Source organism: Parasteatoda tepidariorum, chromosome 12 (assembly GCF_982258835.1).
Source record: "Parasteatoda tepidariorum strain Cologne lab strain chromosome 12, Ptep-v5.0, whole genome shotgun sequence".
In the NCBI taxonomy this organism is placed as follows: Eukaryota; Metazoa; Arthropoda; class Arachnida; order Araneae; family Theridiidae; genus Parasteatoda; species Parasteatoda tepidariorum.
In genome coordinates, this window is record NC_141766.1 from 55,637,052 (window position 1) to 55,781,230 (window position 144,179).

Genomic DNA, 144,179 nt, shown 5'->3' on the forward strand with positions numbered 1-144,179 from the left:
AAATAAAGAATTTTTTTACAATACAAGCATACTAGATTATTTTTAAGACGGGGAAATGAAGAGATAAAATAGTGTAATCCACTGATTAGAAAATATTGTTTTGTGTGGCATATTTCTTTAATTCTTTACAACATAAAAAAAAGAGAAAAACAATATGGGTAACAATCAACATTTTCAAATAAAAAATTAAGATAAGAACAAGTTGATCAGAAATGATATAAGAAAACGGTAAAATGTCCTGAATGCCTTACGCACGGTGACAAATCTTGGAACCCGACTTTTCTGGACTTCGGAAACAGATTTCTTAATATAAAGATAGATTAAAATAAGTTAAAAAGAAAACTGATAATTATAGTTATTTTCTTACAGCAATAAATTACTTCAGAACTAAATCATATATTATCTATAAACTAAAGAATAAATTTATGAAAAAATAAACAAATAAGAAAACGTAATGCACAGAATGTCAGCTTCCCAAACTAACTATCAGTCATTAACACAATAGTACAAATATTAATAAATAATACATATATCATTAATAAAATTTAAATTAGTGCATTTAAAAAAGTAATACATAACTATTACTTTTTTTAATATTTGCTGTGATTAACAGAAATCATAATTATTGGTAGTCAATGAAGAAAAACTTAGTTTTTTCAGATTATTACTAAAATTCACAAAAACCATAATTTTTAATACTTAACTCTTAGACCGTAATCTTGACAAAAAAACGTAATAATTACAGATAAACTATAACAGTTAACCCCTCTATAAATAAAGATATATCTAGATACAAAGATCATAAAACAGGGAAAAAAGCTAAGAAATTAAACAATTATTTTAAAAGTACTTTCGATTTTGCAATAAATGTAATGAGAAATGAAAAACAATGTTTTCACTGAACTTTGATGAACAACACATAAAAAATTACTACTAAAATTTTTTATCAGTTTATCTTTAACATTTTCTAATTAGCAATTAAACATATTAAGAAAAAAATATAAACAGCATAAATATTGCGTTTATTTTCCATAGGATGATCAAAGACTGAAACAAGATTATAAGTTTGAATGAGAAGTAATTAATGAACGGTCTCTAAATTTAAACTATCTTACGTTTGTGATTTTTAGAAATTATTGAGTTATCATTAAATCAAATTAAAAGATACGAGCATTCCAAAACAAGTTTTGAAGTGTATTACCAAAATTATTCAAGCAAAAACTAGTGAATAACCCCTAATTTAATTACTATATTCACAACTTAAAAGAAGAAGAAAAATTGTTAAAAGGATTGACTGCAATAGAGTGCAGTATGAATTTATTACTTCATATTTTTAGATAATGAAAAGTTTTGGTGAAAACTAAGGATTTTTATGCATGAAGAAAAAATTATGCAAAATTGAAGGCATTGAGGAAAAAAAATTTCAACACTTAGACAGGTGAGAGGCACCCTAGCCTCTCTTAAAACAAGAAAATATATCTATATATATGATAGTCTCTATTACAATAATGTAAGAAAACGCCTTAAAAAAATAATAAACAATGTTGAGTTCCTTAAATAAGATCCTATGCTTTTTCACAGGCACAAAATAATACAGTCAATAGACAAACTTGCAGGAACTGAAAAAGCAGTGACAACAGAATACTCACAGCAGTATTTAACTTTTATATTAGATATATTTAAGAGTTCAAGTATATGGTTAGCTTTTTTTATTATGAATGAAAACAAATTGTGATGTAGAAGAAAGGTTTTATGTGCTCTTCTTCAGCCACCCATGCGTGAGACACCCGCTGCACACAGTGCAAAAAAAAAAAAAACGAGACCACAATAAATAACTTTTTATCTGATGATTGGATCTTCATGTTTTAAGGCTCTATCTTAAAGGTTCAAGGGGGTGATCTCAAATATGCTAATTACACTGCAAACGATATTTTAAGTTTAAAAAAATTTGACGCAAAAACGTACTTTCTCTGAATAAACATACCTCTATTTCAACAAATTCAGATTTCCATCGCCCAAAATATATGGTCCCAATAGTTGGTCAGGAGATAGTTTCAAATTTTGGACCTCTTAATGTTAATTATACTTTTTGCATATTTCGCAATATCTCGAGAACTCACACAATTATTTAACTCGTTTATCCAAAGATTATTCCTTGTAAAATATATCTTTTAGTAAATATTTAATATTTTTTATAATTTTATTTAATAACAGTCAAAAAAATTTTGAATAGTAAGGTATACACTTTTTAAAATCATTTTAAAGATTTCAATTTTATATGGCAAAATACAAAATTTCAGCAAAATCGGTTAAATAGTTCCTGAAAAATCGAATTTAGAAAAAGTCTTATTGAACAAGCAAAAAAAAAATCACACCAACATCAGGACAAAACGCTAAAAATCAGGAAAAATAAGGATTTTTTTTATCGGGTACATCAAAACAACTATGAACCCTAGTTTGTAAGGTTTTGTAAAGCCAGTTCAAATTTTATTGCTTTTATTAAATATTTAAAATTGTGATTAGTACAAATTTATGTTATGAAAATTTCATTATCATTTTATTCTAAGTTGGAATTGAATTTAGAAATTTGAATGATACTCTAAGAGTAAAATTTGGGTTAATTTCATTAAAAGATAATCTAAAACATAGATATTTAATATCTTTTATTTTATCAATTTAAACCATAGAATGAGCATCCAAACTGCACTAAAATCACTGTAATCCACTATTAAACAATAAGGAAAGGCTTTGCAAATATTTGCCATTGTTTCCCAAATCATATGAAAAAAACGAAAACATTAATTGTAATTTGTTCATAAAATAAGTCTAGGGATTTCTCTCGTTTACATGCTTACTTAAGGGAAAAACTTAAAGTGATAATCATAGCATTCCTTAAACTATTTTTACAAGAGGATGTGAATTATTAATTACGTGAACAGGTTTTGTTCTGAATAATGAGTTGAGAGAATTTAAACAAATAAATAATATAAGAAGATTTATAAAATAAAGATTTTTTATTACTTATTATACTAATATATATATATATATAGAAACCCCTAATGAGCGTTTTTATATCATGTTCCTTAAGAAATAGATTAATTTGCAACACTTCCCTAAATAATCTCTATTATTAAGAGTGAAGGATATTGCACAGACTTTTCCAACCATTGTGAAATGAATAAATTAGTACAATTTTGAGTTGCCTTGCCTTAAACCTGTGTCCATCCCATTTACCATGTTACTCAATATAGATAAGGCAGGGGTCGGCAACCTGTGGCTCGAGAGCCGCATGCGGCTCTTATAATGTAAAGTTGCGGCTCTCAAATTCCATACAAAAAAACTAATTATTTATTATCAAAAGTCAGAAGTTGGCATATGGAGTGCTGGTCAACATAATATAATAAAAAGTAAAATTAGACGTCAACTTAGAAATAAAAATCTAGAGTCTGGCTTGAAACTTATAGCAAGTTATAAACCAGATTTAATTAAACTTTCAAAAGGCATGCAAAGTCAATGCTCCCATTAATGTAACTATCTATATTTGGGTTTTTACATGAATAAATATTATTCCGTATTAAAAGCCGTTTATTTGAAATCAAATATATATAAGCAAATACTACAATATTAAATCGAAAATTTTTAGTGGCTCTTTAAAAACTGGGAAATTTTGTAAATTGCAACTTTTGGCTCTTCTGTTTCAATAGGTCGCCGACCCCTAAGATAAGGGCTCGAAAAATTTCAAAACTTTTACATGCTCTACCAGGAATGTAAGTCTGCAAAATACTCGCTTGAACATATGTCTGGATATCAATATAACTATTCATTTAAAGAAACTTATAATCAATAGTACCAAAATGATAAAACAATTTAACGAATAATAAACTATATTTATAAAAAAAATCACCTGCTCCGACATACTCAAATTTCCCTTGAACTTTGAAGCTGATGTTAACATTAGAGTTAAGAAAATATTAGTTATCGCTTTCACATTCAATTTCAACTTATTATTTTTTACACACAGATACAGGATTAAATACTTTTTTAATTAAAAATTAAATCAGCTTAATTGGCATAAGGGTATGATTTAATATTTACCTGCAGGGCCAGGCACGTAAGGGTAACCCGATTTGAAGCTATACATGCCAGAATTGAAGTTATACACGCCTCTGGTATGTCTGGCAACATATATATGAACTCTAATATGACAACTGATGAAAAATAGTTACAGTGAAGTTTACTATGAAAAACCCCTAGACTATCAGTAGTCTTTTTAAACAACGAAGGAAACTGGTTTATTATGCAAGCAAAAAAACAAAATCACACTTGCAGAACCAGTAGAAGTTCCAGTTAATATAGCTTTAGAATGTAAATCAAAAATAACTAGATTTCAAAAGTTATAAGGGAGTTATAACAAATAAAACTTAATGTACAAGAGAGAAAAAGTTTAGTTTACAATTCATAATTTATAAATTATTTCACTATATTTAGTTTAGTTTTAAAAAGAATTTTAAAATCTGTATAATTTATTAAATCAGACTTCATTAATTTAAACTCTTAAAAATAATAAGATACATAGTTACAACCAGTTTTAATCAATACCGAAATTGAGAAATCCTATATGTAATAAAGAGTTTCTTTATCTCCAAGTTAATTTATGTAGAAGCTTTGTATAAGGATTCTGTTTTTACAAAATTAAATAATCTGATTTAACAAAGGCCAAAAAATAGAAACAAAGCACCATTCAGCCATGGAAAAATGATGGTTCAGATAGTTAATGATTTTTTCCATAGATTGAAAAAAATTAAGTGTTTATAAAAAAATAAAGTGTAAAAATTAATATTTGGTCAAAGTTAAATACCTTCAAAAGGAGCAGTTTCAGGATAAATTATTTAAAAACTAAGAACAAACATTTGTATTTAAATGAAACTCTGCGGATTATAAATAGTTTAAAGCTTAAGAAAGGAGAGAAGAAAACAATTTATTCCAAAATTATAAAAGCTAACATTTTTGGCTTTTGGAGTTCTTGTTGTGAAAAAAGTATTACAAAGCCTGTAGGAAAAATATTTATTGAGCGAATCCAATGGAATCAAAAATTTAGTTCAATATGTGTAATTGTGTAAGCAAAATAAAATATTACTGTAATTATTTTACAAGAAATTAAAAATGTGTTTTTTTTTTTTTTTTTGAGTTTAAACATTTAATAAAAAGTCATCTCTTTAAGTAAGTTTATTGAAGAAAAACAGCTTAATTTGTAGTTGCTTGCCTTTCACTATATATTGAAAAAAACATTTTATGGTCTATTGTTTCTTCATTACATATTGCTCGATATCACATACCAATATAATTATCGTATTATTTAACATTCTGGATAAATTGTCTTGGGTTTTCCATAAAGCTTTGAAGTAGAATAAATAAATTTATGCAAAAATGTGATGATTTCTAATCCTTTTAAAATTCAAACATATTTAGATTTTTCTTTTGCTGACATTTTGAATCGTGCAAGTTAGTACTGTTTACATAGAATATATTATGGATGTACATTATGCTTTAAGTTAATGATTTCGAACTAAACAAGTCTCACTATAATTATTATCTATAAAAATTTCCAATCAATTAGTCTTTAAGTTTATAAAGAAATATAACACTGACAAAATGAGATATAAAGAAAATATATTTATTAGAAAAGTGACATACTTTGACTGCACAAAATCAATACAATGAAATAAAATCTCTCAAAGGACTAGAACTACTGTATGCATGAATGACTAGAATAAGTCAATCATACAGGAATGCCAACATTTTGCCCATTTAATTTCTTCTGTAGAACATTCACAAGTCTTTCTAATCTGAAAGAATATAATAACAATTTAAGAATCCATAGAATTATAGTCACTTTTTTCAATGAGTATTAAATTACAAAAAATAAAAAATTTATATCTTAACCTGGACACAATTATTGTGAAATTTCAATTAAGATGTAGGGTTTAAGAAATAAACTTGCTTTTGTATATGAAAAACCATGGCTGTTATCAATAATATAATATTCAGTAACAAACTGTTTAGTTCACATTTCTTCCCAATATTTTGTGAATTACGATTAAAAAAGTTTAAGAAACTTGAAAAAAAATATTCAACAAAGCAATTTTATGAATTGGGATAAAAAATTTTGTAACAAATGATATGCATTCCCGCCTCCCATGTTGATGATATGTTGAGATGTTGAATGATATGTTGAGGTATAACCTCTTTTTCTTGCATCTAATTTTAAAATGAATAAAATTAATTAATTAGAAACAAAATATTGGGAAGAAATGTGTACTAAACAGTTTGTTACTGAATGCAACATAACTTAAATGAATTGAAACACAAATATGATTAACAAATCAGGTTTTAAAAAAAAGTCTTAAAATTCCTTTTTTAGAAAAAAACAATAGAATTGGGTTTGTATCAATGTATATGATATTTTGTACTAAGTACTTTAAAGTATTTAGTATTTCACATCAATAAAACATGAAATTAACAAGTAAATTTATTATCAATTAAATTTTAAAATACATTTAGTAAAACTCCAAAAACTTTAAAAAAAAATTTAACATCTAGATCACAGCACCAAAAACTTTATTATTTTTAAATGCAAAAGATTCCAGAAATAAGTTCTCTTCAAAGCAGTTACAAGTATGAAGTTTTGAGAAGCAAGGATGGATCTAGTTGGAAGTAGGAGATACTTTTGGATTCATGAGTGCAGTGGACTCGTGGGTCATTTTAGAACTTATATTGATATAATGGATTAGTCATTTTGGAACTAGTTTTACTTGGTTACTTCTTTTATATTCGAATGATTTTTCTCAGTCCTTTAAATATACATAAATTTGACAATATTTATTTTGATATTAATTATTTTGTTCATTCAGTTTTTTGATAAAATTTTAAGTTATTTTCGGTGTTTCACTATCAATCAAATTTTTAATTTAAAAAAAAATTATATATAAGTACACATAATACAAATGAAATAATTTTGTTTCATATAATATAATCGCTTTCTTATCGCCTAAAATATGTTATATGCATTACAGTTTTTCAACAAAGTGTAGTCTATTACGGATTCCAAGACAATTCATGATAATGAGTTTCAACAGGATTACATTTTTGTGTTGTTTAAGTCAAATTGTATTTTAGCACTATTTTCAACTTGCAAAACTATAAGAGAATTTTTACAAATACTAAAGTAAATATATATATATATACAGTGGAACGTCGCGTATCCGGAATCGGTGGGACTTTCCGAAGTCCGGATAATAGATTTTTCCGTATAATACACCCCTAAGATAAACAAAGCTTAAAATGATCTAATAAACGATCTGAATCTAAGAAGCAAAAAATAAATAAACATTATTTTTTGGGCAATAATGTTTTAGTATTTGAATGTGATATTTAATCAATCGAAAACAAAATATTAGAAAAAAAATAATTAGTGCTTAAAATTTAGAAAACGAAAAAAAATTGACAGTAGTAATGAAAATATTAATTTGCTCTATCCGCCATTTTGAACTAGAACGATTCAAGGAAGAAACGGGATTCCCCGTCATTCATTAAGGTGGGTAGGTGGGGGAGAAAAATCCATTCCCTCCTTATTTGTATAGAGAAAATATGTGTAAAGAGATCATTCAAGTTGAGGGCGGGGAAGTTATCAATCAAGCGTTAGGGCGCGGCATGCTGATGGAGTTATCTTTATTTTTTCTTGTGGGACTGAAAGAATCACGTTAGTGGTTGTCAAAACAACGTTAAGGAAGGGCATATTAATTTCGCCTGGCTTAAGAGGGGGAGGATTGTTATCACTTGACAAGTTGAAAATAAATCTTTTAAAGAAAATACACAGCTATCCTTTACTAAATGAGGTGAATAAAAGAATTGCATTGGAATTCTAAAACGGCCGAAATATGTCTGTTCTTTATTCATTAATAATGTTTAAATATTACTATGCTTTATTTAATCGTTTAAAAAATAATCTGGCGCAATATTACACCTCGAGACATAATTGACCACACTAACTTAGAAAAAATACAGAAAACCATCGTACTTATTGAAAACGACAATCGACGCCACGATTATCGACACGCCAAACTGTTATTTCTTCTTTTTTTTTATTTAAACTTTAATACATAATTTGTCAATTTATCGTGGTCGTCGGGAAAATCAACTAACCATTAGCATTATAGAAAATTGATTATTTATCAAAATTACGCCAAATACGCAGTTATAAAATGCATTAAAGAAGAGGGAATTACTGACTCAACCATCTAAGGAAAAAAAACTTCTGATTTTTAAAATAAGCATAGTATAAGTCCATAACACATCACGTAAATATATCGCAACTAATCATTTAAAAAGCTTTAAAATGACAACAAAAAAAATTAAATTAATGTTACAAGAAAACCAGAAAAAAAATTGCTTTTCTCAACGATTTAAATCAAACAAAATATTAAAAAAATAATGCTTACGTAAAATAAAGATCAATTATTTACCTTACATAGAAATCAAAAACTCCTAATAAAAAATGCGTAGGCACTATAAATATTTTATTTTTTAAACATATCCTTTAAAGAAAGCTGTTTCATTTTCGGTTTCTTATTGAGCAATTTTTCCTTAATCCTATGAAGGGACATGATTTCTTGTTCAGAAATATAGTCTCTTTGTTCCAGTCCTTTAATGGCAATATCTAAATGATTAACTAAATCGTCAGTTGAAATCCTCTCTTCTGCTATTTCTTCTTCACTATCTACACTTTCTGTGTCACTATCCTGCTTGTTTAAAGCTATGTTTTTGATCTCCTCGTCGGTTAATTGGGACACAATTGGGGCATCATCGTCGCAGTTTAGTGTTTCTACATCTTCTTCATCTAATTTTTCCCTCTCACAATGACTTTTGATGTAGTGCAACAACTCTCTCACACTTTCTTTCTCTTTGTTTGGACGAAAACCTTCAAAGAGGGGCTCGTCCTCATCATTACCAAAAAAAAATAGTTGCTGGCCAAACGTTATTCCAAGCATTCTTAAGGGTCTTTTGATCAACTTCATCCCACGCTTTTGCTATATTCCATATGGCAGTCTTTATGGAATAAGACTTAATGAAGTCTTGTAAGTTTTGGCCATCATTTAAAGAGGTCAGCATTGACATCAAGAATTGTGTTTTATATTTGCACTTGAAGGATCTTAAGATACCGTTATCCATCGGCTGCAAAATTGAAGTGCAGTTGGGTGGCAAGAACACAACAGAAACATTTGCCCTTTCCATCAATAACGGTATTTTGTGGGCAGAGCAATTATCCAGTATTAAAAGCGGTTTTTTTTCTTCCAAGCCAATTGACTGAAAATGCTTTCTGACTTGCGGCACAAAATCGTTGTCCAACCATTCTTCCATTAGTTGCTGGGTCATCCAGGCTTTTCGGTTAGATCGATAATTTACGGGTAACACTTTAACACCCTTTAGGGCGCGAGGGCGAGCACTTTTACCAATTGTAAACAATTTGCATTTGTGTGTACCTGAAGCATTTGCACACGCCATAATTGTCATTCTTACTTTACAGTCCTTAACACCGGTTGGATTCTTTTCCTCAGCTGCGGCTAAAGTCTTTCGGGGTACATACCGCCAAAATAGTCCAGTCTCATCGGCATTATATACTTGTTCTGGTGACAAGTCTTCATTTTTAATTAATTCTTCAAAATCTTCTATTAATTTTTCAGCAGCTTCGGTGTCAGCTTCCGCACGATCTCCGCAAATAGATAGCTGGCGCATACCATGTCTTTTTTTAAAGGCTTTCAACCATCCAGTGCTGTAGCTGCACTCCTCTTGAATGGCCATATCCTCATGAAAAATCTTTGCTTGAGCCATTAACATTGGTCCCGTTAACGGTACGCCTTCACTACGGCGTTGTCGTACCCACTCAATCATAACTCTATCGTGATCCTCGTGTTTAGCATTTCGTATATATTTCCGATCCTTCATTGCAAGAGGTGTGTCTGAGTTTGAAAAATAGTAAAAAAGTTTCTCTTTCTGTTTTTTTATATCGTACACAGTAGACTTTCCTACTTTATATTCGTCGCACAACTTAGATACTGAAGTGCCCATGTCCAATTTTCTCAGTAACTCTACTTTTTCTTTAATTGATAAAGAAACATTTTTTCTTTTCTTCGACGGACGTGAAGACATCGTAAGAAAAATAAAAGGTAATAAACAAAAATAACTTTAAAAAAACTTAACACGAATAACAGTAACTCAATTAAAACTTAATAAAAATTACGCAGTTAAAAACTTAAAAAAAAACAATAACTTGTCAAAAAACTTAATAAAAATAATTAAAAGAAGCAAGCTATCAATAATCACAAATTCTTAACTCACAAATGCTAGATCGGTAAAAACGAACAAATGTGACGCGTTAGATTGCTTTAAATACGAGATATTTGGCGAGAGAAATTAGTTTCAGAGTATTTTGCAAGACTTATTTCGCCAAGGTATTCGCCTGTTCCTATAATGTATTTGCAGGTGCACTGCATGAAAAAAAGGAATAAATTTCGGAGAAATCTAATTTAGTTCTTGGTTTGGAATAAAAGGACTTTTGTTAGTCAAATTCATATTTCAGTGGCATGGGAGTCTTGAAATCTTTTTCATGTCAATGCTAAAGAAAGAATGCTACCCCCTTTTTTTCCCCCCCGCCTCCTAAATATTGAATGGACAATGTTTCTCAAGGACATACTCCCCCTCCACGTTTACCCTTTTCTACAGTAAAAAGGTTCCAAGAAATGCCTCATCTACTAGCCAGCTGCATACGAAAGAAGGGGGGGAGGGGACTCAGTTGTGCTCTATTGAAAACAAATTACCCTCTTTCCCTGCATTCCAGAAGAGGAGCGTCACTAATGGTCACTCCACGGACTTGGTGGTTTTTTCTGTTTCCTTTTTTTTTTTTTTTTTTAGAGGGGAAGATCAAGAGATGTTTGTTTATTTTGATTCTTAAAAAGTGTCCGGGAAATCGATCCTCCGGGAAAGGGACGTCCGGATATGGGACGTTACACTGTATATATATATATATATATATATATATATATATATATATATACTCGGACCGGAATCAAAAAACTCATAGGGACCGAAAATATTATTCGTTGAATCGGGGATAATTCGTAATACCAGGGACAAAAATCAAAAAATTGTCTTACCTTAAGGAATACAGGGTGCATTCTGAAAGTAATGTGCATAATTTTATTGTGACGCTACTATGAATCGCAGCGCATTCAGATTGGTCTAAAAATGTGGTGGGGGATTTGTCCTTCCAAACACGCCTGGTCTCAGGTCGCTCCGAGTAGTAGGAGAGGTAGGACGTGCCTTTGCTCAAAGTCTTTTTTTTTATCGAGTCACAGTGTGATGGATGTTCGCTGGAACAGCGGTACGTGATAAAGTTTTGCGTGCGGTTTGGGAAGAATGTGACGGAAACTCATCACATGCTTCAAGGCGCCTTTAAGGTAAAATGCATTTCGACATCTCAGTGTGGAAGGTGGCACAAGGCCCTCAAGGAGGGTCGAGAGAAGGTCACCCACGAGCCTCGTTCTGGACGCCCAACATCAGCCCGAATCGATGACACGTGCAGCGTGTGCGTGAAGTTTTGGAGTCAGATCGTCGGTTAAGCATTCAGCAATCACTAACACCCTGAACTTGTCAAAATGTGTGGCACATGGAATTGTGACGGGAGTAAGCAGTTACAGAGGAGCAAGTTGACAGAGGAGCAAGTTGACAGAGGAGTAAAAACTACCTGACCCAAAGTAAGACCCCCTTGGTGCCCCAGCCTCCCTATAGCCCTGACTTGGCTCCGTGTGGCTTTTTTTTTTTTGTTCCCCCGACTGAAAAGAGAGCTGAAGGGAAAGCACTGGGAGTCAGTGGAGAACATCCAAGCTCATGTAACAAAGTTCCTGAGAAATTGTGCTTTACTTTCAGAACGCACCCTGTATCTGAACATTTCTAATAAGCATATACATAAAATAAATAGAAATCTTACACTTTTCATTCAGGAACTTAAAATACAGCGACTGATTACACGGTGATTGATTTGAAATTTTAAAATTTTTTCGTGAGTAAAATTTGCTTATTTCCTTGATTTCTTACTTTAAAAAGTTCTTTTTCAACTTCATGAAGAGAAGAAAATACTCTGTTATTTACTTCTTGCTGCATTAAGTAAGTTTTCACTGTTTCCAAACCGTACAAAGCATCAGAGAAAATTACAGTTTTCACTGGAGTTTCATTATCATCAACTTCTGTATCAGAGTCGCTATTCATTGTTTCCGATAAATATACTTCATTAACTTCAGTTGCTAAGATAGATAGTTCATCATCACATGTGACATAATCGTTAAAATCTATGCCAGAAGCAATTTCCATGTGACTTTTTCTAAAGAGGATCAAATGAAAAGAGGCCATTTTTCTCATTTTTCACTCTTGTCCTTGGAAATCCTGCTTTGCTGCTTTTCCCATCACAAATTGCTTTATATTATCTGCTCCATCTGCATGAACTGCAAGCAAAAGTGTAATCCTCTTCTTGTTTTTTTTCTGCAAAGCATTTTTCATTTCTGTAACAGAGTGTTTAGTCGGCAGTAAGTCATTAAACAACCGTTTCATCTGAGTTGTAAATGTTGGATGGTGAATATCCTCAATCAGGTCAAGCAACTTTTCTTCACAATCTTTTACTACATTTTCATTTATATGTTTCTTTTCTCCGCAGCTTTCTTTTGGAGTATGTCATATCTTTTATTAAAACAGTTGATCCAACCATTGGATGCAGAAAAGCCTTTCACATTATGCTTTTCAGCTAGTTGAAGAGCTTTTTCTTTGATCAAAGGCCCATTAAAGGCTATATTTCAGACGTGAACGATTCCACTAGATCAGACTCAAGAACGGAAAGGCGTGGCTTTCAATGACTTTTTACTTTCGATGATTTTTCACCACACTCTGCAGAGGCATTTTTAATCTCTGCTTGTTGTTTAACAATCGTAACTAAAGTTGATGCGGAGATTTTGAAACCTTCTGCTAAAGTGTTTTGGGGTCTCACGTTTTTGCCAAACTTGCATAAAATGTTGAGGTTTTCCCTTAACAAAAATTTTTGATTTCCGACAACCTGCCATGTTTCACAAACTCTAAAAAATCAAATGTTCTACAAAAGTAAGCGTTCAACATGTCTTACTTCTATGGAATATAGAAAGGGATAGATAAGAAAGAAAGAAACTTCTTGTCTTTACAGGCATCCAGTACACCTCACTTCTTTGTTATTGTAGAATGGGAGAGATAAGAAATGAATTTCTTGTTCTTACAGGTTACATTCAATCATTAGTCAAAAGCACCTGTGAGGTCTGAACTGAGACCAGCCGTGTCTAAAATTGATGAAAAGGAAAAAAGGGGTTTATGTTCCTGACAGGATAAATACTGCAATCATTTGAAAAGCAATAGATAATCTTTCTAACCCAAATTATTATAAGAAAAAAAATTTCGATCACCGAAATTATTCATTAGTTTTGGGTTTTCCATTTGCTAAATAGCAGTTTTTGCCTTCACTTTAATCAGGGGAAAAGGAAAATTTGTTAAATCGTGAAATTTGACAAATTGGGGTTCATTAAACCTGGATTCGACTGTGTGTATATATATATATATATACAGCGGTGGCCAAAAGTGTGGACACTTTTTGAAAGTTTCATGTTTTTCAACTTTGTGTGCTTGTAGAATATATTAATTTTCCCTTAAATACAAACGTTTATATATCAAATTGAAGGTAATTTAATGTAGAATTTAATAATAAGTACAGTATTAAAATATATGAATTACAAAAAAATTTATGCAATTAATAGTAAGATCTATCTTATATTTGCATTTTTTTAAAGTGATACTTACACAATCAATACTTAGTAGGATAACCCTTAATTTTTAAGACAGCTTCACAGCGTCTTTTCATCGAATGAACGAGTGTTTGGAGTTCATCTTTCGTAATCACATGGTGCCAAGAATCAATTATAGCTTCACTTAGTTGTCTTTTATTGGATGGACGTTTTTTTCGTACAAGAATTTTTAAACGTCGCCACAAATTTTCAATTGGATTGAGATCAGGGCTGTTTCCTGGCCATGGTAATATATCTATGCCTTTATTTTGAAACCATGCTTTGCATACTTTTGCTGTGTGGCATGGAGCTGAATCCTGCTGAAAAATAAATGGTTCGTTGTTGGGGAAGAGATCCCTGATGGAAGGTATCAATTTTGGTTTCAGGACAGTTTCGATGTATTTTTCGGCAATCAGGATGCCAAATCAGGCCGAAAAAAATGCACAAGTGCTACTACCGATAGAAAAATTAAGTGGCTATGCCTTCAAGATAGAAAAATGTCATCAGATGCCATTAGATGTTAAATGAATGCAGCTGGTATTGCAGTAAGTTCAAGAACAATAAGAAGAAGGTTATCAGGATTTGGACTACAAGCTAGAATTCCAAGGAAAAAACCATATTTGAATCAAAAGCAACGCGAAAAACGAGTTAAGTCGGCAAAAGAACACATTAAATGGTCAGAAAATCAATGGAAGCAAGTAATCTGGAGTGATGAGAGTAAAATATCGTTCTTTGGAAGTGATGGTAGAAAATATGTGAGACGTAGAGTAGGTGAGGCGCTTCATCCTGATTGCGTTGAAGCAACTACAAAAAATCCAACAAATGTCATGATTTGGGCATGCATATCTGCAGATAGTGTGGGCCGAATTCAAGTGATTAATGGCATCCTGAACGCCAAAAAATACATCGAAACTGCCCTGAAACCAAAATTGATACCTTCAATCAGGGATCTCTTCTCCAACAACGCACCATTTATTTTTCAGCAGGATCCAGCTCCATGCCACACAGCAAAAGTATGCAAAGCATGGTTTCAAAATAAAGGCATAGATATATTACTATGGCCAGGAAACAGCCCTGATCTCAATCCAATAGAAAATTTTTGGCGACGTTTGAAAATTCTTGTACGAAAAAAAACGTCCATCCAATAAAAGACAACTAAGTGAAGCTATAATTGATTCTTGGCACCATGTGATTACGAAAGATGAACTCCAAACACTCGTTCATTTGATGAAAAGATGCTGTGAAGCTGTCTTAAAAATTAAGGGTTATCCTACAAAGTATTGATTGTGTAAGTATCACTTTAAAAAAATGCAAATCTAAGATAGATCTGATTATTTGTTGCATAACCTTTTTTGTAATACAGATATTGTAATACTGTATTTATTATTAAATTCTACATTTAATTACCTTCAATTTGATATATAAACGTTTGTATTTAAGTGAAAATTAATATATTCTACAAGCACACAAAATTGAAAAACATGAAACTTTCAAAAAGTGTCCACACTATTGGCCACCACTGTATATATATATATTCACACTACCACACACACACGCACATCTCTTTTAAGAAACATTTTCCTTTACAATCATTTTCACATGAACATTTTTCCAAAATTTTGACAAAAATTATGAATCATTTAAATTATAAAAAAATTTTGTTGTTTGAAACGTTAAATTACGAAAAGGAAAAATTCGTTTTTTAAAATTTTATGTAAATGATTCTTACTAAATAAAACAAAAATTAACCAACTATACATAAAAATAAAACAGCATTTAAACTGAAATAGTACTCAATATTTAGAATCATTACCTCACACATTTTTCTTCTGTGCATTTTCTTTTATCTATTTCTGCTTCTAGTGAAGAATTAAGGATCAAGACTTCTTCTTTTAAATATCTTACTTCATCTGATCTAGATTTTGCAGAAAGGGGTGAGTATTTTTTCATTTCATTTGGGGAAAATGAAAATATCTTTTTTTTAACACATGATCCTTCAAGCCTTTGTAAACAGTCATTGATTTCTTCAGAATCTAATGATTTTTCATGAACAGAAGACCTAATATTAAAAAATCATCAATTAAATAAATTTAATCCTTGAAAACATAGCAGCATATTTGACTAATAACTAAAATATTTTATACACCAACTAATGACACGCAAGATAATTGCAAAGCTACGATTTTATTATTATATTTTAAACACAGTCAATATCAAGGGTGACCAGGTTAATTTAAATTTTTATTTTTTACTCTTTTTTCATTATTAAAATAATGAAACTTTCTAGTAGGGTTCAACTTACTATGATGAACCTGATACAGAATGAATAGAGCAGGATGAAATGTCATCAAATGATTAACACTCTATAAACACAAAAATTACTGATATTTGATAAATACCAACTATATCATGATTCAATGAGAAAAACCCACTTTTACCAAGAAAAGAAAACCTTTTAATTCACACACTGTTTTCCAGTTCAAGGATATTAGCTACTGCTATGCTGAGCTTTGCACTAATTCTTTTAGGTGGATGTTCCTAAATATTAAGACTAAAACAAAGAAATTAGTAGTTTCATTAAGAATTTTTGAAAAGGTACTGTCTAAAAAATATCTATCTCATATGATTTTTCTTTAAACCAGACTCCCTTAAAAATTAATAAAAGAAACAGATGAAGAAAGTAACATTAAATCAGTAATGAATATAAATCAGTAAGGCATAACAGTCATTGAATATTTATTTTAGTTAATGTCCAATACTTAGGAGTTAACATTAAAGATTTCTCAATAAGTTAGGAAAAATTGCCTTTTATTTGCCTTATTTATAACCAATAGCCTTCTTAATGATGATGAAGAGATATAGTTAAAATTATAAAATTACTAATTGTTTTTTCACTATTTTAAAAGAAAACTTGCTTCCATACATGCTTAAAATATGCCAAGGGATTTAACATTGTTCATCTTAAATTATGTATACAATTACTAATATATACTTATTTCCTTCATAATTATCTGAGGACAATGTAAATCGATTGATAGCTACAAATAATAGCCAAAAGATTTAAATATTCATTTCAGTTAAATATTATTGAGTTTAATAAAAATTAATATTTACTATATTATAATTTCAGTTTTCAAAGCTGGGACAAGAGATATAAAAAATCTAATGACAACTAGATTGGCACTGTAGGCCTTGCAAATTATCAGTAAGCTTATAATTTATAAGATAAACATTAAAAAATTTATCACGCCAAGGAGTCCTGTAAAAAGTAAAAACTAAACACAGTGGTAGGATAACCCATGAAAGGCAAAGGCCTACAGTGCCAATCCCATATTTCTTGACCTGTAGCTCTGGAGTGCAAAAGCAAATGTTCCGGTTCGGTGCTTAGCCAAGCACAAAATCCCCCGTATATCACTAAGCATGTTTGCTACTCATTTAATCAAGCCACTAAAAGGATGAAAAAAAGTTAATAATTATATATATGAGTTTTTCAAAATTCAATTTCTCAGAAACTATTGGAGCGATTTCATTCAAATTTTGTATTTTGCCATGTAAAATTACATTCTTTAATTAAAAATTTTTTGATTATCATCAAATAAAATAATAAAAAACAATACATATTAACTAAAAAATTTTTGCATGGAATTATCTTTGGATAGAGGAATTTTATAATAGTGTGCAAATTTTTTTTAAAATTCGTTTATGAAGATCTCAAGATATTGCGAAATACACAATTGTGTCTGATTTTGTAACTTAAAATATTGTCTGCACCAATTAATTAGCATATTTGAGTTCATCCTCTCAAACCATAATGAATGAGTTCTAGAATGTGAAGATCTGATAATTAGGTCAAAAGTCATTCAGAGTGATCAGTTTTTTGTTTGTTTTTTTTGGCCCACTATACAACAAATAATACATTTTAATGGGTTAGTTACTTTTAAGTTGGAGCTCAAACTAGTAATTAACTTTTTGTTTTAAATAAACCATAAAAGTCTGGTTTAAACAAAAAAAAAGTTTTTATTTAAACCCTGGTTAAGGTATAGGGGATTTGAAGAAATAATGAAGGTGAGTCAAAAATTATTCACACTTTCCAACAATGCTGACATTAAGCATACTTAATTCTAACTTCACTCAAACATAGCTCTTCAGACATTCAGCACACTTACTTCTATCCTCACTCATTTCATTAATTTGATGTTTTTAATTTCTAAGGGTGAAAAATTAAGATACATCTATATTATTTAAAATAGATAATATACAAAAATATTACATTCAAAAACTTTATTTAATCCAAATTAGTAATACTTGTTGCTCAGCTATGTTATAGATAATATAATATTAACTCAAATTTGATAAAGTAATTGAGTTGTAATTTTGAAGTAAAGTTGTAATTTTGAAGTATTTAATAAAGTTGGTTATTATATAGAATTCATTGTTAATAACAATGCTTATGTGATTTACTATTACACTCACACACTTACAGCTTTATAAATAACTGGAAACGGTACTATTTCATAAAAAGATATCATTATTGCAAGACAATACATTAATAATACAGAAGGATATTTACTTGCTATTGATATAGTCCAAGCTGTGAGCATAACTTTTAGAAACTACATCTCTCTGTTGTATGACTTGGCACAATGTATTCTAATGACATAAAAGAAATTTGTTAGCTTTGTAGACAATGTTTTCTGATAAATATAAGACAAATAAGTGAGAGAAAAATTATTTTTAATTATAGAATTAAATATGGAAACATTTCTTTACTAACTCAATGCAAAAAAAAAAAAAAAAATTTAAATTTTTTAAGGCAAAACTGTTGTCACAATTTGAAAGATCATATTTGGAAGCTTTTAGAAATGTTATTTTTTAACATGCAAAATTTGGATCAACCAAAATGAGGAGAGGAAATAAATACCTTCTTTCTAGTTTTGATGTCAGCAATTTTGAAATCAGTCTTTAAGATTGAGATACTTATATAAGACTATTTTTGCTGCTAAAAGAAATATTGTTTACATAAAGTTGGAATCAAAAGTGTTTCCACATTTTTGTCCACCCCCTGTAGTCTTAACAAGAATTGGACTTTGTAAACTCAAGGTCATACTAGATGGAGGCACACAAAAAAAACTTGCATAGCCTTTTTTTTTCTTATAATGTCTGTCTATAATGTCTTCTGGTAGCGACAGAAAAAAAATTATGTAAAAAGGGGCTGTGAAGATTTAAGAACCCCATTTTACCACTTTTCTCAATCATATATCTATAAATAAACAAAAGGCTCATTTATAATGAGAAGTCATAACAATAACATTTTTCTCTTACAAATATATTGCAGATATAAATTAATGATTTCAAAAAACAATCCAACACCATCTGTTTATGTTAGAAACAATGCTATTCTAAAGTGATAATTAAAATTTATTTTCATAGGCGACTATATAATTAATAGATATTTTCTTTTCATGCAATCTACTGAATGTAGGGTTTCTTAAATAGTATTAAAATTTGGTGCAGTTATTCTAAATCATGATTTTTTAAATCAAAACTTAAATTTTCTCTTGCTTAAAAACAGCACATATGGAACCAGTAAAGAGGAAATAATTTCTAGAATGAATCTTTTTTTCCCTTTGAAACTTGTTATATCCATTAAAAATATTTTTATTGCAAATAATAATGCTTGAAAATAGAAAATAGAATTTATTTTTTCATTTTCTGAGAAAAAACGTTTTGTATGGCCTCAGAATGGCTGCATGTACAAAAAAGAAACAGTTTTATTTTGTGGCAGAAATGAAGGCTGCCATCATTAAACCCTGACATAATAATGGTGCTCGAACTTATTTCTCCCTTTGTTGTACTTGTTTAATTTTTTCCCCTGCCCAGGTGGAGGAAAAAATTACTCTTGGTTAATATGCATTTCTAAATAGGTTTTACTTGAATTCATGTTTGTGGTGTATTTATGTTGTCGATCATATTTATGTTGCTTCCTTGTATTCAAGGTGGCTTTATTTCAGAGGGCCACACTATAACATGCATACATTTTCTTTTAAAGCTTTACTCCTAGGAATAGTCCAAAATCATAATAATAATTTGTACTAGAATTTATTTCATGCAACACCCAAAATCGAAATATTTATTAATTAACTCAAGTAAGCTTAGACTCAAAACAGCAAGATTTTAGGCAACTGTTTACAAAAAAAAATTTTACAAATAAATCCAAACTAAGAACTAATTTGTAGATCATGAGATGTAAAACATGTGCAAAGTAGAATTAAAGTCATGCACAAAAATTTTACAAATATTTAAAAAATTATTAAATTTAAAATTAGATTTGCATCTCTTCACCTCTCTTAACCATAAACATAACACTTACTTATATTGTACTGAATAATTATGAAAGCAAACATTTCTCATCATTATCTAAACTCAGGCATGAAAGTGTACAAAAATAAAAAAAATAAAAAGCTGAACTTTTACAATGCAGACACTGAAAGGGAGTGTTCTATGTAATGCTGTGGAATAAGATGTATAAAAACATAACTTCTTACTCCGCAGTGAGAACTTTTATTTCTAATTAAAAGTGGCAGAAGCATTTAGACTGTGAAATTTAGATTTTTCTTAAACATAATTTTAAACACCTTTGACCACCACTACATTTAAAAAAAATTACACAATATATAAGGCTTAATAATTATAATTTTAAATTAATTGCCAGTCAATCATTTGAGGGCCTGCGCTACGCATTTGCCAAATGCGATAAAATTGTGAACTTGCAAAAGAAATCATGTTTTGGCAAAAGTAATGGCAAATGATTTTTTCTATAGAAAAGAAAAATACATATTCCCCTTGAACTTGAAAATTACATCAATATGAACTTTTCTGAATAAAATCTTGTTTATTTTATTTGATTACTGTAAATTCCCTCTGATATGTCACATAACTAGTAAGAATTATATGAAATCCAAATAATGTAAGCAATAAAAAAAAGTTAAAACACAGATAAACGCGTACGTTGCCAGATCATGAGATATGGTGTGACAAAACTCTTACCGTATACTAAGGCTTTTAGAATTTGGCTAACACTTTTGATATTTGGCTAATTTACTGGCTAGTAATTTGAGGTCCTTAGCACCCTGCATTTTAATTAAAACAGTCGCTAACTTTCACCCTAATATCATCTGATAGATTGTTACAAGCAGTTTTAGTCAATTTGACTGTTATATTTAACCGATCAAAATTTAATTTATTTTCTTCAGCGGCATCAATCATATGCACTTTATATTCGTCTATCAAATTACTTCCATCGTTAAAATGCGTTCATCTTACGATGCACCACATCAAGAGGACACAAGAAAACAAGAAACAAGTCTGCGCACGGACCAACACAGAAACGGACAAAAATAAGGATACTATAATGTATTCTGTAATAATTGGGCCCCCCAAAAATTATGTTTTTGTCAAAAATTTTAAAAATTGGGAGTAAAAAAAAAACTTTTCTGCATTTTTGCAGTAGTCTTTCAGCCCTGTAAAATGAATACTGTTAATGTAATTTGAAAAAAAATGAGTAAATTGAACTGAATATGGTTTTAATGCCGCAAGGTTCAGGTAGATAATTTCAAAAATTTATAATGAAACTAAAATTAAAACATCAGAAAGACACAGAACTTTGACATATTAGACAAAATAACTAGAATAACCAAAAAAAGTGGGTTTTAACCTGAAACATAAAACCTTCCCAAAGCTTTGCTTACTTACATGTAATTGAATCCTCTTAAAACATCAAATTAAGAAAAGGACTACCGTATTTTTCGGCGAAAGTGGCGCACATCGATAAAAATGAAATTTTTTTTTTAAAAAAAGTTATAGTAAGGGCCGCTCCGGCACAAGCGCCGCATTGGCGCTAAACCGCGCATATCAGCATCCTTATAGAAGTGACCTTTAAATTACCATGTAGAATATCTGTATAATAAAAAATTACATTTTTTTTATACATTTCATAAAGTAAAGTTTTAATTTCTAAATTATAATAAAAAATTTCTTTTTCAGCAAAAAGAAAAAAAAGCAACAAAATGATCTAAAATAAAGTTGTTCTTATCTGTGGCACCGCGCCAAAAAATAAAGCTAAGTACAACAAATAATTCTGAAAATAATGTTAAGTACAACAAATTTTTTTTAAATACATCAAATAACATAATTTTTAAAATTATTTGAGGGGGGAGGAAGCCTAAAATGCGTTAACAAAGAGTTCACGTGAAAAAAAATTTCTCTCTCAGCAAAAAAAATAAATAAATAAATAAAACAATATAAAATAAAGTTGTTCTTACCAGTTGGCACCGAGCCAAAAAACAGAAGAACAGCAACAAAAAAAATATTTACATGCTCAGCAGATGAATTAAGCTGGGCTGATTACAGAAATCCGTAAAACAATGTTATAAGAAAAGAAAAATCTATTAAAATAAAAAGATTTAAAAATTTATTTCAGTTAACAATTTGAGGAAAGACTAATAATAACGAAACAACTAATAATAACAAGAATAAGAAATAACTAAGCACGCCCCATCCCACCTCCTCCACATGTCATTTCTACTGGAGCTGTTTAGGAGGAATCAATAATTTTTAAAGGGGTTGGGGAAAAGAAAAGAGGGTATGGGACCCCTAATCCAGCATCCCAAAATTCCTCACTAAATCTGATCTAATTTTTTTTTTTTCAGAAATTTATATTGATAAGACAAAAAAAAAATCAGTTATATTCTTCTTATTTGGAATTTTATTCTGAAGAAGTAAGTAACTTTATTTAATCTTTTTAAAATGAAAATAAAAAGCTTGAAAAAAAAAATCTGTGTCAAAGGAAACATCTGTTTCTAAAACAGTTTAAAATAAAGTGAGAAGTAAAAACACCTGCATCTCCAATGAACAAAATAAAGAAATGCAAGTTGGAAAAAACTGATCAATTAATCTTGACAGTTGTGCTTGTACTTTACTGGTTTGTTCCCTCCTCTGTTCCACCATAAATTAGCCACACCCAGTTGACATTGAAACTACCACATGGATTACAAAATGAATTCTATCCCTTTTGCGGTTTTTTATTCGATTCATAAATTTTTTTATTTTGCTGCTTTTTTATTAGTTATTAACTGTTAATTTGCTGTTTTTTTTTGTTAGTAGTTAGCTTGTTTTTTTGTTATTAGTTGATTGCTAGTTTTTTTTTATCGTTATTAGTTTTTAGCTTGTTTTTTTGTTGTTATTCATTGTAAGTTTCTTAGCATTAATTGTTACTTTTATTTTGTAGTTCCTTGTTAGCTATATATTTTTTTTTTCGAGTTAAGCGTCATTTGTTAAAACAAAATGTTATCTAAAAGAAAAAAAACGACGACTATAATCTCGCTCCGAAGAAGAAACGATTATTTCTTTTTTAGAGTATTCGGATTATTTTTTCTTGATTATATTACATAGATTATTATTTTAATTAAAAAATTTCTTAAGATGGGCCAGTTTTGAATTCACCCCACCATAATCTACGATCGAAACTTCACTAAATTTATTGGTTTTCTGAAATTAACAGTGTAATTGAATTATAGTAATATTTGAGCGCCATATTGGAATTTTCGAAAGAGATTCGAAGTTCAGCATTTCGTCGGTCCCGTGTGTGTCGGATTAGGGGTCCTTTTCTGCTCGTTCCAATTGCAATTGCCAAGGCGCTAAGCAGATCTCTAGCTTGCGATTTTTTATTAAGCTGGGGGTGGATACAAGACGAAAAACTTTTAAATTTTCTCCTAATGTGATGTTTTTGTAAAATTATTATTTCGTTTATTTATTATCTTGCAGGTTGCTGCCGAAAGTTTGCTAAGAATTGGCGATGCAGATCGCGATACGGACGAATATTTCGTCGACTTCGTTATTAATTTTTTTTAATAGTCTTTCTCTTAGAAAATTATTTCATCTTAAATAACTTTCCTTGATAACTTTTTTTAGCTACTAAAAAATATTTCGACGGAAGCGCCGCTGCATCGGAAGCGCCGCATGTAGGAAAAAAATAACTTTTTTTTCGATAGCCCCGCGGCACTTCCGCTGAAAAATACGGTATATAAATACAATAAAATTATTTGAAATATGAAAGAAAATGCAAGATATAGACTTTTGTAGAAATATTCAGGTATAAACTCTTGTTAGCAGTAAAAGAAATATCTGCAGAATTCAATCAATCAGGAATACCGTAACATTTTTAATAATTATTTCCATATTGAGTTAATTAATTTTTAAGGTATCAATAAAAAATTAAAACTCTGGAAATTTTCAATAATTTTAGAAATGCTGACAAATATTGGACACATCAAAAAATAAGTATATTATGTGAGTAGAAACTTACAAGTAAACTGCTTTCCCATAGCTTGTTGTCAGTATCCCATATTTCGTTAGATAATTTTAGATGTTTGAGTTCAGTTTCTAAAAGCTGAACCTGAAAATAAATTAAAAGTATTGAAGTATTTAAAATTAACAAAAAATTAGGGATGTAAATTAAAACTACTGTTCATAGTCATTTGAACAATTTTAAATCCTGCTAGCATTTAGCATTATTAGTCTTTAGGGTTGAACGTGATAGTTACTTATAAATGTTCAATATTTCAAATTAACTTTTTGCATTTATAATAATTTATTTTTAACAAAGACATCTAATTTATGATAACAACAAAAGAGCTGTTTCCCATCTCAGAAAAACTCTGTATTCAGTTCTTTTTTTTTCATTTGAAATAAAATGGTATGTAAATTTTTTATTGGTGTTAAACAGCCGATTCAAATAAGAATGTACTGTTCTCAATTTTTTATATATAACTGTATTTTTTAACATTTAATTATTATATTTAACTGCTTTGTGTTGGAAATCTACTTTACAAAATTCTTATAAAATGTTGAGTTAGTTTCAGAACCACTAATTTAAGCTATTCCAGATCAATATCAAATTATATTTCAAAAAATGAAGCAACAAAGGACAAATTTTTCCAATCAATATGATTCATTGAAAGCGAAGAAAAATATTCATACCATCATAATACAATATTTATATAACCATATTAATTAAATTTTTTTTAAATCAAAAATAGAGTAATACAATAGTAAGATTTTATACAATAAACTAAATTAACTGGGGAAATAAAAGTACCTTAAGTTTCAAGCTGTCTCTTTCAGCAGCAATGAGTTTCATTTCATGTAACATACGATCAAGCTTTAGTTCTTTTGACCTATACAAGTAGGATAATAACAGCCTTTGTTGTTGAAGCAGTTTACCGGGATTACAAGTAACTTCAACTTCTTTTAGTAATTCTTTTATTTTCTAAATAAAAAAAAAATTATTATAACATAAGTATTTTATATTGAAAAGGATACATTTAATAAATCCTGCTACCTAAATCAAGTAATGAAACCAAGAACTAAGCTCCAATGCAAAAAAAAAATTATTAAAATAAATTCAATTACATTTTCTTTTTCACTTTATAATTATTAATTTATGCTGTAAAAATTTATCGTGGCTACAACAAATATGCAATGTTCTTAATTTTGATAATACTAATAACTATGTCAGACAATTTTAATAAAAACCACAAATTAATAGAAAGTTTTGCTTTTCAAATCAAAATAATCTTATAGTTTTCAATATTAAGAATTATAATTTTCTACAATCATTTAAAATAAGTGATTATTTATTTTTATTTTTTTACATTTCATCTATTTAATTTACTATTAGATTTTTTTTTAAAAATAAAAATCGTTGCTTTGACAAAATTATTGTAACAAAATAACTTTTCAGGTGTTTAAACAGATATTTATAAAAAGTCATTTAAGAAGAAAAATTATTTAAAATATGTGCTGTAAACAGGCCCGGACTGGCCAGTAGGCAGACCAGGCAAATGCCCGGTGGGCCGGTCTGGCCTCAGGGCCGGTTGGACCGAGCCAGAAGCGCAAAATTTCTTTTTATACATTGCATGAATTTCAAATAATATTGCGCAAATAATAATAATATTTAATAACATATATATGATATATGTAGTAATAATATTGTTTTAATATACAGAGTGATTCAGATCATGCGTGCCACCCATTTTTTTCGAGAATGAAAATAATCAATTTGAAATAAAAAATCTAATGACTAAATCGACCCCAAGGCATTCAATATCTTATCTATTATCTTGAAAATAGTAGGAGATATTAAAAAATATTTTAAGTAAAAGTTATTTCTTTTCAAAAATTCTCTCCAATGATGCCAAATAAGATATAGGTTTTCATTTAAAAAATATATGAAATATCGTGTATATGAAAGACTTCTTGCTGTTGTAGAGTGAATGTAAATCTTCAACTGGACAGAAGGTGTCTTCTTTAGTGGATTCAGTTTTAAAGTCTTGTAATATAGATATAACAAAGTGCATCGGTAATTCAACTGACGGCAAATATGCAATGTGAATATAAAGGATTTTCTTCATGGCTTTCCAAAGAGTCCCCTGGTCAAATTCATGTTTGGTGTTATGCACATGTCTTACATTTAGTTTTAGGAGATAACACGAAGGCACTAAGTGCATTATTTTTCAGCCTACTAAATAGCTTCGCAGTATTTTTACGTGAATCATACCAACGCATGAACATCTGGGAACAAAGTAACGAACACGGAAATAAAAAAAAAGGCTCGCAACTATTGGAGAAACACGTTGGTGGTTCAAAGATTCTGCATTAAAGAAAATTTTTGGTTAATTTTCAAACTCAGATTCAACTATTAAGCCGTTACATGTCACATTGATTACAAGTTTAGAAACTATACAACAAAATTCAAATTTCAAGCCAGATATCCGTGCAAAGGCAAAAATATTTTTAGAATCATTTTGCAAATATGAAACAGTAATCACCGTCAAAATATTCTCAAGAATATTTGAATTAACTACACCGCTCTCCCAATATTTGCAAACCTCTGGTTTATGCATCCTAAAAGCTTTTGGAATGGTATTACAAACGTGTTGAGAACTAAAAAAAAGTTACAGATTTCATTATTCGCGCAAATAAGGAACTTGAAGAAACTGAACTGAAATTTAAACAAAGTTTCCATAAAAAGGATTGAAGAAAAAAAAAATTGATGCTGGGTGAGACAGCGTCAAATGAAACAGTTTTTGATGATGAAACCACTGCATTTAAGATAAACTCCCATAAAATTATTTTTGCACGGTTGTAGCGTCAATGGAACGCCGATTTCCTGCAAATGGAAAATTGTACGCCGATTTTTCCTATCTAGATCCGAAACGTTTCCCTGAAAAACGTCTTAACAAGCTTCAATCTGGCGAACTAAATGAGTTAAGAAAACTCTTGCTAAAATTTGACGAAACAGCTATTTTTATTTCAAATTTGCGGATTGAACTAAGAAATTTATCTTTACATTGGGAAAAACTGAAAAATTCAGACTTGGAAGATTATAAAATAATCACAGAAGATCATTCAAATGAAGATAATAACGACTTTACTTTGGAAACAGAAGAAGTAAGTCTAAAATTTGAGACACGCAGTGCGCTCAAAATTTGTGTTATTTGTTGCTACAAGATGCTACAGAGATTAAATTTATTGACCAATTCTTACAATTTAATTAGTCTAGCATTAAAATTTTTACTAACATTGTCAAAAAGTCAGGTTGCTTGTGAAAGATCATTCTCCACATTAAAAGTAATTGAAAATCGAATGAGGAGTACTTTATCTTCGTATAATTTGAATGCCTTCATGGTAATGGCAATAGAAAAAGATATATTAATGAAATTAGATAGCGACGACATAATCAATCAAGTGGCAGGAAATAGTCATCCTCTTTAAAAGTTAAATTAAATTTTAATTTCAGGACTTTTGAAGAAGCATTAAATCTATTTTCAAAATTTTTTTATATAAATCATTCATGTATGTGTAGTATAATAAATATTTTTATTTACTCTTCATCTTTCACATTACTTTTGATTTTATCAACCAATGTTTCCTCATAAGAACCATGTATTTTAATTTGAAATATATTCTATAAAGGATTATTAAGCAATTTTTATCTACTTTCTTACTTCGATTAATTAACTTACGTTCATGAGAATTTATAAGTAAAAAATGTCTAAAAATGATACATTAGGAGCCGCGTACTCTTCGCTCACGCGGTGTTTATGTGAAGTAGTGGGCCGATATCTCTAAAATGCCAGGGCCGATTTTCGATCCCAGTCCGGGCCTGGCTGTAAATACAATAAATATCTTTTTGGGAGATTGTGATTTAAGAAGACAAGAGCATCACCCCCTTTCTAATTCATTAAAGAATTTTATTCACTTCAGAAATCAGCTCAAAAAGAAGTACAGAGAATCAAAAAAAGTAAAAAAATTAACGAAATAAAAAGGTAAAATTAATATGGAATTACTTTGAATTCACACACAAAAAAAAGTTATCAAATAATAAAAGACATAAGACAGGTAAGGAAGTTTTATATACAAAAACTATGTTTATGACAAGTAAGTCTCATACAAAAAAAAAATTCTTTTTTAATAATCCAATTAGACAACAAAAAACTTCAGTTCATTAAAAAAATAAAATATTTCACAGGATGACAAAGATAATCACTTGAAATTACAAAAAACAAAGAAAAATTAGCTTAATTTCTTAAAATTAAAATCTTGAAAAACTCATACAAAATATATTTTTAATAAATCCAAAATTTTAAACTCACCTCATCAGATGGTTTATCTTCTGAACATGAATACTTATCATCAAAACTACTGAAAAAAAAAACAATAATTCTAAATTAGACTAGTTTCAATAATCTTGAAAATGAATATTTATAAACAGGATTCCCAGTGAAATGAATCCTGTTTCATATTCCCGACTTTTCCCCTATAACTTTAAAACTTTCGTTTATCACACAAACATTCCTGATGTTATTGAGAATTAAATTTTATTAAATAAAAAAGTAATATTTCATCAATTAAAAAAGTATACAATGAATCAGACTAAAGTCAAATAATATTTAATGAACTTATTAGTATTACAAAATAAGCATTATGTATTTGAAATTAAGTACATACTGTATAAGGACACAGATAAGGAATGACTCTTTTGTAGACTGCAGATTTAAATATCTCAGTTTTTGATAGACATAACCTATAGTGCCGAGTAAAGAGTGTGTTTGATATATGAAATTAACTCATCCTCATTATCTTCTTCCTTTGCAGTTTAACAGAAAAATATTAAAAAATTTTATAGCACATTTTATGCTGACCATTCTATACTTATTTTAGAAATGTAAGTTTTAAAAAAATTATCTTACAGTAAAAAACTGAAACAGGAATGTGAAATATAGCACTCACCCGATTTTTACTGCCTATCAGGAAAGACTTAAAAAGCTGGAAATTCAAGACAATTCCCTCAATAATTATGCCAATTTTTAAAAAATTACTTTATACATCATCTATTTTCCTTTAGCTACTTGAAGTAAAGGACATGCTAAATTTTAAAAAAGGATTAAATGTTAATGAAACTAAAATTAATAATGAGAAAAGCAACCAACTTAGCAACAGCATGAACCATTCTATCTAAATCATTAATAGCCTTGTCTCTCTCCTGTAAAATAATCCTCATTCTGTCTTCCATAGCAGAATCTTTATTTTTAAGGGAATCATATATACTCATCAGCAAATCTGCATAAAAGAAATTGTGGATGAAAACTTTATTTAAAATAAAGTGTGATCGATTAAAAAAAAAAAAAGGATAGAGATTATTGTTTTCAACTTTTATAGAAATTACACAAATAATTTCAAAGATGTGGTTTCTAGAAGTTGTTAGAGAAATTAGAAGTTGCTAACTATGCACTAATAAATAGTACTATCAATCTATAAGAAAAATACTTAAAAGCTAAAATGCAAAGAAAATATTTTAAATTTTATCAAAGTAACACACTTTTTTTAAAAAAAACTGAAGACACTAAATGGTTTCAAGCGGTATATTTAAAACTATTTGCTTTATTTGATTTAAATGTAAAACTATCAAAAATTACCTGAAATAGGTAGAACATTAGAACTTTCAGGTGAACAATTCTTTAAATTTTCAATTGAGGATTGAACACAGCACAAATTTTCCCATAACTGTCAAAAATATAAAAACAGTGATAAAATATAAACATGCAATAAACACAAATTAAAGTAGCTTTATTTAGAATAATCAAACTTCATAGGACATTTCCCAGAAAACGATGTGACAAATGTGAGTCAACATAAAATATTAAATAGTGACTTGAAAATGTATGCAAAGTTATAAAGAAGTAATGGACTTAGAAACTAATAAACTTGCAATAAGTATAAAAAAAATTTATTCAAAAAATTATGTATACAAAAGTTATGTATTTAATTCAAATATATTTTTTAAAAAAAGATGAATAAACATTTATTTACTTATCAGATCTTTTGATTTGAATACACTAAGACTTCACAAACAATAAATTTTTAACATTTATAACAGATTGCATACTTGCCAACTTAAAAAAACTGCCATCAGTAAAACTTTTTTTACGAAAAATTTAAGACCATTCGAATTATTTAATAAGTAACAATACACCACAAATGAATAATAAATATATTAATTATAGAATCTATCACATGATTGAATGTTGATGAAGTGAGAACCAAATTTTCATTAAATTTTTTAATTGCACTTGTTAGAAAATGTACAGAAATATCTAATCAACCAACCATTTATCATCTCAAATTCTATTACAATTATTTCAAATTCTATTACAATGATGCTACTTTTTAAAAAAATGTTATATGCAAAATAAAATAGTTCTTTAAGGGTTTTCCTCTAAATCAACAGCAAAAGAGGATGCTGAATTTAAAGAAGCTGAAGTAGCCTTCTTTGCGTTAATTAAAAAATCTTTTTCAAACACTTATTCGTGACAGGTTTTAGAAAATTTGGTTTTTAATATAAGCAGGCTTTCTAAAGTTTTATTAGACATAATTGTTCGCGATTCAGTACGGTTCTTTCTAACCAAACTAAAAATTCTCTCACATTCTGAATTTGAATGTGGTATGAGAAGAATTGACAATACAATGTTTCCCAATTTTTCATACTTAAACATGCCATCCGCACCTTTCATTTGACTTATCATTGACCACTGCACATCAATTGATCTATCTGAAACAGTTATATCACTCAAATCTTCCAACTGAAGTTGGCAAAACTGTTTCTGCAGTTCATCCATTGCTGTAAGCTTGGTTTCATTACTTTTTGTTTTTAAAAGGAAGGGAAACAAATTTACAAAATATCTCACGCTTTCAAAACTGGAGTTTTCAATTTTATTTAAGTCAGCAACTTCAGCATGTTTGAGTACTTGATCATTTAAAGGGAATTTCTTAATAATATATTCACAGGCAGTTATGAAATATTTGATAACAGCTGAATAAAACAATGATTTTTCTTCTTCCGAAGAATTTGAAATTAAGTCCATTGCTGCATTGCCTATAACTAAATCTTGCTGATCTTTATGGTTGAAAGAAGAATGAAAATTGACGCATGTTAACTCTTTTCCTTTAACCTCAGAAGGTTTAACAAACTTGGAAAAAAGTTCTTTTAACAGATCCAAAAGAAGAGCTCTTAATCGATGAATTTGTGGGGAAGATGACTGCAAAATCACATTTACCTTTTCAAATGTAGGGATAACATTTAAAAGAAATAAACTAAAGCACTTATTTAAATCTGAAGATAAAAACATAAAAATTTTCTCTTCTTTGGATAAAGTTGAAGAATCTTTTTTAGCTTTATGTCTTTTAACCATATTCACACTTTCTTGTTGTGAACTTTTCCTTTTTTTATCATTAGTTGGGTCCTGTTTATGTGTCATAGGCTGTTTTATTATAGCACAAGTCTTAGTTTCCACTTTAGGCTTATCCTTCAATTTATCTACTGTGTTGCTTTCTGTATCAACTACTTTTGGTATTTTGAAAAATGACAAAGTAGATTATACAGACACACTGGAAGTAGAAACTTCAGCTCTAAAATAGCTCATAAGTGGATCCCACTGATTAACCAAGCGTGTAAGACTTCTCCCTAACGATAACCAGCGAGTTGACACATGTTTAAGCACTTTTTGTGCTTCTTTACCATACATTTCCTGAAATTTCTTAAGAGAGTCCTTACGATTAACGCTCCTTTTTAAGTGGTAAAAAATATCTACCAAAACTTCATCTATCCTAACGGGAAAAGTTGCAGCAGCTTTTTCAGAGGCAAGATGTATTAAATGGCAGCAGCATCCAATTGATATTATGTGCTCATTTTCTTTTTCTAAAAATGAAATCACACCATTTTTCTTTCCCTGCATAACAGAAGCATTATCTGCACTGAATGCTATACAATTTCTAAAAGGAATGTCATATTTAGCAAACACATTTAAAAGAAGGGAGCTTATATTTTCACCTGTGGAGTTTCCTTCCAAATTTGGGATTGCCAATAAAGTACTTTCAATGCATTGAAGATCCACGTTAAAATAACTCACCACAACTGGGTACAACTTATAATCAGCTTCGTGACATGCTGCAGTAAATGCTTGTTCTTGCAAATATTTAATAATTTCTGAAGTTCGATCCATAGCCATTTCATGGACAAGGGATGCAGTTTTGGTTTTAGCACATCCGTAACGTTTCGCAATTTCACTTTTCGGAAACATCTTTCGAAAAAGCGGACCCACATGGCTGGCGGCATTTAGCGGAACATTATGCTCAACTAAAACAGAGGTAAACAATAACTCAGCACGCATTACTTCATCTTGGACATTATCAGGTGGCTTAAAAAATTTGCTTAGTCTTTGGTTATTTTCAGCGTTTTTGATGTTCTTGGCATGATTCGGTCCGGTCACGTGGCGATGTATATCATTTCTACCTCCGTGCGATATTAGAAAGTCAGAAAAACAAATCGTACAATAAGCATACTTTTCTCCTTTGTTTGATTTTTTTATGCATGGAAACTCTGCAGTATAAGAATTCTTATACGATTGAAAATAAGTTTTCTTCGGTTTCATTTTTAACACACACCACGTGATTACAAGCTAAGTAGTAGTTGACAATTCAGTACCGTTTTCGTTTGTAACAGAGGGAGGGAGAACGACGTTTGGATCGGCTAGTTCAGTGACGTAGTTGAAATGGGGAGTGGCAATAATGACGGGAACAGCGCATTCACTAGAGGAGACTGGAAGCAGTTAGGAGGGACAAATGGAGAATAACCAATCAACTGGGTTACACGTGCGTTACTATGGTTACGAGGATAAGCCACTTATAAGGGATGTGTGGTTACCGTGTTGCTTTGGAATAGATCGGAAAACTCGTGTCATTTTTTCTGTTTTCCCCCTTCCAAATGGTTTTACTCTAGCTCCGTAGCAGCTGATAAGCGCGGAATTTTGCCGATGCGCTAATCGTGCAACGTTAAAAACGGGGGATCCGTATAAATTTCAGGTTAATCCGTAGGCCCGTAAAATTAGACGTAAATCCGTACATTTTACGGATAATCCGTAAAAGTTGGCAAGTATGAGATTGCTATTTACTTTCTGTAAGTTCGCGTGAATACAGAAAGTTCCTTGCTATTTCAAAGGCTAAAAGCCTTATGAAAATATTAACACTAATTGAGGTTGCATTTTGCTACCTTACAAAATGGAACTTTTTCTATATTACTTTGCACTTCTTTTCCTATGATCATTTCTTGAACAGACAACACAAATTTTAACATTTTCATCAACTAATATATAATTAACATCAAACGTGATGTTTGATACCTTTTTTCAAACCTTAAAAATTCCTCAGTTTCTTCTTCATCATTCACATCAAGAGTTAATGTTTTTTCTTCTCGAAACGAAATTAAAAATGTTGGTAAAATTGATCAATACAACAGTTAATCTACTAGCTTCTTCATTAACATTATAAGAATATCATTAGCAACAAGAAAGAAAATAATACGATACATACATGAAAATGAACTATGCGCAAAGGATGGACAATGTTTGACTAAATTGTAAATAAATTTCTGCACAAGAAGAGAACTCCCAAAACTGTCAGGTTCAGAATGTGGCTAAAATATTGCAAAGATGCCAACTGCTAGCTTTATGGTAAAGATTTTATAAAGTGGTAGAGACTTAAAAATTAAAAGTTGCTGACTTTTAAGTAATTCAGCAGACAGCTTTAAAGGCTCAACTGATAAAACTGGAATAAAGTGGCACTCTTTATATGAAATTTTGAATTATTTATATATAGTGGTAGATAAAATAATTTTAAATCAAATTTACTAACCCAAGAATTAACATTATAAATTTTGCTACTACTAGAAAAATATTAACCACAAAGTGGAACAAGTTGGCACTCCTGAAATTGTAACTCCTGTCAGAAAACATATAAAATTATTTCTACTGCAGTTAGGTTAAGAAATATAAATAAAGATTGGGTATTTTTATAATTTGTTGAATATATGTAAAAATGCCTTGAATTTTGAGCAATGCAGTCGAATGCAGCAGGAACAATCGTAAAGCTGTGTAGCAGTGACTTCAAGGAGGAGAAGAATAATGGGGAACGACGGAGCATTGAGTTCGAGCAGGTGAAGGACAAAGATGAATTGTGAGCACTTTGATAAGACTTTCTTCTAGCAAGGGGCCTTTCGTAAATGATGTCACACTTGGCAAAGGAAGGTGGTTCCTCAAAATGTGACAATTTGTGACAAGGGAGTGGTGGTAAGAAGAGTAACATCCCAAATTTTGATTAAAATAATAAATTCTTTAAATCTGCGTTTTAAATAACTTTATGTTATTTTGTCCCAAAATAGTTTTTGATCTTCTTTGCCAAAATAAGTATTCATTTAAACATTGTTATGCACATAAATGTCCTAAAAATATATTTAAAGCTTAAAAATAAAGCATGAAATATGATTTTTGTTAATATATGGTAATATAATATAGCATGACATGAGAAAAGGGAGGTAGGAAATATGGTGGAATCAAAAATATATAGGGAAAAAAAAGTGTGATATTATAAGTGGATGGCCCCTAACATGATAAATTATTCCCATCAATTTTGACTCACTGAAGTTTCATTGCATAGAATCTTTACCATCTTTGTATAAAGGTGACATCATTCATAAATTAATGACAGTAAGTTTCCTTTTTTGTAGAACATAAAATGATAAATCAAACTTTTTTAACATGTTCCAATACCTTTAAAAAAAAGAAATAAAAAAAGTACGAACCTTACAATTTATCTCTTTCAGTGACTTGATTTCTTGGAGAAGGCACTGGTTTTCCTTTGTTCCACACAAATCATATTGGTAATTATTATCTAATATTGCTGAAGAAAATGGATGGAAATTTTGATAATCAAAGTTTAAAGGCAAAGGGTCACTATTATGTCGCCGATGACTATCCTTATGCAAAAATTTATGAAAATGTTTTTTTAAATCATCAAAAGATAATTGTTCCTTTGAAACAAGATAAAAGTAAGGAGCTTCACATTTTTTTATAACAAATTGCTTGGAATTGCTTTTTAGTTGAGGAATAATATTGTGCATAAAGTTATTTTTACTTCTCTCTAAAATAAGTTCTTTTAAGTCAAATTTATCACAAGAAGTACTATTCGTACTTTCACTTGTACATTCTTTTTCAGCAAACACAGGTAAATTTTCTATTTTATTTTCAAGGCAAAATTCTGGAGTCCAATTAGCAGGCAATGAACCACACGAGGAAATTGAATTTTCTGTGCAATGTTTGTTATCGTTACAATGACTTTCATCAGCTATCTTTCTTCTACTTGAGGGAAATGTTCCTAGAAAATATTACATTAAATTACCTAATTTAGAAAGTTAGATACACAATTCAAGCAAAAAAATGAAGAATTTCTAAACATATATATGTCAGCAAAAAAACATGTCATCAGGGGACACATTGTCTGCCAACACACAAGAACCTTCTTGCCGTCAGTGATAATACCAAAAATTGACTGTGCCCCAAGGTCCCATAATGGATAAACTATATAAGAAGAAGCAATTACAAATTCAAAAATTGAAATGTAAATGCAAAGAAAAATTAATGATACACAAACACAAGTCAAAAGTACACAGTAAGAACTATTAATGAAATGCCCTCATATAAGAAAAATAAATAAAGATAAAGTTACAGTTAGAATAACCAAATCAAAATAAATAAAAATTGCCAAATCTTTAAGAAAATTTTTATAAATATTTCAAGTGCTGATCCCTTTTGAAAATCTTGAAAAATAGTGCAAAAACACTCAATGATAAAAAATTCCAAAAAAGTGCTGCCATCTATATTCTTCAGGAACAAAAAATCCTAAGTTTCAAGGCATAGACCTATTTATCCGGGCTTTAATATCGACCTTCAATATTACCAAAGCAAACGTAATTATTTATTAAAATTAATTATATATAATCTTAAGTAGTAATGACAAAGATAATTGGAGTGGAAATGTGATGCATCTGCATCCGATATCTCACGATTTTTTTTCTTGCCAACCACTTTTAGTGCATTTTATTACAGCCTCTTTCGTCACATGCCCAAAATTGAATCAAATATTGCAACGTTATTACATTTGAAGTTCACTTGTATAAGTCATTTTTTAGCAGAAAACAATCATTTTATAAATGCAGATATATATCAAGTGTTAGCCCTCAAGCAACTATTTTGTTAACCCTTAAAAATGCATCAATGTAGGATATACTGGGCAAATATATTCCAGCCAGTATCTTTTAACACTTAAAAAAATATCAGTACAGGGTATACCCAGCAAATTTATACCTGGCAGTGGCACTAAAACTTAAAAAAATATCAGTTTAGAGTATACTGAGATGTGGTACTAGAAAAGAGAAAAACTAAAAGAACCTGAAAATAGAATTTACGATGTGTATCCTATTCCTATCTTTTCAAAGTACCCGGAAATTATACAGGGTTCCCACTGTTTTAACAAAGCAAAAATTAAGGACTGTTAAAGACACTATTTTGAAAAAATTAAGGATCTTAAAAATAATATGATTGTTTATCATTGAATATACCCCCAGTGAGAGTGCAAATTATTTACCTTTCTTAAAAAATAAAATCAAATCAAATAAAAAAAAATAAAAAAACAATATATAATAGTTATATTTACTTTTATGATGAGCTTTACATAAAGTTATTTCCAGCCAAAACTGTTAATAAGAATTAACTTTGCATAATATTACTAAATAATGTAGCGAAAAACATGAATTAATTTTAAAGCAAGCAAATGTTGAATGAAGAAAAAACAGTATATTAAGTTGCAATGATAAGTGAATAAAATAATTAGTAAGATCTAAGTTTGAATTTTATTATAATAGACATTAATAACAAAAAGTTAGAGATACTTTAATTGAGTAAATTTAAATTTTTATGTAGCAATCTTACGCTAATTTTTATGCCTATCTTTAAGAAATAAAAATAATAGCGTAACAATTTAAAACTTTATAATTAGCAAATATTTAGCATTCTTGTTAGAAGAAAATCATGCATTCTTATTTAATTCGCAGGAATAAAAATATACACAAGTATTTTTGAAATTAATGACTTTTAAAAACCTTGAGCCAAAATTAAGTACTTTAAAGACCCTTATTTTCCAAAATAAAAATTAAGCAGTTTTTAAGGGCTTTTAAGGACCGTGGGAACCCTGTATACCAATCTTTATTCATCGTTTCAGTAAATGCACATCAATAAAAATTGACTTCACAGTCAAATTAAATGTTTTCACATAGAACAAATTGACTTCTTAAAGCACAATGCCCATTTATTGGGTTCTATTAAAAAACAAGTCACCTCTGATTAAAATAGTTCCACAGTCAGATGTATGCCATTCACACAATGGTCATAATTTCAAGCAGATTCTTAACATCACTTCAAAATTAATTTTGCTTGTTGTGAAAAAGCAACAAGATGAACTGGTAGCAAGAAAATGACTTTTATTTAAACGAGATTACGAAGATGACTATTTACATTCTGATCATGAAGAAAAAAAATACTTGCTGTAGAAAAGAATTTCCCAGGAAATTACATCATGATCGAAATGAACAAGCAAGCTTAACTTGGACAAACAATAATGTAAACAAGCAACGTTTGTCAAAACATCTCAGTTATGAGTTACAAAAGAGGTATGCTACTCTTTCAGAAAGAATGACAATCTTGAACAATTTTTACATAGTAGTGAGTTTGAAAAAATTGTAATACAGGGAAGATCTGACATTAGTCAAAACATTTCCAATAGTTCGAATATTCTTAATTTCATCTGGGCACCTTAAAGAAACATACAAATATAACATCCAACATAAATATAACATAACCTTTAAAAAACCAGCTAAATATCTGGCAATCAAACTTGCAATATATCTAGCAGTTAAACTTAAGCACAGATAATGATTTTGCGCATGCACATTGTTTCAAAATTAACGTGAAAATCCACTTCTAAAGAAAATAATTTCTCCCTCTCTCCCAAACATTAGATCATATCCTTCTGCACACACAAGTACAATCAAAACCTCATATTGGCAGTTATTAAAACAGATGTTGGCTAGAAAAAGAGAATCTGGAAAGACAGGTGCAGATGCATAACAATTCATAGCGAAAAAGTGTTTTGCCAAAGTCCCTTACCCACCCTACTTTTAACATATGCAAGAGAAAAATAGACTTCAAGCAATAAAATGTAAAATATGACCCAATCTTGAGGTTCGCATGATTTTGAGGGATATATTCACAGAAATGTAGATAAATATATAGGGCAAAGACATTTCAATTTCAAATTAGAAGATCTACAAAAATTGGAAAACAAATTAGGATGAATAAAAAAATTTTTAATTTAGCTCATTTTAAATCAAGTACAAACATTTCTTTGTAATCAAAGATAATTACAGGCTAAGACGAAATTTGAAAACATGCGAAACTGATTTTGGGAAGAAATAAAAAACGTATATCCTGAAATAGCATTTTGTTATTTCAAGCCATATTTGTAAAACAGAATTTTTGGCTTATGTATAAAAACACAAAAATGAATAGGTTGATTACTGATTGAATATCGAGTTCGGGAATATTGAAAGAATGGCACAAGATTGAAATGAGGATATGATACACCAAACAATTCGTTAATGTAGATCAAAAGGTAAAATGCACACTATAATTTCATTTTTATAAAATACCTGAAGGTAATAAAATGGTTAATAGCAATACAAGTATATTTAAACGTTAATAAAACTCAATAAAAGGGGAATTACATAAAATACCCGATATAGATAAAACGGTGCACATGAGTATTAAATAAGAGTGAATAAAATCAGATAAAACAGTTATATACAATATAAAATACCAACAGCTTGCAGAAATATGAAAACGTAGGATGATGGATTTCACCTAATAAATTCATCATACATAAAATAGGGCTATAAAAAAAGGTAATAAGATGTTGGTAAAAACATGGACAAATGGTTAAAATGTGATGAAATGTAAGTAAAGCACTACAAGTGTCTTATCTTGAAGGAGGTTCTCGTAACAACAGATGGAAATGGGTGAATCAAATAAGGGCAATTCTGAGACGATTAAGCTTTACATCTTCATTACGCAGATCAGGTCTGATGTTAACTGATGTAGTTTAAAGTCTGCAAATAGTACAGATAATATGAAGAAAGTAGTAGCAGATTGAGCTGCAGAGTCAGCCAACTCATTTCCTGATAAACTGACGTGATTCGGTACTCAAGAAAATAAAATGTCAAATTTATTGTTGTAAATAGTGATTAACATATGTTTAATGAAGCATAAAATCCGATGAGTATCTGCAGTTGACGCTCAATGACGTGTATGTCAGATCCTGTACATGACACATTCAGATCGTCAGCATAAAGTGAACCGAATACGGAAGGGGGCAGTATGTTCAAAATGAGCGAAATATGAATTATGAAAAGTATGACACTTTAAACACTGCCCTGAGGAATGTCTTTAGCTTGAAAGAAAAGATCAGAAAATGTAGTGTCCCATTTCACTCGAAAATACTGCTTCAACAGAAAGCTCTGCAGGAAGATGAGTAAATTTCCACAAAGTCTCATGTCATAGAGTGTCCTAAGAATTACATATCACCATGTCCAAGTGATTTAAATAGAGATTTTAATTATGATTTAAATCATACTTACCCTGCATACAAGTGTAAAATGAAATTATGATAAGTGACAAGAGAATGAAAGAAGCAAAATGATACTATTATATAATCTCATAAGAAATTAACTTATATTGTTGCTATTCAGGTTTTCAAAACAAAGAAAAATACCACATAAAAGAAATGAAAACATAAAAAAACAAGACAAAAATTCCCAACTTTTTAGCAAAATATATTATTTTTATAAAAATTAAAAACATTTTTGTTATTTCAAGTACCTGATGATGAAACTGAGAGCTGATCAGAATGTCTACGACGAGGAGGCTTAGGGGGAGGGGATCGAAATTTTGCAGGTAATGTATCCATCTTAGCATTCAAGCAACAAAATTTCTGAAAGAAAAACTATGATACATTAAGTAAAAACATTCTAACCAAAAACAGTCAAACAAATTGTATCAATATGAGATGGAAAAAAAAAGTAGATATACTATTTTTTTTGTTAGAGGACATTTATAACTGTGTTCAAATGTATTTAATCTGCTTTAATATTTTCATGCTATAGAGAAAATTGCAGAAAATAAAATTAGTAAGGCAACCAAACCATATACAACTCTCCTGACGAAACTATTGTGAACATTCCTAACTCCCTCATTGCTGCTACTACATCATGAAGATCAAGAATTTAAATATGTTAATTCATCAATAGTATTGTAGCGATTCTCTTGAAAAACCATCTGGAAAATCTGTTTTTAGCTCAAACCTCCAAATTGTGCCTCTTCAGCCTACCCTGAGAGGCCGTGATAAAGGATTTTTTCCATTCCAGAGAGTATCCCGTCAGCAATCAGTCACCCAAAGTTGTATCATTGTAGAATTTGACTACTTCTTAGATATGAAAGCCTTTCAAAAAAATATTTTGACCACCACTACACATAATCCACCACTACACATATTCACATAAATGTCAGCAAATAAAGAAGAGACTTCCATAACATAATCTGTGGCAGAAGAGCGGTCACGAGAAACTAAAAAAAAAAAAAAAAATCACAGAAAGGGGCCAACTTGAAAGGTATAACTCATAGCCACCAAAGGAGCAGACATTTACATGTTTGTTTGTTTTTTAATTTGCATGTTTAAAATCGGTTTGGCCCCTTGGCGATTGTGGTTGGTGTGATAGATCACGATACGGAAATATTCCCTAAATCAAAATAGCTGTGAGCATAAACTTTGACCAGAGATAATATTCTTGCTCATAATTGTAATTCAGTTATCACTCCACTACCACTTGGAAAATGATGTAAATTTCACTGCATCCGTTAAAAATAAAACTAGTAAATACGCTGTATAACATGGAATGGAATTAAACAATCGCATGTGCTTTAAAGCACAGTAAAACTAAAAAGCTAAGAAAATGAATATTCTAAAACTAACTTTCAAGATGGTATTACGAAAGAATTATAAACTTACTCCGTTGAAAAACTGGAGTCGATTCTCGAAAATTTGAGGGATTCGATAAAAGAGAAATGTCTGCTTCCTCCCATAATCGGAAATTATCAAAGTATTAAGTAACCATTGCAAAAAGTGTTAAGAAAATGGATATTAGTTTTAATACATTTCAAACTATGGCTAAAATATTGCTTCATGCAAGCTGGTACTTGTTAACGTAGCTGTAACAAACAAATATTTTTAAAATAAAATAGCTGCCTTAATTACTAACTAGGAACATTTAATTTCCAAAAAAGAAAACTGAAGAGACATGAAATTTAGTTCATCAAAACATTAATAACCTAGCCCGACTTGTTGATTGATTGTGCGACAGTCTCTTCAGCAAACGCTTGCAGCTCTTTAATCACTGAATGTGCCTTAAGAACCGTTCTTGCTGTCTCTGAAAAATTCTCCACTCAAATTTTCAATTTTCGCAATAGCAATACCCGAATACGCCATCCTGATTGGTGCTATGAAAAAGTTATCATTACACCTCCATTGAAAGAGAAATAAGTCAGAAATAAAAAGTAAGCTAAAAGCAAAAAATATTTATGCATGAATTGTAAAAACTATTGCACAATGACCAATGACCTACTTGGCTTCTTTAAGTTCAAGACCGCCATTGTTTATCTTTCGTTGCCGTATAATTGTAAGCTTAGTGCTGTCGTGAAATATCATATTGAAATGGAAATTGCGGTGAATCCTATACCTTATCCCAATGAGGCTGCTACTTCTACTAGAGTTTTTGTGGAACCTCCTGCCAATAAACTAATGATTCCCCAAATTCCGGAGAGACCAGCTTCACAGGTTGTAATGGTAAGTGGTATACCTGCTATGGTGTCAAATGAAAAGATCAGACAGTTATTTGAACATTGTGGTAACATCATCGATTTATGGAAGAATCATTTGAACAATTGTTTGATTAAATTTGAAAATGAAACTGCATCTTTCAATTCACTTTTAATGACAGGTTTTACGGTTGTGGTTGAAACCGGAATGCGGTACACTTCTCAAATGATTGTTAATTATGCCCTCGAGCATGAAGCGAAAAGACCAGTTATTCCATTTTCTAGAGAGAATTATAATCTGGTATCTCAAAAATTATCTGATGAGAGTACATTAAGTGAAGGAACTAATATTTTGTCTACATGGTTGCAAAACGGAGAATGTAATCGTGATAACGCTGATGACTTTTTTGCTTTACTGCAAATAACTTCTGCATCTGCTGATGTAAAAGGAAAAAGTATGAGAAAAATTGAGGAGACTGAGGCTCAGTTAGATGAAACGGTCTCTGAAATTGGTGATTACTTAAGTGTTCTTGAACAAGTTTTTAACCATGAGAATTTCGATTCCATTCTTGTCAATTTTCCAGAAAAAGAACGTCAGAATCTTATACAATGGAAAAAAGAATTTGAGGAAGCAAAGGTTGAAATAAACAATGAAAAGCAAAAGAAAGCTAGGAATAAGAAGAAGAAACGTTCTGCCCAAAAGAAGGTTGTATTTGAAACTATATCGAGAGAAGAGTTGGTTAAACTAAAACAAGAGAAAGAAGATCTTGAGCTTCAGCTTGATGTTGCAAATCTTGCTTTAGTTAATGAGAGGATCGAACAGCAACATGAAATAAATATTTTGAAACAATCTGTTTCTGCAGCACAAAGGCAATGTGCTGAGTATGAAGCACAATTGGCAGATTGGCGAATCATCCATGCTCAACTGAGAAAACCAAGATCAGAAGAAATTTCAGAAAGTAAGGAAGAAAATAGTTTAAGTAATACAGAGGCTAAGATAGTCACTGAATTGTCTACTTATTTAAAAGAAAGACTTGGAGCCACCCTGAGTGACATACGCAATCATTTGCGACGAAAAGATTTCAATATCACTCCTAAAAATATTGCTCAACTAATGAGAAGATTTCCTGCTCTTTTCAAGCAAGAAAATGTGGGGTCTGATGCAACTAAGAAAATCAAATGGGTTTTTATTGGATGCCCTGTTTAAAAAGAAGTTTAACCTGGTGTTGGAGATTTTAGGACCGTATAAATGTTATCTTTCTATGTTAATCTTTGATTAACATTTAAAATTTCTATTTTTTTTTCTTTTTAAATTTTATACTATCATTTAAATTTTACATTTGAGGGCTTAGTGTAAATAACCAGTTCTCCCTAAGAATAAAGGGCACTCCTTTACTGCTATTAAAATTTATCAAAATGTGTAATATTACGTAATAACTGAAAGTTCAGTTTTTAACTTGTGCTCTTAAACTATTTTGTGAGTATATTTCGCAAAATAATTCTCACTCATTATCAAAGTAATTGAAAAATTAAAAGGTTTTAAAAAATGTAATTAAATGACAATCTCTGTATATAAATTTTCTTCAGAGAAAGTAAACTAAAAAAATTATTAATTGATAAACAAGTTGAAAGCTTTTTTTTTAATATTTCAAACAGAAAATTATGAGAAAATAAACATTTAAAAGTGCAATTTTAAGTAAAAGGTATTTATTTAATTACATAATTTAAAATCATTAACCTATTCCCACCAAATAAAATATATCTCTGGGGCTGAATTTTCTGTGAATTTTAACTATATAACTAGACAACCTAGGAAAAATTAAAGTTACATAATTATCAATAACTAAGTAAATCAGAAGCAGACTTTTCATTAGAAGAGGTGGTTAAGAAAACAACCTTTTCCTGAAAAAAATAAGAAGGTATTTAAGGGATGGTGGTTTATTTTTACAAAAAGAAATCAAGAAGGGCACATTTATCAGATTAAAAGGAGGAGAGTTGCCCTTTTTAAAAACACTAGGGAGGACAGTGAATAACCATTTTTAAGAATTAAATTAACATTTCCTAATAATTCTATAATTTTGATATAAGTTGATTTGTGCAAGATATCTAGAAATATTAATGTTATTGCATTTATAAGTATGATTTAATAGTAAGTAAGGTTTTCACAATTTTAGTTAAAAAAACAAATTTAGAAAAATTTTAATTTATCATTCATAATATGAACATTGGTATATCATTGGCGCAGGGCCAGTACAAATATCACAAATATATTCTCTTTGTTGAATTGTTTTTGTTTGCTTTTTTCAACTGAACATTTTTCTGTTTAATTCGAACTTGAACCCTGAAGGATTGTTTTGTGTCTATTACCTGCACGTTTTTAAATGTGAGTATATTATATAGTAAAACCTGTGGATGTTGACCATTTGTTGTGCATTTCTTCATTCATACAGTGATTAGTCTCTTTTTAAAAAAAAATAATAAATAGTTTCATATATCATGTTCTTATTGTATATAGAAATCATATTGTGCATTTTATTCGCATAATTTTTATATTTTATCAATTTAAATTAAAATAAGATAATTTATTTAATATGACTGTTTTAATTCTATTAAGTATGTATAACTTTTAAGATAAATTGTAGAATAAATTTTGATTTTTAAAATTAATTATTAAGCTAGTCAGTTAAGAATAATAGATATGCATATTTTGTAAGTTATGCTATCCAGCTATTTATTAAAAATATTTTTTTCAAATATCAATGCAATATTTTAAAATTTATTTTGTTAATTTGAAGCCCTTGTTGTTTTAAAACTTATAAGCCGAAGCCTGCAATAGTTTGTCATATAGTAAGTTGGTCAAAGAGTATCGGTTAACTTTCAATAATATTTCACTAATTCAGTGAAAATTTAATTACAAAACTTAATGTTATGAAAAGATTTCTGGAAAGTTTCTTTTTCTGGTCAATGTATGAAATGATTAGAATAGCATTTAATTATACCCCTATTTGATTTATTTGAGTGGTTAACATACATGATAGGCAAGTGGTCAGGTTACAAAGGTTTTTCTCCTTATCATAATAAATTTCATTTTTGTTAATAGCAGTCATATTTGCCAGTTTCACTGTATTAATATTCGGTTTAATGATCAAGTTTATGTAAAAGATCTGATTGGATGTAGAATATTTTAATGCTATTTGTGATTGTGTTATTTCTAAAGCATTTATCATGTTGAGATTTATGAATATGCTTTATTGAATATTGTGCTTTCCATGTTAATCTGAGACCCAATGTTTACAAAGCCTGCAAAGTTTGCTTCTTGTAATATCTTAAATGTTAGCACTGATTAGAAGCAGTTGTGTAATATTTTTCATTAGTATAAATTATTTCATTGTTGAAATATTTTAAACATTGTATAAATATTAGATATATAATCTAAAATACATTTTTTCTTCATATTTTTATTATTTTTACTATTTTATGTGGTTGGTGTGGATAAATTAGAATATTTTACTTTATTCAATTTTTGGTGAAATCACAATAAATTGCTTTCTATTTATGTTTTACTTTAATTGTTCGTATAATTACACACTATATCTTATCTAAAGTTTTCATATTTTTCCCATTCATGTTAATTATTTAGTAAGATAAATAATTTTACAAAGGGGAAATGATCACTGCCACAGATGTTTTAATTCAAAAGCTTGAAAATATTTTCATGCAATGAATTTTTTTTCCTTATTAATCTTAAGTTTTTAAGTAGAAATATAAGAAACAAAAATGATGAAATAAATATGAATCAAGATTAAAAATTAAATTTACGATCAAAATTACGAAGATTTAAAATTTGTTTCTTAGACAGTTTTTATTTTGTTTGACATTGGAATATTAATATGAAGTTTCATTATGTACAATTTAAATCATTCAATCTTGGTTCTACTTTGTTATTTACTGCATTTCAAGATTACCTTTTACTGACATCATTATCTTTTAAAATATCTACTATGTAACAGAATTTTTTTCAGACTATGCACAGTTCATATTTGAATATTACATCTACTTTGTAGGAAACTAATTTTAATATTAAGATTTAAAAATTTCATAGTTTTGTGCAAGATTCTTATAGCATAGTGTTGTCTTTATATATATAAGATACCTTGTTTCTTAGAAAATTGCAAAATGATGGTATACGGAAAAAAACCCACTTTTTTTTAGCTTTGTGCAATTACTTAGCACACTGCACCAATTTATTTTAAAAGTGGTTGATTTTTGATTATGTCTAGAACAACTTACATAAAATGATTTCAGAATTTAATATTTCTGTATAAAATTTTATGAATTTTCCTGAAACTTCACTTCATTCATCAGATATTTTGCAAAGTGTGTAGTTGGTACAAAAAAAAAAATAGGCGACCATCATCAGAAAAAGAAAAGCTTGCTTTTAAGGTCTATTCTACACATTTATAGAAATAACTATACATGGTTAACTCTTTTAAAAATTCTGTTTAATACTCCGAAATAAGCTTACAGCTACTATTGTTTACAACACATTTTAATTACCTTTTGACAAACATATTTATAGTTTTAAAATACTGCATGAAATTGTTTCCCATTTATTTTCAGGCTTTTTCACAAAGGTTCTGTTATTATATGAGCATGATTTTTCTGAAAGTGTGAGATTTAAGAGAAGTATATACATTATTTATAAAGTATTTTTTAAAAAAATTAGCTCCATATTAATTTATCGTCTATGATAAATTAATATGGAGCTATTGTTAGATAAATTCTTCTAAAATAATTTTAGACAATGTAAAAACATTAAGCAGATGACCCTTCAAAATATCAGGACAAAAACATTCTTTTCAATTTACTGTTTAAAACAATATAATAAAACTTCACAAGAAAAGCTGAAAAATGCATATTTTCCTCAATCTTAAATTGTTAATAAAACAAATTATATTAGAAAATTTTTTTTAACTTAATTTATACTCTTATTAAACTATTAAGAGCAGAAATTTTTCTCAAATTTATGTGTTCTATCAATAATATATTTTTAGTTCCTCTTCTGTGACTGTTGGGGGCAGGAGTGACCTAGAAGTAAAAATTAACTCAAATGACAGTTAAAATACACTATCAACAACACATTAGACATTTTTATTTTTGAAAAAAAGTTATAAATATTGTTTAAAAATAATCCATTTAGAAATGCCTGGAAGAGACAGGAATGGTGGTGCAACAATTTTCCATAAAACTTTAGTTTTAGGCACTCCTTGTTTTCCTGGCTCTGGTCTGGAGGCTAATAAAATCCCTTGCTAGACTTACTAATAAAATTTATTTGTCCATTATCAAAAATTAAAGTCAGAGACAACCGAAACTAGAATATGTCTGTTTTTTATGGAGTTATTTGTGCTTTATTTCATTTTCAGTTTTATTCATATATAGAACAAAGTATAGCCTTTCTTCATTCAGAATAATTAATATGAAATAAAAGATGTAGTCAGATTACAAACCACTTGCAATTATATATATATGTTTTTAGTATGTTTGGGCAAGCACAAAAAGAAATTTAGGCGTCAAGGTAAATGAGATAGGCATAAATAATAGTTACATAAAATCAAGGAAATTATTTTATTTACAATTGAAAGATATACATGTTTTAAATTATTGCAGATTTTTAAGGAGAGTGCATCGTGCATGTACATAACAATCAATAAAAAATTTTAATTGCAGTTTTCTTTCTGAAGACTTATTTCAAAATAAATAAAAACTATTATTAAATAAATGATCGGCAATCAATTCAAACTGCATAAGCTATCAACAGTGTGTTTACTGAAATATTTGTAAAAATGAGGTATTTGAAACTTAGGTAAATTCATTGTAATTCATTATATAATAAATAAGATAATATAATAAATAAAACTAAAAATAATTCCATATAACAATAAAAAGAATTCCATTTAATAATCCCAAATACGAAAAAAATATGTTCTCCAGTTTAAAAAAAGCAAGTTAGAAACTAGAGAAAAGGCATAAAGTATTATAACAAAATATTTAACAGTCATGTTACTTAGGCATATTTGTGTGAAAGTTTCCTTGCTGAGCTGTTTTAATGCATAGCTAAAAACTGGCAACTAAAAAATGTAAGTAATAAAATAGATTGGTTTTGGTGTAGCATATTTTTTTTTACCTATTTAATGTTATTGATGCGGTATTTTTCATTGGTTTTGAAACAATTTGTAGTGATGACTGTTTTATAATTTTCTGAATCTCAATGAAATCATTAAAATATAAGTTACTTCTAAATACAGATTAAATAATTAACTACTCTGCAATGACTTCAGACCAGTGAAATGAAATAAACAGAGTTTGAATTTTATAACCTTGCTGGTCTTGTGATTAAAAAATGATAGTGTATGACCTCTTAAATGATAGATGTGTAGCTACATAGACTGGATATTTTATATGAGTAGAGAGCGCCAGTGAAAATACTAACCAGTAATTAAAATATTGAACTTGTGATTTGAAAAGTTGTTGAATATCAATTCTTTATAAATGTAAGATTTGATAAAATCCCAGCAACTCTTATTTTAAGTTTTGTATTTTATCTAATGTTACCACAATTAAAACTCAAAGAAAAAAAAAATCAGATTTCTCACTAATGCCAGAAAAATTAAATTTTGAAATAAGGCTCAGGAAACCCCGGGTAAAATGACTGTTTTGAAGGAAATAAGAACAAAACTATAAGAAATTGGCTCAGATTGGAAAATAAATCATACCACTGATTTTTAAATATCATTTAATGCTTACAGTATTTGCAGAACATCTTTTAACAGAGATAACGTAAAAACATTTGACTTAGGTGAAATATACCTGGGCAATAATGTTAAATGTTTTTAACATGATGATTGATTTAAGTTATATTTGGCTGGTGAAAGAGTTTTTTTTAATTAAAAATTGCATTAAAAATGTGTGGAATGTGTAAATTACATTCATACATGATTTTAATTAAGTTTCTAAATACAAATTTTATCATAAACTACAACATTGAAATTTGAATAGCTACATCACTTCAACTTAAAGCATACACAAAATATAATGGTTTCACCCCAAGCATTTATTAATATAAAAACTTCTATTTACATGCATTTCCTACACGTAAGCTTTCAAATTTTTGTTTAAAAAGTATTTATTTATTTTGAAATTGAAATGTAATTTGAGCTTGCAGGTTGTAAATTATAATTTTATAGCGTTTAGAAAGTTATTTTTTTATGAGGAAGGGGCGTATTTCAAAAAAACTTTTTCACCAGTCTCAACCTAATATAATTTTACACAATGAAAAAGCTCATATACAGTGCACAAAAAAGAGGACACAATGAAAAATTGTTAATATTGAATAATTTTAGATCTAATGAAAGGATCTTCGCACACTAAAAAGATATTTTAATGGTTTAAGGGCTATTAATATTAAAAATGCCAATTTATTGAGATGCATACAAAAGTGTCATTTTGGGGAAGAAACAATTTTTCTCCTAAAAATAAATTCTGATTTCGATGGGTGTAGTCATAATCTGGAAAATATAGTTTTTAGTTATTTGTTATAAATTTAAAATTTTTAAATTGTAAAAATTATTACATAATCTTGGAATTATGTAATTTTAAATAACAAAAACTTAATATTTAAATAAAACTAGGCCAGAAGTTCTCAAAAAAATAAAATATGAAAAATGCTAATTTTTTTTTATTTTGGCAGAACTACTCAACCAACTTTATTTCAAGTTGCATAATATTAGTAAAGCTATTAATACTTTCAAATTCAAAAGTTTGGAAACATTACATTAAATAATAAATTATTTTTTACACGTAATTATTTTTGGAAAGAAAGTTTTATTATTGCATTGGAGAATTTTTTTATTAGCATAAAAAGTTCGAATCCGATATGAAATATGCAAAAAGTAATATTTACAAAATGGAGTTCAAACGTTTGGCCTCTAAATTGACTAAACTATTGGAACTATTGTCTGCACTGTAATTAACATAATTAAGATGCACCTCTGTATGTGAAAATTTGACTATTAGGTTAAAAGTTAATTGTGGTGTAATTTTTTGGCACACTATGTAAGAAATTTTTAAATAGAAATTAACAAAAATTTTAAAGTAATTTTGCATACATACATTTTTAATGATATTTATATTTAAGTGAATCACACAAAATATGTGCATTATTAGAAGCGTTTTTTAGACTATGAATTTTTTATAAAGTCTTCTATTGTTATTTGATGATGATTACTGAATCTATTATGAATAATTTATGTTGAAACAGCTTTTATGACATAAAATAAAATAATTTTTCATATCAAATTAAAACAAATTGATATGTAGTACAATGTAAAACATATTTTATAATAAGATATGTTTAAATAATAACTAAACTATAAACATTTTTTCCCGCAAAACTGTACAGGTATCACAGAGTATCAGTGCTTACAATAACAATAAATATAAATAAGAAAGAAAAATGGGTTATATAGATTTAAAACAAAACAAGAATTTAGTTTTACGTATGGTTTGATTAAATGTTTAGGATAAGTTTTAAGTCTCTAACAAAACTATATATACATCTTTATATTTATAACCATTAAAAATTTGAATTTTAACAAAATGCAATTTTTTGCAGACTTTTAAGCTTCCTTCTGAGTTACAAGAAAATAATCCACATGTCTCATTTCCGTCAAGATTTATAAGTTAAGAACTGGATTAGTCGCTTAGGTAGGGGTAAATGGAAGACTTTTGAGTGAGACACTTGTTGAAGGATTTTGTCTCTGCATGCCATTTTCAGTGAGGGAACTGAAAACAGAAAGACAATAAAAATTACCAATGAATTTAGGACATTAATAGAAGAAAAGTACAATGTGTTTGCATTTCTTTTTCGCAACTGACACTATAAAATTTATGTTTCCAATTTGATATTGCAAGCATTATTTTTCATAAATGTAGGAACATCGACAATTTTTACTTTTCATAAAAAGTGTTTAACAAATTAAAAACTTTATTGTTCCTTTAATGGTTGCATAATTGTAAAGAAAATAGTCATAAAAAAGGCTATTTTTTAATTTAAGAAAATTATAAGAAACTAAGTGTATGTACAACATATGTATTTATTTTTAATTTTTCGGTCAATTTTTAGCTCACATGTTTCATGAGCACTGACATCAAGTTTAAAATAAACTATTTTTAAATACAGTAGAACCTCGATTATCCGAGCTAATTGGGACCGCTAGTACCTCGGATATCAGAAATCTCGGTTAATAGAAACTGTATCTAAAAACTCACCTTGCTCGCTAATTCAACATCGTTTGAAATAAAAAACGTTTTTTAAATGATAAAAATAAACATATATAAAGTTATGTTTGGCAGTTCAACAAATTTAAAAAGGAAATTAACTACTAGTAATAAATTTTAAACAGAAAATGGAATTTTTTTCTTAATTATTCTTAAAATTAAACTAAAAGATGCATTTTTAAAAATAACACAAATCTTAAGAAATTATTTTTTTAATGAATTTAATATACATTAATTTGTTAATTTTGCATTACCATTTCCTAAAATATTCTGTTACCTTTGTTGCAAAAGTGCATTGTTACAAAAGTACAGTCCGATAACACATTGCACCTGGTGGAAACAAAGCATTGTTTGCCACTGTTGATTTCTGAGGGTGCTGTAATATTTCTTGGAAGTTGAGTATTTTCGGAGGCAGTAGAGCCGGGCAGTGAACTAAAATGCGTGGTCATTTTTAGGGCTCATTCCACTCAGGAAAATTTGCCATAAAAAATTACCTTAGGATATTCCTATGAGGATTTGCCTACGGTAAAACTTTGCCTTCAACTTTTGGCAAATTGTTGCCATAAGTATATATGGGAAATAAGTTTGTGGTAAAAGTATATGGTAAAATGTTACCATAAGCAATGTCTTGCAGGAATATCCTATGGTAATTTTATATATACCAAATTTTTTCCATAAATTTATAGTTTTTAAATTATTTATTATAGTTCATTAATTACTGTTCATTAATTATGGTTTATTAATTTATATATAGAACAACAATGAACAAGAGTTATTGAATTACAGAGACCACTTTTCGCAATGATTATACTACAAGAATATCAGGGGGGAAAAACATACTTTATTATTGGCTCAATTAACAGAAACCTCGGTTAATTGAGGTTCTACTGTATATTACAAATAGTTTGGTGCTATCACTTGGATTAGTAATTGAGAGATAGATATGATTTGGGGCATAAGAATTATTTGACGCTTTTTGGCACATTACTTTTGAAAACTTGAGCCTGGAAATATCAAGAAGAGAAATAGAAGGCACAATCCTCCTTTCCATGATTTTGACAGGGCGAGAAGGGAGGAGTTAGAAGTTAATCAAAGGAATTTTATTTGGTTATGGGTCAAGGAAGCAAAATGTTTTAGAAAAAGGAAAGAAAAATCATTTACTGAATCTAAATTGCATGTCAAGGAATAAATTCACTGTGCCCAAATTCATAATAGTATATAGATTAAAACAAATAATAAAAATATAATAACATATTAAACTAAAATATAATTATACTTTAAAATACAGTTCCTATATTTTAAAGATTGCAACAGATTAGAACATAATTCTTTGTATTAAAAGATATAGAAATAAATTTTTAAAAATTTTACATATGTTATACCTAAGAACATGACCCAAGGTACAATAGGCTTTACTGTCCCAAGATATAATCACTACGTAGTTTGAATAAAACCAAAACTGTGATCAGTCTTAGTGGACTAATATTAACTTCCGATAACTTAAAAATTTCTTTTCCATAACCAAATAAAATTTAGATGAATTGTTTTATAAATTAATGTTAAAAAAATGAAAGTAGAATGCAAAGGAAACTTTCTTTTAAATGATAAAGTTTATGCTCTCTCAATAACATATTAAGGTGATTTTGTCTTTTGCCAAAGACAATTAAGAAAAATTTATCTTATAATTAACTTAATGTAGATAATTTTTACATCAAGACTTAACATTTAAGTATATAAATCAATGACCAGCAATGAATAAACTTTAAAAATAAAAATTTAGTGAGAGTTTTAAATTGTAATTGCATGGAAAAACATAATTACTGTCACCTCACAAAAACGCTTTAAAAACACATCAAACATGTATTTAATCATGTCATCAAACATGCAATATAGAAAATATTTAACTTTTTTCAATGAATCTGGAATTAATAAGTAAATATAGACAAACATTTTAAATAATATTTCATTGAAAATTTAAATAATATTTTTTATGGCAATATTAGATTATGTCTAGAATTTGGAAGAAATATTCAAGAATTTTTTAATCAATTTTAAATTTTTTATTGTAAAAACATCTTTGTATCACTTTTATCATTATTATCTAAAGTAAGATCACATTTTTTAGCAAACGCATAATAAACTAAAACCAAAACTCTTGCTTGTATTTTTAAAATTTGCTTATGTACCAGGACAGAGATGACAATAAACTGGAAAAACACCATTTTTTTTTCAATTGTAAGATATATATTTTTTAACTCCACCATTTGCTCAATAATAATTTTATAACATAATAGATATTGTTTGATTTAAACTTTTAAATATAATTTGGATATTTCATCTAAAAATTTTTTGTTTTAAAAATAAGTAAAAAATGGCTTTGGTGGCATTTTTTAAAAAGGAAACATAATTAAGTTTTTTGTATATCTTCTGCCTGCAACCAATTAAATTTTTTATCCAAACTACCACGTAAATTTCAGTTAGCTTTTTACTAGAGTAAGGGTAGAAGTTTTATACTTGATCTTCTTTTTATCACCTATATTTATACAATTTTTCCAAAATTAAGAAACGTCAACAAGTAATTAAAACTGAACTCACAAATTTCTATAATACTTTTTAAAAAAATTATTTTCTAAAGTAACTAATATCTTATTTATAATCACAATATTTTAAATAAAAACTAACAATAAAAAAATTAAAATTACAAAATTCAGATATTATTTTTGTTAAAATTATAACTTAAAGCAATTATGCAAACATTTTAAATTATTCAATTCTTATTAAGAGTAAAAAGGGAACACAAAAATGTGAATTGAACTTCAATTAAAAAATAAAAATACAGTAAAAATTTGAAAACAAAAAATTCTTTTTAACCATTCAGAGATACTTCACTGAGTTAATATTTTCATTTTATAATCAAACAATCGTTGGAATACAAAACCGAATACCTTCATAACTATCTAAATATTTATAAGTTGATTTTTTAATTTTCTCTCAATAATAATACAGTAGAGAACCAATTATCAAGGGATGCTCAGGATCATCGCTATCCTGGATGTCTGAATTTCCTGGTTTTCTGGATCGACCAAAAAGTGTCCTTAATTGATGTTTTATTGAACCCAAATTAGAAGGAAAAGGTGTAATGCATAAAGTAAGAGAAAAAAGAAAGATACTCCTAACTTTAAAAAGAAAAAAGAAACGGTAGAAAAATAACATTTAAAAGAATAAAAAAATTTGCAAGTTTAGACAAGAAAAACAAGTTTAAAAAATACAAAATTCTTGTATTTATTTCTTAAAAATAATTACAATTCCTAAATTAACTAATATAAACAAAACCAATGGTTAAATAACGCAATATATTTCATACCTAATTATACGGGGGAAACGATAAAATAAAAGGAAACACTTGAAAATTATTGAACCGAAACGATAGTTAAAAAAGGCACTAGCATAAATATTAAAACCCGGAACAAGGCAAGATCAACGGAATTTAAAAAGAAAACCTAATGATAAAATTTATGAATAAAAAGAATTAATTTATTGAGTGCGAAATTTATCGTGAAAAGAAAAAAATATAAAACGTAGTGGAATCAGATAAACAAAACAGCAATCTGCTTCATAAAATAATCCTATGTTTAATTTAATAAACAATTCTCCTTTTTTTTTGTTGATAAAAACACGATATTTAATTACAGCAGATGTAATTCCACATCAATAAAAACTTGCAAATGATACCGCACTTCCAAAGAATGAGAATTTATTCAGAAGAAAAAGATTTTATTTTTATTAATTGATGTCAAATAGATAAATATATTTTTTTCTTTCATCTTCTGTTCACTGATATGCATGCAATGCATTTTCCCCACCCCCCTCGTAAATCAAACAGAAAACGAAATCAGCATGCCACACCCTTGAGCTTGATTGACGGCCTAAAGGAGAAAATAAAACATTCCTGCCTTCAAGGTCACGGAGGAAATGACATTTCTCTGGGTAAACGGGGGGGTAAAATTCTCCCCTTCCTTACATTTTCCTTTACTCAACTTCAAGGATGAGTTCAATTTCCGCTTTTTTCATAATCGTTCTAGTTTAAAATGGCGGGAAAATCGATCAAAATTTTTTCCGGTTATCTGGATACCGGATAAATGGTTCTCTACTGTAATAAGATCATTAATATTAATAAGACATAAATTTTTACTTAAGTTTTAAAATTTTGTATCCATATGTTTACTAACAATATTCTTATTGTAAAATAATAATATTCTTTTAAAACAGTTTAAAATCTGACAAAAGAGGAACTAAATATGTAATAACATAACTAAACAAATCAAACACATTTAAGGTGTCCCATATAGTAAAGTTATTATGTACCCCTTAGGAATTGCTGCCCTTTTAAGTACATATCAGGGTAGGGACAGTAATCACAAAATGATAGTTTTAACCAAATCAATGAAAAACTATTCCATTTCTTTAATTGAATTATCCATATATTATAAGAGTTATTACATTTTGTACAAACCAAAAATTTTTCTTTATTTGCTTGCGATTTCTTAGAAGAAAATCAGGAAACCCTTATTAAATTTAATAAAGTCACACACAGATTTTTTAAGATGATATTTCGTTTATTGACCCTAAAAGAAACGGTACTGCAATTAAATTTTACTGTTCTGTAGAAAAAGAGTGCTCTTTGTAATCTTGAAGTTATATTGTATTCGACTAGAACCATTTGTGGTGTTTCGTCGGCACTTTTCATACTTGGGGCAGTAATTAAACTGAAGTTGGGAACACATAGAAAAGAATGTGTAGAACAAAATATTCAAACTATTATTTTAAGTAATAATTATTTTAACTCAAGTAGAAAGTCATACAATATGTATGCATTTATCTCTGTAGCACTTTCATAATGTAGAAATTTACTTGGTAAATAAGTTTACAGCAATGAGTTTCTAATCCTTAAGTCCAAAGTTTACTTTCAGAAAACTCTAGTAATGAAAATTTACAATTCAGTCCAGAAACATAGGACATTTAAGACCCAGAATTTGATGGAACATATAGAGAACAGAAAACCAACCAGTCAGAACTCGAAAATCTTGTTCGTGATCTAAATGTGTCAAAGAATCAGGCAGAGCAGTTGACTTTCATATTGAAGGATTGAAATCTCCTTTAGAAGGGAACTAAAATCTGTTCTTATTCAACAAGATTTTCAATGCTTGTTCTTCACAGAAATCAATTTAGGATATTGTACTGATGTTCATTCTTTACTAAATGGATTAGAAGACAGTAATGGTCCTAAGAAATGAAGGTTGTTTATGGATTTTTCTAAACTTAGTTAAAAAGTCATGTTTCTTCATAATGAAAATTAAAACTTTTCATTTCTCTTGTTTATGCAAACTATATAAAAGAGTCTCAAGAAGATTTGCTATCTGAAATACACCAACAATATTCTTGGAATATATATGACGATTAAAAGTTACAGTATTTTTGTTAGGTTTAGTCAGGATAAGCAAGGAAGATAGCAGAGATCGCAAAAATCCTGTTGTCAAGAAAATAATGAGTTAAAAGAAATCCAATACCTGCAAAATATAATTTCTCAACTGCTCATAAATCTAAACATGCATATCGTACTCCCAGGCATATTAAACTGGAATTAATTCAACATTTTGATAAGATAGTAGATAAAAGTGGTTGAGTAAGAGTGGAGTAAAAATGAAGCGCATATATTTTAGTATGCAAGTAAAGAGGCTTATAAAGGATAATGACTTTCACAAAAGTGAATAATGTTGAAAACGCTGCATATAAACCATTTAAGAAGATTATAAGTGAATTTCTTGGCAATAGCAAAGCTGAGATCTATGGAGAACTGGGTACAGAACTCTTTTAAAATTATGAAGCTCCGGGATGTATCGTGTCCCTGAGAATACATTATCTGAATTCACATTTGGACTTTTCCCATGAAAAGCAATGGGCATGGCGAGTAATTTCAATAAAATATTTCAACATTAGAAAATTATTATCTAAAAAAATGAAAACTATGCATCCTTGAATAAGACTATTGCTGGATACTAAAAAAGAATATTCTTCAAACAAAATAGAGTAGAAAACACAAAAGAGAACCAATTATTTGGAATGTTGGGGACCATTGCTATCCTGGATGTCTGAATTCCCCGGTTTTCTGGATCGCTAAAAAATTTTTTAATACAGCTCAACTATACTTCTACTTTAATATTGAATAAAAAAAGTTCTATTTAGCCGTTTTAGTATTTCAATTAAAAAAGTTGTATTTTCACTTCACTCTTCTTACTTTATTATATTTATGTCGTAAAGCATAGAGATATATTTTTCTTGCAATTTCCTTACCACCCTTTTGCTGATATTTCCTCCTCGAAAGTCGGAGAGAAAAATGAAATCATTAATTTCATCTGATGTTGTTTAAGAGATGCTGATTTCGTTTTAGAAATAAAAAAATAACAAACATAAATAAAACAAAAAGAAATGGTCAAAATTCTTCTATTCTACCCCACAATCAATCTCGCAGCGACTGATTTGAGGAAAATATCTTTCTCTGCTTTGCACAGTCCCCCTTTCCCCACAACTACATCATTCCATTTCGCTTCCAAGAATCAAGAGTTAGACAGGCAGCTGTTGGTTTTTCTGTAGGGCAGAGAGAGCTGTTTGTCAGCATTCTGTTTGCGAACTTGCTCCTACATATATTATATATTATCCATTTTAGGTCACATTGCACGATTTTAAATAATAAACTTTTGGCGCATCTTGTTAAAACGTGGATTTGATTAAGCATGTCTATTCTAGAGTTAAGGTTTTTTTTAAAGATTAAATATTATAGGAATTAAAACTTTTAATAAATTTAGTGGTTTTTGGAAAAATTTTGTCAGAATTGGGTGGCAATGAAGGGGCTGAAACTATTTACAACAGCCAATAATTTGGTTACAGAAAGCTTTTTCATTTATATTTTGGGTTCATTTCATTTTATCTGAGTCTTCCACTCCTTTATATTTGATTAAACGAGGAGAACAAGAATCACCTCTACTTCAAGGGTGACTCAGCAGTTCTAGTTCAAAAATGGAAGGAAAACAGAGCAAAGTTTTTCCCGGGTGTCTGGAAACTGGATAAAAGGTTTTATATTGAACAGCAAACTATATTCCTAAATTATTGATTAAAAAATAGATCTATTTTACCCAATTACATATTCCAAATAAAAATTTGTGATTCCACTTCACTTTTTTTTTGCTTAATTATATTTACATAGTGAAATAGAGCATTGTATTTTTTTATTACATTTTCACATTTTGTTCATTAATGAGCATGTGTAATGCATTTCCCCCTCGTAAATCAAAAACCCATTCCTGTCCCTCTACTCAACTTCAAGGATGACAGGAATTTCCACATTTCGCCTCAATCATTCTAGTTCAAAATTGTAGGAAAACCCAACAAAATTTTCATGGTTTTTTGGATACTTGATAAAAGGTTCCGTACAATAGTTGAAAATTAGAGCAAAATGTTCCATAACAAACAGCTATTCGAATTCATTTAACACACAAAAAGTAACATTTTGCTGATCAGAGCTATTTGCTAATGAATCTAGTTGGGATGTTTTAAATATTTACATACAATTAAATGATTAAAAAAATATACTTACTACCAACTGTCTGAATTATGCGAACTTGTTTAGTGGTACCATAAAGGTCAATGACAGCATATAAAGGACCTCGTCTGTAAGGTATACCAGTAGCACATGGCCCAAAAACATCTCCATTTAACAACATGTACATCTCAGCAAAGTTATTTCGTATCACATATGTTACACCAATACGACTTCCAACATCTGCTGGATACATGTATTTTCTAAAACAGAAATTAATAATTTTTAATTGTGTTCAACATATAACCTGATGTCAATATATTCTTTATAACAGTTACTCAATTTCATTAAAAAAAATAATTAAAAAGAAACTAAGCTCTTATGGATGAAATATAAGATTGCGAAACTGGAATTGTGAACAATTTTGATTTTTTATATTTAGTACATTAGATAAATTTTGTATAAAGAAAAATAAAATAAAACAAGCAAATAAAATATATTCATTTAAAATTTCTACATTTTTTTTTCTCACTTGACATAATTTTACAGCATTATCAAATTTGAAATCTCAAACAACATTTACATTTTACTCTTTAAATTCAGGTCCTGGCTCTGATATTAAGAGTTAATATTTCTAACAGTTTTACTGCTAAGTCATAGATGTTTTCAGATGATGAAAAAAATCCTGTTAATTTCAGGAGTGAAAATTCGTCTGACTGATTTCTTAGGAGTATTTTGAATTTCAATGCATGATTTATGCTAGCATTAGAGTTAAAAAATACCTTTGAGTATACTTGTTCTTAAGTGTTAAGGCTGTGGTTACTGAAAAATTTTCAAAAATTCAAATTTATTCTTGAAGAAAGTTGTGCGAGAAACTTCATAAATTTAAATCTTTTATCACTAATTGCAATAAAAAATTTTATGAGTGAATAATATGAAAATTAAATAGTATTAAAATTTGCACTGTATTGATCGTGAGTTACATTCTAGTTTTCAGGTCTGAATCATGAAATAAGATTGACAATCATGCCTGATCAGCTGAATCTACAACGGTATTAAAGTTCTAGGAGATGTCATAAAAAATATGACATTTTTCATTCATTGGGAGTGGTAACACTAAGCTTATGAGTAAAGTGAGTCACAACTGAACAATCTCTCAAGCACTCATCTCTTACCAGTTGATAAATTTATTCATGATGCAATTAATCAATGATGCCAAGTCTCAATGTTTAAAGGAAACATTGACTTTCTTGAAATCTTTGCTGTTACTAACCAAGATAGCAACCAATACCCACTGTCGTTTAAGGTCTTATGATTTCTGCAGAAGTCCATATTTTGAAGATCAAGAATCCAAATCCATTTATGCGCATTAAATTGTGCATAGTAATTAATTTATGCACAGATGCATAAAATAATTAGCATATTTAAGGTTAAATCTCAAATCAAGATGGATTTTCAGCATGCTGATTCTGATCAGCATACTGATTTCAGTAGTCTGATCATTTGCAGAATTAGATAACATAGACCCATGGAAATTCTTAAATTTTGCGGATCTTTTTTAAAATGGTTCACCACTGTGCATGGTGAACCATGTTCAAATTCCAGTGATTTGAAAATCAAATGTTACAATCTGTATTCACAAAACTGAAAAATCACACATAGGGATTAGTATTCTTCATCCATCAAAATGATAGCTTAGATCAGTATGATAGAAAAGAGCCATCTCAACAAATTGTAACAATTTAGCTCAATCAGACACTAGGTTTCACCATCTATTGATGACTATGATTTTAAGATTTTTTTCTCCACAGAATCAATCCATCTGGTGTTTAGTCTTCTCTTTTTTGATTTACCAGTACTTTTTCCATAAGTCAGCTTCTTAACTGAGTCACCATCATCTTATACACACAATTTAAAAATCCTATGGATGTGTTTTCTACACTAGGTAAGGCTGCAAGCTCCATATCGCCTATACTTCCGGGCTACTGTTTCTGTGTATTTTTAAGTCATTTAGCTCACAACGTGATCATTGTGTTTTGAGATTCTTGCAAAACGTGGTATTTGATTACTTATTACTTGCGTTTACAATGCTAACAATACTTGTGTTTACAATGCTAAAGGTGCTAGCACTAACGTCAGATGGTGCACAGCTTGTAACAAGAACAAACAGTAAAGAACAAATGGAAAGAGGCCAAATCAGGACAGCCAAAAAAGTGATTTATTCAAAATCTAGCAACCATGTCACCTTTTTTAACAATATATCTATAAATAACTAAAACAGGGGTAGCAGCAAAGTTTTTTAAAGTTTTAGGGTAATTTTAGGAACTTTTTTCAAAAAATTTTAGGTAAATTTTAGGGGTAATATATGATTTTGCTAGGATAAAAACAGATCACACGGTAGTTTATTACATAACAGAAGATTATTACAATTCATTCACACATATCATAAACAATTGAAGCCATAAAATAAAGCTCTGAAATTAAGTCAAGAATGAAATCTCTAAAGTGTAAAAATGAAATTTCAACTTTACATATTACCTATCAGAAATTAAGTGCATAATTCAGGAACAGGCAAAAGTGAGAATAAATCAAGAGAAAAAATAAATTAACACCAACTTGGATTTTTATTTAATTTTTACCTTCTTAATCAAAACTTTATTATTACCCTTTACCTTACTTTATTACGAAAAACTATTGTGTGATATTATTAGATTTCAAATAAGCAATTTATATTAGAAGTTAGAGAAAAACAAATTAATCATGATCATTTTTCTAATATATTCTTGATATGATTTGTGTGTTTCTTTTACTGCCCTCAATAGTGTTGTGGTGATCTTCCAACACTCCTCCAGAATTTCGAATGGTATCTTTGATTAGTCTAAGAGACATGATAGTATTCTCATGGTGACTCACATTAAGCATTGCTTTATTTATCGAAAAACCTCTCTCAGGATCAGAATTCCCATGTGGCAAAATTAAAACAGTTTTAATTAATGTAGTTAAATTCTTATATTTTAGATTATTGCTTTTTTATTTATAATTAGCCTATAACTCTAATTTTTTAGGAACACCAACAAAATTTTATCAGATTTTTAGGAATTTTAGGGTTTGCACATAGTTTTAGGAATTTTATGAATTTTAGGGGGAATGCTAAAACAAATTTTCACTTCTAACTCACTAGAATTACTTAATAACATTAATATCTTGTGAAATACGGCAGATTTGAGCTCAGAAATTATCTAATTTACTTCTTTTATTGAAAACAAAATTAACCGTTTGAAAATATCGCCTCACAGAATAAGCTATAGTAAGCAGATGCAAACTTTCTAACCGGAATTGGAGCAGGTATTGAGTTCGAGATTGTTATTGTTTACATTTATATAGAAAACATCATCCATATTACAATTTGTATTCATGCATTTTTAAAACCCAATTTCACAATTAATATTTGAGCAATTTCAAAATCAAACAATGTGATTCATATTTCTGTAATTCATTAAAAATAGTTTACAAACAAATTCTAAGGATAAAAAACAAAGAAAGAGCCAGTTTTGTAACCTACTTATAATTATTAATTACCAAAGATTATTATAATTTTGCAGCTAGTTTAGAATTGGGTGCGCGGATAGTTTATTTATTATTTTTTCATCTTACTCTGATCATTAGATCAAACGTTATTAAAGTGTTATAACATTTTTATTTTGCGCTTTGTTCAGTTCCTTTACTTCATTTCTACAAAACTTCTAGAAATTCATATTAATAGCAGTGATTACAATACTTCCTGTATACAAAAACTATATATAAAAAAAATTGTCAATTCTTCTCAGGTACTTTTGTTGATAAGTTATAGTTTCATAATGCACATACCCAGTATCATCACTATCATCAGAACTTTCTTCTGAAAATATTGAGGACATGCTATTGACAGATTCTTCTCCATCAGATGCTCCTAAATTTAAAGATTTATGGCGAGAAGGCAGCAAAATACTTGATGGGAAACTCCCTTTTCTAGTGTGAATATAATTGTTACTTTCTGAAAAATTATTAAAAAACAGTTACTCTGAAAATTAATATATTATTGCAATCAAAGCACAGAAATAATAAGCATAGAAATATGCAATAAAGAAAGACAAAAAATTTTGATGTAAATCAAAAAAGAAAAAGGATGGTATTAAACTTCTTTTCCAAGTATGTATGCAAGTGTTATGTTCGAAAACAAAGCATAAAACATTAATAGAAACATTTTATATTATCACTATCTCGAGTGCTCTAAAAAACTGCATAGTTAGGAATTTTTTAAGGATAGGCAAGATAGTTTTATGCTTTTAATGGCTAATAACAATACATATGAAATAAATGACAAGAATATTTTTGTCCTATTTGCTTTAATTCATGATGTCAGAAGCAGATTTTTGAGCAACAGTAGAGAAAAAAAAGTTGCGTCCTATTGTTGAAAAGTTTTTGAAAAAAAGCATAAGCAACAAACACAATGTCTACTTAAAATTTTTGAAATTGGGAATAAAAGATCTATAATAAAGAACAAGATTCTTTAAATTTTTAAAATATTATTAAAGAATTTTTTTTGTGTAAATAAAGTTTTATGCATTAAGCTTTACAAGATTTGAGTTGAGTCTTTGCTTAATTTTTATATACTACTTATATAACATCCATTTTAGTTTCAATGGCAAATGTCATTACACTGAGCATTGACTCTATTTCAATATTTTTACGGAAAAAATTCTTTTCCCACAATTAGAGCAAGACTTATCTACAAGAATACCATATAAAGTAGAAGGCACTTGCAGACTGAAACTATAGATAATAGTCAGGATATATATACTTTGAAAGAGAATTTTTACGATCTTCAACTGGTACAGCATAAAAAAAATAATGGGGTACTATTATTAGATCATAATATACAAATAATACCAAATTTAATTAAATGCCAAATTTATATACCATATACCACCATTTACAACCATATTATGATGCAAATTATTCCTTTTTAAAGTTGATTACATAAAACTATAGATTACAGACAAAATTTTGGTTAATAAAGAAAAATAAGTTTAATAACAACTGAGAATATATTGTCAAATTTTGAAATACATAATTCATTTAGAATTTTTTTTTATCAAATTATTGCTTGTAATAAACTTATTACTTGTTGTCAGAAAATTTTAGAGAAATAAGAATGCAAACAAAATAAAATGTTAACCATAAACTAAAGAAAAATCATTCCATAAAAGAATTGTAATGAAGTTTAGAACTTTGTCAACTGCTCAGAATTTAGTAAAGTGTCCTTTTTTTGAGGTTCAGATTTTAGAAAAAAGTTCTTAAACAGACCTAATTTCTATCTAGATTGACACCTTTTTCAAAATAAAATTTTTTCACTTTTTAGAAAGCGAACCACCAAGTATTCTGTGTGGATAAATTAGGTCCACACTAATGGTATACAACCATATAGCAAACATTCATGGTCACAAATTTAATGGGTTTTTGACCTTCAAAGTGGCACAAGCCTTGGCTATAACAAATGTGGCTTGTGGAGATCCTTCTGCAATTAGGGTTGAAAGATGTATGTCCATTTAGAACGTAAAAAGCCTTTTATTTCAATTTACTTTCATGGTATTTTAGAGAGAAATTAAATTACACTGCGTATATCTTCCAGTGTCTGTCCTTGACCTTATACATAGCATAAAAAATAAATGTCAAAAATCTTAACACTGTACCGTTGAACAATACAAAAAAATTTCCAATAGTGCACTAAGATAAGTTTAAAGAATATCGTAGCTGTAAAATAAATTTTTTCTAGCCTATTTGATACTGATTATTGGAGGCAGAATCACTACAAAATTCTTGAATTTGCTAACATGCAGTAAAATTTTGAACAAGTGAATTTTTTTATTATTTTGAACCTAAGTACTGATTTTTATAACAATTGATATAAAAATAACAATATCAAAGATAAACATTTTTGGCAATACATTTTTAATAAAAAGCTATGTAGAAATATAGGACATCAAAAAATATCAAACAAACTAAACAAGTAAGACTCTTTTTGATGGGAAAGAAGGCATCGGAAAATGTTTGTCTTGCAAAGTAGGCAGAAAAAGAAAAAAAATCATGAGAAACTATGGTTTAACCCCTTTAAGTGGCCTTAATTCTTCTTCACTAAAAAAATATTTTTTGGCTCTATTTATTGTACAATACTAATTGAACAAATTATATTTCATTCTGATGTCTGCATAATAATTATGTACAAAAATTTGGAACAATTTGTAGATTGATAAAATTGATGATCAGGGTTAAGGAACTAACTGATGACATAGAAGTATGAAATTATTTTTAAAAAAGGATTGTTTTACTAATTCATTCGAATTTTATAGTCTTAGTATTTTATATTAGACTTATGAAAAATATAAGTTGATGATTTTACATTTCCTGCTAAATGTGGAACGTGAATAATGATTGAAGAATATACTATTAATGTTTAATTGGGTAATTTTACTTTATATGTGGAACAATTAGAAATTAAAATTTGCTACACAGCTTAATATTTCTTTTACGAACATGCATGAAACTTTTTAAATATTTTCAGTTAGTAATAAGAAATTTGAGATAAAGATATAAAAATTATTAAACTATATAATAATTTTATGGTGTCATGTATAGGGGAGTATTGATACATATATTAAAGATACAAATTTCTACACCATTTAAAGGAATGCAATTTTAAATGGGAAAAAAAATGTGCAAAATCGGTCAAATAGTTCCAAAGGAATCACATTTTTTAAAAATCGTATTTTTAAAATTTGATTTTTCAGGAAGAATTCGATTGATTTCACTTAACTTTGTATTTTGCCATTTAAAGGGCAATCATTAAAATGATGTAAAAATATGTATACCTTACAATTGAAATTTTTTGACCATTATTAAATAAAATAATAAAAAAATTATAAATGTTACTAAAAGTTATATTTTGTATGGATAAAAATTTTTTTTAATTGTGTTCAAAAATTTTTCAATTCACTCAAGATATGTTTGAGATGTGATGAAATACGTAAAATGTAAAATTAACATTATGGGGTCCATACTTTTGACCGCTCTCCAAAACAAACTATTGGGACCATATTTCCCAGATTGTGGCTATTGAAAAAAGGTATGTTTATTCAAAGAAAGTATGCTTTTGTGTCTGATTTCATAACTTAAAATATTGTCTGCACTGATTAATTAGCATATTTAAAGTCACCCCTTTAAACCATTAAGATTGATTCCTAAACAGAAAGATCCAATCATTAGATCAAAAGTTTTTCAGCGTTGTCCATTTACTCTTTGAGCACTGTACATTAAAAATCAACATTAAATCGAACAAGGATAAGAAATTAAGATATTTAAAGCTACATGTAAAGAATATTTTCTCTTTTATTAAAATAGGAAAATTTAAAAACAGGAAATTTACTATTATTTCTCAATGGAACATAACATTCAAACCTGTTTTTACATCTTCCAATTCAGTTTAAAAGGATGTCAAAATCTTCATTTTCATCCTGGAAAAAGTCATACTCACCATAAACAGCTGGGTATAAATTATTGATGTAAGTGTGATCAAATAGACTCATGTCTGTTGAACTAATAGGCAATATCCAACTTTGTCCACCTTCAACTAAACCTGGCAATGCATACTGAGGCAGTTCAAAATTTGAAGAAGGATTTTCCTGAGTTAGACCACATCTTAAATTTCCTATCCAACCATGCTCAAATTCTTCAATTTCTAATAAAAATATTTCACCTGGTTGAAGAGGTTCTCTTGAAAACGTAATCCCATATGCATAGCCTGACTTGCGATATGCAACTGTATTGTTTTCAGAGAGTATTATATTTCGGCCATGATATTGGTGAAATGTAACAGGTGCCGCATAAGTATCTTGCTCTTCCATCAGCTTACAATTGAACTTACACTGAAAAGATATCATACTTTGTAACAGAACATTTCATGTACTAATTTCTTAAAAAAAATAATTATACCATAAATCAGTAACAACTAAAATAATTAAATGATGGAGCATAGGTGCCAACTTGTCATTGAGAAAATTTTTACTTTCTGGTAACATGTATATTTTAATGTATAAATCTTAATTTCTAAAGTTAAATCATAATTTTTTTTAATCTACTTTATTCTACAAGTCAATAATTTAAACATATAAATAAGGGATACATTAGTTTCATACTATTGCTTTAAATCACAGTTGGCAAAAAACATATTTTTCTTTAAAAAAAAAAATCTGATTTTATTTAAATTCGATTTTTTGATTTAAACCAGATTTTTTAATAATAAAATCAGATTTTTTTATATTTACCAGCCAAATCATTTTACAAAAAAATGCATTAATACTATTTTAAAACAGTAGTAAAGCTGAAATTGCTAATATTTCTAATTAAAATATTTACAATGATCATTCAATTATTACAAACTAATTACTGAATAAATAAATCATGGTTAATTTTGCTCAAGCTATACATCCCAAGACGAGGAAGCAATTTGTTAGTTAGATATCCAACGAAGAGTAAATTAGTTTAGATCTGAATACATTAAAGGAAAAAAAATATTCTAAGTTTCTCTGAGTAGAACAAATCTTTCTTCATTATTGATATACATTAACTATAGATTTAATAAGTGTTAAAAGCACTTGTATTTAAATAAATATAAAACTAAATGAGTATAATTATCACTAAATCTTTTTACACATAACTAATAGAAAATTATGACTGAAACAGTATTTTCATGCCACTCTTTTTTTATTTATTAGACTACAGTGTAACGTCCCATATCCGGACGTCCCTTTCCCGGAAGGGTCGATTTCCCGGACACTTTTTAACAATCAAAATAAACATCTCTCCATCATCCCCTTTCCTTAAAAAAAAAAGTCTTTTGACACATTTTCTCTTTTTCTAGATTGCACTGAACCTCTGATTTATGCATCGAACCCATAAATCACCAGAAAGGGGAAGTGAAGATCTACCAAGATCATTGACTGACGCTCCTCCCATGGAATGTAGGAAAAAGAGGGAGATTTGTTTTCAAAAGACCGCAACTGAGCCCCCCCCCCTTCCTTTCCCATGCAGGTGGCTAGTAAAAGAGGCATTTCCTGGAACCTTTTTATTGAAAGAAGAAATACTGTGGAAAAGGGTAAACGGGGTAAGCGTTAAGGTGGAGGGGGAGTCAAAATGGAAAATTTGAATAGGTCTAAAAGGATACACGTCCTTGAGAAACAAAACATTCGTTCTTCCCCATACCATGTAATATTTAGGAGGCGGGGGGGAAAGGGGGTAACGTTCTTTCTTTAGCAGATTCTTTCAGTCATAGAAGAAAAAATAAAGAGAATCTGATCGGCATGCCCCGCCTTTATGCTTGATTGATAGCCAATGATTGGAGAGAAAACAATAATTTGTTACTTCCCCACCCTCAACTTAAATGATCTCCTCTTTAGACTTATTTTCTTTCACAAATAAGGAGGAAATGAATTTTTCTCCTCCACCTACCCACCTTAATGAATGACGGGAATTTCCCTTTCTTGCTTGAATCATTCTAGTTAAAAATGGCGGATTATTATTTTCATATGTCAATATTTTTTCGTTTTCTATATTTTAAGCAATATTTTTTTTTTAAATATTTCATATTTTATTGATTAGATATTCTAATATTAAAACATTATTGCCTTTAAAAATAATGTTTATTTATTTTTTGTTTCTTAGATTTAGATCATTTTAAGCTTTGTTCCAGAATGACATGAATTTCCCCTTCCTGCTTGAATCGTTCTAGTTCAAAATGGCGGATTAATATTTTCGTAACCGTTAAATTTTTTTCGTTTTCCATATTTTCAGTAATAATATTTTTTTTCTAATATTTTATATTTGATTGATTAGATATTCTAATGCTAAAACATTATTCCCCTTAAAAATAATGTTTATTTATTTTTTGCTTCTTAGATTCAGATCGTTTATTAAATCATTTTAAGCTTTGTTTACCTTGGGGGTCAATTATACGAAAAAATCTATTATACGGACTTTTGGAAGTCCCACTGATTCCGGATACGCGACTTTACACTGTATTATGAAATACAGTAGGGAACCGATTATCCGGAACGATCGGGACCATCGCTATTCCGGATAAATGATTTTTTGGGTTTTCTGAATCGCTACAAAAAGCCGTTTTTTTATTGTTAAAACCAACTGGAAAAAAAAATATTTGGAAATAATCTTAAAAAGAAGAAAAAGCGATGTTGTAATAAATACACTAATGATTATTTCCAAAATGATGGTAAGGTAAACATCTTTCAAAAAAGAAAGAAAAATCTTAAAATCTTATGAGGAAAAAAAAATTTTTTTTTTTTTAAATGGCGGGAAAATTTATCGAATTTCGTTTCTGTTTCTTGGTTTTCCGGTTTTCTGATTTCCGGATAGCGGGTTCTATACTGTATAATAATTTACATACAGCCTTTTTCATTATTTCTTTGGATAAAAGATTCATTTTCAATGAAGTCCGACTTTAAAAAACATCGCAGACTAAAGAATATAATAATAAATAATATAAAATTATTTTCAACTTCATGATTTTTTTTTCATCAATGCTCATTTTTCACCAATGTCTCATCAATATTTATTTAAATCAATGTTCTTTTTTTAAAAAAAATCAAAATTGATTCAAATCACAATTTAAAACATGCAAATCCTGTTTTAAATGTTGGCAAAATAGCTTCATTATTAAAAAGTTTTTAACACCTCAAGTATTATAATACAAATACTTTATGAAGTTGGCAGCAATTATAATACGAACACACACAAGTTGGCAGCAATGAAGGAGTAGCAAAATATTGGCACACAGTTTGACATTATTTAGTTTACTATCATAGAAAATAAAATAGTTCATAAATATATTTTTAAATACAGTTCATAAAGTTAAATTATAAAAAAAATTACTTTCAAGCAAAATATGTTTAAAGGTAAATTCTAATGCATAGTAACAGCCCGTAATGAGCCATGGGGGTCATGGAGGTTAAGCTCAACAATTTTGTGACCAATGGTATGATATTAACCATGTGGTCAGCACTCTGTGCACATGCTGCCTTTAATTCCCAGACAAGCTGGTATCCATTGATCTGAAGTTGGTGGACTTCAAGCCGACACTGACAATCGAACCATAGTTCTTCACAAAGACAGTTCAGTGCCTTAACAACTGAGCCAATGCAGCCATTGAACTGAAAGCACTACTAATGCATAGTACAGCTTTTAATTTACAGTTACAATGAAACCTGTTGACAACTTATCTAAATTGATCTTAATGATCAAGTAGCATACAGACATAAAACAATGAAATTTCTCCTTATAAGTTGACAACTTGTCTAAACGTACTTTTAATTTTTTCTTAGAGGTGGTCAACATAGGTCTTACTATGCTAAACAAATAAATAAATTTTACTAGAGAAGATGTTCTTTTATATATACAAGAGCAAAGCAGTGCTCAAAGAAAGGAAAACAGGGATAAATGCTCGAGGGCAACTGAGGACCCAGTCGAAATTCTTTATAAAAAATGTAGAATTATTTAATTAACAAAATTTTAACAGCAAATTCCAAAGAATTATCTCACATACATTTAGACTGACATAAAAAAATCATAATACCAAGAAGTTGCACTAGATAGGCTTGCTTATACAACTAAAAGATGTCTATTCAAATTTCATTCTTGGTGCAAGTATCACCACTGTGAACATGCAAATCAGGGTTGCTTTGAATATGTGCTCTACAGTTTCTGAGCATTACTTTTCATTAAATTTTGACATAGTGAGTTGTTGTTAGTCAAGAATGCCTTTAAGAAAATGAAAAAGCCATTATCAAAAGCTCACTGACTTTGAAAGTGGTCGCGTAATAGGGTTGCAAGAATGTGGATCTTCAATCAGCGATATTGCAGAAAGACTGAAGGTACTACTTCAAGACCAGGTTGTGGACAGCCATACAGCAATACTCAAAGGGAAGACCGCTCCGTATGGCTGTGACCCTGTACCCTGTATTGATAATTAATATTTAATGTTAAAATTACAATCTCAGTGTTGTTATGGTAATATTCAAGTTTATCCAAGAATACATTTCAAATGGAATATAATAAAACCTGTTAAGTTGACCACATCTGCATGTTGATCACCTGTCTAAGTTGATCATAATGATTATGTAGCATACTGGTATAAAGCAATTCCTTTATATGCTGATCATTGTCTAAGTGAACCCTTAAATTTAGTCCTTCGAACGATCTAGTCATACAGGTTTTACTGTATCTAAAAAAATATTTATAGAATATGGGAATGTACATGGGTTGAACATGTAAGATAAGTCCACTGTAATCTATAAGTGGTGAAAACTTGAAAAGTATAATACTGACAATCACACATACATTGAATGATTAAAATGCAAAATTAAATATAGGATTATGAATTTTGGAATAATATTCTTTTTAAGATAAAAAAGAATTATAAAGAAATTATATTTATAAAAGAACAATAAAAAAATGTCACTTACTCTTGAAATTTGCCGAATGCCCACAATATCTTCATCTTCTTTACACATTTACTAGCAGAGCTAAAATCTTACAAATAATATTTCTCTAATGACAAAATTCTTTCTAAAAAGGAAAATAAAAAATTTGAAATAGCATTCTTTTTGAAAAAAGGTATTAATTACAAAGTGGCACTACAAACACCAAAAAAAAAAAAAAAAAAATCCTCGACTTTTTTAGGTTGATTTTATTTCTGATAATTGTAACTGATGACAAATTTTATTTTTAATTTTAAAATCAGGCCACATTCTTACACATGAAAATATTACAAACACTTATAACACTTATAAATTCAGCGGGGCTAGTTCATAAAAATCCGATCATTATAGCAAAAGTTATTCAGAATGTTCACTTTTTATTTTGCGCACTGCTCACTATACTAATTGATCAACTTAATGATTCAAAAGGTTGGCATTAAGATATGCTAATTAATTAGTTCTTCTATCAATTAAGTTATAGAATCAAACAAAAAAATTTACTTTTTCTGAATGAATATATCTTTTTTTCAACAGATTTGGATTTTTGACAGTTAAAATATAGGGGGAAGCTGCAATCTGAAAAATATGATACCAATAGTTTAGGCAGGAGATGGATTAAATGCGTTTTAATATTAAATTTATTGTTAATTTCACATTATGCATTTTTTTGCCGCATCTTAGGCCTTTTTTTAAGAAAATCAAAAAAATTTAACACAATTATACAATTCTTTTATTTAAAGATAATTCCGTTAAAAAAAATCATAGTAATTATATGTTATTTTAATTAATAAGGGTAAAAATATTTTTGAATTGTAAGGTATAAAAATTTTAAAAACTATTATAAACTGTGTAATTTAAAATGATATAATGCAAAATTTTAATAAAATTGGTTAAATAGTTTCCAAGTAACAAAACTATTTAATCAACTTCGTTTAACTTTTATATTTTGCCATTTTAAATGACTTAGTTCAAAGGAAAATAAGAATTTGTGCCCTTTACAATTCTAAATTTATTTAGACTATTATTAAATAAAAAAATAGTTATAAAAAATTATTTTTTACATAGTCTTAGGACAAAAGAATTTTTTAATTGTGAGCAAAACATTTTCGATTAACATTTTGATGACTAAATTCTTAATGGTTCTGCTGACCAAACTACTGAAACCATATTTATTATGATAACCAAATGCTATAATAAATAGATAAATATACTACAGTAAAATATGGCATATTTTGTGTGCCAAAAATCCAAATCTGTCGACAAAAAAGAGGTACACATATTCAGAGAATTCTGTAACTTAATTAGTACTAATCAATTAGCATATTTGAGGTAATTAAGATTAGCACTAAGCATTAAAATCTGATCCTTAAAAAAGTCAGGTGATATATTTTTTTTTTTGCTCATTGTATAGACAAAATGTAGTTATAACAATTAAAAAGCCAAATTTAGATCAAATTTGGGTCAATTAAAAAGCTCTTCACATATTATTTAATCAATAAAAATTAACCCTTTTTTAAATTGTTTTATGATAAAAAAAGATACTTAAAAAATTATTTTATTCTAAATATAGATCTTTCACAAAATAATTTATCCTAAAATCAGACTTTTTTCAAATAAAATAATGACTAACAGTAACATAAAACACTAAACAGAGTTGATGGTATCATTAATTTATAATTTCATAAGTACTAATTCTTGAAACCCATGGTTTCTGTGGTTTTTATAAAAACAAGACATTACATCAAAAGCACAAAATAGAAATCTGACAGCAAAAACAAAATCTATATCTATTTTAGATTCAGAAAATTGTGAGTGGATTTTTCATAAATTCTCATAACTAGGTACTTTAAAAAAAAAAATTACAGAACAGACAAGTGGCATTTGAGATTTTTTATAAAATCACATAATTAAAAAAATGATTTTTTACAAAAACAGGACTTTAAATAAAAAGGCTGGATTGATTCTTGAAAATGGAAACTATTCCAATAACTAAATAAATAAAGATGGTATAGGATCCAATTCTTTCTTCAGAATACTTTCTATTAAAAAAATCAGAAAAAATTTCTTATCTCAGAAATTGTACCTTGTAAATAAATTATAAAATTACACTATTTAAACAGTACAGGAAAAAAATCATTTTATCCATTTGATTCTTATGAACACAAATTATCTAAGGCAATGGATGGTTGCCCGTGTAAAGCTAAGCACAGATGGTACTAGGGGTTAAAATTCTTCATAAGACTTTTACGGGTTACTACTTTTGATTGATTTTTACACCTTAACTTGTAAAAGTGCACCGTCCAATACTATTATACTTGTAGTGTTCCTAATATAACATGTTCTTTCAACCTAACTTCCGATAAAAAACAACAACAATTGAATTCAGAAGAGTCCGCAAGCTTGCTATGATGCTACCCAAAAAATAAACGGCGCTATTTTACACAAATATACAAAATAAGGGATAACACTCAAAACATGGCTAACCTTACACTTTTATGCAGTGATATTAATTTCATTAAATTTGTTTTAGGCTCATAACCAGTTATAATTTATAAATTATAGAAACTCTTACGAATGACAAAATTATGCGTAAATTTAAACACGAATCAGAATACTAAAACTTCCTAGAATATTAAGCCTATACATACATCGCCTCGTAAGCATAACATAAGTAGAGGGATACACCAGAAGTTTTCTAAATTTCCTTCGATTTCAAGAAGCTTGTTATTGTTTACATTCAGTCAACTAAAAATAGAAAAATTGGATAAACATTTTAAAGATAACATTTTCAAGATAAGCCCAGGGCTGTACTCAAGGGGAGGTGTGAAGACAAGAGCAATTCTCCCAGAGCTGGGTACAAATTAGTTTCTGAAAGTACAATATTTTCATATGTTTGATAAAAAAAATTGCAGAGATTTTTCTTTAAAGATATTTGAAATATTCCAAAAATTTTTCTCTTTATTTAGCTTATAACAACTCAAATAAGTAAGATTATCAGCCAATCAATATTACATTATCAGCAAAAATACGCACTAAAAAACTATAGGAAATTATAAATTTAGTAGGTTTTTAAAAATTGATATTTTGAGAATCAAAAGGTAAATTACCAGTTAAAAAAGGCTTTTACAAATCAATTAGGTTTTTGGTATTGGTACCTATTCAGACCAACTACCTTCGCCAAGGTGCCAAAGGATTTTTTTTTTTTAACTTGAGAAAATCATACAAAAAAACCCACAAGTTTTGTGGTTTGTCCAGAGGTAGCTACAAGTTATTTTTTTTTTTTTCAAGCTGATCTTCTTTAATGATTTTTTAATTTTTTGCGTGTCACCACTAAAACTTGGCAATATTTTTGTTACAGGTATTGATACGGAAATCATCTAATTTACAAAATATAAAAATTACTTTTGAACTGTAAAAACGTGGAATTTTGACCCAGGACATGTAAAACCTGGGTTCTACCTTAGAAAAGCCAATAAAATTTTTAAACTATATATTTTTAATGGTATATTTTTATAGAAAATTTAAGAGTAATTTTAAATATTGCTTACTTTGAAACATAAGTGTATCTCAGATTATTGCACTCATTAGAACTTTAATTTCACTGCAACCATTCATAATCCTTTGTAAGAAAATTTTTTTTAAAAGTTCCCGTATTGTACCTGCGCCAAAAAATCTTCAAATTTTGGCTATACCCGGGCAGTGGCATGCCAGAAACTAAAAACAACATCACAGAAAGGAAACAACTTAATTGGTAGAATTCAAAGCTCAGATAAACCACTACATATCTCTATTTATTAAGTGAAAAATTCCTTTGGCAACCTTGCAAAGGTAATTGGCGCAAACAGGTACCAATACGGAAATTTTGCAAAAAATTAGTGCACCTTTCAAAATAAAAAACACATTCCCATTACTTGAAAAACAAACTTATGTATGAAGTTTATATACACAGTTGGAAAAAAATATGACTACTTTTAGAGAATTAAGAACACCATTACACAAAATTGCGAATGTAAAAGAATACATTACAATGCATGCATATTAAACTGGAGTAATATTATTTGCTTAAGTGGTGTGACACCTAATACTGAAAATATACAGCAGCATAGAAAGATAACACATACATAATTTATTATTTTCCCTTCACATATTATTATTCGTTTAGTGAAAACTGAAATACGTGTTCAGTCCCTTATCTTTGAGCACTGGCTTGTTTCTTTCCTCAAATTTAGTAAATAATGCCCAAAATTAAGAAATATCAAGAAATTTCAATAAATTTTGTAACATCTAATACAAGGAAATACAAATTATGTACTCAAAAATAACAAAAAAAATCCACAATTAAAGCACTTAGAATCATTGAAATTTTACTTTATAATAAATTGACTTATTAAACGTTATCTCCAACAACATAGTCGGCATCGCATAGAATGTTAAGCTTGTGATGTCATAGCAAGTTTGTTAACATAATACTGTATACACATATATAACTTAAAATGAGATGTCCTTTGTGTTTTGTTTTGAATTATACGCTAATAACGAAAATAAAACTAACTATCATTTTAATTACTATTTTTTAATGTACGTGAAAATGCTTTCGACTGCCTTTTTCTGCTCTATACGATCTCCTTTTAAAAACACCACTTAACCGCCTCGGTGACCAGACTAAAAAGTTAAATGTTATACATATAGGTAGCGCTTTATAAAATTACTAGGAATTTTGAAACAAACGAATACGCCATCTGGGGATGTCTTTGGCCCTTCCCTCTCCTCCCTCTACTTGGACAGATACGAGTATATTACATGTCACGATGTCTTACTTAAATTTTCAAGATTGAAATCTGGTTGTCATGAGCATGAAATAATTAAAAGAAGTTGTTGACATCTAAGTTATTTATTTACTTTTCATTTAATGGTAATTTTTTTATCTGTTTTATAAAGATTATATGCGTATGGCTTTTATTAAATTAAAAAGTAATCGTATAATATTTTCTTTATACATATTTCATGACAAAGTTATTTAGTCACCGTCTTATATTTATTAGACGGTAAGTAGTTATACATCCTTTTTAATAAGTTATATTTACTTTCAATTAAATTTTATGAGAAAAAGTATACACGCAACGTAAACAATAAAGCACTTAATCACTATTTGAAGTTCACAGACAGTATTATGATTTAACTTTTCACTAAATTGCAGAAATTGAAGGGGATTTAATTATCGAAGATGTCAACCTTCATCTATCAAAAGGTACCTCAAGATAGAATCAAGTTAACATGTCTTATATACTAGTGAATTGGTAATTTATATTTATAGTGGTAGTTAAGTCACATTACTCCCCTTCCAGAATTTTATCAGTGAGAGAATTCGATGAACAAATACCACTAGTTGATTTATGCTGTTTTTCTTATATCATTTTTGCTCATTATATGTTTTCTTCACTTTTGTTTATCTACGACATTTCGCTCATTTTTTCCCTTCATTTTTAATTTATATCATTTCGTTCATTTTTTTTTTGTTTTGTTTATTGCTCGGAAGACTTTCATTTACCTCGTGGGATTTCTTTTTTTTTTTGTTTTTTTGAGTACCATATTTTAACCAAATTAACTGTTTAATGTGGACTATCCATCGATATTGGCAAGTTCATGTCACTTCCGCAGGTCACCATTGAGGGGAATTTAATTATCGACGATGTCAAGCTTCACCTTTAAAAAGTACCTCAAGATAGAATCCAGTTAACATGTCCTACATACTAGTGAATTGGTATTTAATATTTATAGTGCTAGTTACGCCGCAGCCCCCCCCCCCCTCCAGTGACACTGTTACTTTAAATAAAAGACCTCTCTTGTAATAGGTGATGAAGATGCATGGAATGTTCAGCCTAAACTAAGCGAAAAATGTTGAGTCTTGATTTTTAGCATAGGGTGTTGGAAGAGAAGAAAGAGATTTATCTGGAGGAGAACATTTGAGGGTTTGCTTTATGGTCAATTTAAATTTGTTTTTGTTAGAAAATATTGAAATTAATTCACTTAACGGCTAAAACTAAACAGAAGCAAAATATTTTAATTTTCATAATAGTATTAATAATGATTTAGTTAAAGAACAATAAAATGAAAGAAATAGTCAATTTAGCACCCTTTTTCGAAATTTGTACCTATGGCAAAATGCCCCACTTGCCATGCCCTAGATATGGCACTAAATGGCTTCCCCGCTTTTGTACCCCGTCGACCTGTGCTTGAAATCGAGCACTTTACAGTATAACAGTTTAACGAAGACCAATACCGCACACCCTCGGTCCTTACGCATCCTGAGCAAAGTGGTCACCCTTCGCACACTGAGTGCAACCAGTGATGCTTGACTTCGGTGTTCTACTGGGTACCGTATCTTTGCGATTAGTTCACTGCGAGACCATGGTGCAGCTGCTTATGTGCACCAGCTTTTAATCCACAAGTAATCTTCTGTATTGTGGTGCATCTATCCGCTGTTACAATGCGGACTAGCCTCCTAAAATTTTGCTGTTGCCCGTGCAGCTGTCTTTGGTAGTGGTGGTTTTACCGGAACCGATGTATACTCACGGTATACCTTAGACCAGTGGTCGGCAAACTTATTAGCCAAAGAGCCAAATATGAACATTACAACAATTTTAAAAAAAATTGGGAGCCAAATGTGCTTGTTTAGTAAACTTTTATTACACTAAATAAGTAGTACACTAAATAAAACTAAATTCCATACTTAATAAATATTTATTAATGCGAACAATGTGCTTGCATCTCTTTGGAAAGTTTGAGTAAGTCAGGTTTGTATGTTGTTGTTTTTAATTTTAGGCATTATTCCAAGTTCTCATCAGACGACTTCTCAGTTTACTCTTGATAATGTTCATGCTTGAAAAAGAATGTTCGCATATATATGTAGAACCGAAAAGGGAAAGAGCTTTTTCCGCTGATCGTAAGAGTCAGGAATACCATTCGAAGCGTTGAAAATGATCATGTCTTCCTTCTCCAGGTTATTCAAAGCAGACCACTTGCGTTGTGAACTAAGATCAAATTTTTTCTTCTCCAATATTTCCAATTCATCACAAAGACGTTCGAATTTAGAGCGCCACATCTCCTTGTTTTTTAAATCCAGCAATTGTATTTAAAAGCTACCAATTTCAATTTCAAAAGGAGAAAATTTCGACTCGGTTATCGTAGCGTTAAGAGGATTCTGACAAATGCTAAAGTTGCTCTGCTGTTTTTAAATTCCTGAAACCTGCTGAGAAATGCTTTCCTCATATTTAAAATTATTGTTTTAAAATGGTGTTTATATATAGAGGAATTATTTTCTTGGCGATGCTTCATCAGGCTCGGAAAGTGAAACAATGTTTCCCTTTCGAAATTCTGATCAAAAATGGATAATTTATTTTTGAATGTTATTACTTCTTCTAACATCGAAAAAATTAAGTTTCCTTTCCCTTGTAGTTTACGATTTAGCTGATTTAGATGAGACGTAACGTCTACCATGAAATTAAAGTTTTGGATCCACTGATCGTCTGTTAGCTCTGGATAGTGGATAGTTCCCTTCTCAAGGAGAAATGCTTTAATTTCCGGAAAAAGGGACATGAAACGTTCTAAAACGTTCCCTCTTGATAACCAACGTACCTTGTTATGAAGCAGAAGATCAGCGTACTCACTCTCCATTTCAAATAAAAATTCTTTGAATTGGCGATGATTAAGAGCTTTAGCTAAAATGGAGTTGATAATGGTAATCACTAATTCCATAACTTTACAAATTTCATCCGGAAATGTTTGCGCATGAGTGAATGAGACAATGGTAAACAAGTATCTCGTGATTAATTTTTTCTTTCAATATAGCAACAAACCCTTTTCTTACGCCGATCATACTTCTGGCCTCATCTGTTCAAATCGACACAATTTTATCGAGGGGAATATGATGTTTTTCCATACACTCAATTACAGCATTTGTGATATCTTCTGACCTCTCCACCCGTCTGACCTTTGAGTGACAATAATCCTAAAAGTTCTTCTTTAGGGCCAGAATGAGACATAAATCTTACAGAAAGTGAAACTTGCGTATCATTATGTCACAAGACTCGTCAACTGCAATTGATTAAGCCGAAATAAATTTCAGATCTTCGATATGCTGGGTGGTTATATTCGAATACATTTTAATTGTTCTATCTTTAATGGTTTTGGCAGACAATGGTACCTCTTTAACTGTTTTCAGAATATCTGCTTTGTTCTTAAAATCCCGAAATAGCTCTTCGGATTAATTTATCAAAATGAGATGTAATTTTTTTCTTACCAATTTTTTTTTAAATGAAAATATTATTGCGCCTTCCGTGGATATTTGTGCCAGAGCCGCACTTAAGGAGCCAAAGAGCCACATGCGGCTCTGGAGCCGCACTTTGCCGACCACTGCCTTAGACATAAAGGAGCGTGAATATCCGAGTGTGCGTACTAATTCTGACATGAAGGGACTCATGCGTTAAGTTCCAGAGTACCCAACTATCCAATAACCGGTTCACAGATGACGTACCTCCTGACTGTTACTTTGCTTCTTATGCTCATGAGCTGGATTCTAGTACATATGATGCTCTTCTAAATCTGAGTATAATTTGTTTATAGAAAGAACTCCCCTAGCCACAAAGTCTAAGACCGTCTGCTGCTTTGGAAACAAGAAACAACGCATTCAAAGAGGAGAGCATCTCTCTTCTCTGATTCTCTTTCTCTTGTTGACCCGGGCTATGACCTATTGATCGAACATCTCTTCTGGAAATAGATAAATCTCGTAACCATAGACTACGTCACTGCTCCAGACGAATGACGACAGGTCCACAATAAGTTATTTTTCTGGTATAGTATATGACATCGAGCAGTTTCCCGCGTAAGCTACGTATCCGAGCTTCTTCTCCTTTCTACATTCTTAGGCTTGACCTTCCTTCTAAGAAGAGCAATATTTTGTGCTTTTTTTTAATTGAAAAAGACTTTTGATATGTGAGTTACAGTTGTTAGATCAATCAAGAAACAAAATAAAAATAAATTTTTAACGAAATAAAAAGTTGCATTGTAATTGCGTATTTTATTTTGTAAATCTTTTTTATCGAAAGAAAATTCAATTGTGCAATGATTACATCACTATTTTTAATATAGTTTAATATTTATTCATTGAGTACAACAATAAAGTTTTATTATGAATTTGAAAGATACGAAACTGATTTTCAAATTTGAATTCCGCTGAAGAAAATTCTTTTAACTATAACTTATTATTTAATGAAATGCAACAAATTGATTTTTTAAATAATTAATTTCTTACCAACTCATTATAAATATGATTAACTCAATTAAAATTAAATTTGCATATCATATTATTCTTTAAACTTTTCTTCTAATTGAATTTAGCATTTGTTCATAAAACTATATTATTTGCTATACATACAGGGCCGTCTTAATAGCATACAGCGCCCCCAGGCACAAAAATATTTTAGACCCCTATAACATATCATAATGTTTAAAAACGAACTAAAAAACTTCACATACATAAAATAAATCAATTTTTAAATATGATGCAATAATTTTAACAAATTTAAATACATTTCGATTACCCCCTAAACTCAAAAAAAGCATTTTTAAACCAGTTGTAATCCTCAAATAATAAAATATTTTTCAAAATCATGGAAGTTAAATAAAATAATTGAATTAAATTAAATAATCATAAGGGTATAACAAATTAAAATAAATTCAAAAGGTATGAATTGTTTTGTCTAACTAGATAGTTATTAAAACATCTTTCAATGCCCAAGTACCTAAAATTTTCATTGGAACGTAGAAAAATAGATTTCGGTTGCCTTTTTTAAGTTTTCTTGTTGATAAACTATTCAAATTATTGGCGATTGCATGATAATCAATCACTATTTGTAGAAAAAAAATGCACACTTTATATAATAGAATATATTTATTTTCAAAAATATATATGGCAATGTTGTTTATTCTTTAAACACAATTTATAAAAAGTAAAATTCTCAAGGGCCCCCGGGCACTGCCCAGGTGTGCCCATGCTTAAAGACGGTACATAGGCATAAAGTTTCAGTTTTAGAGATTTTAAGCGGACTAAACTTTTTAGCCACAACTATTTTATTTTCATAAAAAAAAAAAGATTTTTTAAAAAATATTAACAGATATAATATGAATGAATGAAGTACTTTTTGATGACTGAAATCATACAATTTCTGCTGTAAGTGGAAGAAAAAGGCCTTTAATTAATTTCAAAACACTTCAACACGCCACTTCATTGAGGTAAGAGAATATAAGTGTATACATAGTTTAATTTAAAACTCAACATTTTAAAAAGACGAAAGTTTCTCGCTAACTTCAATATTTAATCGCTAATAAAAACCTATCGAGTGGAAATTTCAACTAAGCACAGATGGCGCTAGGGGTTTAAATTCCACGTAAAACTTCTGGTTTACTACTTTTGCGCATTTATTATGTATTTCTCCTTTTCCCTGGGGCTATGTGGCTACTGTGCACCTGAGAAGCTCGGGGGTAATACCTCGAAGAAGGCGAGGCAGTCTGCCACAAAACCTCTTCTCTCTCTCAAACTTGTTTGTTCAATCTCACTACTTCATTCTAATTTTCTCTCAGTAAAAGATACTGAACCCCAACTTTCACTTTTCAGTTGCGCTTCGGCGATTTATTATTTATTTCCACTCAGATGAATTAGTTGGAGCCCCTAGCGGGGCTGATGCTAAGATAACCAACACATATGATATGATATGATTTACTACTTCCGATTGACTTATTATGACTAAGCTTGAAAATGAGAGACATCAAATATTATACTTTTAGTATTTACGTGTACTTTTAGTATAACGTGTTTTTTAAATTTAAATGAAACGAACAACATTCTTAAATTTATTTCAGGCTCACAACAAATTAGAATTTATAAATTTCATAAAACTCTTATGAATGGTAAAATTACGCATAAATTTAAACATACATCACATAAATAAAAGTTCCTAGAATATTAAGCATGTTCACACGTCGCCTCGTAAGTAAAGCATAAGTGCAGGTGTGGTGTAACTATAGTTACGCCGCAAATTAAAACCCTCTTCAATTAATGTGGCTTAACTACCACTGCAAATATTGAATACCAATTCACTAGTATATAAGACATGTTAACTTGAATCTATCACGAGGTACCTTTTGATAGATGAAGGGTGACATAGTCTAAAAATTAAAACCCCCTTCAATTAATGTGGCGTAACTACCACTGCAAATATTGAATACCATTTCACTAGTATATAAGACATGTTAACCTGAATCTATCATTAGGCACCTTTTGATAGATGAAGGTTGGCATAGTCGTTTTATAATTCCCCTCAGAGAGATACACCGGAAGTTTTTTAAATTTCTTCTGGGTTTAGGTAGTTGATATTGCTTACATTAAGTCAGAATTCCATAGTTATTAATTTTTTTCTGAGCTAACAGCTTTTTTTCCCATCGTAAGTACCTAACATTTTGATTGCATAGTTAAGGTTTCTCGGGCAACGAAAGAAAATCTAATTTTATATATTAGAAAATGTATATTTAGCTCATAGTATTAATATTCAATACAGATAGTAATTATTTTCTCTATATAGCAAATTATATTAATAATAGTAGAGTAAGGTAAAACTGGGATGAGCAGCAAAATAAATATGATAGAAAAAATTTCGTTACGTCATAAAATTTATACAGTGGCAAAATTCATAGTGGATAATTTCGTCATTCAACCATCCCATCAGTTATATCTACCTATATAATATATAAGTTTTTTTTTGTAATTGCAATTTTCGCACGCTAATAAAATAACACATTCTTACGAAATGAAAAACAATGTTGAAATAGCGAAAATATTATGCTAGTTAATTAAATATATTTCTGATTTGTTCAAAATTGATTAATGAATGAAACAATATTATCTCCATGTTAGTTGTTTAAACTCGCAACAGAGAGCGACACCATATTTTACATTTTGCTTTAGTTGTTGGGTTAAATAAAATGATTCCGTTAGATGGCGACACCATATCTAACAAAAAATTGAGACTAGAAATCCAAAAACTATAAGTGACATACATTTTATTTTTATGAAATTAAGGCGGACAATTCAATTAATGTGATAAGTTACTATTTTTTTCACCAAATAAATTTACACATATTTTAATTTCGAAATTCATTTCTTTGATTGACACTTATAAAAACTATCCAATTATGCTTATTTTCATAATACTTTATTTACATTATTTTTAAATAATGTAATTTCAAATTTTTCCCTTTTATATATACTACTCAATTACTTATCTATTGAATTTGCATTTCTATGTACTTTTAACATTTTTAAATTATTTAAAAATAAACAATTTATAGGAAATTTTTTTATTTTCAGGATACTTATAGACAAATTTTAATGCTTTTTTCATTTCAGAAGAAATATTTGTTAGAAAAATGAAGGAAATGTTATTTCTACTAAAAAATTATTTTAACTACAAACATATTGATAAATATTTTGTTAGTATAATTATTGGTGTATGTGTACAAATTGATATATACTGTACAATATATTAAACCAGGGTAGGCAAGTTTTTTACATGCCCCCGTTTTTGAGTTTTAACCATGGATGAAACAGTTGTGGCAATAAACCCCAAGTCATATAACTAAAAAAATGCGTTTATGTATTGGTATAAATATTAGTACTCATATCTATAACTACACTTTGAATATGATGTTTAAAGTTAAATTTCTACTTTTCTTATGCTAATTAACATACGTTCAAAAGAAAACGTCTCTTAAAAAAACTTTAATTACATAAAATACTTGAAATATAGGCCTCTGTATGCTAACAAAATATTTGCCTTAATTCTATAGTTGCTTTAAAGAAGTTATAGGAATGTTTTTTTTTTTTTTAAAGAACCAATATAATATAAAAGTTAAAAAGATGTTTTCTAGAAGTGCAGATTGTTCAGAATCCTTTTATTAACTTTTTTTGTCACTAATATCTGTAAATTAAACAAATGTTGCTTGAATTTAATGCATTTTGTGAAGACTTCATTGTTTTATAAATATACATGTACATAATTTATTTTAAACAATGAAACAAAATATTTCAATTTCAATGTTATGAAGGAAAAAAAATCACCATGCCATCATTTCAAGGAGTCTATTCAAAACTCCTTGAGATGAGAATAAAATAAAACAATAAAAAAAAATTAAGATAATTTAAAAATGTGTTTCTTCTGCTCAAAACTATAGTTTCTACTTAATATATATTAGTCCATATGTGTACTTTAATGCTTTTAATATACTCGTAAGAAATTCACATTGCCTATCATCTCCAGTTTGTGACATCAAAAACTAAACCTTAATTAAATCAACTACTGTTCCACTATGGATGACACAAAAATTATACTGTGGAGTAAAAATAATTTCAAAAAATCTATAATGCTTCATTCCCGGTTCTGTTTTATTTTCATACAATTTAAAAAACCTCGTTGAACCAATAAAATGAATTACTAAGGGCAGTTTTTTTTTGTGTTCGTTCTCAAAAGTAAGGATTATATAAATTTACTAATTGTTTTACTAAAAAATCATTAGGATGTTATTATGATCTTTCACATTTTATTATACACAAAACATTTATCTCTACAACTAATTTATCATAATTAGAAATATGCAGCTATTTCTATTTCATATTATCTTTTAACTCCTCTACCAATTAATATGCCTAATATTAACAATTTCTAACATTTGTAATATTCTATTTTTCTTAGGATTTGTTGTTCCACAGGTAAAATACTAGACACATATTTTATAGTATATATTTAGGAAAATAATGATTTTTTTAGAAGATATATATCAATGTCTATTTAAGGTAAATTAATTTTTAAAAATTGTATAATGAAGAAGATAAAACTATTACATGTTTTAAAAGTTTATAATTTTTTTGTGGTTACATCCTTTTACTTTATCCATTAACTAATTCCAGATAATTACTCATGTAAGTTCTACACACGAAAAGGAAAATGTAGATCAGAATTGAAATTAAATTTATAAGAAATCAAAAACAATAACATGCAACCTTAGTAAAGGATCACGAAATCCTATTTGATTAATTACTTACTGTACAGAATGATAAAAGTTTTGTTATTAAAATAGTAATTATTAAACTTTATGTAAATATTTTTAACCCTTTGCGGTCTATGTCAGATATTATAAATATGCGGTTGCAGCCCTATGGGACCACATTATCAATTTATTATAAAAAAATTATTTTTTAAGGAATTTGTTTCTGTTTTAGTAAAATTGTTTCTCTAAAAAATAATTAGACTAAGAGAGGAAATCATTTTTTAAAAAATTGACATCAAAGGGTTAAACTTACCTTGATCTGAAACAATTTTAAACTTGACAAAAATTCTTGAGTATAAATTTTACATCTACTCACCATTTACAGATCTGGTTGTATCAACAGCTCATTAACCATGATTTACTTAAATGTATACAATCTAGAACCTATTATCTAAAACATTCAGATAAAAAGAATATTGTGTACCTTTTTCGATATTCTATCGCAACATTGTATTAATATGTCATTATATGCTAGTGAAAAAAAAAAAAAAAAACAATTTAGATTTTTTATCTTGACTTGTTTTTCAACATAACTTGACAAATTCATTTTAGAATCATTTTTTTAAAAATTTACTTACCATTTGTAACTCAGGTAGTATCAAGAGCTCAACAATTAAATTAGCCTTAATCTTCTGGAATACATGCATTATAGAACATATTTATAGCATGCAAATGAAGGAAATTTTTTGTACCATTTTTTTATAACTTATCATTACATCAACATGACAATTTTATTGCTCTAGTATATATATATATAAAAAACTCCAGATAATTTTTTTAACTTTATTAGTTTCTAACATTTTTAAGTAAAGATTTTTTCACCTTCTTATCATTCACAGACTTGACTAATCAACTGATCAATAACTTAATTTTAATGATCCTAAATTTTCCTTAACATACACTCTAGAACATTTTACTTAAAATAATATTTTATACTTTTTCTATAAAATATTACATAGCTACAAGATATAATTTTTTTTTTTTTAAACTAGCTACTAAAGTGCATGTAAGTTTTCAACAATAATATATATATATTTTTTTTTTACATAATAATCATAACTTCCAATTATCAAACTAAACAAGAAAAATTACTGTGCTGTTTCATTATTTGTTAAAAAGCATTTTTAATACTTTTGTGCATTAACTATGCCATCAAGACGCAAATTCATTGAGAGCAATATATATCAGTATATGCATAAAAGTTTTTAAAGATCAAAAATTATGACTATTAATTAAATCAACAAAAAGAAAAAATACGGAGCTGTTTCATTATCTGTCGAAGTAGAAAAAGAAAAGAATATTTTGTACCATTTTTCCTTTACGTACTACATCATTGTATTATGATGTAATTTTTATTGCTAGTAAAATAAATAAAAAAAATAACAAAATGTAAGTCTTTAAAATTAGATTTATTTATATAATAATTATGACTTTCAATCATCAAAATCAACAATAAGAAAAATGATTGAGCTGTTTCATTGTTTATCGAAGTAAATTAAAAAACAAATAGGTTAGGTCATATCACAAGTTCATATGAACTTAGTACCATATCAGACATTTTAGTAAATTCAAAATATACATTTTATCAAAAAGAGTATCTTCATTTAAGATTAGACTATAATACATAATAAAAACAATTATTAGAAAAATTCTTTCATGTCATTTTAAAAATTAACAGTTTATAAAATTAACTTCATGTATCATAAATTAACAGCTTTGAATGGTAAACAATAATGAAAAATTATAACTTAACACAAACAAATGGATAGCAATCGTTGATCTTTGGCAAGCTAAGTACCATAATAGAATATTTTGAAAAAAATTTGTTAGTCCTTGGCACTGTCATTTACGACTATGGACATTTCATTCAATATTCACAATTTAAATGCAAAATGTCTTAACAATTCTTAAAAAAAAAAAAAACACACAATCACAAAACTTGAGTTTTAATATTCTGAGTAACAAAAATTATTAATATAATAAAAGGTGAGTCATTGTTTCGATATGATTGCACTTTCTAAAAGGCAATAAAAGTTTAAGCCGTACATCAGACTTGAAATATAAAAGATACCTAATAACATCGTCCTTGTCGATATAATTCAGTTTCACTACCGATAACCGATACATTATTAAAATCGGTACACATACCATAACAGAGTACTTCTGTATTCTATACTGTAATGTAAAATGATTGATGAAAATGATGATTAAATTATTCCATGCCTTTGACACCTGAATCAGGAGGTACACCAACATTGGCCAGAAGGTTTTTAAGCACACTGAGCTCTTTATTGAGGAGCTCAACACGTTTTCTGAGTTTGTCGTTTTCAGAAACAAGATCACACACACGACGTTCCGTATCTTTGCAGCGTTGTTTAGCTTTTTCTCTTGATTTACGAACAGCGATGTTATTTCTTTCCCTTCGTCGACGATATTCGTCTGATGCTTTGTCGATAGCTTTTTTAGATTTTTTCTCCTCGTTCCGTCCACTGTTGAATGCAATATCCCTGTTTTCGTTATACGCTGAAGGATTGAGTGAAGCGTCCGGCAACTGAGGCAAACCAGCCGCGTATTGGTAGCTCCGTCCCCCAGTGAACCCGCCGTGGGTGTCGAGCCCCGCCGCGGGTTCTTGTTTGACACCCGCTTCGGAACCGTAGCGGTCGGATCCAAATCCGGCCGATTGGGGCATGGGGAAACTGAAATTGACACTTGGAATGTTTGTTGTGGATCTTTCTGACTCTTCGGCCAAGATATCAGCAAGAATAGCGTCGGCTGGGACCTGGTTGGAAACTTCGATAAAATTCTGTAAATCGAATGACACCTCTGGAGTGCTTAGATCAGGCAAATCAGTCACAACACTAAAGTCCAAATTCTTCAGTTTGGCATTCCTTTTCGGCGTGTCCGTCACAAAATCATACATGAGTGGTGATTCCACATACGGATGACATGCTGAATAATCTTTTAAAAGAGCCGTCGTGATTTAGTGATGGAAGCAGAAGGCAGGAGAAACAGTCCCTCTTAATTCATAAACTCTCCAAAATAAAGACCGCGGGTCTCAGAACGAAAAACTGCGCGCTCTTCCTGATTCGTGTTTGAAGTATGACCTACGCAATATCACAATAAAAGAGTAACTCTCCGCAATACCCTAAAAACTTTCAGAAACTGTAAGCTTCCGCGGCAATAAGTCCGTTATAATTGGGATTTAAATCCTCCTTCGACGCTTTAGAATCGAGAAGAAAAATTTTCTTCTATTAAAAAACTGTAAATATAAGAGTTTCGTAAAGATTTAATCTTTTTATTTAGACTAAGTGCAGAGAAATGAAGCTCCCTGTGCAGCGTAGGGAAAACTTAAAGGAGTGATGTCATTTTTAAGCATTCTGATTGGCTGTAAAGGATGACGTAATATCTGAAGAACACGCAGCAGATTTTGACTGTTACGGATTGACGTCATTCTTCTATCTAGATTGAGGCAGGTTTCTTAGAAGCTGAGAGACTTCAGACTCAAGGTTATGTATGTAAATGCTCGTGGAGAAAAATGAAAAGAGTAGTTCAATGCTACAGTTTACTAGCTGTCACGCTGTTTACACCTAGTAACAGTTTCACATTATTCATGTTGTAACATAGGTGGACAATATTAAATAAAAACAAATCGATTACTTTGCGAATGACTTCCTAAATTCGGAACTAAAACTGTTTCGCGTTCTGATTTGATTCTCGCTGGTGAATTTCTAAAACTATATTTTATAAATGATCAATTCTTATAATTTAGATATTTAAGCCATAAATTTATTTATTTTAGATTATACAAGCCACAAATTTGTTTATTTTACGTTATTCAACCAATGAATTCATTTATTTTAAATTAAAATTATTTATTTTATATTAAGTTTATTTATTTTACATGCTCACAATTTACTTATTTTACTTTATTTATGTCACAAAATTATTTATTTAATATTCTGAAAAAATACATGAAATTGAAAGTAATTACACTGATTAAATAAAAACACAATTAAGGCAAATTAAAAGATAATAATATTATTCTTTAGCAAAAAATATTTTGTTTCTATTTCATTAATTAACCTATCTGTTTTATAACAAAAGTTTTTCATACATGTTTCATAAAAGTTTTTCATACATAGATTCTGAAAAGTCCGAAAAAGCTTCGCATGTTATAAGACAAAGTCAGGTTAAATTTTTTATGGATATTATTAATTTATTGTAAATACATTACACTTAACAAAATTTACAGAAACAGATTTAAATTTTTGAAATAAAGGTACATTTTGTAACGTATGTTACGTAGTTTCATCGAAAATAACCTGACAAAGGCGAATCTAAATTTTTTTTCTAGAGTTTTCTTGCCTTCTGAGTGAATTTGAAATCTGCATGGTTAAACAACAATCACAATATGAATCGGATGTACAAATAAAAACAAACTTAATAAATATTAAAATTAAATTAAAAAATTATTCTCAAAAATATACTCCTTTTTTTTAAAAACAGATATTTGACTAAATGAAATTGTGATTGATGACATCTAGAAAAGTGTCCTAAATGTTTTGCAGAAAAGAATAGTTGGACAAGAAAGTCGGGACAGTGATTCAAAATTTTGAGCCCTTATAAGTTTTTTATTTTTATTATATTGGATCCAATTGATTGAATCAGAACATTTTTCGAATTTTCATTTAACATTTCACTCAAAAAGGAATTTTCATAATTTTATATTTATTTTATTATATTTAATTATTATTGAAAATATTTTAAATAATAAGGTAAGCAGATTTTTATATCGTCTTATGTTACGTAATTTGGTAAACCAAAATTGAAATAAACCTGTTAAATAGTTCAGAGAAAAGCAATTAAAAACATGTTTTTTTATTGAAATTTTTTTACTTTTTTTTAATTAATTATTTTTTTGACAAATATTCATCTATTTTATTTAAATATTTAATTTTAAATTGTGAAGTAATATGGTGCAAATATTATTTTATATCATTTATTTAAATTTTTTCATTCTTTATTATAACAGTAAAGCATAATTATTTCAAATTATTTTTTACGCACTAATTTAATTTTGTGTTAATGGCTTTTATAATAGGTATAAAAGTTTTTGTTACTGTATAAAATTATTCATCGCTGATTAATTTACACTTTTACAATTTTTGTCGTCAAAATTAAGATTAGAAACAAAAAATATGAAAGTATTAACCGGGAAATAAAATTACAATCATATTTTAAACTTTTTTTAATTTATTAAAAAAATATTCAATCGATTTTGATAAAGTTTCGCATTTTGGCATTAAAAATCACGTGCAGAAACTTTTATACTTTATAAAGTAAAGCTATGACAGAAAAAAAACTTTTTTGTGAAAACTGCTCTTACGGGCTAGGGCGGGAATACGCTCGTTAGTAGGTGAGATTGTTATTTTAATAATAACTACAATTAAATCGCTAACAATAATAATTGCATTTAAATGATATGGTTGTAACGATTTTACAAACAAATATAATATAAGGAGTGAATATTTTAACTTGGTGACTAATGAATCAGAAAAATGAAGTTATTTTAATATTAGAAAGAATAAATTAAAGAATGAGTTATAGTAACTTTGATTAGGTGACATACTTTTGCTGGCCTCTATTTTGGCTTTTTTGAATGCTGCGTAATTTGTCTTAGCGTCGGAACCCAGCCCATAAATAGCAGGCCCACAAATTCTTTTATTTTGGTAGGAGCGCAACCATTAAGTGAACCTAGGCAACCTCCTAGGAGCTCAAGGGGAAAAGGACGGAAAATTCAGCGTTCATTAGCTTAAAATGTTAAGAAATTTTTTTTAAATGCTTTTAACTCATTTCACACGTCTTTTTATTTATTTACTATTTTTAATGCTTAATTTCAAATTTGTACCGGTGAAAAACAAATTTCCATACCATCGGAAAATACAATAATTATTAATTAGAATTAATCGGATAATAGCAATAGTAAATAAAGATTTCTCGAATTAATTCTTAAATTTTACAGCAATTCGAGAAATCTATTAATTTTTTTTTTAAAAATCCCTCTATAAACATAGGGCGGAATGTTCCGCCTAGGGGTACCGGAAAAGGCCGGGATTTATGAGGGGATGTGGGAGTTCACAAGGAAAATGGCACTTTTGAGGAAACACTCCCTTAATTCAATTTGTCCAAGTTTTGATCCGACAAAATTCTATTATGGACTTAGCTAAATGTTTCTTGTTTAACGATATGATGAATGAAGAAGTTGATTTTATCGTATTCCTCATACAATAGTAATCCAACTAGCAAAAATTGTGGGGGAATTAAAGCTCACGGATTAAGTTGGTTTGAAACCAAAAGCTTATATATTTTCATGTATGATAATACACATTTGTTGGTAAAGATGGTTAATAAGACAAACTAAAACATAAACATGATAATAGGGAATTGATAAATTGTTACAAAAGCAAACAAGCAAAAAGTAAAAGAGAAATCCTGGAGGAAAAACAATTTTGTGGTAAACATGTTTTTTTGAATCAATCGAGTTTTATCTAAAAGCTAAGTGGTGATAAGGTCACTGAATCGATTAAATTGTTGTGGTTCTGTGATAAGAATGGTTGTTGGATAAAACTACATGGGGTATCATCTTTTTATGATTTATTCTCCTTCCCTTAAATAATAAAATATTAAATTACCCCACTCAATGATTTTTCTTTCTTGAAACTTTTAATTTCAAAGTTCTTGGTTGAACTTAACTATCATTTTTTAACCATTGAGTTATAAATACTTTACTTCTGAAGTATTTATTTATTTAGTAAGATTACTATTTATACTCCTTTCATGGAGTTACTGCATTCAATGTTCATCACATGGAACATTCTTATGAAAAAAATATTTTAAGTTCATCAAATTTGAAAAATAAAGTGTAATGTAATTTTTAATTTTATCAAGACAGAATATATATTTATTGGAATATATATTATGTATTAGAGGACATGATATTTTAAATTACGAAGTGCGACACAAAAGTATTTTCTCTGAATAAACCTTTTTTTTTTTGTTGATGATTCGGATTTCTGATCCTCAAGGTAGGGGGTGGGGGAAACAGTATCCTCAGAGGAATGGTCTCTATAGTTTATTAAGGAGAGCGGTTGAAAGCTTGGACCCAATGTTAATTTTACATTTTGCGTATGAAGCCATACATCAAGAATTTTTTGATCAAATCGAAAATTTTTTACTAATAAGTATAACATTTGTTTATCCAAAGATAATTTTTAATAGTTATTCATAATAATTTTCTATTATTTCATTTTATTATAGTAAAAAAATATTGAAGTATATGAATTTTCACATCATTTTAGAGAATGAATTTTTAAAGAGCTAAGTAAAACAAAATATCAGCGTAATCAGCAGAAGAGTTTCTGGATTATCAAATTTTTAAAAAAATCGTGTATTTAAAATTTGAATCCAATTGTGAAAATCCGATCATTAGATCAAAAGTTACAAAGTTTTTTTTTCCCGCACAGTATTTCTTTATCTTTACAGGAAAAAAAAAAGATATCTAATAATCGATTTCAGTAAAATTTATGATATAAATTTAAGTTTGTTTCGTCTGCATAATTAGAAACCATTTAAACGAACTGCAGTGAAATGAAATATGTGTGACTTGTTACGCACGGTATTTTAATGACGCAAAACGATACTAATTGCAGTAGATAAGAGCACTGGTACTCGACAACTAATGGCGTCAATCGTAGATAACAATTTCATTTTTCTTTCTTTAAAAAAATGAAAGAAAAGAATTTTTAGTTGCAAATGAAGTTAAGAATAAATAATTTGTAATTTAAAAAATTTTTAAAGAATACAATTAAAACTATTTTTAGTTTTTTAATATACTGAGTTATTTAATATTTTGCAATCCAAGTTGAGCTCTGAAATATAAACCTTTCAGTGTTTATGCGTTTTATTAGAGTCAGTTTTTTTTCTTGGGTATTCCAATTGTAAATTTCATCCGTTTAAGTTGGCTGAATATATTGGCCAGCTTATAGCTCAGTTATTTATTTTATATAAAGAGGAAAACAAGTTCTAATCTGCCAATACTGAATCTTCTTAAGGCTTACCATGTCTTATCTGCACAGCTATAGTTAACTAGCTCACATTATCTAAACATCACTATAGTAAGCTAGCTCAGATTATCTATACATTACATAGCTATAATAAGCTAGTTCACATTATCTATATCTCATATAGCTATAATAAACTGGCCTACAAAACTACAAACAAATCTTTGTAGTTATAGTAAACTAACCTACGTAGCTTTATTAAACAAGCCTGAGTAGTTATAATAAACTAGCCCACGTAGTATAGGGCAAAATTAGGAAATTTTGCTACTGGCTAATGTCTAGTTACAGCATTTTTAACAGTGACAACTTTTTAAAACCTGTGGCTACGTGTTCAAAAATTGAAAATTTTAATCGATTAAAAACTTGATATTAAGTTTCATTTCTAAAATGAAGAAAAGTTTAAGAAGCAAGCTTCTAATAAAGAAATTTTCAGAATATTATAAAATATTCAAAACAATTCTATATCAATAAAAAAACAAAATATGCATGGGGTGCATTTTCGGTGAAGAAAGTGGCTGACGGGTGGCGACTGATAGACAATTTTTAAATGATCACTTATTACATTTATTCGCTCTGTTGCCGTTGATGACAGGCAATTTTGGCCTATGCTACGTAGATATTGTAAGCTAGCCTACATAGCTATGGTAAACTATTTATTTTCTACGTATAACTATTTGTATTTCAAATTAATCTACGTATCTATTCAGTAGACAAGTTAAGTAGCTATAGTAAACTTGTTAATAAGAAGTGAAGCTAAGTAGTAAACTCTAGTAAACTAGCCAATATAGTTATAGTAAACTAGTCAACGTAGCTGCAGTATACTAACCTAAGTGGCTATAATAATGTAGATTACATAAACTTCTGTTTATTTGTATAACCTACTATTAAATAGTTTACTTACATGTTATGTTTGGGGATTTCTTAAAAGGTGGAGACAGTAACGTTAACGGCAGTTATTGATATTTCTGTTATATTCACTAAATATTCTCTACTATTTAAATAAAATTAACATTATAATAACATTTCTCATTGAATTTTAGGACTTCTTCCGGACAATTCCAGGACTATTATTTTCTTTCTTTTTTTTAATTTTTGTCATTGGACTAAATTATAAATTTATATAAATTTTTTTGTTGTAAATTTTAACCTAATTGTTATCAGATCGTAAAGTTTAGATCTGTGTTATGCTCCCACCTTTTGAGAATTGTCCATTTGCCTTTAACCATCTATGAATGATGCATTCTGAATTTAGGGTTAAGGATAAAAGAATTAGCGTTAATATATATGAAAAAAGGAGACATTTGACGGATTTAAGGAAGTGAACGACGTGACGGATTAAGTGAAGGATTTAGAGTTGAAGGATTTTGAGATAATCAAGCAAATTATGAGAGCTGTTTATCTTGATTCGGCATTATGTCACACTGCTTAACTATTAAGCTCTTTTCTTTTTGCGTTTAGAAATTTACTCTTTTATTTTCAAAGAATTACCATGAAAATGTAGAATTTTTTTTTAAACATTTAATTGAAAGCGTATCAATCCGACAACAGGAAGATAAAATTAGTAGCTGCGGTAAAAAAATAAGAAATTTCTTCAGGTAAATGTTAATAAGCTATAGGATTTGGAATTTCATGCTTCAAATTTGATGCAAAACTTTCAAATTAAAATTGTGAAAAATAATCCCATTTGAAATCCCATTATTAAACTTTTAATAAAAAGCTGCTCTTGTATTTTCAGTAAAATTATATTTGAATTATGCATTGAGAACAGAAACGATTATTATAAACTGTTTTAGTCTAAAATTAAGTAAAAAAATCTATGTAAATTCCAGAAAAAATAATTTTACTTCAAGGACTATATAGGCTAGTTTGTTATAGCTATTTAGTCTTTAGTTTAACGCTGATTTAGTACAGCTATTTTGGTTAGATTTCGAAAGCTTCAAGAAAACTCTACAAGGGTATTTTTCAATTTCTTTCTTTCTTTATGCTAAACAAATAACTGTTAAGATGGAATATAAATTGAACGGTGATATACATTTAAATAAAATAAACATCTCAAACATTCACCTAAGCGAATGTGTGAATGTCGATAATCATCGGTGAATGTTAACATTTTCTTCGTTTCAAATTGTCATATTAACATTTACATTTGGTAACTTACTATAGCTTTTACTTACTTTTACTTACTTTGGTAACTTACGAAGGCCTACTATGGTTAGTTTTAGAAAGTATTAAGAAAATTCAGTAATGGTATTTTATATCTTATTTTCCTCTTTATACGAAAAAAAAGCAGTTAGCAAGAATATAAATTAGAGCTGGAATATAAATTTGGATGTAATATATTCATCAAAGGGATTATGTGAATGGCAATAATCATCGATAAATTTTAACATTCACCAAGCTTCTAATTTTCGTAGCAACATTTGTACTTAGTACCATAGCTACGTAAGCCGACTATAGCTATATGGGTTAGTTTTAAAAAGCATTAAGGAAATTCAGTAATGTTATTTTACATCTTATTTTCCTCTTTATACAAAAGAAAAAAAATAGCACTTCAGCAGGAATATAAATTAGAGCTGGAATATAATTGGGATGTAGTATATTCACCAAAAGGATTATGTGATTGGCGATGTTCATCGATAAATGTTAACATTCACCACGATTCTAATTTTCACAGTAATATTTATACGCAGTACCATAGTTACGTAGGGACCGACTAAAGCTATATGGGTTGGTTCTAGAAAGTATTAAGAAAATTCAGTAATGGTATTTTACATCTTATTTTCCTCTTTATACAAAAGAAAAAAAAATAGCAGTTCAGCAGGAATATAAATTTGGATACATTATATTATATTTACTGAAGGAATTATGTGAATGGCGATGTTCATGTATGAATGTTAACATTCATCATTCTTCTAATTTTCACGGTAACGTTTATACTCAGTTGATTTGATATGAAAGAATTCAGGCGCATGAAATTCTGACACAATTTTAATAGAGTTCATTAATGGTTTCAGCTGATACTGTATGACCCAGAGTGAGTTTTTTTCTATGAGCTTAGTCATGTCAATTAATCTCTTTCCATCGCTTTCTTATCATACTAAAAAGTAAACATGTAAGCATGACGAGCATAACTGAAATTATTCATTATTATCAGATGTGACAAATCTTATTTTAAGAGGCTAAGTTATTGACTTTTTTTTACTTAAAATATAAGAAGTACAATTACATAAATTTGATTTGTCATTCACTTTAAATAGTTGGAAATTTAATAAAAACGCGTTTTTGCCAATTAATTATACTTTTTTGTTTAGGCCAAATTAGAAATTCTTATTTATTTATTAATTTTGCTTTTATTATTCTACATGTCAATTAGAGGCCATTCCCCTCTCAGACCGAACTCAAGTATCAAAGGGGTGGAGAGGGGAAGATAAAGGGGGGGGGGCTTAAAACGCTTTTAATCCTTTTTATTTAACTATTAACGCTGAAAGAAGTTTTTTAGAATCATCCAAATCGGTTTTCGTCAATTTAAACTGTAATAAAAGTAGATTTTTAAAAAATCTAAAAATTGGGAAACGTGTAGTTTTAAATAAATTACTATAAAACAAAAAATTTCATCATTTTATTGTTTTAAAATTTTAAGGAAAAATTCAGAGAAGTTCTAAAAGTTATCCAGCACTGTTTTTCCTAATTTAATAAAGCGACTCTTTTATTTTCTACCTTTTTTGAAAGACATTTTGCTGTCTAATAATAGTGTTTCATCAAAAATTTGTTAAGTACAAGAAAATATACAAAAAACACAAACTAAGAATTAAACTTAAAATCCGACATGGTGAGGGTAGAGACCTGTTGAAGATTAACGATCAATTAGCTGCCTTGCGATTAAAAAATCAACGTAAGCGACAAAAAATTCAACATTGAGATTTTTATATATTTGGTATCTTTGAATAGTAAGTTACATATTGCAAAACAAATTTTTTCAAAAATAAAATTTGTTTTATCTGTTCGTTAAAATTCTATTTTACCGTTCATTAGCAACAGAAGGAAAACAGTTGTTAACCACTTTTCTCGGAATCAATCGTGAAGCATTTTCATTGTTTTTTAAAGTGCACGGTAGTTAAGGAATGTATAATATTTTTTTTTTATTTTTTTTATTTCCAATGCCAAAATGTGTTGACATTTCGTCAATTCAGGCATTTACAAGGCAGATTTTTTGGCCACTTTTTCAAGGGCACCATATTAGGTGGGACAAAGTTGCTCCACAGGAAGGACAGATAGTACAGAGAATGAAAGAACATCCATGCCTCACCCGCGATTCGAACCCAAAACCCATCTGATGCAAGGCCAGTTCTTAAACTTTTAAATATTATGGTGGCACCTTAAAATTTAAAATTAGGTAATTAAGAGTAATAGAGCATATTTCAATGAATAAAATGAAACAAAAATTATTCAAAAATATTAATTAATTTCTGAATTTCACATTATTTAAAAATATTAGTTATAAGAAAATTCCGAACGTATAATTCTGCGAATGTTAATGTGAAAAAAAAATGAAACCTCTTTTAAGATTGAAAATCATGTCCCTTAAAGATAGTTTAGTACCTAGAATAATTTTTTTTCAACAAAATGGTAATCTTTTGAACAGATGAGTAAGGAAAAAAATGGATATCTCTCTCTCTGAATAACTTTTGTTCAAAATATCGATACACGTTCTTAGTGCCTATTACTAATCATACTTGTTCATATGCTAAATCGTTTGCATTTGAACAAAAAAGTACCAAATGAATGGTTTAAATATCGCTTATTTAATTTTATTTACAAAAATTATGCTTTTTTTTTTTATTTATCTATTAGAAATGTTATTACCATACAGTACGGTAATTTTATCCGAATTTTTTTTCATGTAGTTTTCTTCTTTTTCACTCGCTTTGGTACCATTTATTCATCTGCAACATACTATCCAATATCTTGGTAATTTTCATTAAAATCAGGGATCCTCCTAATCAGCATTTTACGATATTTCTGAGTGAATGTTTACATACTCGGCTGGGCATGTAATAGTGATAAATGCAGGTCCAAGGAATCCATGTCGGAATTTTTACATGTCCAAGACAAGTTGAGTAGTATAACATGCTTCACAAGTCAAAAGTAAAAATTTAGTAAACTTTCAAATTGAGTTTTGGCTTGTGAGATGTAAAAAAAAAAATAAATAAATAAAAAATTAAAATAAAAAATTCTTTATTGGAAATAAACCAGAATCAAATCAGATTAGAAGCAACTTTTTAGCGCATTAATTTTTTTTTTACTTTCTTATAGTTTTTTCGTGCAAAAAATAGAAAATGTGCATAGCAAAACTTTGATTACCTTGTTTTGTCAAATTATTAATTTATTATTAATTATGAATTTATTATTAATTATTAATTTATAATTAATTATTAATTTTATTAAATTATTACGTCTCAATAATTTTTGCTTGATAAAGTTTATTTTTAACTGTTAAACATTTTGCAAACAAAATACACTATTTTCTACCGTCTTGAGTATCAAACGCTTATACTGAAAATGATTAGATATATTTAATATCAAGTTCAATTAAAAGTTTGTAATAATTATTAAATATATATAATTATTTATAGTTTTGTTATGTTGTTATATGAATTTTAGGAATTTTCAGGCGAATAGATGTTTGATAATAGGCGAGACAGATGATAGATGGAATGTTTTAAATATATTCCTTTTAACACTTCATCGGAAGATCTTGTTGCTATATGATAAAAAAGATACCACGGGGAGAGATATCAAGAATAATCATTTATGTGTGGATTTGATTCATTTTTATCTAATATTTGACCTCATTTTATCAGGTTATTATAAACTTTATGTACATTAAAAAACTGTGAGAATTGTTTCGTAAAATTGCTTTACAACGGAATTTTTGTGATAGATATATTGTTTGAAAAACTTGCGATGTTATATTCATTTTCCCCGCAAAAAGTATACACGCATATAAATAGTAACGATCTAGTTAACAAACAAATTTATATACTTTACAATTCAAAACAGCTTTGGTCACTAGCAAAGTAAATAACAAAAAAAAAAAAAAAATCATCCTGAATTTTTATTTTGTAGGAAATTTTCTTAAATTAAACTATTTTTATCTAATATTGCACGAAATTTTTTGGTTCGCTGAAATGGTTCCAAAGTTATGACAAAATATGCAAATTAAAAATTAATATTCATTTTATACATATATATATATATATATATAATTAATTTATTAATTAATTAACAAACAAACTTATACACTTTACAATTCAAAATTGCTTCGATCACTAGTAAAGTAAATAATAAAAAAAAGTATAAATTATGCTGAAATTTTTTTTTATTTTGTTGAAAATTTTCTTTATTTGAACTATTCTTATCTAATATTACGTAACATTTTTTGATTCGCTGAAATAGTTCCAAAGTTATGACAAAATATGCAAATTAAAAAATTAATATTAATTGTATATAAATGTATTATTAATTCACATGCAAACTTGTATACTTCACAATTCAAAACTGCTTCGGTCACTTGTAAAGTTAGTAATAAAAAATTAATAAATTACGCTGAATTTTTTTTATTTTGTGGAAAAGTTTCTTTACTTGAACTATTCTTATCTAATATTGCACGAAATTTTTTGGTTCGCTGAAATAGTTCCAAAGTTAAGACAAAATATGCAAATTAAAAAATTAATAATTATCGGGCCAAACTTTTGACTGTTCTCCTTACCAAGCTATTGGGACCATTTTCTCCACAGTTTCCAATTGTCGAAATTGCCGAAGTCCAATTAAAGAAAATTCGAAACCGTGTCTTTTCGAAAATTAAAATATCGTTTACAAAACTTAATTTGCTTATTTAAAGTTTTTAAACAAGTTTCCGGATATTTTGAATTAAATCATAATAATTAAACGTGCAGTTCTCGCCAAATTTGACAAATCAAAATGTAAGTGAAACCCAACGCACTTCTGTAGCTATTCGCTTGTATAATCGTTTTATTTTTTTATCTTAACCCAAAATTTGAATGTGATTTTTTTAAAAATAACTTCAAATTTTTAAATTGGCCAGTCGGGCACTTTTCAAAAAGAAAAGCTACATTGGAAGAAAGCTAAATTTTTGTTTTGTTTTTTTGTTTCTGGACCTTTTTCGGAGTTTTGATTTCTTACATTATGCTCTGAAAAAATTCTTTTAGTACTCATTTTATAAGCCGCCCTAAGTAAATTTATCCTTTAGCAGTATATAATTAACATTTTATTATGAATTTCAATTTGAATTTCGTTTTTCCTATTTTTATTATCACCAAAGTGGTCAAGCTTATGACGAAAAAAGCCATTTTTATTTATACGTAGCTTAGGAAGAAAGTAAACTCAGGAATGAAATAAAATATTTTTTTAAGTAATTTCATCAATTGAACTTAATTATATTATTTGTTGTTCTTAATTATTGCATAAAAAATGATAAATTTGACTTTTTTACGTCTTTTGCACGATGAAGGATATTTTTATAGTGGATATTTTCACACTTTGGTCATGAAGCAAAATCCAAAAGATTTAAATAATAAGCTTTAAATAATGACAAAAAATGATGAGTTTGCAACTGTTACTCATGACTGTATGGTCAAGTTTAGCCTATCTAAAGACAGCGCTGTCAATGATTATTTTGAAAATGGCGCAAAACGTCAGTACGAAGAAAAGCCCAGAGAAAAGCCACAGTTTTATGAAGATGAAAAGCGTTTGGGGTTTAATTTTTTAATATTTAAAAACTTACTCGAATGCCGCCTAACCTGGTCTCATAAAAATTGGCAAAAACTGAGAATAAGGCAGTGAGCTTGATAATTTTCATCTAGGTGGAAAAATGTCGCCAAATTGGCGATTTTTTAAAAAAGTTTAATAATTTAAAAATATTTAAGTTATTTGTCTGTTCTAAATCCCAGATATTTCTTTCTTCACGGCAAGATTATATAAATAGTTTAAAATCATCGCATTGCTTCAAGTGTTAAGGCACTTAAATTATGGCTTTGTTATTTTCCTTGGCCACAGAGCTTCGAAAAACAGCATAAGTTATTGCAGTGTTTGGTGGTTTAAGAACAGTGCTTTTGATGTAACCTCATTAAACCAATGTGTTAGATAAAGTGTTTTTCGAAACTCTTTCATGAAGGAAGCTCCTTTTTTCTTGCCTTAAAGAAATATCTGGGCTTTAATAATTTAAATATTTTCAAAATTACTAAAAGTTCTTATAATCGTCAATTTGGCGAGATTTTTCTACCTAGATGAAAATTATCAAATTCAATGAATAACTCTTAGTTTTTGCTAATTTTTATGGGCTTAGATAGGTACAAACGCTTTTCCTTTTTATAAAACTGTGGCTTTCTTTAATATTGACATTTTACGGCATTTTCAGAATTAGGATAGGGGGCGCTGGCTAATGATAGGTTAAACTTAACCTTACAGTAGTGAATAACTGTTGCAAATTCATAGCAGTTATGAGAACTGCATATTATTTACAAATTGAGCAGCGATGACTCAGGGGATAGAGCGTTCGCCTCCCAATCAGATCACCCAGGTTCGAATCCCAGCGGTGGCTGGTTGACGCGAATTCTGCTCCTGGCTCGCACTAGCTACGGTGCTGACGTAAAATATTTTCAGTGGTAGGCGGAACATGGATAAGAATCTCCTTGCAGTTGGGCTAACCGCGGGAGGTTTTCATGGAACCTCTCCTTATAACTCGTAAATGGTGATCACCTGATTCACCATTCACGGCCCATGATAACAAATATGAAACGAGATTTTCTGACTCTAACGGCCAAGCACCACAAGGACGTGATTTCAATACGGTATCCTCGCAATGTATCTCGTGTTAGTGCATATACGTACTCCTTAGTACGGACACGGTTCATATACGTACTCCTTAGTACGGACACCTTAGTACGTATTCCTTAGTATGAGTTAACGAGCCTGAAGGAAGCGCCTCTTTCTCTATGTGCGGTCTTGAAGGGGTTCAATAGTTGTCCTTCTGTTTATTGGAAAATTTGAAATTTTCCAATATACGATTTTCTACTTTAAATAAAGGTGTAATTTCTATATTTTACTGAAAAAGATGCGGAATTTAACAACTTATATTAATATAGATTTAAATAATTACAAACCATTTTGATATAAAAAAACTTCTTATACGAATTTTTTAAAAAAATTCGTTGTGTTGGCGTCAATGTTTTTTACCAATACGGCTAGTCAACGCGCACCACTACAAAAACCGAATTTTTAAATTTTTTTTATTAGTTATTAATTTTTAACACTGAATATAAAAGGGGAGGGGGGGGGGGCTTTCTTTCCATTATTGAATAATTTATTACGTAGCTATTTATTTCCTCAAACACATCTTCATATTTTTTTGAGAATTCCCTTATGAAAAAATAGAGGTATAAATGAGGTATAAACGAGGTATATTTTAAAGGTATAAAGGAGGTTGTTATTTAAATACGTCGTTAAGGTTGAAAAGGGTGCAAATGAATACCTCAAAATCAACCTCAAATATACCTTAAATATACCTCCAGAGGTATATATGTTTCAACCTGAGGTGTTTAATTTTACATCTGTGGAGAGGTAGATATTTACTACTTTAAAGTGTTTCATTTTCAACCTTAGGCTATTACTTATCAGCCTGAAGTATATTTTTTTACACTTGTGGAAGTATTTATTCAACAACCTAAGGTGTGTAATTTTAAACTTCAGGTTATCAACCTCAGGTGTATTTTGTTCGACTTCAGATTATTATTTTTTAACCTCAGGTATCTAATTTTTTGCTTGTAGAGGTATATATTTTTCATCCTATGGTGTGTCATTTTACACTTAAAATTATTATAAATCAATCTCAGGTGTATTTTGTTCTACCTCAGGTAATTATTTTTCAACCTCAGGTATATAATTTAATGCTGTAGAGATATATATTTATCAACCAGTGGTGGGTCGTTTTATACTTCTGGTTGTTATAAATCAACCTCAGGTGTATTTTATTCTACCTCAGGTAATTATTTTTCAACCTCAGGTATATAATTTTATGCTCGTAGAGGTGCATATTTTTCAACCTAAGGTATGCCATTTTACACTTCTGTTTGTTATAAATCAACCTGAAGTGTATTTTCAGCACTTGGAAAGGTTATTTTTTATTAACGCCATGTGCTCCATGTTCTACCTTAAGTTATTATTTCGTAACCTCAAGTTTATATTTTTGTATTTTTAGAAGCATTAATATACCAACCAAAGATTCGACATTTTGCACTGCTGGCTTATGTAGCTCAACCTAAATTTTTTTCAGCACTTACGAAGGTGAGATGTTATACGGACCACCTAGTTTATTAATTTTTAGACTCACTATATAAAAAATATAATATATATAAAGATATTATATATATTATATGAAGAATAATTTATATCATTACATTTTTTTCACTAGTAGAGATCACTTATCAACCTGAAGTTTTTAATATTAAACCTTCGGCAGTAATTGCTTCTTTTGTTAAGCTATAAAAGAAAGTTTCAAATGCATAATTCTTCTATAATTTTAATAGATTGAATTAAATCATCTTAAAATAACACTTATCCAAATTCTACAGTTAGTAAAAATTATTTATGGGAACTCATACTCGTATTTTTAGAAGGTCTAAGTGCTTGAATTTCTAAAGCTATAAAACTACAAATTTAAATAATTAGTCAGCTGAAATCCAAATTACTTTTATTTAAAACTAAAATTTCCTTTTTTTTACAAACCAACAAAATTATTTTAAATACTGTTTCCGTCTACATGTTGAATCTTGTAATTATTGGAACCTAAAAGAAAAAAAAAATACGAATTAGTAAGAAAGTTATATTTACAATAATAGTGGCAGATTTTGAAATATTAAAATATTAGAAATTGTTTTTTTATGATTTAAATTAACTGGATGAAATTAATTTTCTTTTTCAGATAAATAGTATTACTCTTCTGCCATTTCAATTCAATCCTCGTAGCTAAAAAGCATGATAGGTATCAAAGCCACAAAATAAAATACACTGAAGACAGTACTACCATCAATAACATTTACAGAAATTCAAATACATAATTCCAATCTTATTTTGCAATTTTAACACTTTTTATTTTTCTATACATCTGGTAACATTAACTTGTAAGTTTGATAATTAGACTTTCTTTCTTTGTTTCTTTACAAATCTTTAAACTCAATAAAACCAAGTCTATATTTTTAAACTTTTTATCAGACTTCATGAAACTAATAGCTTTTTTTAAATTTTTGACGCTGATTCTGAAAAGGGCTTACGTTATTGTCAATCACATCAGAGTTTTTAAAAAATAGTTATTTTAATATTTTTTAATCAATGTAATCAAGAATCAACAATCGTTTAATAGATTAAAAATTTAACGCTATGTACCAATTTTTATTCTTTTTTTACACTCAATCGAATAGAACAAATTACAAGCTGATAAGGAGCATTTATTTTAAAATTGTGAGTAATTTTTATGTGAAGAAAATGTCTAAGAGAGAATGATTTGAAATAATACTTTTAAAATAAGTTGAGTATAATATCTCCTATATAACTTATAATACCGAGCAGAATAAAACTAATAGTTAGTTGTTACAAACACTTGTTTAAATGTAAATACACATCCTAAGGATGAAATTCCAAAAAATGCATATTACTTTCAACAATAAATGTTTTTATTTGCAATTGATTTTATTCAATTCAGGATTAAAATTGCATACTATACTGACTTATTTCTAAAAAATTTAAGATTTCCGAAATTCGCAAATTTTTGAAGTAGTAAAACATAAACAGCTGCATAAAAATTCTCGTAACCTTGAAACAAATTGTCATATAAACTTGAAATCGGATTTAATTTAATTCCGCTCAATATTCTAATAAGTAATAACAATCTACTTAGTAAATAATTAAAGTGGGTAAATTGCGAAAAAATAACATGAAGTGAAAATAGCAGTTTTATGATCAAACATGAAGAAGTGAGCTAGTACAGTTACTTGTTTTCAATTATCAAATATCTAGCAAACTATTGTTATCAACAATTACATAAATTCTGTAGTTTATTAGTAGAGATTACTTTTTCTTTTAGGTATAAATTCAGATCTATTTCCTAGGGGAAGGCTGAGCAGTAGTTTGCTTGTCTCTTCTTCTGTGCCGCAGCGCATGAGCTATTTACAGCCTAGATCATCTCAGCAATATCAGGGAACTGTGGATAAGCCTTGTAAATATATATATATATATATATATATATATATATATATATATATATATATATATATATATATATATATATAAAGTCCATATTGCATATACGAGTATATAAACAATATAAACTTTGCAACAGATATCCAAGCGATAATCATACAGCTATAGTAGAATTTCAAAGCAAAATTGCTATTTAAAAAATCTTTCAATTTTCAATGATTTATTTATAATTATGAACATTTTACTCAATTAATCAGCTTGCATACTGCTACGTTAAAACATGTACAGTTAAGCAAAATTAAAAAAATAGTTCTATTTGAATAAATTACAAACAATGAAATATACTGTGCATATCTTGCTGTAACGATTCCCCAGTAACGTTACCCTAAACAACGACAAGAAATATTTCGATTGTTCTCTCTTATTGCTAAGCCTACAACGATAGCCTCTAAGAATATCCTCCAACTTAAATTATTTATGATCAGGACGTGCCTTTAAAACAAAAATAATAAAATTTAAGTTTGAAAAGTGAAACATATTTGATTAAAAGTGATAAAACTAAATTAATAAATGTCAAGCACGCTTACAGAATTTTGAATATACTCTCGATTGTCAACACACACGCCATTTGCCGGCTCGCATGGAACTCCTGGAAGTGAGCTAGTTAATATGAAGTGTACTTTAAACAACCTTAAAACAAGCTTAGGTATAAATAAAATGACTTCATACACCTCAATAAATACTTCACTCTCTTTAGTAGAAAAAAGGTATATTTTTTAATACCTCGTAAATACCTCACTCTCTTCAGTAGGAAAAAGGTATATTTTTCTATACCTCGTAAATACCTCACTCTCGTTAGTTGAAATAAGGCTGATTTTTTTATACCTCATAAAATACCTGTTTTGTTACACGTGTAAGAGAAACAACCTCGTATACCTTAAAAATCACCTTATCAGTCTGGTTGATTTGAAGTGAATTTTAAACAACCTCAAAATAAGATTAGGAATAAATAAAATGACTTCATATATCTCAATAAATACTTCACTCTCTTTAGTTGAAATAAGGTAAAAAATTTTATACCTCAAAAATACCTCTTTTGTTAGAAGTGTCAGAAAATCAACCTGGTATACCTTGAAAATCACCTCATCAGCCTGGTTGGTTTGAAGTTGATTTTAAACCACCTCAAAATAAGCTGAAGTATTTATAAAACAGTCTCGTACACCTTAATTACAACCTTTACGAGGTATAATTTTTATTGCTGTTTTCTCAGCAACCTTAAATATACCTCATATCAACCTTGATACCTCAAAAATACCTCAAATCAACCTTAAATATACCTTAAATTTTCGTAAGGGTTGCTGAACGAATCGAGGAAATGACGAAAAATTGACCTAGTTTTATCTATTAGAAAGAGAAAAGGAAAAAAAATGTCAGCGCATTTTGTGAAAGAACAAAACTTTTACGGCAACACGTGCCAATATGACCCTAATCGATCGATATAAAAAATACGAAACTGAAAGCTGCGCAAATAAATTACGATTGTATACAACACACGAGTCTTCGAAAAGAAAAAGCCTGTTAAAATTTATACAGAATAAAGAACGATTGATTATTTAAAAAGACGATTAAAATAGTACTAATGAAACATTGATGGTGTTTTGTATAAAAATTAATAACTTGGTTGATTTTAAAGAGAGAAGTTGATGCTAAATAGAATCTGACATTTACAAAACCACGTGAGTTTTCCACATGGTGAAAGTTAAATAAAGATAAGCAGAACACGTGCCGTAGGAAACGACCTCGTCTTGCGAACTTCAATTTATTGAAGTTAAATGGAATTATTTTATTATTTATTATGGGAGGTATTAAAAATTAAATGAATTAGAAACTGTTTATGAATGAAAGAAAAAATATGCTCTGTTTTGAAAAAAATCTATTTTTATGGATTAATTTATTTTAATCCTGTTTTCATATTAATTAATTGTTTATTTTTAATAACATTCTTTAACTATGAGGTAATTACTTTATTTTATTTTATTTTGGTGGTATAAAAAAAAAATGAATTAAAAACTGCTCATGAATGAATAAAAAAATGTTTTATTTTTTTAAAATCTGTTTTTAACTACTAAGTTATTTTAGACCAATTTTTCGTATAATGATTTTTTTGCTTTTCAATTTTTTTTTGCAAATTATAATGTTATTATTTTATTATATTTTATTATGGGAAGTATTAAATAATAAATAAATGAAAAAATGTTCTATTTTTTTAAAATCTGTTTTTATCTACAAAGTTATTTTAGATCAATTTATCATATAATAATTTCTTTTCTTTCTTAAATTTTTTTAAAAATTATTATGTAATTATTTTATTATGGGGAGTACTAAAAATTAAATCAATGAAAAACTGCTCATAAATGAATAAATGAAAAGCATACTTCTTTTTTTCAAAACCGATTTTTATCTTTGAATTTATTTTAGATACATCTCATATATTAATTGTTTTATTTTAAAATCTTTCTTAAATTATGATGTAATTATTTTATTATATTTTATTATGGGTGTTATTAAAAATTTTATGAATAAAAAACTGTTTTTGAATAAATGAAAAATATATTTATTTTATCTGTAAATTTATTTTAAATCTATTTTCTATGTTAATAATTTTATTTTTAAAAAACTTTTTTAAATTATGATATGATTGAAATTTTTTTTTTTGTGTGTGTTTGCTCTTACAACTGATGCGTAATTTGGAAGGAAATAAAAAAAAGATACAATATTTTTTTTACTAAAACTAGTAAAGCAAATTTGGATTGAAAAAAGTTGTTTTTTTAAATATATTATAGGATTAAAAGTATCAAATTTTAAACCACATCTATTTTTAACATTTGCCTTTAATGTTTCTTTTTTTCAAATTTTAACAAGATCAGGATTTATGGATTTAAATACAAAGCATATCGTGCGTGCTTCTCAAAAAATCGGGAGCAATAAGGTTAACAACAGCAAATTCTGAATTCTATAGATAATTACGTTATATGCACTAAATGTTCAATACTTATGGAATATACTTTTCTATTTAAACAAAGTTAACACTACAATAACATTTTTTTAAATCGAATTTTAAGAAATCAGAATATCTTAAACAATACATATAAGGGAAAAAACTATCGGTGCTGCGTATATTCTATTATTTGGACAATTCTCTCTTTCAGGTGTGAGAAGTATATTACGAGACCGACAAATCATATTGAGAAGGCCCAGGATGAACCGTGGTGGCTCAGAGGTTAGAGCGTTCGCCTTCCAATGAGATGAACCGGGTTTGAATCCCAGCAACGGCTGGTTATTACGAATTCTGCAACCGGCTAGTACCAACCACAGTAATGACATAAAATATCTCTAGATTGGGTTTAAAATTACAAGGCTACGGAGTTGAACATTAGCTGTTATAAACCCAAAAACTGGGTCGGCCGATCAACGACGGTTATAAAATAAAAAAACTTAGTCATATTCATATTGAGTTATTCATATTCATATTGGCAAGTCATATTGAGATATCGTTAAAATATTGATTTCTATGGTGCTTGTAAGAGACTTCCGATTTTTGCCTCTATTATTAAAATATATAAGATTTTTTTCCTAATTTAATTCTAAAATTGAAGAAATTGACTTCTTCGTATTTATACTATTTTCCAATTTTTATAATTTAAGGTAATTCTAGATTATATGGTCATAGCGGAAAAATAGCCATTTTCAAGATCTTCTATAGTTTTTAATATAGTGGAGCATATGTAGTTTCGCAGGAAGCAGTTTCAGTTATGGGTCAATTTGAACAAATCATTGTTTGTTTTTAACAACAAAAGCATGTAAAATTTTAATATTTATTTTATTTTTCGGGCCTAAAATTTTAGCATCTGTAAGTATTCTGATGTTTTCCAATGCAAAGTTTATACATTTTTTTCATCTAACTAGACCTTTAAAGCACATATCGCTGGTTCAAAATTAAACGACACATCTGCAAGCATAATACGTTTGCAGATGTGTCGTTTTAGTTTTGAACCAGCGATATGTAGTCTAATCTTTGCTCCTGAGTAAAAATCAGAGGAATATTATAGTGGAATGACGGTATAAATTCGGTGGCCCTCTCATCACCAGCTTCAGGAGAGATGGCCACATGTTAGCTTAATTTAAATTTCTTTTTTAATATTTTGTTCTCAATATTCCATTATTGTTCGCTCAAATAATGAATGAGAATTAAAAATATGCATAAAAATTTGCATAGTACTTTTACATAGTATTTTTACCTAGTAATCACAGTACTTTTATTTCGATTTCAAATAATTATGGCCATCTATCCTAGAATGACCCTAGATGAACAATATTAGTTACACTTAGAAATGAGGATTTTTGCGTTTAAGGGTCCCACCAAAATAATCATCAAAATAGGCTTAAATAAATTTTATTTATATGAAGTTTTTCGTCTTTTTTGCGGAATCCCCATAAAATTGAAGACTACTGTTTTTTTTTTTCCCGTTTCTTCAATATGATTAAATAGAAAAAAAAAGAATGTTAACTTTTCAATGAAAAAAATTTGAAAAAAAAAGGGCATTTAATTATTATTAAACAAATCATCCGCGCCGGGAATGTAGGTCTCTGAGAGAATACCTCGATTGCCCTACTCTTACGATGGCAAATTCCGCATCGGGCTTGCACCGACCGATGTAAAATGTCCTCAGTGGTAGACGGATTATGGGTTAAAGTCCTGTAGAGTTCGCTAGATCAGACCTGCGGATCGGAATACCGAACCTGCGACCTCTCATCCTGATATTCTTTCTGCTGTCAGAAATTAACTGCAACTGACGGCAGGATACTGATGTCATAATTATTCATCGCACATTTTCTCCAGTATATATATGCATCTGTCACAATTTGTGATAGCAGGAATAACAACCGATGAAACTAAATACCATTGTGTTGTTTCCGCTTTGGACAGTAAGGCTCTATCCTCTATAAGAGATATAATTCGTAACCCTCCCAAATCTAATGCATATGAGAGTTTAAAATCTAAAATAATCGAAACCTTTTCTCAATCAGAATCGGCTCAGTTAAAATTGCTGCTGCAGGATTTGCAGTTGGGTGATAAACTTCCGTCACAGCTTCTGTTAGAGATGCAAAATCTCTCTTGCCAAAAGCTTAACAACGATATATTGCGTACTTTATGGCAACAACGTTTGCCAGTTCATGTGCAGCAAATTTTGTCTGTTTGCAAAGACCCAATTAATGAACTAGCTTTAATTGCCGATAAGATATGCGAAATATCTTGTTTCCAATCGGTATCTGAAGTTAAAAATTCTCAGGATAATTTAACTCTTCAATCAGTACGTGAAGAAATTTCGGTTCTTAGCGCTAACGTTGAGAGATTATCTAGATCCTCTAAACAACGTAATCGTGATAGAAGTCGCAATCGTCGATACAGACATTCAAATTCACGTAGTCGTACTCCTGACAATCTACGTACGGGTAAATTATGTTGGTATCATAATCGTTTTGGTAATAAAGCACACAAGTACATACAACCATGCCAATTTTCGGAAAACTAAACGGCTCGTCTGATGTAGCGATGGCAGATGTTAGCCAGTCTCACAGTCGCCTTTTTGTTTATGATAAAATATCTGGTTTCAGATTTCTCGTAGACAGCGGCGCAGCAGTTAGCTGTTTTCCTAAAAATTTAACAAAAAATAACATAATTCAGGAATTAAATTTGTATGCTGCAAACGGTTCTAAAATTTCAACTTACGGCAATAAGCGTTTAGAACTAGATCTTGGTTTGCGTAGAAGGTTCGACTTCAATTTTATCATTGCTGATGTGTCAAGCCCTATTATTGGTGCGGATTTTTTGGAACGTTTCGGACTGTTGGTCGATGTTAAAAATCGTCGATTACTTGACAGTTTGACAACAGTTTTTTCTAGGGGCATTTCATGTCCTGGACTATCATTTGGATTAACTTTGGTCTCATCAGAGAACCGTTATCATGATTTGTTGATCAAATATCCGAATATTTTAAGTTTCAATCAAAATGCACCACGCCAAGACTACGGTGTGACACATTGCATTGAAACATTTGGACCTCCAGTTTTTTCCAAAGCAAGACGTCTATTGCCTGAGAAATTAAAAATTGTTCGTAAAGATTTCGCCGATTTAATAAAGCAAGGTATTGTTCGTCCATCTAAAAGCCCGTGGACAAGCCCGATACATTTAGTACCAAAGAAAAATGGAGAATTCCGAATATGTGGTGATTTTCGTCGTTTAAATGCCAAAACTATTCCTGACAGATATCCGATACCTCAGATCCAGGATTTTTCACATAATTTAAATGGAAAAACTGTATTTTCTAAATCAGATTTAGTAAAAGCATATAACCAAATAAGAGTTGAAACTTCCGATGTTCCTAAAACAGCAGTTATCACACCAATTGGACTTTTTGAATATATATTTATGCCTTTCGGTTTAAGAAATGCCGCACAAACATTTCAACGTTTTATTGATAATGTTTTAAGAGACATGGATTGTTGTATAGCATATTTGGTTGATATTTTCATTTTCTCTGAAACCGAAGAAAAGCATAAAGCGGATTTAGACAAAGTTCTTAAACGTTTAAACGATTTCAATTTAATAATTAACTTAGAAAAATGCGCTTTTGGTGTTTATGAAGTTAATTTTTTGGGATATTTAGTTTCAAAGGATGGTATTCAGCCTATACCTGAAAAAGTAAAAGCTTTAAGAGACTTTCCTTTACCTAAATTTGTAGAACAATTACGCAGATTTTTAGCTATGGTAAATTTCTATCACAGATTATGTGGGAACGAGGAATAGCGTTCCTGCATTTTTACGGAACCAAAGACAACATCAAAACAATCAGAAGATAAAAATAAGCACTTTTATTTTCCGGGAAAATGATTGAGTCACAAAAGCTGCGTGACTAACTTAAAAGTAAATTAAAATTCAAAATAGAGTATAACAGAGTAGTAGTAGTTTTGTGGTTTTACAGATGCATATATATACTGGAGAAAATGTGCGATGAATAATTATGACATCAGTATCCTGCCGTCAGTTGCAGTTAATTTCTGACAGCAGAAAGAATATCAGGATGAGAGGTCGCAGGTTCGGTATTCCGATCCGCAGGTCTGATCTAGCGAACATTACAGTCCCTTTGCCGTCAGGCTAACCGTGGGAGGTTTTCATGGTTTTCCTCTCCATGTAACGCAAATGTGTGGGTTAGGTCTATCAAAAAGTCCCCCACGCAGGCAAATTTCTCCCAGAACTTGATTCAGGAATTCCTTTGTCTTCTGGATTAAGTTCAAAATTACAAGGCCACGGAGTTGAACATTAGTAGTCGTAAACCTAAAAAATTGGGTCGGATGTTTAACGACAGTTATAAATATAAATATTAAGTAAATATTATTTTTAGTGCCATTATATTATTAAAGGGGAAAGAAACAAAATTTAGACATTTTCATGAATAATGCGTTCCTAAATAACTTTCTTTCCGCATTCTTTGAGAAATAATTACGACTTAAATCTATCTCGAACTTCTTTTTCTTCACTTAATGAAGTAATAAATAGAGAAAAATATTAATGTACACAGTAGATTCAATTTAGTCTCAGCACGAGAGTTATATTTATTTGGCTTTACCTTGAAAAACTAATGGTAATTTACTAATTTTATACACTTGAAGGATGTTACAGCCTGCAGAAAGAAATGGTGAACTGTTTTTTTTAAAGTTTTTTTTCTTCCTGATTTTAATTGAACAGCGTGTGTTTTAATACTGGTATGAATTGTACCCAAAATAAGAAACAGAACACCTTAACCCTTTGAAGCAGATGATACATTGGTGTTCTTTTAAATATTTTTTTCTGACTCTCTAATTACAAGAAAGTATATTTTGATATCTTTTAATTATAAAAAACAATTCAATAGTCTTTTTGTTTTTCATATTTTTGTATGACTGAAAAATTGTTTCTATCAATTATAGTGATCATGAAAATTGAGGACTTTTAAAAAGCTTGTACTAAAATTGAGTTCTTTTAAGGGCGATTTTTGTTTTGCAAAATAAAAATAAAAAAGTTTTTGAAGAGTGCTGTATTGATCATGTGTGCAAATTTTCCTTCAAAGTGGTGTGCCAGAGTATAGTTTTTTACCGTTTTAGTCGCGTGTTTGAATTTTGTATCCCTATGGCAACTTTTCTGGCACCTCTTGCATAAAACTCTTAAAATCAAAAGAACCGAAAGGTCCCACGAAAAAAAAAAGAAAAAAAAAGGGTTAGAGTAACTATTTTTAATTACGAAAACTCACTTAAATTATTTAGAGTGATTATAAATATTTATAACAAACATTGTTATCCTTATTTGAAATGTAGAGAAAAAATTTCAAATTGTGAGGTATGCAAAGTTTAACATCAATTTAAGCTATATTATAATCCATGCCAAAATCCCAAATTTTAATGAATTATTCTCTAGAAGTAAACATTTAAAAAGACGACTTTTTAGCAGTATTATAGCTGAAAAACTATTCGATCAATTTTATTCCAAATTATCAAGTTTAAAATTATGTAAAAATTTATAATCTCTACGATTAGAAAGTTTTTCTATTATTGCTAAATTAAATAATAAAAAATTATAAATGTTTGTTGAAAATTATTTATTATTGAATTATCTTCAGAAAAAGAAGTATTACAATTGAGTGCGAAACTTTCTGAATCTTCTGAATAATTTCTGAGATATTGTGAAATACGTAAAAAGTAAAATTAACTCAGTTCAAATTTTCGTTAGTTCCCCTGACTTAACTATTAGAACTATATTTTCCAGATAGTTACTTCCCCTCATATTTTAAGAGGTCTCTATGCTCGCCATCTTGGATTTTAGATTACATTTTTGATTTTCGTTTTCTTGATATTTTTTTGTGCTTAACAAAGTTTTGATAACATAGTGTTATTTGACAGCACAGTACCTTTTTTCTTAAGTAAAAAGTAAGTAAGAGAAATAGTGCTTGATAACTTTTAGAACTTTAAAGCAATAAAAATTTACGATTTGTGGTTTTGAGTCAGTAATTTAAAACTACCTTTTTGTCAGAGTTTAGATTTTATTAATATTTAATTTTAATACAGTTTAAATTGGTGGAAACAGAACTGTATTAGTAAATTTTTGTTAGAAAAATTGGAAGAGAATCTATGATGCCACACGTTTTGAATCTCAAATTCTGATTGGGTAAAAAAATTTTTAAGCTTCACTAAAAAAAGAAAAAAAAATCGCTAAACTCAGTAAAATGATATTTTCTCTATCTCGAATTTTTCTGTTGGAATCAATCGATTTCGTTATAGAGTGAGATTCTACTGTAATTCAAATAAAAGTTCAAAACATTGTTTGTAAAATAAATCGTGATGTCTGGTATTATTGTTTTTAAATAACTGGTTGACCGCTTTTCGAAAGTCGGCGGATACCCAATTAGGGAAGCAAACCTTTCCTTATGTCGAAGTAAAAGTAAAGATTTTCCCGGAATCAGAGGAAAGAAAAAACATTCGGCCTCATACACCCTCAGGTGTGGGAAAACCCCAACTTGTTGTGGTTGCTTTTACTACGTCGTTATGACGTCAGATAGACGTCACAAATACCATTCACGGATACCAAAGATTGCGTCATAAACAGGTCAACAAGAACTGCCTATATTTTCTTTCATCCGCTTGTCTTGTTTACGTTTAAATTAAAATGAATAAGCAGTTTATTGTACAATTCATTTTTAATAAGCTTTGTCAAATTCGATTTTGTACGAGGATCAACTTAATAGTTTTAATCACGCAAAACATAAACAAAATGTTGCTTTCTTCAATGACATCTGTAAAGGTTTTATAATATAAATAATTTAATGATATAAATTTTGCGTAGTAGTATTACTACTAAGTAACTTCAGAAACTTAAATAAAAAATGGTTATAAAGCGATTTTTTTTGTAATTATATTTTTGGTAAATTAAAAACTACCGCTAAATAGAAATAAATACCATGTATCATAATTTTCCAATTAAAAAAAAAAATATTTATTTTATTTTATTATAATTTTTTGTTTTGTGCAAATGCAATACAGAATATGTCTAATATAAGCAAAGAATAATCTAAGTATAGAATATGTCGAATTTAAATCTTTTTGAAAATTAATCAATTTTCAAAAAGATTCAAAAGAAGGGGAAAATACAAACTTTATTCATGTTTCGAATACAATCTTTAAACCTTTAAATACAATTTTTTACAGGAAAATACAATCTTTGTTTATGTTTTTATGCAAATATTATACAGTTTCCAGTTATAAAAATTTTCTTGATTTCTATGTTATAAGAAAATTAATAATTTATTTAAAATAATTTTATGCATTCGTTTATCTCTAAATATCTTAATAAAAAATTGTAATTTTGAAACTTAATTGATGCATGATTTATTATTTTAGTACATTAATAAATTAAATGATTTTGTAAATTAAAGAAATATCAATTAACTTCAGCTATTAACAAAAATTTTCAATATGAATGAATTTTTTTTCTTCCAAAAAAATTTTTTTTTTGATTTTATACTTAAGTACAACTACAATTCCTGTAATCTAACAGATTTTTTTTATTAACTATTAGGCTGTTTTTTATAATTTAAAAATAAATTTTAACAACAGAAAAAAAAATACAATAGGAACACCTGTGTTTCATCTGCGTCAAACGGTTAAAACTAGTTATTTATTCAACTGTTTCTTTTAAAAAGGCAAGTAAATATTAAATGAAACTAATGTTAGTCTAAAAATACATTCTTGAGTAAATATTCTTAATATTTTTTACACTAAAAAATTTTAAAACCATATATTGACATTGATTGCAACTTTTTGATTGATTGCAACGAGAGTTTTTTCTTAAATATTTTAAGTGGGAGCAAATGTTACTTTCTACTAAATGATTTTTGATGTAATAAATTTGATTTACAATAATTTGGTCACGATATCATACGAAGAATTTAAACGAATACACAAAACCCGATAGTAGTGCGGTAACATTTCTAAGTGTTTATATCTATACATTTTTTAATGAATTTTTTATCTATTTTTTAAAATGAATTTGTGGGACACTATTAGTTTTTTGTATTGTTAAACAGTTGCTCACAGAAAAGTTCCTGAATGAATGCAGGCAGGGTGTCCCTTGATGAAGTCCTGTGTTACATTCATGTTTATTTCTTTCGATTTTAATTTTTAATAATTCTCTAATTTATTTATAATGATTAAATAAAGATTATAAAGATTAATATTCACTTTTAATAGCCAATGTTTTACCATAAAATAAAAATTAAATTGAACTTTTTATAGATTCAACGTTATAATCATTCACAATTTGATTGTTACCCTCCATTTAATCATCATATGTGATTGCGCCATCTCAACGTTTTATTTATGAAAAATCTCGCAAAATAAATAAATAAATAAATTAAAAATGAAAGAAAGCTTTAAATGGTTTTCCAACCAATTATAATAAAATCATACCTATTAGTATATTGCATCTAAGTTCAGGTATGAAGCTTATTTCTTTACTTTATTTCTATATAAATTTAATTATAATTCTAAAATATTTTTATAAAGTTATACAATATTACAGTTTCATGACACTGAAAAATAGGTAATTATGAACATAAATAAGCAAAATTGTATCTAGTGGTAGAAATTGACACACCCATTCAAAAGTTTTCATTCAAAGATATTTTTTTTAATATTTTTCTGTTTAATGGTTGTCGAAACTGTTGAGATTATGATTGTTGCAGTTGTTTGTTACCATAGCAATGCAGTAACGGGAAGGCAGCTTTGATTCGAAGAAAACATTCATTAGCAAGCCGATAAATTGTAGACAGATTGTAGAAAAGGTTGAAATCACAGAAAAATAGTAGTATGTATGAATAATCAAATTTTCCAGCCATCTGGAGAATAATATTTAGGAAAACGTATAATCTGTGAGCCTCTAGTATAATTAAATGAAAAGTAGTATGATTATTATTTGACACAAAACTAGAAACTCGTAAGATAATTTTTTCTTAATTTTATTTTTCCTTTAAATACAACGGGAAAGAAACTCCCAACACCAAGAAGGAGTTGTGCTAGATAAACTAAATTTGGTGGGCTTGTTTATTCAACTAAAACAGTGTTTCTCAATTTTATGACTTTTGTGTACCCTTTCTAAATTTTTCGTAGAGCTGTGTACCATTAATAAAAAAATGAATGTATTTCTTACTATAAAAAATTGCACAAAAGTTAAAAATCACAACTGGCTGTTGACACCACTAATTATTAACTGTTAATTCTGCAAAAAATTGCCAATAGAAAAATACGTAATACTACATTTTCATAGCCAGCTTTGTTTTTAAATAAATTTTTTTGAATTTTCGTTTGTTACAAGATATTTCGCATTAGAGTGCGTAACCCCGGTAAACTGTTCCTGAACCCCTGGGGGTACGCGTACCACACTTTAGGAAACACTGAACTAAAAGATAATGTCTATTTAAATTTCGCACTTGGCGCATAAGTTTGTCCCTAGTAGGGCCACTGTAAACATGCAAATCAGGGTTACTTTAAATACGTGTTATGCAGTTCGTAAGCATCATTTTTCGTTAAATTTTGGCATAGTGAGTTCCTGTCAGTCAAGAATGTCTTTAAGAGGACGAAAAAGCTATTATCAGTAGCTCATTGACATTGAACGAGGTCGTGCAATAGGGCTGCGAGAAGGTGGATTTTCTTTCCGCGATATTGCAGAAAGACTGGAAAGAAATGTATCCACTGTGCATGATTTGATTTAATTTTATAACCGTCATTGAGCAGCCGACCCAATTTCCGGTTTACTACTACTAATGTTCAACTCCGTAGACTTGTAATTTTGAACCCAATCCAGAAGACAAGGGAACTCGTGGATCAAGTATTGGGAGGAATTTGCCTTCGTGGAGGACTTTTTGATGGAACGAGCCCACATTGAGTTACATGGAGAGGAAAACACAGAAAACCTCTCACGGCTAGCCTGACGGCAAGGGGACTCTAACCCATGATATATCTACCACTGAGGATACTTTACATAAGCACTAAGGTCGGTGTGAGTTGGGTGCTGATTTCGTATCTACCTTTGGGACTCGAACCCGGTTCACCTGATAGAAAGGAGAATGCTCTATCCCCTAAGCCACCACTGCTCACTGTGCATGATTTTATAACCGTCGTTGAACAGCCGACCCAATAATGGGTTTACGACAACTAATGTTCAACTCCGTAGCCTTGTAATTTTGAACCAATTTAGAAGATAAGGAAACTCCGGGATCAGTACCTTCAGAGGTATTTATTTGTTATGGGAACATGGAGGACTTTGAGACTCGACAGATTTAACGTGCATCAGTCACCATTTACTACACGGGGAGTCTTCGGCCGGCGAGGATGTAACCCACGACCTCTTAGACATGGGCCCGGCGCCCTACCGACCAGGTTATCTCGGCCTATCACTGTGCATGATTGTTAGTGGCTTAAGTCAAGGGAAGGTATTGCTTCACGTAGACCTAGTTCTGGGCCGCCACGTTGCACTATTCAGAGGGAAGATCGCCGAGTACGATCAAATTGGCTGTTACAAATGAACTGTTACAAATTGGCTACTTCAAGTACAGCTCCGAGTGAGACGCCCTGTAGCTTGTATTCCACTCACTCCAAACTGCTCCCACCACTGCCGTTTACGGCGTGAATGGTGTCAAGTTAGAGCTTACTGGAGGAAGGAGTGGAGATCTATTGTGTTTTCTGATGAAAGTTAGTTCTGCCTTGGTGCCAGTGATGGCAATATATTGAATGCCAGAAGGAGATGAAGAAGATTGTTAGAAGGAGGCCAGGTGAGCGCATGCTACCAACCTGACTTTGGCCCAGACATACTAGACCTACACCTGGAATAATTGGTCAGGGGAACAATTTCCTATGACAGCAGGAGCACTCTCGTGGTTATTCCACGCACCTTGACAGCAAGTTTGCACGTCAACCTGGTGATTCAACCTTTTGTGTTGCCATTCATGAATAGCATTGAAGGGGCATTTTCCAACAGGATTTCGCTCGTCCTCATACTGCTATTGTAACCCAACATACTCTACAGAATGTCGACATGTTGCTTCGGTCTGCTAGATAACCAGATCTTTTACCAATCGAGCACGTATGGGACATCATTGGACGACAACTTCAGCGTCATCCACAACCAGCATTAACTATCACTGTATTGACTGACTAAGTGCAACAGGCATGTAACTTCATCCCACAAAATGACATCTGTATCACACCATGCCAGTTTGCATGCTTGCATTCAAAATTCTGGTGGCAACACAGGTTATTATATTCCAGTATTTCACATTTGTAATGGTTTTTCTCTTAATTGCATTAACCTATGATCTTGAAGCTTTAATCAATTAAGTATGTTACTCAGACGAACGTATTGCCGAAATTTCTTTACAGTAATTTTTCTTGGTATTGTGATTTTCTTCCATCAGTGTATTTGCTTTTTTTTTTTTTCTTTTTCTCCAAATTTTTAGATAAACTCTTGACTGTATGAGTGATTCTTCTGACAATGTAACAGCTAAGAGTTTGTTGCTGTTGTAGTTCATTTACGTCGCACTAGAGCTGCACAATGGGTTATTGGCGAAAGTCTGGAAATCGTCCCCAAGGATGATCCGAAGACATGCCATCACAATTTTGATCCTCAGCAGAGGGGATGGCACCCTCGCTTCGGTAGCCCGACGTCCCGCATACGAAGTCGAGCACTTTACGGTGGAACAGTTCAACGAAGGCCAACACCGCACACCCTCGGTCCCTACGCAGACTAATTGTGGTTACCCACCCGCACAGTCAGTGACCACAGCCAGTGATGCTTGACTTTGGTGATCTGTTGGGAACCGTGTCTTAACGATCAGTCCACTGCGGGGCCAGTCAAGAGTTTATAACTGGGTTTATGAATTACTTTTTTTAACCGTCATACATTAAAGGCAAGGAAAGAGTATTCAAAATAGAAGACATGGTTTATGAAATGATACATTAAATTCTTTCGCATATTATTTTTAAAAAAACTTAACTAAATTAATTTGTTTTTGGGATTTATAAATTAAAAGTTAACTTTTTGATAATTCATTTATTCGATTCTTCAATAGTTTCAAAGATTTTTGTGTATTTTGAATAGTTCAGTTGAAAGTAGTTTTAAAAAATTTTCAAATGTGAGGAATTAAGTTTGTGATAAGTAATAATAAAAATAATTGTTATATTATTTATTCGAGTAATAATTTTGTTGACATAATCCTTTGAGGGTTTTCTAATCTTATTTTTATCTGTAAACATCTAGATAATATAAAATATTTTTTTTTTTTGGTGTAACATTGGCTCAGTTAATATCATGAATGTCCCAAGGTTGAACATTTTGGCCGGAAAAAATAGTTTTTAAGGCATTTGTGAAAAACATTTTGCAATAATATTTGTTAATTTCTGTCATTAAAAAGAATTATAAACTTAGTTTAAAACTTTCACCATGAATAAAATTGAAATTTTATTGTGGTCAGAGTTTATATCTGTTTCATGCATCCTCTTTTGGAGGTTGTAAATCATATGTATGTCTAAATAATTTTCAAAACGTTTTTTTTCCCTTTTTCAATCTACAGTACTGAATCGGAGTCGCAGTTGAGTAAATTTTTCCGACTTCAATTCCCACTCCGGCTTCTACAAAAAAAATTTTCCGACTTCAATTGCGAGTCCACAACTCCGATTCAAACATCCCTGCTTTGGAAGTTGTAAATCATATGTATGTCTAAATAATTTTCAAAACGTTTTTTTTTCCTTTTTCAATCTACAGTACTGAACCGGAGTCGGAGTTGAGTAAATTTTTCCGACTTCAATTCCCACTCCGGCTTCTACAAAAAAAAATTTTCCGACTTCAATTGCGAGTCCCCAACTCCAATTCAAACATCCCTGCTCGCTTTTTTAAATTTGTGATACTTTTACTACTTCGTGGTTTTCAAATCATTTAAAAAGAAAATGATAAATTTGTTTATAGATTAGTTTCTTCGAAGAGAAAATTGTAGAACAGAGTATAGAATCGTTATCAAAGATGGAATATCAGTATCTGTCGATTGTTTTTGTTGTTTTATTTATAATTTACGCAGCGTAAGTATTTATTCTACTTGCTTTAAGAGACAAATATTTATACTCCAGAAAAAAATCTAACATTTGTTTTCTTTCACCAAATTAACCCATTTTCTAAAAACTAAAGTCAATTTTACCCTAAATTCTCGCTTTACATTGAGTAATCATATATGGTTTAAGAGTTATCTATCATCGCCATATTAGATTTAAGGTTAAATCTTTGAATTTAGTTTTCTTGTAGTTCATTATTAACTTTTGTTGGTAAATTACCACACTAGATCAATGTAGTTCTTTTTTTTTAAAAAAAAATAAAGGCTTTTTAATAAAAAATAACGATAATATTTCCCAGAGAATTAGAAAAGCTAGGTCCTGTTTTAGAGGTCTGTACAATTTTTGGAGAGTCGTCTCAAATAATAAAATTAGAAACGAAATTAAATGTATGTCTATAAGACTACTGTGAGTTCCATTCCTCTGTATGGTGCCGAATACTGGAGTCCCCGGAAATCAGAAAAAGAAAAACTTGAAACTTTTCAAAATAGATGCTTGAAATAATGCTAAAATTCTTCTGGCTCAATAGTAGGGGAGAGTGGGGTCAATTGTAACAGGGTTACGATTGTAACAGAGCAAAAATTTCGAGTGTCGGGTTCTAGATTTGGTTCCTAGGTGGCGCACAAGATGTATTTAATGAATCTACATGTACACCCCTGCTGGCAACCATTTTTATATACTTTTGAAAGAGTTACATCACAAAAGATATTTTCACTCTACGTAAGTACTTTTTTTGGTATTAGAATATTATATTGTAACAAAGTAATTTGGTTTAAACGAATAAAAATTATTAACCAAACATGTAAGTGGACACCTTAATTAACATTTCAATAAAAAAGAATTAGTTTTGTTAATTAACTAGCAATGTTTTTAACAAATGAAGCTGAAATGGCGTCTTGGGGACGATTGTAACAGCTGAAAATAAATAATCTTATGTTTACAAACCATTACTTAACTCTTTAAGAACCACCAATAGTTTCCGATATCACTTATTATGTTGCATGTGCATTATTTTATTTGTCACCTTTCACAGCATAAATTAAAATTTTAAACCCCTTAAAGTTAAAAGTTTAACCCTTTAGGTCTCTGCTCATTATTATTTTTACTCCTAAAATATCACTACTATTTTGATCAGTAAAAAAATATATCACAACTATGATAATATGTATAATTAACTATGTTTTAGTTGAATTTATGAACTGTAACAATTGACCCCGTAAGTGGGGACAATTGTAACAAGTGCACGACTGTAAAAAATTGTTAATAACTAATATAATAACATTTAAAATAAGGTATTTATTTTTTTTCTAGTAGAGGATAGTCTACTTTACTCGTCTGTCAATTAATACTAATAATATATTGGATTTTTTGTTAGTTTAAAATAATTAAGTAAAAAATGTAACAATTGACTCCACTCTCCCCTATAACAAATAAAGACCTTTTAACAAAAGCTAATATCCTATCTGTTAATGCAGAAACCTTAAAACGAAGATGGAGATGGCTTGGCCATATATTAAGAACAGATAGAAACAATCATGCAAATGTTGAAAGCTCATGGGCTCCTGACAGAAAGAGAAAAAGAGGGAGACAGAGACTAACATGGTAAATATGCATTAAGGAAGATCTTAGAAGAGCAGTATTAACTGGATGGGCAGAAGCGCGTTGACTAGTCAAAGACAAGAGTATGTAGAGAAAAAGATTCGAGGCCTTATGTGCCAGTTCGGCGCGAAGAGGATAAGTAAGTAGGTTCGTAAGTAGAAAAAAAATCTAACATTTGTTTTATTTCACTGAATTAACCCCTTTTTTAAAAAACAAAAGTCAATTTTACCCTAAATTTCTACTTTACATTGAGCAATCATACATGGTTTAAGAGCCATCTATCGTCGCCATATTAGATTTAAGGTAAAGTCTTTGAATTTAGTTTTCTTGTAGTTCATCATTAATTTTTGTTGTTAAATTATCATTTTACATCAATATAGTTTTTTTTTAAATGAAAAATAAAGATCTTGTTCCATTGAATTAGGAGAAAGAGAGCATAATACTTTAGAATCTTTTAATGATTTTTTTTAAAAAAACATTAAACTACGCAATTTGTCATTTTGTTTAGGTGTATCTTTTGTTTTTTATTTTCTTAAAAATTCTATAGTTTTTGCATAAATTGGCGAAAACTAACTTGGATAGTTATTTTTCTTAAAACTTGAATTACGCAAAGATAGAGCAAGTTTTTTGAAGCCTTAAATATTCTCGCTTATATAATATTGTGAGAAAAATCTATGTAAACAAAATATTTCTCATTATATCTCACTGTTTAATTGCCCCCCCCCAAAAAAAAGGTGTTAATAGGATTTCTAACCCCTAAAATACCTCGTTTAGGTATATCTGTTATGAAATTTGTTTCAGCAAATCTGTTGCGAAAACAAAGAAAGTTTTGTTTTCATAACATTTTTTTTCCTCAATAACATTTGAGAACTTTATTTTAGTATCTAGTGTGTAGAAAATTCCTTGAGGTAACTGATAAAGCAAATTGAACTTAAAAATAGATGAACGATAACTGAGCGTGATTTTTGTTTGTAAGTTTTAAGCGTAATTAAAAGGCTTTCCATCAACTTGTTAATTGATGTCCTCTTAAGTTAAAACTGAAATTGAAAGTGGAGATGAAAGTGCTTTAAAAATGAAATTTAAGTTAGATTGTGAAACTATTTGACTTTATTCTGGTATAGAAAACCCCAATACGGTCAAATGTGAAAGTGAAGAAGAATTTATTTTTCTTTGTAGTTTTTTAGTTAATTAAAATGATATAATTTAATTTTGTAATAATATTAGTTTAAAACATCATTTGATTATTTTTTCCTTGTGTATAGGAGCATATATAGAGTAAAAATTATTATGTAGATTTATAATGTAATTTTAATATCTTTTTTAACGAAATTTTAGTATAATAATTCCTTTTGAATATGCATTTATGAAGGAGAATAAAAAATTTAACAATTTAATTTTTTCTAATTATGGGATCTCTGAACACTCCCTTGATGCAGATTTTTTTTACATGTTCCATGTTATTGTATGCAAATATATGAGTTTATTGTAAATATAAAAGTATTCATACTATCAAAATTTTTGAATAACTTTATCTAAAACACGATATCTCAGATACTATTCAACCGATTATTTAGATTATTTTCTTACAATATTTTAAATTATATTCTAAGCGGGGCTCTTAAATTGTATCTTTAAATTGTATAAAGATTCAATTTATGTGGCAGTTGATTAAAGGGAAATTTTTTCCTTCTTATATATTTTAAATTAAACTTTTTAAAATTTTTAAATTTCGCAACCCGTTTTTTTATCGACGTATTAAATTTTGATGAACAATAGAAAATCTTTCCGCAAGAATTTATTCTAAATGTTTTTTGATTATCAAATAAGTAAAATATATTTTTATCATAACATAAATGGATTATCACAATTACACGAGCATTTATATTAGATTATAATTATACGATTATTTAGATTTTTCCATTCGAGCTGAAACCACGCGTTTTGAATTGCTCTTTAAACTTTTTCAAAATATTTCATGTTTTCCTCTTTTATTCTTCATATGTTATATTTATTTGTATGGAAAAATTTATAAAATGCTTCACCATAATTTGGAATATATTGTCCAATTATAGTGATATTCAAAAAATAATAAACAAAACATACTTACAAATGGTAAATGAAGCAAATTCATAGAAATAACTTTAGAGAAAATTAGCATTTACGCTAGTTTTCAGTAACTTGTTGATGATGACATAGAAATCAGTTGGAATTATTTTCAGACGTAAGGAGTTCGACTATTACAGCTAGTTTCGATATTTCGTTCTGCTGCAGCTGAAAATCCTACTTCAGTAAAGGAAGTTATGCCTTTAGAACTCCAGTAGATAGAACTGGGAAAGTTTTTGGACAGATAACGATAAATGGGCCAATTTATTACAGTTAAAATACACACTGTTAGAAATTGCTCGAAAAAAATCTTTAAATAATAATTTCATTAATTGTTTTTTTTCCTTCACAATATTCAAACAAAACAGTCGAATAACCATAAATAAGATGGTATTCAAACTGTTAACTGCTAGAAAAACCGTTTATTAACTGCTTTTACCGAATCTGTTTACTTTACCATAATTTCATCACACCAACTGGACCCTCTTAATGAAGCCACTTAGTTCCTTGCAGCTGGATACAGATTAATATTACTTATATTATTACATATTAGTATTATTACTAAGGCCCGGATTTTGATGACATTTGCATTTTTTTTGCATTTTTTGCATTTTTGGATATTTTTTGTCCTTTAGAGCATTTTTTGAGATTTATAGGGCATTTTTTTTTTAAATTTTGGGGCGTATTTTGCATTTTAAAGCATTTTTTAAATTTTTTGTCAAATTTTTCTAATTTTTATTATTTTTTATAATTTTTTATTATTACACTGGCTTTCAAACAATGAAGAAAATTTCTAGGATATTAACAGGTGAAGCAACATCTTTTCAAATTGAAGAAGAATTGTCAGTAAGTGTGACCGTCCTTTTCAAGTACGCACCAATAACATCAATAGACGTTGAAAGAAGCTTCTCCTGGTATAAAAATTTGCTTTCAGACAAGAGATGCTCGTTTACATTTCAAAATATTAAAAAAAAAAATTAAATAATCCACTGTAATTCTGATATTTAGTAATATTATGAGATGGAAGTTGTTATATTCATTTAAGTTTCTATACAAAATGAAAATGTTTTGGAGTCAATATATTTTCCTTTTTTTTTTTGTTATTTTTGGATATAAAACATATTTGTCAAACTTTAATGAACGTAGAACAAGTATTGCATTGCTTTATATTTTTTTGAAACGACTCATAATAATTTTAAAGAGTAAAACATTGTTTTAGTTCAATATTTTTACTTCTATTTAAGTCATGTCATAAGGCATTTTTAGCGCAATTTTCGCATTTTAAGGGCATTTTTTTGCACTTTTAAGGGCATTTTTTGCAGTTCATAAGGGCATTTTTTGCACTTTTTAAGGGCATTAATTGAGATTTTTTTGGTCATCAAAATCTGGGCTCTAATTATTACAAATTATATTACAGATTATTATTACATATTATATTACATATTATTATATTACAGCCGAGAGAGCTAATTTGTCAATTTCATGACCGACAGAACGAGGACCCAGCGTTGACACCACAAAATTTCTTCTGTTCCCTTCAATACGTGAAGAGTTTCCAGTGTACTGCACTTCCACAATTTGAGACCCTGGGCAATTAGATTCCAATACTCTTATTCAAGCATGGATACAGCCCCAAGGTCCGGGATAGCCTGGTCGGTAGGGCGCTGGGCCCATGTCCGAGAGTTCGTGGGTTCGAACCTCACCGGCCGAAGACTCCCCGTGTAGTAAATGGTGACTGATGCACGTTAAATCTGTCGAGTCGCAAAGTCCTCCATGTTCCCATAACAAATCAATGCCTCTGGGGGTACTGGATTGGAGATTGATCGTTCTCTGACTCAGGTCAAAATTACGATCTGTGGATGAATGAATGGGTTCGCCCTATAAGCGAGTGTGGCGTATGGGTGTGGCAGAAGTCGAATTCTTGGCCATAGACGGTGTCATTGGAAAACAAGAACAATCGCACCCCTCTGCCAACAACAACAACAGCATGCAGCCCCATAAATCTGATGCTTACCACAAAAAATAGTAATATTTTCAATTGCTCACGATAGATGGCATCACCAGATAAACTATATAAGCCACATTCCAAGGCTCATTTGACAAAGTACGTTAACTACAACCTAACATCAATGTCCATTGCCTAACATAAACCTAGCTGCAATGTCCAATTAAATTTCATTTTTATGGTTTTGAAACAATGCCAGTTGTAAATGGTTAAAAAGCCGTATAGTTCTGTATTTCTGTATCTTTAACCATACTAGTTGTAAGTGGTTTCCAAACCGTACAGGTAAAAAATGTTCTTTACCGTACACTTTACTGCAAATTGGATGGGCGGACTGCTGCCTTTTACTTTATCGTTATTTTAGAATGAAAATTCAGATAGTGTAGTTTTTCATTAATCTATTATTTAAAAGTTTGTATAGTTCTTCAGCAAACTCTGGTGATATGCTTATAAGATCGCTCTCGAAAGGTGGGATAGTAATACAGATCTAAATTTACTTTTCAGAAATTTTTTTAGAGTAAATTTATAATTCCGTCGTGTGACAGGAATCAAGATACACGGAGAAAATGACCTCGATAAAATTACCATACGGTATGGTTATGACATTGCTGGTAAAAAGAAAAAAACGCGTTGAAGATCAGCTTACCATATCAAAGTATTTTTACAAAAATTTACATTTTTACATTTAAATTTATAACAAAAGAATTATGCTTTATTGGAGAATGTTATTATGTGATCAAATAAGTTGTGAGCACAGATGAAGGAATACTGAGTCTTCTTTAATTTTTTAGTTTATAATTTAAGTAAATTCTTTTTTTGTTCGGTTTTCTAATTAAGAAAAAAAAATATTATCTACAGCATTAAACTAAAAAACACAAAATTTGCGCCGACTTAATGAGTTGTCATTATTATTTTTTCATGCAAGTGAAATATAAGATTATCCAAATCATGTAACGTACACAAAAATAATAGTTTTCCCCATAAATTTAAGATAATTTGATGTCCTAAAATTCAACGAAAAAAATTATTCTAGAGTTAATTTTAACTAAACAGTAAAATATAAGTTATGAATCTTTAGTGCATTAAACACAAATATCAATTGAATTCGGAATTAGCTACTGTTAACATGTTGAGAAGTGCCCATATTTTAATTAATATAGCTGCCAAATCTATTTAGACTTTGCTGAAAGATTGTATTTTTATATTTTAATATTTTTCTTTTTTATGCCTGGATTTATAAACTTAATTAAGAAAGATTTTAACCACCACTACATTTGAAAACATGAAATATATATATTTAAAAGCACGATTTAATAAATTATATATTATTAATTAGATTAAATAATAATGATATTCGGAAGATAGAATTTTTTTTATTTAAAGTGATATTAAACTTAAGGTTTTCTTTTTTAGTCTTGGATTTATAAAGTTAAGAATGATTTTAACCACCACTAAATATGAAGATATGAAATATATATATTTAAATGCATGATTTAATAAATAAATAAATAATAAAAATAATAAAAAAATAATTTTCGTACAATAATAAACACATTGTTTTGCAATAATGTGTTTATGCTCTTTGTAAATATAAAATTTTTTTTGCTTACAGTTAATTTTTAATTTCAAATTTTAATAATGGCTGGAAAATTAATTCTTGGAAAATTAATAATGGAAAATTAATTCTTGGAACAAGTGAGAGTTGGCAGGTATGAAGCGTCATTATCTTGAATACATAAAAATACTGAAGATTTCTGTAAAAGACAAAACTCTCATTGTATTCGAAATCCAACCAACGTATATAATTGTAATAATCTGTAGTTACCATTATATAAATTACAATAAATAGCCATACCACAATACCATTATCATTAATTTCCATTACCATACACATTAATTACTATTTCAATACACGTTATTACTTACCATACCGCTTTACCATTATCTGAAATTACCATAAATAGCCGTGTCACATTACCATCATCATTAATTACCAATACTACACACATTAATAACCATTATTGTACTCGTTTTTATTTACCATACCACATTAGCATTATCTGAAATGACCATAAATAGCCGTATCACATTACCATTACCATTAATTACCGTTACCATACACATTATTAATTACCATACCACATTACCAAGTCCACCACCCATTTGAGTCAGAGGGATTTTTTCTTTAAGATATTATTCAAAAAATTGCGCGCTTTTATCAAAAAGTGAAAACTTGCAACGTGCATTTAGTAAAAGAAAAAATGAAATTTTAGTTGAAATTAAAAAAGAAAAGAGAAGTAAATACGCACTTTTAATAAAAATTTCAAAGAGACAGCACATACTTTTAGTACACAGGATAAAAATATGGGAGTCTTATAGAAAAAAGTACCTATTAGAAAGTTAAGTATCACCTGAAAAAAAAACAAAACAATATTTGTATAAAATCATTGAAACAGCATAGAAGATTTATACTAGTTTAATTATTCACATAAATTACATATTCTTATATAAAAATTTCTTCTCCTTTCAATTTCCAGAGAACATTGAATTATGAAAATATGAATTTATTAATAAATTGATATATGAAAGTAAGTACTTATAATAAAAATTTCAAAAAGATAGCACATACTTTCAGCATATAAAATAAAAGTAAGGAAAATTGTTACAAAAAAGTACCCATTAGAAAGTTCAGTATCAACTGGAAAAAAAAAAGAAAAGAAGAAAAGCTATAATTGTATAAAATTATTGAAACATAGAAGAATACAGCATAGAAGAATTATACGAGTTTAATTATTCATATAAATTACATATTCTTATATAAAAATTTTTTCTCTTTTCAATTTCCAAATGACATTGAATTATGAAATACGAATTAATTTATGAATTGATTTATAAAAATAGGTACTTATAATAAAAATTTCAAAAAGATGGCACATACTTTTAGCACATAAAATAAAAATATATGGAAGACTTTTACAAAAAAGTACCTATTAGAAAGTTAAGTATCAACTGAAAAAAAAATAGTTGTATAAAATCATTGAAACAGCATAGAAGAATATTCATATAAATTACATATTCTTATATAACATTTTTTGCTCTTTTTAATTTCCAAATGACATCGAACTATGAAAACTAACATGAATTTAGAATGCTAAATAAATTAGAAGTTATTTTTGCCAATGTCTTTGTAGCCACAGGTAGTTGTGGGCCCCAAGCTTCCCACGGGCCTCCTTTGGCCAGCGGGCCGCGTGTTTAAAAATGTCATTACCCCTTTGTAAAACCAAAGATGACATACTTTCTCTTAAATGTGAGAAACATAGCATGATAGAACAAGTCCCTCTTCTCCCTCAAACTGATAGTCCTTGACAATTTCGAAAGAGATGTTGAAACCTTTTCCTTGAGGGAGCAATCATGAACTTTCAATGAAATTGAGTTCAACTTTCACCAGGGTCAGTTCATCTTTATTATTAAATAGAAAGTACACAGGTTCCAAGCATAACCTTTTTCAAACGAAGTTCTAAATTATAAGAGCTCAAATTTAACTTTTTTGTAGAACTATTTCTACCTTTGCTTACAAGTTTTATTTTATTTATTTATTTTTAAAAATTTGTTTAAAGATTTTGGCATCAAAACCAGCTTGAAGAAAAATTATATACATTTTCTTCAAGTCTTTTTTTTATCAAAAACAAATTAAGTTCACTATCTATTTAAATTTAAATTATAAGAGCTAAAGTTCTAAATTATAAGAGTGCTCGACTTCGCGTGCAGGTCGTTGGGCTACCGAAGCGGGGGTGCCATCCCCTCTGCGGAGGATCAAAATTGTGATGGCTTGTCTTCGGATCATCCTCAGGGATGCTTCCCAGACCGTCGCCAATAGCCCATTGTGCAGCTTTAGTGCGACGTAAATTAACTACAACTACAACAATCTAAATTATAAGAGCTCAAATTTAACTTTTTTGTAGAACTATTTCTACCTTTGCTTATAAGTTTTATTTTATTTATTTATTTTTAAAAATTTGTTCAAGGATTTTGGCATTAAAACCAGCTTGAAGAAAAATTATATACATTTTCTTCAACTCTTTTTTTTTTATCAAAAACAAATTAAGTTCACTACCTATTTAAATCTAAATTATAAGAGCTAAAGTTCTAAATTATAAGAGCTCAAATTTAACTTTTTTGTAGAACTATTTCACCTTTGTTTATAAGTTTTATTTTACTTATTTATTTTTAAAAATTTGTTTAAAGATTTTGGCATTAAAACCAGCTTGAAGAAAAATTATATACATTTTCTTCAACTCTTTTTTTTTTTTTTTTTTTATCAAAAACAAATTAAGTTCACTACCTATTTAAATTTAAATTATAAGAGCTAAAGTTCTAAATTATAAGAGCTCAAATTTAACTTTTTTGTAGAACTATTTCTACCTCTGTTTATAAGTTTTATTTTATTTTTTTATTTTTAAAAATTTGTTTAAAGATTTTGGCATTAAAACCAGCTTGAAGAAAAATTATATACATTTTCTTCAACTCTTTTTTTTTTAATCAAAAACAAATTAAGTTCAGTACCTATTTAAATTAAAATTATAAGAGCTAAAGTTCTAAATTATAAGAGCTCAAATTTAACTTTTTTGTAGAACTATTTCTACCTTTGTTTATAAGTTTTATTTTATTTATTTATTTTTAAAAATTTGTTTAAAGATTTTGGCATTAAAACCAGCTTGAAGAAAAATTATGTACATTTTCTTCAACTCTTTTTTTTATCAAAAACAAATTAAGTTCACTACCTATTTGAATCTGTCCGAATCGTTTTTATTCTGATACTTTTAGTAAATCATTTTCTAATATATTAAAAGAATTAAATAAATTAAATATGTACTTTTAATTAGAAAACAAGAACATACAACGTACTCTTAGTTTATAGTATGCACGTTCTTTTAGTATAAAGTAAGAAAATAAAGAAGAATATTATTAAAAAACTACCTACTTTTTCTTCTAATTTGTAACTTTTAAGAATAGTATTTTACTTTTTCCACTAGTTTAAGAAAAATTGATGTTAATTGCAACGACTAATCACTACTTTTAAAAAACATTAGCTTTTTAATTTATTTTCATATAAGATTCAGCCTAGGATTTTAAAATGTTCTCAAACTTGTATATGCTTTGGAAATATGTAAAAATTAAAAGATCGATTTTATGAAAAACTTTCAGTGATATCCACGCATAAAAAAAAACTTTTTAAATTTCTTGATCGTTATGCACAAGGCCGGCAAGGGACTGTTGCGCTGACGAAGAAGAAGAAGAATGTTATGCATAAAAGCTAAATATTATACATGCTCAGGAAACTTGGATGAGCTCCTACTGATGAACCACCCTGGAAAAGGCAGACGTTATCCTATTTTAATTACTAGATTAGAAGGTAAATATACATAACAGCTAAACGCGATACAATATACACGATCGCAGTTATTTAATTATCAAGTTAGATATATACGACAGCAGTTAGATATACACGACAACAGTGAAGTTTATAAACTCACTAACAGTAAAATATAAGTTTCAGCTACATTTTTAAGGAAATATTATTGATTAACACTAGATTGCCTAAGGAAGGACTGCTTTTAATTTCAATTAGAAAAACAATGATGTATACAATGACACAATTTCTTAGAGTTTTGTGACTTTTTGAACAACATATAATTTTTTTTTATTGTTAATATTTACTAATAACTTGTTACCGAACTGTAAATAATATAAAAATGCTAAAAATTAATTTTAAACAAATTTATAGACCCATTCACAATCTAGTCATTTTGACTGCTTTTCGGCAATATAGGTATATACTAATTTTCCGTCTTTCTAGTGTTAAGAAAATTTTTCAATAGTGTAAACTGATTGATACTTACTTGACTTTTTGGTTAATATACATAATAACCAGATATTATACAGGCTCCAAAACCCACAGAAATGGGTATCATCGTTTGATGAGTTATGAGTTATTTTATTATTCTTTCCATATTAACAGAAAAATTTTAGTTCCAGCTAAGGCTTTTCGAAAAACGTTATTGGTGTGTACTTTAGAAATGTGCAAAATTTGAAAATTTGATTTTATTAAAAAAACTCTCACTGGTGTTCCCACTAAAACTTACTATATTTCTTGATTATTATGCATAATAATGAGCTATTATACATGCTCAAGAGACGTCAAGAATATGAACATTGCCTGATGAGCCATCAATGTAAGAGCAGAGTTATTCTTATTAAAATGTCCATGTTAATATATATTTTATGCTTTTTTTCACCTTATGACCAGAATTTTATCACACATATTTTTTATACTTTTTCATTATTTTGTATTAATTTAGGTCAAAATAAATGAAAAATATTATAATTAGCATTTCAAACATTTATGGTTATGAAATACAACATGAAATGCGGGTGTCTTATTCTGAGTTAAATTTAAAATCTACCAAACACGGCTCACTTCCAAATAATAATTTTTCAAATTTGCACTTATTTTGCAGTTATTTAGATCCTAGAAAAACAGATATTCTTCATTGAAATTTCTTTAATTTACTAAATCAGTTATTGGCACATTTTTGAATATAAATAAAAAAAAAAATTTCAAAAATTTTTTTTATTTTATATTTTAGTACAAATATAATTCGAATTATCTAACAGTTTTTTTTAATTATTAGACGGTTTTTCATAATTAAGCAATATCAATAAATATTTAGCTCGTAATTAGCATGTCAGAGAAAAATATAAAAAAGTACACTGGTGTTTCATCTGCAAGGCTTAACAGCTAAAAAATATAATAAACTTTTTTAAAATGCTGACAAATTTTAAAAAAAACAAACAAAAAAAACTCACCGAAACCGAACTCACCTGCCGATGGGGTGGAGTTGGAAAGAGAAAATTCTAAAGACGCCTTTCATTATTTTTATTTAAGTTTCAATGATGGCGGGTATTTACTTTATTTAGCAATATCTTTACAAACATGTGGAAGAATAAGCTGTCATGCAATCACAATTTGAGAAGTAAAGCGTGTAGTGAAATTAGACCAATGCAATTCTGCGATCAACATTTTTCGAAAGGTAACTTAGTATGATACATTTGTCTTTTTTTAAGTCTCGCAGAGGACTGATTGTGAAGACGTGGTTCCCAGTGGAAGAACGAAGTCAAGCGCACTGGTTGCGGCCAGTGTGCTGGTGGGTGATAACTTTGATCAGCCTGCGTAGGTTTCGAGGGTGCACGGTATCGGTCCTCGTTAAACTATTCTACCATAACTGTTCTACCACCTGACCGGAACATCTGCTCCTGCACCCCAGAGCCCAAGATCAAGAAAACCGAGATGGGCACAGTAGGCCTTGGCCCCCTATGAGCTGTCGCGCCTCTGAGTTTAGTTCTTGGTGCTTGAGTCAAATTTCACTTTTAATACCTTGTTTAGCGGTGGTTAATAAAAATTGTAGCCTATAATTTTCAAAGTTTTCTGCCTCACTTGGAATGCAGCCAAATAATATAGCCCTTCTATTCTAGAGAAAAACTGCCTAACAGACTCTTTTGTGAGTACATACGCCGAAGTTAATTTCGAAATTGATGTCGCGATAGGAATGGTATTGCTAAATCTATCCTGTAAACCTCTCATTACTTTTGCAAACACGCCATTCCATCTCAGATCTCACTGCGAATTGGTCCCGCAGTGGACTGATCGTTAAGACACGGTTCCCAGCAGATCACCGAGGTCCAGCATCACTGACTGCGGTCGGTGTGCGGGTGGGTGACCGCTTGGATCAGTCTGCGTAGGTACCGAGGGTGTGCGGTATTGGTCCTCGTTAAACTGTTCTACCGTAAAGTGCTCGACTTCACGCGCAGGTCATCGAGCTACCAAAGTTGGGGAGCCATCCTCTCTGCAGAGGATCAAAATTGCGATGGCATGTCTTCGGATCAACCTCAGGGATGCTTCCCAGACCGTCGCCAATAGCTCATTGTACAGCTCCAGTGTGACGTTAATAAAGTAACTACCACCTACCTATCTAGTCTGTTTTTAGATTTTTGATTAAAGAAATTCTTTTGCTTAATTTGCGATATAATTTTTTTTAACATCATCCAAATTGGTTTTCATTAATTTAAACTGAAATAAAATTGAATTTTAAAAAACTCTTATAGCAGGCAAATGTGTAGTTTTAAATTACTTAATTACATTTTACAATTACTTATTAATTACAAAATCAGATAATTTTATTGCTTGATATTTTTGAAAAAAAAAAATCTGTAGAATTTTTAAAAATTATCGAGCACTATTTCTCCTCATCTAATAATGTGTTCCCATTATGTTCAATCCTTTCTGAAATATATAGTGTTGCTGAATGTGACTAAAACATCAAAAACTTTATTAACTATAAAAAGAGAAGAAAAAAAAAATGCTAAGCAAAAAATTAACTGAAATCCAAGATGGCGGAAGAAGAGGTCTCTTTAAACGAGTTTTATTTATTACATAATTTTAAAGAAAGAAAATTTTGTTTTTTTCTATACCAAGATTTGCGCCATAAGTATTCGCGAAACAGTACTACCGGATTTTGAGATGTAGATAAGCTTAACAACTCTATTCTTTATCCAAGGAAATAAATTATGAGCCAAAAAACCTTCTTGATATGAGAAGAATAAAGGTGTTGATAAAATGATTTAATTTATGACTTGTTCAAAAGCTAACGCATGAAGATTTTCCAAGAGAAAAATTTTGGTTGCATATTGTGAAGCGTTGGAAATAAAGCATAAAATAGACCATAAAAATATGTTTGAAACAAAATAGTGTATGTTTAATTCAGTCATGTCAAACCAAGCGTTCTGTAGCCACAAGGATTACGATTGAAGTGAATTATTTAAATTTATTTCGCATCTAGTATTTTTTTCGTATAAAAGCAATAATAAATAAATAAAATATCAATTAGTTTAAAAAAAAGTAATTCATAACTAAAGGAAAATTTATGAAATGATTCAAAACGTAATATCATATAAAAATTAATAAATATCAGAAAGCTAATTGCGTGTAAAAGCTATATAATATATATTTAAAAAAGAGTAATAAATACTTTCAATTGTTAAAAAAAATTGTCTAATATAAAAATTACACGATTATAGATAATTATTTTCTCACAAGTGCCTGCAAAATAAAAAATTTAAAACTATTTCGTTAACTGAATCAAAACATAGGGACATCATTTTTATAAGAATTTAAAGTATGTATCTTAATTTTTAATGGATCAAAGCTGCCATATAAGCGGCCTGTTACTTTTACTTATTGTTTACAAGGCCATATATATGGTGGCAAATTATTTTTATCATTCTTATTGTTGTCATATTTACAATTAATAATTATAATTAATATAATTATAATTAATAGAATTATAATTAATAGAATTATAATTAATAGAATTATAATTAATTTAATTATAATCAATATTACACTTAATATTATAATTAGTTTATTTATAATTAATATTATAGTTAATATTATAAATGATTTTTTATAATTCAGAATCCAATCAATAATGATGTACTATCCCAATAAATTTTTATTTAAATAAAATGTTAAGTTCACAATTTATTTTCATATGGAATAGCTTGAACTTGATGGGAAATATAATTGAAATATTTCTATAGACTATTAAGATGCCTCTATAATCACCATCTTGGAGTTAAGGTTAAATTTTTGTTTTGCGCTTTCTTGAAGTTTTATTTGTATTTAACAAAATTTTGATGACATATTTCAATTCCCATATGTGTCTGTGACATAAAAAATTTTAAAAAATTTTGAAAACCAAGTCGAAATACAGAAGCATCATTTTTGATTAGAATTTAAGATATGTATCTGAGCTATTAATGGAACAAAACTACATATAAGCGGCCTTTTACTTACTGCCTCCAAAACAGTATACAGGGGGGCCAATTGTTTTTATCATTCTTATTGTTGTCATATTTACAACTAATTGAATTATACTTAACATTATGATTAATTTATATGATTGAATTAACAATGATGTATAGTGTGCATAATAAAAAATTTACCTCCCTGAATAACTTTTGATCTACCAATCGGATCTTAACGTTCTAGGACTCAATCCTAATGGTTTGAGAAGGTAACCTCATATATGCTAACTAATTAGAGCAGACTATATTTCAAATTACGAAATCAGACACAGAAACGTATTTTATCTGAATAAACATATCTTTTTTTTCAACGAATTCAGATTTCTGACGGAAGCTGCAATCTGGGAAATATGGTCTCCATAGTTTGATCAAGAGTGTCGATCCAAAATTTTGACCCCTTAATATTAATTTTACTTTCTGAATGTTTTGCTATATCTCGAGAATTTTTTTAAGTGAATTGAAATTTTTTTTGCACACAATTATAAAATTCACTTGTCTAAAGATAATTCCATGTAAGAAGTAAATTTCAGTAAATGTATATTATTTTTGATTTAATGATAAGTGACCGAAATTTGAATTGAAAGGTGTAAAATTTTTTACTCCATTTTAAATGGCAAAATAAAAAAAAAATTGAGCAGAATCGGCCGAATAGCTCCTGAGAAATCAAATTTTAAAAAAGTCGTATGCTTAAAATTTGATTTCTCAGGACCGCTTTCGCACAAATTTTGTATTTTGTCATGAAAAATTAATTACTTTAAAATGGTGAAAAAAATCGTATACCTTACAGTTCAAAATTTTTCTACTGTTATCAAAATAAAAAATAATAAATGTGTTTATTGCATGTGTGTTACTGAAATGTGTTTATTGCATGGAATTATCTTTGGACAAACGAACTTTATAATTGTGTGCAAAATTTTTTCAATTCTCTTAAGGAGTTCTCGAGATATGGCGAGATACGCAAAAACTAAAATTAATATTAAATAAAATATATTTGAACAAAATATTGAAATTGTGCAGAAATATTATAAGAAAAGAGCTCGATATCAATATAACTCATACGCACACTCGTACATACATAAACATCCCATCAATAGTTCAATAAATCAAGCATAAGCACAGAAACGCACAAATGTGATAAATATGTTGTAATAAATTCTACTGTAAATGTAATAATATTAATATAGATAATACTTCTCTTTATATAATTATAAATATTTGTCTAAATTTTCGCAGGAATGAAATTGAATTATTACAAACGATACATTAAAAATTTATTTGCACATCTATTTAATTAAAATTTCATCTTGCCTAAACAAATTTGGTTTTGGATTTGATGATATAAAAGATAACTTATTTGTAGTTTATTAAAAAAATAATTTAATCAAATCAATAGTTCAATAAATCAAGCATAAGCACGGAAACGCACAGATGTGATAAATATGTTGTAATAAGTTCTACTGTAAATGTATTAATACTAATATAGATAATACTTCTCTTTATATAATTATAAATATTTGTCTAAATTTTCATAAGAATAAAAACCTCTTTACTTCTTTTAACCTAAGAGCCTTACAATATTTAATAATTCAATAAATCAATCTCAATATAATTAAGTAAATTTATCTTACTATAAATAATTCAATATATCAACCAAGTACAAAAACGCTCAAATATAATAAAATATGTAAGTAATAAGTTCTACTGTGAATGTCATAATATTAATCTCGGTAATATTTCTGTTCATATAATTACAAAAATGCACCTAAATAATTTTCATAAGATTGAAAATATCTTTACTTCGCTTAACCCAAGAGCCTTAAAATTTTTAACTTTTCGGTAACTCCAACCCTAACTCCTACAACAGAATTTTCTTCGATTCGTACTACGTAGTCTTGATTTTAAGAAGTGCAAATGATTTTGAGGTAACTCCGCATAGTAACATCTGATAAAACGAAGTGAGTGAACCTTGTTTCCATTTACACCTTTATTACCCAGGTTTGGCAACATACCTCTTACCTTAGTTATATCTTAAATCTAAGAAAATGATCTAAAAACAGAATGTTCTTTCAGATAAGGACATGAATAGAGTTACTAGGTCTTCTTGGACTCACAACTCAATTTCATTCACCTTTTGGGAAATGCTTTTATAGAACAGGGAATGAAGCCAGATCAAAGGGTTCTTCGAATTTCAGGGATCAAGTCACTGTAGCGAACGTACCTTGGTCTTATACCTGGCTTCCAGCCTACTTGATAACTCTTTAGAGCCAAGCAGTCTAGACATGCCAACAAGAAGGATTCCAAAAGACAGCCTGCCGTCGCTTAAGTTAGAAACATTTCGTTGTGTAATTCTCAGGTGGAACACAAATAGTTGCTTTTGATTAAACAATACAGACAGTCGTTGATGATGACAAAAGAGGATACTTTTTAAAGAAATTTTTGAATCTAAGAACAATAACTTCTTTGAAATGAATACTTGGGATTACTTAATCCTTTGTTCAAACCTTCCAACATCTAAGAGCTATTCATGTTATTTCAAGGGGTGCAGAATTCTGCTGAAATTATCCTTTTTTCGCTTTTTTATTTTTTTGATTCATTAATATATCTAGAATTGCCTACATTTTAAAACTATTCTAGATTAAGAGTCTCCGATTTTTACACCATTATAGAAAACCGGTCGGACAGCGGACAGTATAAATTTTTTTAGGATGAATTAGCAGTTTAAGGTTTGATTTGGTCTTATCGCTGACCAAAAGAGCTTGTCATACGAGAAACTATCGGTTGAGCCCATGATGTCCCACCTTAGGGCAAGAGGCCTTTTCTATAGATAGGAAGTACGATATTTTATAAATGCAGTTGAAAAGCCAATCCAAAAAGGATTTGAAATATCTAGAATCAGGTTCCATTCATATTGGATTTGCGACCGTCGATGTTGAACTTCGCGGCCCTTTAATTTTGAACCTCATCCAGAAGAAAAACCTGGTTCAAGCAAGCTTTGGGGCTAACTCGCCTTTGTAAAAGGTTTATTGATGGAACTAACCCGCAATATACGTTGCATGGACAGGAAACCCATAAACACCTCCCATGGTTAGCCAAGCGGCAAATGGATTCTAACTCAAGATTCCTTAATTGGGATTTGAGTGCCCCATCTTTTAAGTATTTAAATATCTTACAATGCCTTCATCACACACTTCAGTATATTTTAAAGTGCATTATTTCTTTTTTTTAAAAATTATTTCTTTTAAGAATTAATTCATAAAATTATTCAAACGTTAAAATCCAACTAAGCCTTATAAAAAAACATACTGAAAAATATCAAAATTCTTAAACCCAAAATTCTTAAACTTCTTGTTGTACCTCGTACAACAACAGACAGAAAAATATTAAAACTTTAAAAACAAATTGAATCCCAAGAAACAACATACTGAAAAATATATAATAACATAAACTTTCTTTCATAAATATCCTGATATAATTGACAATATGTAATAGCTTCATTTGCAAATCATTATAGCATTCTATGTTTAAAAATATCATTTAAAAGAATGTAAAATTGCTTCATCATTTTCTATGTATAAAACCTCGTAGGTATATTTTTTATTTTGCTATTTAGTGTATTTAAAGATCAATGAGAATTTTAAAAACCTTCCTTATATAGAGAAGAGACGAACGGCATTTTAACTTGTTCCTTATTATCATGAATGACAATTGCAAAATGCGTTTTAAGGAGACTCCGTGCTGAGATAGCAGTTTTGGTTCTGATAAAAACGCAGTTAACTTCCAAATAAATATTAGATAGTATAATCTTCCTTTAAAATGTCTTTTGTTGATAGGTAAATGTGCTTAAGGCGGAACACAAATCTTATTGTCTCAAAAAAGTTTGGTTTTTCAAAATATTAAAGGCAGTTTCAATCATAATTTGTGTTAATATTTAATTTTTTTGCATACATATTTTTAAACTCTCCCAAAACTTTCCCGTTAACTGACATAATAGTCTAAAATTTTTAAGTAAGAAATATATCTTAAAATAAACACTGCTAAGATTTTGGTTTTTCTATAAATTACTTTACCACATTAATAATTTCTATAATGTAGTTTCTATTTTTGATTTTTCCATTAGTAATCATCCATCTTGCTATATAGTGGTGAAGAAATTCGCTTCTTTTCTAATTCGTTGAAAAAGCACAGGTACACTATTACGTACAGTTGAATACTTATATTGTAAATGCTTTAGTCTTGCTCAACTTCAAATCGAAGAAATGTGAATTGGTTTAAAATGCGATACATTTGATGCTATTTATTTTCTAACTCAAAATGATTTTGTAGAATAATATACCTTTACAATTAGTGGTTTCAATGTCAAGTAAGAAATTTACCGCGAAACCTTTATATTAATTCACTCTTTGAAGATTTTAAGAAAATTTAAAGCAGAGGTTTTATCAAGTTTCTTAATAGAATATAATTCAATGTAGAAGAACTACCGAAGAAGTGTTGCCATACGTTAAAATAAAAAGGTTTTAAGAAAATTTAAAGCAGATGTTTTATCTAGTTTGTTAATAGAATATAATTCAATGTAGAAGAACTAAAGGAGAAGTGTTGCCATACGTTTAAATAAAACAAAATATCAACGAACGGTACTGTCTTCTCTTTTACGAGTTTTCTCCAATGAGGGAAATATCGTTAAGCCAAGAACTCGGACCATTTCATCATCAAATTAAAACTATGGTTATTAAAATTGATTAAACTTGAAATTGGTTCTGTGCTTTAAAATAAATCAAATTGAATAATGGTTTTCAAATGCATTGATTAGCTTTAAAGTTTTGTTTTATATAGTGTAATGCTCGATTACAAATTAGTATTTTAATTAAATATGTCAATATTTGTTCTACAATAAGGCTTAGTTTAAAAATGATTCGATTTTGGCCTTTGATATACCTTTCAATGTTTGTAATTTATAAGTCAGTAGATTTGTCCGCATTAGCACTTTGTCGTAAAGATAGTGTGGACAAAAAAAAAGAAAAAAAAAAAACGCTTTTTAAAACAAAACAAAAAAAAATTATTATGCAAAAACTAAACAACTTTGCTATTTCAGATATAAACCATAATGCAGGTAATCGTTTAAATTATTGTTAAAAAAGTACTTCATGAGTTAAAAATTATATTAAATATAGTTCTTGTTGACAAATTTGTTAAAACTGTCCATACTAGCCCCTTTCTCCTCTACATGATAGCAATGATATTAGCAGCTGAATTACAATGTTGAAAAAATACCTGCGAGTAAAAGAATTAAGTATCAACTTTTTTTACTAAATATATTAAGCAATGCGCAGAAAATGCATTTAGAAAAATGTCATCAACTCTTCGTTCTTATTTTCACTGAGTCTTTAAGCCCCTATTTGTTCGGGGTATCATTGGGAGTCGCAAATTATAGAGGGAAAAAAAAAACAAAAACCTTTTAAGAAAATCTGTTTAAATCATATTTTTAGGTTTTCGACTACTAATGTTCAACTCCGTAGCCTTGTAATTTTGAACCTTATCCAGTAGACTAGGGAACTCCTGGATCAAGTATTGGGAGAAATTTGCCTTCGTGGAATACTTTTTGATGGAACTAACCCACAACTGCGTTACATGAAAAGGAAGACCACAAGAACCTCCCATTGTTAGCCTGACGGGCAGCAAAGGGACTCTAACCCATGATCCGTCAACCACTGAGGATATTTCACGTCAGCACTGAGGTCGATGCAAGCCGGATGCGGATTCGTATCGACCAGCCATCGCTAGGGTTCGAACCCGGTAAACCACACTGAAAGGTGAACGCTCTATCCCCTGAGGCATCGCGGATCTGTTTTTTTGTTTACTGCATTTGCCTTCCTGTACTGTGATTTGTCACATTTCGTTAGGGTTGTTGTTG

General features: G+C 29.0%; 5 protein-coding genes across 14 annotated transcripts; 2 read left to right on the plus strand and 3 right to left on the minus strand.

Moving 5' to 3' along the window:
• Positions 1-5,658: 5,658 nt before the first annotated feature.
• On the minus strand, positions 5,659-41,918 carry LOC107443371 (uncharacterized). Of its 4 annotated transcripts, none has more exons than XM_016057222.5 (11): positions 41,532-41,918; positions 40,346-40,457; positions 35,161-35,732; positions 29,945-30,032; positions 29,459-29,588; positions 28,622-28,667; positions 25,063-25,233; positions 24,271-24,360; positions 18,478-18,557; positions 15,721-15,966; positions 5,659-5,846 (listed from the first exon to the last, which is right to left on the minus strand). In XM_016057222.5, the coding sequence occupies exons 2-11, from the start codon at positions 40,431-40,433 to the stop codon at positions 5,780-5,782; spliced, it is 1,578 nt and encodes a 525-aa protein (XP_015912708.3). In that variant the 5' UTR covers positions 40,434-40,457; positions 41,532-41,918; the 3' UTR covers positions 5,659-5,779. The 4 variants fall into 4 exon arrangements, with proteins under 4 accessions (XP_015912708.3, XP_015912707.3, XP_015912706.3 ...); XM_016057221.5 differs by having other exon boundaries at positions 28,622-28,670; positions 40,346-40,469; positions 41,532-41,915; XM_016057220.4 differs by having other exon boundaries at positions 28,622-28,670; positions 41,532-41,903.
• Positions 41,919-42,128: 210 nt separating this feature from the next.
• On the plus strand, positions 42,129-43,544 carry LOC107443368 (ecto-NOX disulfide-thiol exchanger 1). The gene has a single exon (XM_016057216.4). It carries the CDS (start codon positions 42,129-42,131, stop codon positions 43,542-43,544), a length of 1,416 nt encoding a protein of 471 aa, XP_015912702.1.
• Positions 43,545-47,948: 4,404 nt separating this feature from the next.
• On the minus strand, positions 47,949-76,625 carry LOC107443373 (neuralized-like protein 2). 7 transcript variants are annotated; one of them, XM_071188337.2, is made up of 7 exons: positions 75,973-76,463; positions 74,500-74,596; positions 71,837-71,939; positions 66,838-67,228; positions 63,135-63,300; positions 59,325-59,530; positions 47,949-51,178 (listed from the first exon to the last, which is right to left on the minus strand). In XM_071188337.2, the coding sequence occupies exons 3-7, from the start codon at positions 71,882-71,884 to the stop codon at positions 51,063-51,065; spliced, it is 927 nt and encodes a 308-aa protein (XP_071044438.1). In that variant the 5' UTR covers positions 71,885-71,939; positions 74,500-74,596; positions 75,973-76,463; the 3' UTR covers positions 47,949-51,062. The 7 variants fall into 7 exon arrangements, with proteins under 7 accessions (XP_071044438.1, XP_015912710.1, XP_071044440.1 ...); XM_016057224.5 differs by having other exon boundaries at positions 49,293-51,178; positions 76,220-76,625; XM_071188339.2 differs by having other exon boundaries at positions 49,293-51,178; positions 76,404-76,504.
• Positions 76,626-87,398: 10,773 nt separating this feature from the next.
• LOC107443372 (uncharacterized) lies at positions 87,399-89,361 on the minus strand. Its single transcript, XM_016057223.4, has one exon. The coding sequence runs from the start codon at positions 88,926-88,928 to the stop codon at positions 88,221-88,223; it is 708 nt and encodes a 235-aa protein (XP_015912709.1). The 5' UTR covers positions 88,929-89,361; the 3' UTR covers positions 87,399-88,220.
• Positions 89,362-111,308: 21,947 nt separating this feature from the next.
• LOC107443367 (uncharacterized) lies at positions 111,309-111,995 on the plus strand. Its single transcript, XM_016057215.2, has one exon. It carries the CDS (start codon positions 111,309-111,311, stop codon positions 111,993-111,995), a length of 687 nt encoding a protein of 228 aa, XP_015912701.2.
• Positions 111,996-144,179: the final 32,184 nt, after the last annotated feature.

What these genes read in the sequence shown, in the direction of transcription:
- LOC107443368 (XM_016057216.4), top strand. Translation starts at nt 42,129, where the DNA reads ATGACCAATGACCTACTTGGCTTCTTTAAGTTCAAGACCGCCATTGTT.
- LOC107443372 (XM_016057223.4), bottom strand. Translation starts at nt 88,928, where the DNA reads ATGTATGATTTTGTGACGGACACGCCGAAAAGGAATGCCAAACTGAAG.
- LOC107443367 (XM_016057215.2), top strand. Translation starts at nt 111,309, where the DNA reads ATGCATCTGTCACAATTTGTGATAGCAGGAATAACAACCGATGAAACT.
- LOC107443373 (XM_071188337.2), bottom strand. Translation starts at nt 71,884, where the DNA reads ATGTGTAAAGAAGATGAAGATATTGTGGGCATTCGGCAAATTTCAAGA. An exon ending in GCATTCGGCAAATTTCAAGA is followed by an intron (nt 67,229 to 71,836) that starts GTAAGTGACATT and finishes ATATCTTTTCAG; the next exon opens with TGTAAGTTCAATTGTAAGCT. An exon ending in GATGATAGTGATGATACTGG is followed by an intron (nt 59,531 to 63,134) that starts GTATGTGCATTA and finishes TTTCTGTTTTAG; the next exon opens with AAAATACATGTATCCAGCAG.
- LOC107443371 (XM_016057221.5), bottom strand. Translation starts at nt 40,433, where the DNA reads ATGGATACATTACCTGCAAAATTTCGATCCCCTCCCCCTAAGCCTCCT. An exon ending in TAATGTTCTACCTATTTCAG is followed by an intron (nt 29,589 to 29,944) that starts GTAATTTTTGAT and finishes TCTTTTATGCAG; the next exon opens with ATTTGCTGATGAGTATATAT. An exon ending in AAGATAAACCATCTGATGAG is followed by an intron (nt 25,234 to 28,621) that starts GTGAGTTTAAAA and finishes TTTTTTATTTAG; the next exon opens with AAAATAAAAGAATTACTAAA.